This window comes from Cygnus atratus, chromosome 8 (assembly GCF_013377495.2).
Source record: "Cygnus atratus isolate AKBS03 ecotype Queensland, Australia chromosome 8, CAtr_DNAZoo_HiC_assembly, whole genome shotgun sequence".
In the NCBI taxonomy this organism is placed as follows: Eukaryota; Metazoa; Chordata; class Aves; order Anseriformes; family Anatidae; genus Cygnus; species Cygnus atratus.
In genome coordinates this window covers 15,687,559-15,826,005 of record NC_066369.1, presented here as the reverse complement: position 1 = coordinate 15,826,005, position 138,447 = coordinate 15,687,559, and the positions used below count along the sequence as shown (strand labels likewise).

Sequence of the window (138,447 nt, the reverse complement as noted above, 5' to 3'; positions counted from 1 at the left end):
TGTACGGCATTTTACTAACTTGCATACTGAGATTGCTTTTTAAAAACACATTCTAAAATTGATTTATTACAAATAAACATTCTGTTGAGTACAGCTCTAGACACTCTGGTCATGGAGAAGGAAGAGCAGTCTGGACACCGTGTGAACTTAAATAGAAAAATCCTCTGAAACCAGTAACCTCACAAAAACAAGAGACTGCACCGTACCTTAATTTTGAAATAATTTATCCTCCAGCCCTGTGGTGAACAGCTCCCCTGTTCTTCTCTCCTTCTCTCTCTCTTTTTACTGTAGGAGCTGTTGGCCCTTTCTCCTGCTATGTCAAGAACTTAACGAGAGCTCTATTTTAATCTTGTTCTTTTGATACCAGCCTTACAACTCTTTGAAGCTGGAGTCTGCCTTTGGAAGGCTGGAGAGGCAATGCTGTATCTAGAAGAACAGGAAAAGTAAAGAGCTTCAGTAAACCAAATACAAATGGGAATCAGTAAGGAGGAAACTCAGTTTGTTAGGATAATATGACAATGGAGTAAGGGTATCTGGGAAAGGAATGAAGTCTCTGAACAGGGCTGTGAAATTCAGAATTCTTAACATGTGATTCTCGATCTTCTTTCCTATAAATTAAAGAATGCTAGAGCTGAGAATTGCCTCTGGCTGCTGTCTAGAAATGTCTCCATTTGCCTGTCCTAGTGGCCAAGTAATTTATGTTTTTTTTTGTTTGTTTTTTTGTTTTTTTTTTTTTGTATATGCACAAATTAAAATAAATTATATGTTGAAATGTTCTTGTTTACTAAACACACAAATCATATCTGGTAAATTCAAACACCATTTCCTCCTCTTCTTAGTCACTAGGTTATGAAATCTGTTAAATGACAATGCTAGAGGTGATCCTTCCTGCTCAGCTGCCAATAGAGGCTATATTTTAATTTGTTACGACATTCTTGTCAAAACAGCTAACATAGAGTCCTTTGCAAATTCATTGTTGAGGCAAGCTTCCTTGTTGTCAGACAAACTGCATGGATTTGTTCCCTCACCTTGAAACAGGGTTGCCATATAGAAACCAGTAAATAAAACCACAGCTAACTGCACTTTCCACAGCTGTAGAAGGGCAAACTAGAAGGCACAGCTTAATCTGTAGATCTCAGTGGAAAGTTCACAATAAAATCTGTCTGTTGTAGATCCAGTGGATTCTTTACTTCCTCAAAATGGCACCCACATCTGCCTGGGAAGACAAAAAGAAAAACTATGTAAGTGGTGAAAATGCATTTACAGGGTGGTATTTGCAGGAGGCTTTCAGCACAGGCAACGGGAAGGCTCAAGTATGGTGCTGTTTGGTAGATGGAGACAGCCTGAGTCACTTCCACTGCTGCCTGGCTTTGTAAAGAGGAGGAAAACTCATTCTGTTGCTGTTATGTAGGTGGCTCTACCCTGTTCAGGATGTTTGGAAATTAAAAGCCAGTATGAAATCTTATATCTAAGTTACTCCATGTCCTGTCTGGCAGAGAGCATGATCAAACCGTACACCTCAACTGGTCCTACAGGAGTTAAAGAGCAAAACCAAATACTTCTTGTTTGAATAAAAGATGTGCCACTGTATGCATCAGACAAAAGAGGCATTCCACTGTCTTTAAACAGACTTTATTGAGGCAAGACATCAAAAATTACAAATTAGACCTGTCATTTTTCATCTTAATTAGGTAAATCATAGCATGATTCTACTTGGAGCAGAAATTGTTTCCATTTGATTAACAAAGATGTGACCAAAACTTTCTTCCCAAGTGAGCTGATGTTCGCATATTATTAACTATCCTTCAAAAATACAGCAGGTATGTGCTGCAGAAGCTGAATGATCCTGCAGATAGGATTAATGAAGGAGAGGACTAAATCCCCATGACATCTGGGTTTGCTTCTTCTGGGCACAGATGGTTTCGGTTGCCTTTCCTCCTCCCCTTCCCTCCCCCCTCACCAATATATTCATTGAGACTAAGCACGGGGTTTAAATGTACTCTTCCTGTTCCAAGTCTCCATTTTCCATGGAGAAGCTTCTTATTGGGAGCCTATCCAAGACAGCATACATAGTGATTGAAATGGGATTTGCTGAACCATCTTGCACACTGAATGTGTTGCAAGAGTTCAAAAGCATTGCTGATACGCAAAGAAGAGCTGAATAGTTTGGCTTCTTTTTTTTTTTCCCTATCTCTTGGAAGTTATTGTCTTGTCTGTTTAACTTACTCTGTAGATAAGTTATGAAAACCTTAGCACTCCTAGGTTTCTAACTGTAGTAAATGGATTCCAAAATGTTTACAGGTTCTTCTGCTCATGAAGGTTAGATTCTCAGAGCATTTACTTCCTCATAAATCCATCCATACAAGCCTAGCTTCTGACATGGGAAAGCCATGCAGTGATAAGCCTTCACAACAAAGGGCACAATGTACTAATCATGTCAGTGGGTGAGGTGCCTGCTGATCCTTGTAATCCTGTTAGCCTCATGCTCCTCTGCAGCTCATCTGCAGTCATGCAAGAAGTTGCCCAGGCAAGAGAAGCAGGTCCAGAGGGCAGTTCCCTCATTCCACCACTCACTGTGGTGCATTTTCTTGTCAATGTCACAGAATCTGCTACAGTATTGCTAACTGGTATATTAATTGTAACTATCATCTTATGCTGAAGCAGGAACCAAGAATCTTAGCAAATAATTATAACCAAGATTTATTTGGGTAGTAAGATTTGGACACATACTTCTTCATTGCTAGCTAAAAGAGCAAATGTAATTGACCAGCATATTATTTACCTCTGCACTGATTTTCTTACACTTACTGTGTTGCTCTTCCAGTTGTTAATGTGGGTAACAAGTAATCCATTTCTTTATCTTGTTATCTGGCTTGTATTTGCTGTAGCCATCATTACAGCAGTTGCTGTATCTTGCAAAATGCATATGTCTGTCTGTAATACAATGGGTTACATAAACTTTGCTTTGTTTTATCTTCTTCTATGGTAACTAAGTCTAAAAAAAATCAGAAAAGAGAAAGAAAAAGAAGAGTAAACTCCTGTATTACTGCTGTGCAATTTATGCACACATGTAAAGTGCATGGCCAAGCTGGCAATGTTGTTTATGTCTCTTATAATGCTAATTTGTATAGTACCAAACACAATGGTTTGCTGCAGTAGCAGTGAAACATACAGTTTTGATCTGCAGAATTCAGAAAGTATCTAATATTTCCTTTTGGTCTAAATTGTGCATTTCTATATGATAGTGATCTATTTACAATGGATAAGCTCTATCAAATCACTAGTAAGACTTTTTTTTTTTTAATAAGCAGTTTAAATATCTCCATTTATTCTGCTTTTATTGGAAAGAATAATACTTAAAATTTGCTTGTTTTCATACACACACATCCATCATTGCAACTCCAGTATTTTTGTTGTACTGGGTTGAACATACTGGCACATTTACTGCAATAAAGCTGCGCTCTTCAGGAAGAAAAACAAACAAACAAAAACATGACTTTTTTTGATGGTGCTTTGCAGGAACCTCTGTTCTCCTGTTCATCTATGCAGTGTAGCTTTACCAGATTGGTTATGACCACAGTTGTTTGCAATAATGTTTGTAAATGCAATGCAACCATTGCTTTTCCTTCCTTTACCATTTCACAATAAAGTTAGTATTTCTGTAGGCACTGGAATCCTCACTGTCTGACATGAGAGAAAATAAAAACCTTCTTCTGTTATTCCAACTTACTTTGAAACATGATGATTAGGAGTATTATCATAGATCAGAAAAGAATCTAGGTTGGAAGGGACTTCTGGAGACCATCTGGTCCAACCTTCTGTTGGCAACATGGCTGTTGTGTTAGGTTGTCCAGGGCCCTGCTAAGCCAAATCTTGAATATTTCCAGTGAGGGAAATTCTACCACTTCCCTGGGCAACCTATTCCAACCTTTGATTGTTCTCACCATGTAACTTTATTTTACTTATATCCAGACAGAATTTCTCCTAGAAGCAACTTGTTTGTATTAGACTTAATGTGTTTTCTCTTGATGTGGTCAGATAAGCAAATTAGCACTTGCCTGTCTAAATAACCAATAAAAGAAACAGCAGTGGCCTTGTTTTATTTCTGATGATGTCATGCCAAATATATAGTAACTGAACTACCCCAAGGCTAGTTTTTGTCCAAGTCAAAAACAAACAAACAAAAAACCTTAAAATGCTGCCATAAACCCTCTTCTTGCCCCTTTGCACAGCCTCCGTAAGTACCGGGTAGTCTTGAAGTACTCTGTCAAGTACTGGGGAATGAAGGAATAGGCAGGAGGCCACCCCATTTTAAAAGTTTACCTAGGACTTTGCCTACACATTATAATCGCGCTGTAAGGGTCCCAGCTGCTGCCTGAAGGACTCTATTCGACTCTCATTTTGTGCACTGCTGTAGACTCAAAGCAGAATGCAAATCTAATCTTGTAGTTCTGCCAACAATTACCTGATACTTGGTGCACTGCCCAGAATAAAATCTTGCAAAATTTTAGACTCCAGTGACCATTTCTCTGGCATACTACTATAGCTACTTAAACAATTGCCAGAGAGAGAGAGAGGATAAAAATGTTTAGATTATGGACTGAACATGTATAATGGTTTGGCTACAGTTCCCTTCTCTTCCCCCAAATACGTGAAAGAATAACAAGAGGAAACACTAAAAAGGAGCAGCCATCTAAACAAAGCTTGTGAGGTCAAACTCTCACTTGTGCCTCTTTCTTCTTGTTATCACTGCTAGCCACTTTGCTGCTTGCTCCCAGCTGAGGGCATTGGTAGCATTGTTAATCCATGGACAAAAACAAACAGCAAAGAGAGATTTCATGGGTAATATCCTGGTAATATCTTGAGTCATTCATAGTCTTGCATTGTGCAAAACGAAAATCCTCTGAAAATGAGGAAACAGAAACTGAAGTACCTGCTAGGCAGCCTTAACTCTGGTCCCCATCATGGGCAGTTATCACTAGAGTGAGCAGCACAGATGACAACTATGCTGGCTATGTTTAGGTGTAGCTGCAAGGAATGGTGAGGAAAAGTATTGCATTAGCTTGGCAAGACTGTAATTGCAGCTGTGAGGGAGCCAGTGGTGAAAAAGATTCAAAGAAATGAATTCTGAAGATTTTTACTAGTGGTGCACAAAAGTCTTCTTGCCAGTAGGTTTTCATAGCAATGAAATAGGAGAGATGTTTGCGTATATAAACTTAAAGATAGCCCAGTGAAAGCTTTACATGAAATGCAACCTATATAAATACTTGAAGGACTGTGAAAGTCCACCAAGCATGAAGAAGTTTCTAGGAAGCATGCTGTGTTTGAGGACAGGTAGAAGCAATTGTTGTTCAGCCCAGTTCATGCATTCTGGATTTGCCATTGCAAAAGGAGTCGGTAGACCCTGTCTGACAGTGCTCCAGTGTCCTCTTTCCTGAATGGTTCTGCTGTCTGCTGAGTGCAGGCACCTCATGCTGGTTACAGCTCTGAAAATGAACAGAGCCGAAGCTGTAACCTAGCTGCATGCAGCCTAATTCAATATCCTGGGAGCACAGAGAGCCAGCTCTGACTGTGCTGATTTAAGTCTTTGCAAACAGAAGTCTGGGATTTTTCTAGTTTAACAAGGAACCAATTCAGGGTAGAGACTGGTATCACATGGTTGTAATTGAAGTACCAGAGTGACAGTAAAAAATAAAGGAAGCTGTAGAGTTCCTACCGAGTTTGCTCTCACACTTCTATTTAAAGTGGAGTGACAAAGGCCATTCTTCTGATTGAACAAAGGCTGGAGGGGTTGGCATGAATGCAAGAAGTCATACTTTATGGTCAATGCTCATATGTCTTGACTGTTGCAATGAATGTTGCATGCAGTAGCTACCAAGTGTGGATGTTTGGCTGTCCACCCTACCCCATTGAAAACATAACCTATGCCTAGACTTCAAACGAGCTGTTCCCTTCCCCATTTTATTAAGATGTTAGCACGCTAAAAGTACTCCTTGCTATCTGGCGCCCTCTCTCGTTTACTTGTGTAGGCTGTTCTGGTTGGAGAGAGTATCTGCCCACGTCCTCCCACTCCTCTGGTAAGGCCCTTCAGTACAATAGTCACTCTTGACCCAGCAAACCTTACCTTCCTATTTTTCAGATACTTAAGTTGTGCCTTCTCATTACACTCTGAAAGGCTTCCAGGCAACCTTGACTTTGTTAATGAATAGTTATCAGGCAGTTGTCTTTACAAAGCAAAATTATACCTAGCATCATCAACCTACCATGGCCCAGCTCCCTGCTGGTTGTCTTTGGTTTATTGACAATAGTTACCCTTGCCACAAAACGCCATGACTAGTATTAGTGTCTTTACCTCCTCAACGTAATTCTTTTACCTCTTCTACCTTTTCCCTCATAGAGTCAACTTCATCTGAAGTTGAAGCCAATCGATGTGAGTCTCACTGCATCCTCACCACCATTGCACCGCCTTCAGCCTTTTTGCTACTCCATTTCCGTGGCAAGGCAGCAATAGCTAAGCAGCAGTGATTGTCCCGGTGCTCAGCAGAGGCAATGAAGAGACATTTTGTGTCACTGTTCCAAACTGAGAAATTTTGTACAGAGGGACGATTGCATCTTCAGTAGAAGACATTCAGAGATGTGACTTGACTTCTGCCTCCTAATAGCAGATCATCAGGTCATCCAGCTGAGATTATAGCTATCTGAAACAGTAGCTCTGAAATGGAAAATTTGCTCCCTGTATGTGTCCTCTGCCCCTGGTGTAAGTGACACTGAACCCATCTCTTTATCTGGAGATGCAAATGCATGGTCCCAAATCCCACAAAAAGCAAGGTAGGGCACAAACTCTGAGGAGTTTAGGAATTCATATAAAAGGAAACAATATGGGGTAGTACTTAATCACCACATTCTACATCCTCCTCTCATGGGCTGATTGCCAAATCACTTTCTCTTCCACTTCCTTCCTCCTCCTTGCCTTTTGTATACTCTGTCAAGTTGCTTGCACTGCTTCCTCATCCCTGTTCAGTGTTCCAAAATTTCTCTTTAGCATATTTTTCTAGTTTTTCACAAAAAGCTGCAAGAAACTAAAAAAGAGAGAAATTGTGTGTTAGAGAACAACACAGAGAATGCTTTGACTCTTGGTTAATGTTCTGCTATAATTCTTACTGTATTTGATCTTGACATTTTTGAAGGCTTTTTCATTGTAGGTTTTGGATGAGAAGTAGATGCCTGCCTTCAGTAAAAATTCATAGGTACTGGCTGTTCATTCTCTCTAGGCATCTTTGAAAAATATTTCTGCAGGGTGGCCTGTTCGATTATTCTCTGATCAATAGCTACACAATACTACAGTAAATTCTTTCACGAGAAAATACATTAAAAACTTGTTCTCAGCTGCTTTGGGGAAAAATCTGCTCTGCAGTTTCATTGTTCAAGAACTCAGCATCACTGACTTCTTTGGACTCAATTTTTTTTCTGTAGACTTCCCGGGCCAGTGGTGAGTGACAGAATGAAGCCTCCTAAAAAGGCACTTGCAATTTCTGTTTGTCTGACTAACCTATGATGTGATGTTACATTTTATCTCCTAGGGAAAGAGGAGAATGTGGCTCTAAATGTTCCTGCTGGAGTTAAGCATTTAAGGCCAGGATATATGCTGAGCATGGAAATTTGTGAAAGCTATTTCTATAATTGTGTTGTGGATTTAGGTCATCCCTCCCCTCAAGACCTCCTGATGCACAACAACCCACTTGAATTCTGCAAAATAAATTATTGAAAGTAGTGGAAAAGGAAGCCACAAAAATTTTAGAAATTGAAACCACCTACTCTCTGATATACTTCAGTAAATCTGTTCCTGAAACACAGTAGGCAGTTCAGTAAAGAATACAGAAGAACATAACAAAGCTTCCAGTAACGCTTACTTTTTTATGGAAGCAAATATTTTGGTATCTACTGACGGTTTCCTTCCATGACAACTTAGTTTATCACTAGTGATGCCTGGAACTCCTTTCAAACAGCATTCTGTTTGAAGCCAATTCATTAAATCGTTTCCAGGGTTTGAAGGAGGCTTGTTCTAACTTTTCTTCATAAAGTGTTCTCCATTTGCTGCTAAATTATTACAAAAAAAGACTGATTTTTGTGGTTCATGGAAAAAAAAAAGTCAATTTTCTCCCACCTGCTTCCACTAACTTCAAGGTGTTTCAGAATCTCTAACTTTGACCCTTGAGAAAATGTAAAGTTCTCAAATCAACACATGTTCTTTTTAAAAATAGGTATGGCTTATGTACCTTAGTCCTGTAGATGTGTAGGAATCATTACCTAAAGAGAATCGCTACTTCCTTTTTTCCTCCTTCCTTCCTTCCTTCCTTTCTTTCCCTTCAATTATTATATTCCAAAGTTGTGGTGGAAACACACCACAGATTTTTTTTTAAACAAATCAAACAAAAAAAACTAATGAAATCTGCTTTTAAGAACTTACTTGGATTTTTGTTTTCATGATGGAATCTGTCAATCATACCTTCTGCGATTTCTCTTGCTTAACTTTCTAAGCTCAACTTCAAATTGTATTGGAGCTTACTTTTACATGTTTGAACCTGAACAGAAACTTCAGCTTTAGCTTATTCTATACATCTAACTTTGGTATGATTCAGAGGACCAAAGCTATCTTGCTAGTTCAGTCAGTTCAAAGGCATGTAGATAGAGGCCAATTCAGAATACCTTAAATTGGTGCTTAGAGTACACTGTGTGAAAAAAATCCCATCTTTTATGAGTACAAAAAAAAAAAAAGCCTCTCTGATCTATTAGTCATCCTCAAGCATTCTCTTGTTCTGCATTCATCACGTCTCTCTTTTCCAGTCAGACACCGGCTACATAATAGAAGAGTTCTTTAGTCCTTCTAATTTTTATTGTCATTGTGTTGCTGCTGTTATGTTAATTAGATTAAACCAGACTCCCACTGAGACTGTAACAATGATAATCATTGTAGTAATCTGTCAGCTCTCTTTAAAACCACTTTCAATGGCTTTGTAAACTTGCTGCCCCCACAGACCACACCGCTAAATGTTCTGTTCTGACCATCGTTGCTCATGTACATTGCAGTAATCAATATAGAAAAATAGATTCAGAACGACTGGGAGCCTGAGGCATTTCACTGATCTTTCTATTCAACTAATCATGAAGAAGTTATTGGAAACAGAATAAATTTTAACTTACTTAACATGCACTAATATTGACAATTTTAAACTATAAAATGCAAATATTATGGGGAGTTATCTCCTGCCAGAATTTTAAAATGTCTGTACATTAATACTCATCTGTTCCTTTGTCTGAAAAGATTGGCTTATTCTGTTTTTCCCTCCTATTTGGCCTTTAATAGGTTTTAGCCTTTCCACTGCATGTTTTAAAGATACTAATAAATTCTGACAACTTTTAACATGGCACCACAGATCTATGGGATTTCACTTCCACACCACTAATTTCTAAATCCATTTTCTGACAGATTTCATCTGAGGAAAAAAGGACAGTGGAAGAGTAAGTGCTGAGCTGTCTTTCTTGACTTACTGCATGAAGACATTCAGCAACAAGGCACTCCTCATTATCAGACTTCTTACGGTGGACTTCATGAATACAGGTTCTTTACAAGTGACACGGAAACCACTACAACAAATAGTCAGGTACTTCTTGCTAGCCTTATGCCTCATTTAACTGAATCCAAAAGGTTCAGTTCTTCTGTATACAACATACATGTGTGTGTGCAGGTACAAGCACACATCTGCTTCATTCATAAACCTGTATTAGTCATCCCATTTCTCTTCTTACTACAAATCTGAACCAGATGTGCAAGGCTGCAGAGAAGAGGGGTAGGCTATTTTCCTCTAAATTCTGTTCTTGCTGGTCATTTGGAAAGCAAAACTGTTCCAAATAGTGGAGCCAGGTGCATTAAAAACAGCTAACATACAATGAAGATCTCCCTCCCATACCTTAACTTCAAAATAAGGAAAGGACAGTGGAGGCGGAACCTAAAAAGGGAAATGATTTCTTCTTTAGACCTCTACCCTAATGCATGCTCCCAGCACTTACCAAAGGTCACTACAGAAGCCTAATTTATAATGGTGTTTAGAAGATTACCTGACAATTGCTATCTTTGTCATCAGGTGTAGAAGCCTATTCACAGGCCCTAAGTGACTTGACTGGGTTCACATTCACAATTTGTAGTACAAGTGGAAACTGAGCTGGGCCTCCTCCCTGCACAGTAACTCTCTAACTGCAAAATCCTATTTATTATGTTGGACTGAAATGTAAGGGTGTGCAACATGTACTACCACCCCAAAATAAATCAGATCTCAGATCTACGTGCCCCAAACTCAAGGGTTGTCCAGAGTATAGCAGCAGACCTGTCTTTGAGTTAAACAACTCTTGACATTTATGAGGAAAGAGCTGTGTTATGAAGTGGACAGAATTGCTTTGGTAGGCCACATGCTCACAGAAACAACACAACTGGCACACACCTATTTTTCACACTTTCTTGAGGTCACTGCTGAAGATGAAATAATGGAAACAACAGATGAGTTAAAAGAAAAACCCCTTAAACTATATTTGAAACACACAGCTCTAGAGAGATAGTCTTGCAAAATTTACCCAGCCTCTGAAGAGCATGGCACAATAATCTGTTGAGCTTCTCCAGTGGCAAATATTAGCCCGCGCTTGATGCAATCCTGCATAAAGTTAACTTTTTTTTAATTGACCAGCTGCAAAGCAAGGTAAATCTGCGCTATGGCAAATACTTTAAAATAAGGTATAAAGATAGGGAATAAGGAGTCATTTATTTGCTATAACTGATGTGTATGCCAGGTCCGCCTAAAACTGTGCCTGTTTGCACCCCCCTCCCCCTCCCCATCCCCCTGGATTTTTGCCCTCTCCTCTTTTTTACCTACTTCTGTCTTTATCCTGGACTGCCTATTTTAAAATATCCTCTTGTTCACTAGTTTTATAATGGCCTCGTAGAGATAAACACAATAAACCAAGGCATCTTTATATTTATTTACCTCCTGTATACATTTTCAATATAAGCAGAAAACTTCAGCAACTTCACAAAAGATGCTCTTGGTTGGGGTATTCATTGGCAGGATTGTAGTAATAATTACAGAGAAAGCTTTGAGTTTTCTTCATTTGGTTTCGTATTGCTTCACTTACAAATGTGACTAACTAAACTTATTAGTGCCCTACTTTAATGAGATCTCTGCTGACGCTGTAAGGTACTTCAATCCTACTGCTGTGTGATGTGAAAAACTCCACAAGAGGGCACCAGATAGTTACCTAAAATACCATCCAGGAGGCGATTGTGAAAAAGCAACTCCTTGCAACTAGAGATCAGCAGTAGTATTAACCAACTGCAAGTCAGGCCTTCAGTATACAAACGTTCAGAGGCAAGTTCAGTGTTTCTGTTGAAACTTAGTTTGAAGTTTGCTGCTTCTGTTTCAAATCTCGAGGACAGCTTGGAAGCAGGTTTTTCTTCTACAGTTAGATTCTATGATGTTACACAAATGTGGCCCCACTTCAATCTTACTACCATGCAATCTTGTGGCGCCCCTAAACATTGCCTAAAACGCTGCCTAGAGCTCTATGATGAGAGCTATGGTCGTCAAATTTGTTTCCAGGGCACAATGCAATTTTAATTTTATTTATTTATTTTACTGCAAATGAAAAGCTCATCTGTGCAAGAGACGTCTTTATTACGAGGTAGTCTCAGTTTGTAGAGCTTTTCCCCCAAACACTACCACCTTCCAAGCTTCAGAGGACTTTGACCTTGTCTTTGCAAAGTATATATAGTTATTTAAAAAAAAACTATTTCAAAATGTTTGCACAGAACTTCCCCCATGGGAAACCACATATGATAGGTGTTAATGTTTCTTTACTGCAGAGGACATGACATTACAAACATGTTTGCTGAATAACCAATTACAACCAAAGTTGATTTGCACTTCTCTCTGCCCTGAGAATAATTAGATTCTTCTGAAAGTATGTGGAAAATCTCCAGTTATTTTGGGGAAATAAGAAGATAAATATATATAATATATCTTTCCTCTCAATCCACTTGTTATAATGCAAAAGGTAAGTTAAGTAGTAAAAAAGGACTTATAGGAAAACCAAATACCACTTGACACTTAGTGTGGTTTCTGTCCTCTTTACTGCCGTTTTGCAGAGAAAGGTGGCTGACTGCAGGAATACCTACAGCCTCACTAAAGCATTTCAAAAAGTCATCCAAAGCAAATTTACAAGACTCACTTGTAACTATTTTGAAACAATTGCTTAAAAGCAGAAGCCCCTACAAAGAGAATTAGGAAAACAGAAATTGTGTCTGTTGGTTAAACCCAAAAAAAAAAAAAAAAAAGAGTTAATGGCAGCATGAAACACAAACATGGTTGGAGATCCAATTCCCCACTAAGTTCTGGCTCACTCCAGAACTTCCTGGATATATTACTAGTGACTTGCTCTAAATATCTTAGGGGAGCACCTTTGCAAACACCAAACTCTACCTGTGTTTTCTCTTTGCTGCCAACCCACGCTGTGGAGTTCAGACCTCATAATTTGGCACATTGGAAAGTAAGGTGGGCCTGAGTCATTTCATCCAGGAGTGGGAGTAGAGCAATCCCGAGTCCTGTATCCCTACTAAAATTCTCTCTCTTGTGGGGGTGTTTTTCTCCTGTTCTCTCCTGCCCTTACTTAGAAACTGACTCATTGCTGCTGCTTTCTGGCTTCCAGCTTCCTCCTTATCATGGTTCATGTAGCACAAGTACTTTTGGGTGGTAACACACACTTTGCAGCTTTGAAGTTTGTCTTCCAGATTTTGCCTTTCATTCATGCCTTTGCAAGCAAAAACTGTGCTAGCACAAACTAGCCCTGGCCCCTAGCTGTGACACTAGTGGGAAACGTGGTGTGGAATGGCAGGACGTTGTCCCCTAGGAAGAGAAGAAAAGATTACAAATCTTTATTGCATGTGCCTACAGGGGCACAGAAGAAGGTCAGTGGTAGTTTGTCAGCCACATACGTTCTGTAATTTCCTTCTAAAGGGAACAAATGTGCTTGGTGGGAAAGTGAAGAACTCTCCCTGCCTAGAATTAATTCTTAGAATAGTTACAATAGAGTGGGATTCTTCTGTTTTTGTTTCTAGATGCATTCCTAACAGAAGATTTGATTTAGCATTCAAGAGGAGCAGCATCTTTCTCCTAGTTCCTTATAATAATTTATCACTTTTTTGTCCTTATCTCCTGGCCTGGGATTTCTGGGAATGGAAGGTATCTATTAACACTTCATCTTTTAGAGCCTGGATTTTGAATGTCCATTTAGCTACATGGAACAGGGCAGCCTGCACAACATCCCAGAAGTAGAAGAAAACCACGTGTGTTCAGCACATTGCTCTCACCGCTTGAAATAAGCTGAGCAAGGGGAATACTCTGCTATCAGAGTTGATATCACTAGTGAGTCAAAGCCAAAATGTTTACTGTACTCTGAAAATACCAGGCAGCTCCATTCACTTTAGTTAGAGTCTATACCAGAACACAATGTGTTAGCAACAGTAAAGTCACACCTATGTTAGAGCACCTGAATGGCTGCAAGTACTGTCAGAAAGGTACTACTTTGGGCAGCACATTTGATTTTTGTTGGCAGCACATGCCAGAAAAAAGCTTATTGCCTTTGTAGTGGCTAAACAATATGTTTCGGATAAAATCAGTTAATTATCTTCTCTTACCATATTTAAGGGATAAAGGAAATGGCTAGATAGAGTTTCCAGCAAAAGAAAATATCTTTAATAAGCTAATTACATGATTAAATAATTACTTTGTCTCCCTGAATTTCTACACCTGTTAACATACTGTCTTAAATATCAAGTTCAGCATTAATACCTGCCATTAAGCGCATGCTACCCCACCCCAGAAGTCCAGATTAGGCAAGTCTTTACAAAGAATACTTTTCATTATCCAGCTTTGTTATTTCAGACAACCATCTTAATCTGTCTTAAAGACGTTTCACAAACTAAGGAGACATAAAATGTCTACTCAAATTATGAATATTATGAAAGCACTGTATATTTTCAAGCACCAGCCCTAAGACTACAGATTTTATAAATACATCTTTTTCAGTTTAAGCAAGTTTGGGATTTTGCCTTTTGAAATATTTAAGAATCTGAATGTCATGTACTAACTTTCTTGTTATATGCCATTTCTGTAATTTGGAGGTTTGCTATTTTGAACTATTTTTTTTTCATTGACAAAATCCTTTTATCATTGCCTGAAACTTAATTTTATGAAGTAGGAAATATCTTTCCTTTCTGACGCTGCTCCTGAAGTTCTTGGCTAGTTGTCACTTCTGATTTTACTTTGCTGATATGATTGCTTTCAGAAGCACGCAGTTCAATCATGTTATGAAAACAGTGGCTGGAAAATACTAAATATTGCTGAATTACTACCAGTTACCAATACCACTGTACTACTGTTACTCCAGGGTTGCATGATTGTTTGCCTTGTACCTACACTGGAATGGTTCATGCCTGTACCAAAGCTATTAGACTACACTGTCCATTAAGAATTGAGGTAATTTCTTCCTATTAAGAATTGAGATGATTTTTTTTTCCCTACACTCTCATCTTTGCCTTCTTATAAGTAATCTGCATTAGATAGTTTGGCCTGATACTCACCATCAAAGCTGGTGAAACATTTGACGCTCCTGATTGCTCAAAGTCTGTTGCCATTCTGCACACTGCGTAAGAAGTGCATTGCAGTCCTGAGTTGACTGAGGACGTGTTAGGGTCAGATGCCTCAACATATTCAGGAAGCATTGAAGAGGAAGACAAACGGTTCATCCTAAACAAGATCCACTGTATTACTATCTGCTCCCATCTCTGCTACCTCTAGCTTATTCAGGACTTACAAACCACTGTTTTTAGAGATAACTTTCCTTCTGATTGCCACTGAGTCACCACTGATTGCCCAAATGCTGGCTATGTACTGGTCTTGAGTGACCTTTTTTGAAAGCAAGAGCTATATAATAGTGGGGCCTGAATAGTGAAGATCCTGCAGCGCCTCACACAGAACTTCTTTTCCAAATGAATAAAGCAGATAGAATCCATAATTTGTGCAATTTGATCCTTGAGTAATACGGATTCTGCTACAATTCCCATTTATGCACATTACTTCTGTGAGTAGATAATGTGCCATGTTTTTTTCCTTCACACGTATTTTTGTCTACAAGTCTCAAAATAAAGTCACTGTCTTTTCAAAGTTCTGAGAAATACTTTAGTGGGGTATTATGTTTCCTGTGAATCATGGAAATGAATCTAGATTACAGCAGAGCTGACCTTTTCCGTCACACAATGAATTATTTTCGAGGCATACACAAACAATTGTCTAGAACACGTGACCCACTACTGAAACAGATATAAAGTCTATGGCTCTAGATGTTTAGTACTGCTCAGCATAACCTACCACACTGTTAGCAAGTATATCGGAAGTAACTCTTTCCACTTATCTTCAAGATATTCATCCAAATGTTGCATAAAGTGACATAAATTCAGCCTTGCTATGAAAGATACCCCCAATCACTGATTACTCTGGGTCTATTACACCCATATACAGCCAGAGAGCCCTACTTCAGACACAATGTCTGTATGAAAGCAAATTGTTATTTAATGAGAGGGCGTAATTCCTTCCTTTACCATACATTTGTGCTGCTCTTACGTCCAGTGAAGGGTCTTTACTCTGGATTGCTACTGGATGTTTTCACTGAATCGTTACAGCCCTAGCAAGAGGAGAAGCCACACTGCGACAATGTCACATCATTGGCACACATGGATCTAGTTGTGCTTGTCAGTTCAAGATATCATTGTCAAGCAAATGTTTATTCTTTAGGTATCTTAATTTAGCGTTGAAACTGGAACACAGCTTCAGATGCAAGTATACAGGGTTTTCTTGTATCCTGAACTTTCTCTAGAATGTGGTCTGTCACAACACAACCTGTGCTGAGCAATCTTCTTTGATGTCACTCTTTTATCATTAATAGGATCAAGCGTTTTTCATTGTTAACTAAGATCAAACAACTTGTTTGCCTCTGCTTTTATTGCAATGAAACTAAATTTTAAATTGTAGCAAAATGCTGATTCTGTTCCTCTGAACCAACACTGGCTGAACCCGAGCCCTTTCTTCATTCCTCCCTTCTTTCTGATTCGATCCTCTGTATACAATCTGCAATGAGCACAAAGGGTAAATGCGTCGGAAATTTCTCTTGCCCTGTTTAGCAGGGGCAGCCAGCAAGGGAGAAAGGCTGATTTTACCAATGCTAGGGCAGACAAGACTCTCAGCCTACCTGGGGCACCACCAACTACCTTACCTCATTTTACCAATCCACCACCTGTGTATTTTTTCCTCATTGTCATTTAGTTATACACTCATTTTTCCCTAGTGTAATGCATCAGCAAAGTAACACACCAACGTGGACATTTCCTACCTTCTTCCACATTTTATGTGTTACTTACAGTTCTCTGCCTCCAGACTTTGAAAATGGGAGTACTTTATTTTCCATTTTCTTCTCTATTTATACTAGTTTCTAAAAGGTAGTGAATGGGTGACCTTCAATCACTTTAACAGGTAATAAATATTTTACCTGGAAGGAGGACATGGAAACAGCATGTCTCAGTTGACTGGGGTAATTTTCTGTACTATTATTTTGCTGCTACAAGGAGCATGAGAAAAGTTTCCATTACACAAGCAACACTGGAAGTCACAAGCTGATGAAAGCTATCTCAGTTATCATGCAGCATGTTTTTTCTACCTACTACAGAGAAAGCTGCAAAGAACAAAAATGATCACAAAGACAAGGCTTGAAATACAATATTGTTCACATCCTAGGCTTCCTTGTCTGTACTGTGAGAACAGAATGATTGAATGATGGGATAACGTGGGCTGGAGGGGACCTCAGGAAGTCCCTGTCCACCATCCTGCTCAAAGCAGCTCAGCTCTGGGGTCAGGGCTTGAGTCAGTTGGGTCCTGAAAACCCCTACGGTAGGGGATGGTGAAGCCTCTCAGGGCAACCTGTGCACTGCTTTTGTGTCTTTCTCATATTCTGTCCAACCTTTCTTGTTTTAATTTTTTTGCAATGGCACTCCAGTTTAGTCATGCCTTTCTTGTACTGTGGCCCCAAAACTGGACACAGTACCTGGATGCGATCTAATGACTGCTAAACAGAGGGGGAAAATCCCCTCCAAATGTCTTGCTCACACCACCCAGGGTGCTGCTGCCCTCAGTGCTGCCAAGACTCTGCAGGCTCCCCACTCCCACACTAAGCAGGGTATTTGGTATGGAGCAGATCTGTGCATCTGTACCACATATTTCCTCTGAACAGGAAACCTCTTCATGTCAATGTCTTGGCAGACTGACAGCCTGCACTTGAAAAGTATACAGTGGCCTTTTTTCTTTTTTTTTTTTTCTTTTTTCTAATATCCTTAAAAGTACTGACAACACTGTGTCGCAGAGAAGATCCAATGTACTGTTATGAACTGGTAAATATGACAAATATAAACCAAAATCAAATAAATATTCTTATAAATATGGTGACCTGGATACTGCTGACATAACTGATTAACTGTGCTGAATTTCTTTTTGTCTCTCTTTATGCCAATTGCTTTTAAAAATGCTTAGTGGTGGGTTTTTTTTTTGTTGTTGTTGTTTGTTTATTTGTTTGTTTGTTTTAAATTTACGTGCCACTGTATACTCCTGGATTTTACCAGATGCTTCCAACATACCTCACACTCCATCTTCCTTTGGAGATCTGCCTTCCTTGAAACTGTGTGCTTTAATTTTGCCAATCTTATTTTTACGCCGTTCAATTCATTTGGCTTTTTTCATCTCAGAACAGTTTTACTAATGGCTGCACATTAAGATATGAACTATTTCACTCACCCAAGTACTGAAGACCCTAAGCGAGCGAGGCAGTTTCCATGAATGATGCTTTCTGGTGCAGCTTCACTGAAGTCTTCCCTTGTTCACTGCTGAGGAACAGCTGAAACATGAGAAAAAATTCAGTTATTGATTCTGACCAGTTTCATTCTAAATAGAACTGATCAAGATCTCTCTGTCTTTTTTTTTTTTAATCTTTCTATACAGCTTTTGAATTTTAACATTTAAAAAGCCCAACCTAGCTCACTTAATAAGAAAAAAAAATCCGAAAACATGTCAGGAGCAAAGACAACTGTTAAATCCAGTCCTATCTTACTGCCTGTGAGATTTAGTGGAGAGATTTGATCACACTTGGAAAACAGAGAGGTTCTTGCTGGCCACCCTGCCAAGCCCTTGTGAGGCTTTAGTTATAAAGGCTGCTGTGTAGGTCACAAGGAGTGTGGGGGAGCAAGAGCTGCTAGGTAAAAATGTTTGTTTAGAACCACCAGGAGTAACCTGGTTTGTGCCAGAATTTCTTAAAAATAAGAAGTTTTGCAAAGAGAGAAAAAATCCAAACCGGGACTTTACCTGTTCATATGCCAGTTGTGCAACTGCTAACTGTAAAACTCAAGGAAAACTTAAAACGTTTGAAATACTCCATATTGAGCAATTCTACGTTATTTTGTAGCATCATTAAAGACTGAAGTATGAGTTTATGTCTCACGAGACGATCTCTGCTCGCTTTTTGCCTTCACCAGGCTCAGGTACCCTACACGAGGTGCGACCCTTTGCTTTTGCCTTCGAGCAGCTAACGATGAGACCAGTGAAGGCGCGGTGAAAGACCGTGAGCTCATGAGAACCGTCACCTTAATTTACCAGACGCTAAAACGCCGACCCCCGAAGACAAATGCTTGTTCTCGCCTCGCTGCCGCAGAGCGGGTCCGGGCCCCGAGGAGCACTTCGTGCGCGCTTTGAAGCCCACCAGGGAGCAGCGAGAGCTCCCTCGGCGCCCAGCTGCCCCCGTCCCAGGTCCTGAGGGGGCGGCGGCAGCGCCCCACAGGCACCGAGCCGCCGGTAGCCTGGACCCGCTCCCCGTCCGGGGTGGGGGGCTGAGGGCCGCAGCTCGCCCCCAGGGCTTCGCACGGCCGCGGGGCGGGAGAACTACGGGCTGAGGTAAGGGAAGGCGGGGACGGTGGGCGCCCCACCGGGCTCGGCGCCCTCCGGGACCGGCGGTGGCGGGCAGCCGGGGCCGGGCGGCCGCCGCTGAGGCGCGGGGAAGGAACCAGCGGCCCCCGGCCGCTGCGTCTCGGTGGGGGTAGGCGGGCGCTGCGCGGCTCGGTGTCGGCAGCCCCATCCGCGCTACCCCTGCCCAGCCCCAGCCATGAATATGTAACTCCCCTCTCTTTCCCGAGCTCCATTGCGGAGGCTGCTGCTCGCCATATTGTGCTTCTGGGGCTGCGGCTGCTCCGCCGGCGAGAGAGGGCGACGGGAGCGCGGCGGGAGGTGAGCACAGGGTGGGGACCGGGACCGGGGCCGGGGACCAGGGCCGGGGACCGGGGACCGGGGACCGGGGCCGCCACCAGGGCTGCCACCGCCGCCGCCGGGTCCCTCCCCCTAGTGGGGCTGCGGAGGGGCGTCTGGCGCCGGCAGCGGTGCCCGAGCCCCCAGCCGCGGGGCTGGGTCCTCTCTGTGGGGCGACTCGTGCCGGGGGTCCCGCGGCGGGCTCTTGGAGGGGAGCTGAGGGGGGGAATCGGGGGTCGGGCTCTTCCTTCCCCACCGCCCTCTCCTGAGGTAAAATGGGGGCACCAGAGCCGTTCCCGCGGGGGCTGTGGAACGAGCCTGGGGCTGCGGCCCCCCCCCACGGCCGCCCCCAGCCCTCCCAGGGCCGGGGGGTGACTGGGGCCACGGCCGCCCCCCTGACGGGGCTGGGGTGCTGTGACTCCAGCCCTGAGGGGGGCACTGCCCGACGCCTTCTTGAGCGAGAGGGAGCCGATCAGCGGAGTCATGAGCCTTTGCTGTTAGTTTATGAATCGTCGCTGCTCAAAGATGGGGTGCGCTTCGTTGCGCTGCGTGTGTCCTCTCTGCCAGTCTTTTGTCTCCCCCAAAGCCGGAGCGCATCGCCCACCAGGCACGGCCGCTGATGGAGCGGCGTCAGGAGCACCCAGCAGCTCCCCTGGGAATGCCATCGGGTGTCAGTGGGAGGCAGGCGCCGTGGACGCGTCTCCATCCGCTGCTAGCAGAACAAATGTGGCACCTGTTTCTTGCCAACTTCATGCTCTGCATTAGCTGGCCCTTCAGAGTCATTTGCCTCCCTTGGCCCCATCCCGCAGCATACTGCATGCATGAAACAAATGCTCTAAGCAGTATTCTTCTTTGGGGGATTTTGGTTAAGCTGTTCGCTTTTCAGACCCTCTGCTATGGAAAATAACCAGATCAAGTGCCTAACTGCCTAGAAATCTGGACCATAACTAGTGGAGAAAGATGATTTCCAGGCGGATAAACCATAATCCAGTCCTGCTTGGAAGTGGCTATAACTCCGTCTGTGCAATAACTATGCATTGCACGCAGGCTTTTAAGGATTAAAGGAAATCGCTTGCATATGAAAAAAATGTGATTGGTGTGCGAGTGAAATCCTTTTTTACATGGGGAAAATTCTTTAATCAAATATGTCACTCATTCAGTGACAAAGACTTGATTTGTTATAGGAGTTCCCTGAAGAGGTATGCTCATTTGTATTCATCTATGTTTTCATTAGAAACTTTTGTAATGAGATAATTTGACGTTTTCCTACATCGTGTCAAGTTCAGAGCTGGCGCTCAGATTGTCAGCTAAGACAGAGGCACTCACTTTGAGAGTAGCAGATATCGATAAGCGGTACCTTTAACGTTTAAAAATATCATGATTTGAAGGATTAGCAGTGCAAGTTGTTTGGAGATGGGAGGAATTTTCACTGGACAGACGTTAGCATTATCCGTGCTTTCAGGTAGCAAGCTTTGTGGCTCTGTCATGCTTCAGTGATGAGATTTAAATAAACTTAGAACTTCTTTAGAGGTTGTTGGCTCTGTGAGTTATGGTTTATCATGTTTAATAAATGCCTCATTCAGCCTCATAATAACAATGGGACACGGATTTTGACCTGGAGGAGGTTTTTAACTTCTTCGGTGGCTACAGTTTTGACCTTTGGCGTTGCAGCTTTGAAACACCAGCACTGCTGCAGCTGCCAAGAAAAGCACTGCCTGGCATGTCTTACAGTTTGAGCAGCACACAAGCACCAGTGAAATGAATTGCATGGGTCTGCCTTTATCAATGACGCTGTGTGTTTTAGGATTGATGTATGGTAATATGTTGAGTGGAAAGACTCACTTGGGCATCTTGGTTGACAAGAGCAGAATGCTGGCATCGTCAGGGCTGTTTTATCAGGAACTAGGAATACAATTGACATCTGTAGCACAGCTGTCAGTTTAAAATGTGCAATAGATGTCGGGCAATGTGAATTTCTTTTACTTCCTTTAAGTTTTCTCTTTGTCTTGCTGAATAAAAAGAACATGAGGCAAAAAATGTTGTGGGGAAAAGGGAACTTCAAAAATGAGGCATGAGCCTCGGTTCAGTTGTCTTTTTCTTAAAAGCAGTGCTGGCTCTGTTCTTAGTGAAGCACCAATTTAAAGGACGTGCATGAAGAAAATATCAGAGTAATACTTAAATACCCTATAACTATTTTTACTGACTGGAACAGCAGTTTGGTAATGATGCAAACAGAGAGGAAGGAGATTGGAGAAGGGATGTTGCTGAGCCTAAACTGGGTTCTGTTTGTTGGTGAAAATAACTGGCCTCTGAAGCTGACCTTAAATTCTTAATTTTCTGAGGAATGAGCAGAGGTCAGTATTATGGAGCTGTTTGGACTTGTTGCAGTGGAGAAGTATTTTAGGAATTATCCCTGTCTGCCTTCCCCCCCTTCTGGATCATGGAATTGGCTTGCAAACAGCTGGGAGCTAGCAGCAGTGTTCTGCTAACTAATTAAAAACCTAATCCATTCTTTGCTCTTCACCTCTCAGGGATAAAATTAAACTATTTGGGATGATTACTGGCTTTAAACTGTGTAAGTATTGCTCCCGTCATACTATTTGTAAAATACAGTTTTGTTTGAGAGAGATGCAAGTTGTTGTTAGCTGTCACCCAGCTTTAGAGGAAAGCTGCACACTCACCTAACAGCTTTGTTTCTGTATATTTGTTGGAGGTGTTAAGGCAGTCATGTGTACGATTCCTGGAGTCTGTCCTTTTGTCTCTCTAATTTTGTGTTTATTTTCCGTTCATTAATAGCCAGGTAGAGGAAGCCATCTTTTGTTCTTACTAATAAAATGAGATCACTGTTATTTGTGATCTGGTGAGACCACAAGCGGATGAGAACTTTTTGTGGCTAGCTAATATATCCCTGGAAGAATTGGAAAAACAAGCATCTTTCTTGACCTGATATTCTCAAAACTTCTCCCACAATCTATACACATTGGAAAACTGCTACTTGCTGCCCTTGATGTTGATAAATGTGGTGGATAGTAGGTATGGTGCATGCAGAAAAGGAGGATAACAAAGTGGCTGGCTTGGTGTGAGCCCAGTGGCTCAGGGAGAGCAGCACACCTGACTGAGGCGTGCTCACCTGTTGGCTTGAGGCTGCACGATGTTTCTTCAAGAAGCAGCTTGGATACTGTGGCACTGTAACAAAGCAGACTGGTAATCCAAGAAGCGGGTGTGCAGGCTTTTGGGTTTGCTGCTGATGAAGTTTAAAAACCAAACCACAGTGGCTGCCCAGTGGATGCGGGAGCAGATCTGTGCTGGCTTCTAAAGCACCGCAGTTTGGGGTGGTGCAGCAGCTCCCTGCATGAGCCCAGCCTCGACACCCTGCTGGCGACGGAGCTGCTCCCCCTCGACCCCGAGGGGCGTCCGAAGTCTGGGGCAGCTGCAGTGGGGGGGAGCGGGAGGTAGAGCCCCCGGGGTCCTCTAAGAAATGTAGCTTGGAGGTAATAGATAGGCTCTGTACTCCTGGTTATTAACGCCATTTAAAGGTTCCCCTCGTGTCTGCAGGTTTTGATGTTGACAGCGCCTGATGCCACCGCAGCTGTCAGGAAGGAACCTGGAAGCTCTGGCAGGAGTGTTTTCCTCTGGGTGAGCACAGCGCTGCGCTAAATCTGCACAGTCTGGAGGGTGCAGTTCAGTCACTGTCGCCAGCTAAACTGGGATCACCTATTGGGCAGAAAACAGCTGAGTGTGGTTTTTTTTTTTTTTATTTCCTGGTGTGGCTGTAGCTATAGAAGGGTTTTCTTTCAGCATACTCATCAGTCAAGGACTGTGTATCGCTGTGCTTCCAACTGTTAAAAAAAAAATAGTGTTCTAGAGACCTTAGCTTTGCTGCTGAGCTTATGGAGGTGGAAAGCTTTGTTTGAATTGTGGTGTATGTTCATAGGATTTCTTTTAAAATGTACAGCAAGCTAAAGGGCTAATGACAGTGCTATTGAAATCATCAAACTTAATCTTTAGTGAATGGGGTGGTCAATTCTCACCTTCTTCAGCTGTTATTTCGGCGAGTTAGCAAGAAATTGGTTAGCCTCAAAAAACGTGCCAGCAGCGCTGTGTGGCTTAGAAGGCACTGTGAAAAGGAAAGCACTGGTTCTGAAGCATAATTCTGTGGCTAGGGGGTGCGCTCCACGATAGCAGGGTGTGTGGTGTTTTCACACAGTCACATGCATGTAAAGCTTGTCTTTTACTGCAGACTGAGAGTTATACGACACTATAACCATAAATCATAATACACGTTCTTATCACTGCTTTGGTGTGAAAGTAATGGAGTGCTTTTATTGCAGAGATTTACTCTATCCATAGTTCTGCTCGTACATCATGCTTATTTATTTGGTAAAGCTAGGTGATGCACTTAGTCAAGGGGAAGAAAAAAGTCTGATCCTAGGGCAGTGTGCATCATTCCTGTCTGTATGTGTTTAGTTTCTGTGACGGATTCAACTTCTCCAGGGTTTGAAAGTTCACTTTTGTTTTCTTTTAATCCTTTATCCTTCCTGTTCTGATCTTATACAGCACTGGAATTAATTCTAGGCAGGGAAAGATTCGCTTGGCCTTTCTCCTTTACAGCTGGCTGTTAATTTTGAAGGCTCTTAGAGATAAATCAACCCTAGAATAAGAACTTCATTTTTGAAGCTCATGTGGGCAGCCATAGGCACTATGTACAGTAGCATGCTTGATAATGTGAGAAACTGCATAAAAGTTAACAAATAACAGAGAAAGTGGTAACTCTACTCTCCCTCCCAGAGTTCTACTTAGTAGTGTTACTTCACAGGGCTAAATTGGTCGTGGCTATTTTTCTTTTATATCAATTGTTGGCAAAGGTCTTTGGCACATACGATGTTTTTGATGTCGAGTTCTTGTCTGATTTATTGGCCCACATCAGCAGTGAACAGGTACTGTTCCTGTAACAGCTTCGTTTTCACTCCCAGCAGAACTGTAGTACTCACTTTGGACAAGATACAGATGGTCTGTGGAGGGTAAGTACCAGTTTGTTTTAGTTGTAACGATTAAAATAATCGTACTACCTGCTGCATTAGAACAGTGGGCAATGTTGGTTTTGGTGGTTTTTTTCTTTCTCCTGTTTGTATGAAAATTGAAAAGTTTTTTACTTAATCCCTCTAATATTTAAAGCAAAACCAGCAAACAAACAAAAACCCACAGCCTTTTAGTTTAGAATAGCCTGGTTTTGAAATGTGATGTATCTGAGCATTTGTAGGTATGGCAACCAGGGGAAGATGGGTGTCCCTGTGAGTTCTGGACTACCTGGAGGCAACTAATGTGGTGCAGAGAAACTTCTCTGGAAGTGGGGTGGTGATCGTGTGTGCTGCAGTGTTTGTACCTCAGAGAAGTTCAGGAGGGTGTGAAGCAGAACTGAGTAACATTAACAATAAGGATTTCGGCTATGACCAATAATGCAGTGATCTGGGAGGCAGCAGAAATGGCCACTGATGCCCTTGACAGGGAATATGGAAGCCATTAGAATAAATTGGAATTTGAGTGTCGTCTATGGACGTTACTCTCATATAGCTATGCGGTGCCTATACTTTATTTTACTCTACTGCTGGAAACACACGGAAACATCAACTGAAAACCATATACTTCTGTCATGCCCAAAAGTGTGTGGCTGTTCTTAAGACTGTGATAAAGCAGCCTTGAGAATGACCAAAACACTAACTTGTTACTTCTTTTCTTTTTTGATGCTCCTGGCATCTAATGTAGGAGGATTGTCTCTCATTTTTGGTCACTTCTACCAGCGTTAGGTTCACCAGATTATTCCCTAGGTGTAAATGTGTGCAGCAGATGGTTTGTATGAGGTCATAGCACAAATGTTTCCTAAGGCCAGGATGAGCAGCTTGACGGCCAGATTGGAAATGCTGCTAAACTCCGTGGATCAATTCACTTCAGAGCCAGTAAATTGTGAATGGCAATTAACTGGAAGATTCCGTGCCTTAAGGCACCAGGCAAATCACTTCCTTCTGTAGGAGAATAAATACAGTGAAGAAGCAGTGAAAGATCACACGCTAGCAAGCTACTGGATTTCGGAAATTTCCCATCCTCAGGCAGATGTCATCTGACAGGGAGCCTGCTGCAGGTTTCATAGTGACAGTATTGGGTGTTTAGGGATTTTAAGGAGGAATTTTTTTTAATGTTAAAGAGAAATGCTTACTGACTTTATGCGGCAGGTTATGGGAGAACGGAGGCTTGGGACTAGTTATCCAGAAAAGTAAAAAATCAGAGCTAGTGTGGCTGTGGGCAACAGTCATATTGGGAAAACTTCTGTAGTGCTGTTGAGCTGTGCCTGTGCCTCCGGTTTCTTTCTCTGCATTCTTCGGCTTTACCAGCTGCTTTGGTACATTTTTGAGTGTGGGGTCTTGAATGAATTACACAACTGTTTGTTTTATGTTTTTTTTTTTTTTTTTTTTTTCTCCTGGATAGCAGTGCTGTGCAGCAGAAATGAAGTGTCTGCTAGATTCTCCGCACAGACTGACGAACTTTTTTTTTCTTCAGTACAACCATCTAAAAATGTAGAGCTTCATAATGCTTTGGGAATGAACGTAGCTTCCCTAAACATGTTCAGTGCCATAAAACAACTTCTCATGTGGTCCAGTCTCTTCCTAATTAAAACTTTGTTATTGAAAGTAATGGGATAAGAGGAAAAAGTATGAATCTTTCTAGGGTGACCTTTCCAATAAATTCCAATGAACTTTGCATTTTGAGAAATCCAGGTTCAATTTTAAGTGGCAATTGAGAGAGTCTGAGAAAATGTCTTAAAGATCACGTGCTTTCTTTCAAGCAAACTGTAGAAATGTGTACTTCAAACTTCTTAGGAAATGTATTGTGTCCCCACTGTGTTATAAATAAAAGGAGAATATGATATATTTTCCATACAGAACAGGCTGGCTTTGTATTTTGAATGTAGAATTCAGCAAAACCTTGAGTGTGGGGAACATCTGACCCTTGTGTATGTACAATTCATTTTATTATCGTAGTAACTTCTTCGTTGTATCAGCTGATTGCTATCTAACATCAATGGGAGCTGGATGTACCCATCTGAAAGTAAAATTTGGTATTTATTTTATTTATATTGTTTTCTCGGTTATGGTTGGGCATGATTGATGCAATTGATGAAAACACTTGAATGTTAACCTTTTAATTTACTTCTGTAAATAAATTAAGAAAATAGGATGGCAAGGAACCAGATGCAAGCATTGTTAAAATGGGATTGTCAGGATGGTTGTCACATTGTGTGTGTTTATTTCTCAGCGTGTATCACGCTATCCTTCAAGTGTGACTGAAACTGAAATGATTTAAAGTAACGAAAGGGTAGGCCGCCTTCCAGTTGTTTCATCACACCAAACGTTGGCTGGGATGTGTACCGAGTCAGATTGCTTGCATTAATATACATGATTATTGACGGTAATGTGTGGCCTCCGGGTAGTCCCAGCCATTTTTCATTTTAATACATTTCTATTCACATTTAGCTTCTGTTTAGTTTTTGTTTAGCTCAAAAAAAAGGAGTGGGGAGGTTTCCAGATTTGTTCCTGAAGGGTGACTTGCAGAATCCCTTAAAAATGAATTTGGGAAAGAGAGTGATACCAAGGAGAGCATTTAACTATGTGAGTGCCTGGAGGCTGGTAGCTTTCCTAAGGTGCAGGTTTTATCATCTGCCTTTGAGCACTTGTAACTGTGGTCTTCGTGCTGTCATTCAGTTGTCTGGGGTGGGGTGTAGGGGCAGCAGTGGGGTGCGCAGTGGAGGTGGTGAGGTTTTGTTCTGGGCTGACACCATCTTGGCTCCTGCAGTAAGGTTTGAAGGGAGGTGGAAGAGCGGAGGTGCTGGGTAGGGCTGTAATGATGCAGGTGGCTTTAACACAAGTGGCTGAAGTCCAGTTCAGGATCCAAGGATGATGGTCTGACAAAAATCTGATTGCTTTCTTATTTGCCAGCAGTGCTGTTGCCCATTGCATTACTGGTGTGCTGCTTTCACCCCTTTCATGGAGCATATAAAAATGAGTTACAGCTTCTCTTCTCCCTTGCTTTTTTCTAATCCAGCGTTTCTGCCCCCCAAGTAGAGTGCAAAGATGTGCTTGTTTGCAAGCTGGTGCATCTTAAGGGTGGAAAGCATGGTGTTAGTACTTGTTGTTTGTTATCAGATCTGATTTCTGGAGCATGTAATTACTATTTGAAGTTTCAGCTTCATAGTTAGTATTAATTTGGCATCTTTAATAGCAGTTTAATTGGCTCTGTGCTTTGCAGATGATAGAATTCTAGTTAATGTCTACAAAAGTATTTTTTTTTAAACAGTGGCTTTGTGTAAGTGTTGCTAACCACTTGTTTTTAAATGTCTTAGGCATTTTCAAAGGAGCTCACTTACAGTACTGTAGAGTATTAACTGATAAAGGGTCTGGTAATAATTCTGAAATTAGCCTGTGAATAATATTTTTAGGTGTTCTCTGATAGTAGCTGAAACTATTCACTTGATAACATTCATTTTGTAATCTGTATGTGTCGTTTTTAATTTTTTTTTCAAATTCTGATCCTCATGAATTTGCAGATTGACTACTGATCCATCACCATTTACAGCTCTGTTCTAACAGTTACAGATTTAAATTCTGGCAGATACCGTAAGCTCTCAAGGAGAGGGCTGCTTTTGCCAAAAAACAAGGTGTTTTTGCATGCTGTTGTCCAGATTAAATGTATGTACAGGGGAGAGAAACTATTCTTGGAAAACATTTGTATGGTGGTTTAGGGCTTATTCTTTATGTCAGACAAAAATATCTCAGTATAAATTTTACTGCTGATTTATTCTCCAGGGTCTCAGGAAGTATTTAAGGAAAGTGTTCTTTTGCTTAAAATTGCAGTTTTATCATGTTTGCAGAGGAAATGCCAGTGTTTAGAAGACTCGGTGGTTATTTTTTATAACATATCAGCATCTGAAGGCTCAGTGCCCACGTTGCTGTTTTAATAAGAAGTGTAACCCCTCAGTTTGAGCTGTGTGGAGGCAGTGTAGTCCCAGAAAAGCCGCCTAATACTGCTTGGTTTCCTTGTGGAAGGGACATGAGGCAGGATGGGGCAGGAGAGGTCCCTGCTGCGGCTTCCTCTGCTCTCAGAGAGCCATGTGTGACTGGCGGCACCTGCCATCCGCTTCTCCTGGCTGTGGCACTTTCTGTACAAAAAATTACGTGTGAATTTCTCTGGTAGTGAGATATATATATCTCACTGTATAAATGAAAGAATGTGGGTTGGAAGGGACCTCCAGAGGCCATCTAGGACAGCTTCCTGCTGAAAGCAGGGCCAGTTAGGTCAGATCATTCAGAATCACGTCCAGTTGATTGATCCAGGCAACCCCAGCTGTACGTACAGATGGGGGACGAGAGGCAGGAGAGCAGCCCTACAGAAAGGGATCTGGGGGTTCTGGTCGATGTCAAGCTGATCATGAGCCAGCAGCGGGCCCTGGCAGCCAAAGGGCCAACCGTGCCCTGGAGTGCCTCAGGCACGGCCCTGCCATCTGGCCGAGGGAGGGATGCTCTGCTCTGCTCTGCCTGGGGCGGCCTCACCTCGAGCACTGGGTGCAGCTTTGGGCACCACAACATAAAAAGGACATAGAGCTATGAGTGTCCAAAGGAGGGCTATGAACATGGTGAAGGGTCTAGAGGGGAAGACATGTGAGGATCGGCTGAGGTGCTTCGGTTTGTTCAGCCCAGAGCAGAGCAGGCTGAGGGCAGGCCTCATGGCGGCCTGCAGCTCCCTCATGAGGGGAGCGGAGGGGCTGATTGTGTCAAGAGAAGATGACAGTGCGCGTAGCTGCTATAATACTGAATGCAGTTTGCAACTAGAAAGAAGTTGCAGCCTTCCCACTAAGGGAGGTTGTGACACTGAAGCTTGGTGTTGAGAGGACAAGGACTGATAGCTGAATGAACTAAACGTGCTTCAGTAAGACATTCCTCTCTTAAGCTTACCCCCTTTGGCGATCAGCATAGAATTATAGTGAATGCAATATAAACATTAGGAGAGACACTTGCAGGAGTGGTGACAATGTGAATAAACAAGCAGAAGAGGAAGAGGGGGCACAGATGAATGCAGTGACATACTTGTTCAGGATCATCAAGCAGTTAATTTCAGAGCTGGGAACAAAATGACCTCCAGGCCAGAGCCTGATTTGGCTGTCTCCTAGGGATTTTGAGATCGGGGCGGGGGGAGGGAGGGCACTTCAGAAAAGAATGAACTCTTCTATACCTCAAATCTTACTTAAAATCAGATTTTTGTTGTGTGCTTTTTTTTTTTTTTTAAATATATACTGGATTGTACTCAAGGACTAGTTGTAGTTGTCCTAGATTACAGCTGAGTGTGAAGCAACCTGAGCTGACAGTGAACTCTAGAGAAGACTAATTCTGTGAAATAGTGCGTCTTTCCAGAAATATATATATATTTTTTTTCAAATCAAGCTCCTAGCCAGGAAGTAAAAACAAACAAACAAAAAAAAAAAAGAAAGAAAAAGACTGCCTTAATTGATTAAATGAATATAAACAAATGAACTTCTTGCATAGAATACTTTGTCCAAACAGGCAATTTGTCTCTAATACTAGTTACAGTATCAGAAAGAGTAAAAGGAAAATTCTAAATCCATTAAGCTTGTAAAGTAACTGGACTATGATACCTCTTTATTTAAATATGTATATACATAATCCTTGTTTAAAAAAAAATAAAATCTGAAGAGTTGAAAATGCTGTTGAACTTGGCGTGCTGAAAAGTTGTCTGAGTCTCTTACTATTTTAAGTCTAAATATTTAACTTCTGATGTTTGGAACAGAAATTAGTGGATTTTTAAACATGTTTAATACTACTATGTGTATATTTATTTAAAAGAGCCTGGTGTATTTTCTTTTCTTTTTTTTTTCCCCCCCTCAAAAGTGTTTGCTGATGAAAATTTTGTAAATGAATGCGTAGGTTTGTGTAAAGTAGCAGCCGGCACCGCTATGGCCACACCTGAGACGGCTCTGTGGGTTGTGGCTCCAGCTGCTTGGTACTATTCCACCCCTTCTCACACCTCGAGGCGTGCTGGCACGACCACATGCACAGTTGCTTTCCAACCTCTGCCTGGACTAAAATAGGCACTGGTACGTGTTTCAGGGAAGGTTCAGCCTTGGAGGGAATCTCTGAATGTCATCCTGTAGCAAGTGCCTCAGTCCTTGCTTCAAGCAGGACCAGTGCCAAGGTTAGTTCCAAGCTGCAGCCAATGTATTCTTAAATTCTCACAAATGAGAAACGTTGTCAGTTTGAGAAATAAGGGCAAGGACTTGCTGGTGAGCCCTTTGGCTCCCTCGTGGCCAGAACAGCACGTCTGGTGGCAGCTCTGAGATGTCTGAAATGCACGTTTTGCCAGTTGGATTTAGTTGTGCTGGGCAGTTTCAGGAATGGGATACCTGAATGTCTGACCTACTGTGACTCATGCTCATGTTTGAGCAAATAATTAAGTGTATTTCAGCCTAGGAGCTTGTACAGTGTGTGTGGCAAGCAAGGATGTTGCTCTACTGGAGTTATTTCTGAGTGCATTGTAATGACTTTCTGGCACAAATTGTCTGGTCAGTAAGCAGGCAGGAGATGAGTCAGTGGCTTTTCGTATGGGTTTTTCGTGTTGTGGTGGATTTTTTGTTCTTTTTGCTATAACTCTCTGCCTGGTTTTCAACACTGCAGGAACAAGACTTGTGTTTTTAAGCCCCAGCCATTTGTCTTCAAATTAGTTGTGGAAAACAGTCTGCAAATGGATGAGCGCAAAGAGCAAGATTGCATAAGCCCCCTTTCCCAAGGACGTCAGGCTTAAATAGCCAAGTCTTTCAGATGAAATGATGCAGTGCTTTTTGCTGGCACTGGCAGGCTCATCTTCTGGCTCTGGTAAGGGAGCCATTCAACTTGGAGGTTGACCCTGGTTGTAGAAAATCGACAGAAACTTTTTGAAACAGACTAAGAATAGCACAGGTGGGTTTTGTTTTGTTTTTAATGCTATGGCAACGGAGGGAATGGAGAAACCCTTTGGGTACAAATGAATTAAAATGTATATATATTCTGTAATGTTCATCAATCTCCCTGACTTATCTTCCAGTTTTCTTCTGTAAACGACATGAAGCAACTAGGCAAATTTTATGAAGAAATGGAATCATATTTACTAGATCTTAACTTTTCTTTTTTTTTTTTTTCAAATGCTGTTAGGAACAGGAGGGTGACAGGAAATCAAACCCAAGGAGATTCATAGCGTTTGTGGTTCTCATGTTTTTCTCATGTCTTCTGGTTCTTTTGGGTGTCTCCAGCTTTGATAGTGGCAGGTGTGCATGCTCCATAATTGCAAAATTTGTGCCTTGGAGTTTTCTTGTGCCTGTAGAGTGAGTCAGTCTGAAAGATTGCAGGTGTCCTTGTAATCCCGTGTTTTCTTTGAGTGGCTGGCAAGAGCAGCCCTCTGGCTACGGCATAAATCGCACAACTGGCACTCATTAGTGGAAGTGAGAAAGGTGTTTGATCTGCCTGCACGGGCTGGGCTTCTCCGCTTCGTAGCGCCCATTGTCATGTGGCTGGTTGCTTTCCTCTTGTAGCCAGAGGGAGTAGAAAAGTCACCAAGGTAAAAAATGATAAAAAGTATAAAGTCATGGTGTGTTAGAATTTTTTTCAAAAACTAATGATGAAAAAAAGGCTCACAGGGGGTTTCTGTCTACACTTTGTTCCCAGCGCCCAACCTCCAAAGATCCCGTCTTCCTTGCTGATAAAGTGGAAAAGATCTGAAGTACTGAATAGCTGAAAACTGAAGTAGATATTATTATGATGAAATCTGCTTAATATTTTGAGTTGGAAAAATGAGCACAAGAGCATTGTTCTGTAAGACTTAATTTTAAAAAAAATGCTGTGAGGGATGCAGATGGATAGTGAACTTTGTCGGCAAAGATCTGACTGATCTTAACAGGTTGAGATTTCAGTGAAATAAATGTCCAGACTGATGAATAAATATGAGTTTTATATTTATTGTGTATCTTTTCTCCCCTTGCCAGCAGCAGTTAATAGAAAGTCTGTTGTTCCTTCTCCCTAGAAACTTTCCGCTTTGTTTTTCACTCTCTACAAAGTGTCAACACAAAAGCAAACTTTCTTTGGCTCACCAAAGCCTTTTTTCTTGGCTTTGTAGTTTTAGGAAGGATCCTGACTGGTGCAGACCAGACCAGTTGATTTCTTTTAGTTTTGTCGCTGCGTCAAATCCTGATGGAGATGGGCTGCCTTAAAAGAAAGCCAAACTGAGGAGCAATCTCTGCACTGCCGCTGAGGCTGTGAACGTCTTGGTGCTGTCAGAACAGCCAGAAGGAGCCTTTCGGTGGGACTCACCTCCGTGCCAGGCGAGGAGAGCCGGAGATAGTCAGTCTGCAGCCAGCTGCTCAGCTGCACAGCCAGCGCAAGAGCCACAAGAGCAGCGAAGTGCAGGGCAGCCGTGCCTTGTCGTGAGCCTTGTCTGTCAAAATGTGCTGTGTCTGTCAAAAAAAAAAAAGTGCTGTCAAAATGACTACTGGTACAGTGCTCGCTTGGTTAAAGCAGATGTCAGTATAGCTGTCCGACTACTTGCTGCCGATCCCAACGGCAAGGGGCTGGTGCAGGCTCCTCCTGCTTGGTTATAATGCTTGACTTGAGAGTCAGCTAATGGGGAGGTTTTTCCTACCTCCCTCCCCAAAGTGAGGAGAGGAGGTGAGTCAGCAATGAGCATAACCAGGGGGCCATCACTTTAGAGATGATATGGGGGCTGCTACTTAATGGCTATTACATGGTCAGTGCAATTTTAGGTCAGAATGTGGAGTTTGATCCTTGACATTGGTGCCAGCTGTTGATACTGCTGTGTTAGATTTTAGATTGCATCACATTTCTTCTCATAGCTGGTGTCCAACAGTGTTGTCAGGAAAAGAAGTTAAACCTCATTCGCATGCATTTTTCAGGCCCAGTACATATCTGGAAATGGATTATAAAAAGTATGGAAGCAGGAAAAATGCTAAGGAAGCTCCTCTGTTCATTGTCAAACAGGTGAAAAACTCCATATAGTGTGACGTGATTGTTGATTGATTTTGCTTTCCAGCCTGTTTGAATTGACCATGTTTCCACTGTTCCTCTGATTTCGACTTTGTATGTAGCAGTGACAGCGGAGGTGTTTGCTGGTGACCAAGAGGAGTGTGTGGCTCTCTCCCACTTTCAGCTAGCTTTAGGGCCAGTGGTTTTCCTCTTTAAGTCTGAAAGTGCTATCACTGCAGACCTTAGGGTGAGAATTAAGCACTCTCCATCTCAAATTAGAAGCTTTTAAAAGAAAGCTAATCAATTATTTATCGTGACACTTGTACCATGTCTTCTGCAGTGTAGCCTCTGGCATGTTGCAGTGCTGCAATACAAATGATGATGTTAATATACTTGTTCTCCGGGCTGAGGCTTTTGCTGACGGTCTGGCACCAGAACAGCTGCCGTTGTGTTAGCAAGCGTGAGCATGCACATTTAGGCAAGATGGTACCTGCACGTGATGATCTCTGCTGTGGGCCGCTTCAATGAGCTTTTTACGGTGGTGGAGCTGCGTAGCGTTGGAAGCAGGCCTTTCTGCTAAGTCCCAGTAAGTCCAAGATCTCTTACGTGTCTTAATCTGCTGCAGTCTGATCGTGTGCTTGAGCAGATTTTGGGAGGGGTGTGTGCTTAGCAGCTTCATGCATTTCAGTAGTTGAGATGATAGTTAATTAAATATCTCAGCTCCAAAAGCACTCAAGAGTGCTTAATTCAAGGCAAACACAGAATAATAATGTTGGATCTCTGTTAGAACAACTGACTGATAACAGCACACAACAGAAATCCTTGTCTGAAGGACCTGACTTCTTGTATACCTGGAATTATTCTAAATAATAGTGAAAATTAGGTCGCAGAGAAAAATTTCCTTTATTTTCTACTGGCACACTTTTCAACGTTGCTTCTTTGTTGACGTGTGTTACTTAATACCATAATTAAATTCATATCTCAGAGTATTTTAAGTAAAATGCCCAGACGGGATGGTGCAGTGCTTGGCAGACGTGGAGCTGACAGTCTGCGGTGCGGTCATGGTGGCTTCTCCCTGCTAGCGTGGGGGCGAGGTACTTGCTGCTGCTCTCATCCTTCTGATCCATGCGGAGCAACATATCTCCTGTGACAAGTAAACTGGATTTTTAGGGCACAGTATATACGTAGTAAAAACTGGAGTTGGAAGTCTGTCATTTTTTTTTTTTTTTTAACACCTTCAGACCCTTGTTACTTATTAGACATAATGATCATGTCTACTTTTTGTCAGGCTTTTTTTCCCTTTTTTTTTTTTTTTTTAATAAGGCGGGAAATCTAATCTCTGGTCCTGAAGAAGAACAAATGCAATAATCTTCACTGCACTGCTTTTCTTGCTCTCCCCCTAACAATTAATTAAAGCTTATAAAGTAACCTTGTTCTCTTGAGAGGTTGACTCTTTTCATGTAGAACTCGATGAATATGGGAGTAGATATAACATACCTGGTGGATGCAAATAGGATCTGTATTTGGCTGCCAATTTGAAGGGTCTGGAAATACAAACAGATTTAAAATATATATATATATATATATATACATACATGCATACATACATATATATATATAAAGGAAGAAGTCATTTCTGCTTTCTCCACCTAGTAGAAATGTCAGCTACTACAATCTTGCCTCTTCTATGGTTACTTTTTTTTTTTCCAAATGTACAACACAATCTAGGATAAGCTTTCCTGATGTAAGTCAGGCATTTTTAGAGAGACAGGGATGACTGTCCCCTCTCCAACGTGAAAATATTTTCTGTTCGGAAATATCATTTGCTGTTGTTTTAACCCGACTTCCTTTGGCATGAGTGCAATCAACATGTGTATTAGTTTTACTTCATCTCTTAACAGTAATCCCAGAATTTGGGGGGAAGCATTCAGTTTTCTCTGAATTTGATTGGGAAACCTTAGGGATGTGTATCCAGGAAGAAAAAGAGAGGCATTATAGGGTGCTTCCAATGTATGTGTTCAGCTGTTTTTCCTGTGTGGTTGCATGATTTTGACCTTCCACTGGTTAGGAGCTAAACCTGTTTGACCCGTACACACGTGTGAGTGCGGGTCTCCGGAAAGCTGCAAATGCCACCCGCTGTGCAAAACGTTCACACCACGTAGCCCAGACTTCATGGCCTTCAGGTCCGTGTCACTTTTGTTTAACGCCCTTAACTGATATTTGTGAAGTGTTCATGGCTGAGTGACTCCTTCGATTTTTCTGGAGTGGTGCAGTGCATGGGGTTATCTGTGTCCAACACCGAGCAGTCTGCTAGCAGGGTGCATTCCCGCTTGCACTGTATTTCTGCTTTGTTGGCACTTGGGCCGCTGAGTCTGAAGGGACCCTGGAAGAAAGTCTGCTTGGGGGAGGAAGAGCTGCCCTTGGAGTCAGGTGTACCTGACCATGCAATGTGTTCTTTTCTGTTCCCAGCCATGTCTCAAGCTGTGCAGACCAACGGAACGCAGCCTTTAAGCAAAACCTGGGAGCTCAGTTTGTACGAGTTGCAAAGAACGCCTCAGGTAATACATGCTGAAGAGCTGGCCTTCATGGCAGGACTTTTTCTTCATTTTAAACCTGTTACAACTTGATGTTTAAGATTTTCCTTTAAGAGTGCTAACTGCCTGTTTTAATTGACAGCATGTTTTTAAAAACTCCACCCAAAACTCCTCCTCTCTCATAATATTAGAAAACTATACTGATGTTTGATCTGTCTGTCTTTTTCATTCCTTTAGCAATAGGGGTGTGTGTGCTTGATGTGGCTGTGTATGTCTCGTTTCATCTATTTTTTTAATGTAAAAGAATAGTAAAACATGCAATCTCTGTGAGAAAGTCACTAAATTTCATTAAAGAACTTTTACTTTATTTTACACTAGGAAGCAATCACTGATGGCTTGGAGATAGTGGTGTCACCCAGGAGCCTGCACAGTGAACTGATGTGTCCCATTTGTTTGGATATGTTAAAAAACACCATGACGACAAAAGAGTGTTTGCATCGTTTCTGTGCTGACTGTATCATTACAGCCCTCAGGAGCGGGTATGAAAATATCATTACAGGGAAAAGGGATTTCACTTCAGATGAAAATATGATCAAGAAAATCCTGCAAATCTTGGGTGTTGATGAGTAAGAGTTATATGCCTGTGCATTGCACATTTCTGAACGGGTAGCACACCTTTCGTGTTTCATTCCCTTGTGTTCAGCCACCTGTGGCAGACCAGATCAGGCCTTAAAAAACATTCAAGCTTAACTGAAACAACCTATGCTGAAGTACAAATCATTTCTCTTGTATACCTCAATTACAAGTTCATATTTTCTCAAAAAGAGATAGAATTCTGAAGTAATCAACAGCAACTTAGCCAGTGATTTACATATCTATTTCCGTCTTCAGAGGGCACACTTAATTTGCTGTGCCTGTGGAAATTCTGATGAGTGGTTAGGAAAAAGACTCTTTTCATTAGAGAGAAACAAGAAAACTGTCCTCAAGACAGTCCGCATTTCCATTATTGAGGCCTCTTCCTTTTACAGGGGAAAAAAAAAGCCATACAAACCTAACGCATTAGTTAAATGAGACCAAAATGGTAGGAAGGATAAGACTGTGTTTTAGTTTTCCCAGTAATTAGTGCTTGAACTTCAGAATGGGTTCCTCAACCTTTGTTTCATCCTCCTGTTACATCCTTTCAGAGTCCTCTGAAAGACCATGCCTTCGATATAACTTCCATGCAAAATGCATCTTTTCTAGGTGAGAATCCAGGCAGAGGGTTAAGGGAAGAAACAATTTGCAGCATAGAACTTTTGAATTCTTCAGTCTAAATACAGTTTGCTTAAACACACTCTAAGTAAACACACTTTAAAAATTGAAGCAAGGAGATGTGTGGTTTATTTTGTTTAAATATTTTGAATTACTTGATCTGTCAAAGGATAGAAGCCCTCTTCCAGATTTACTGTAAACGTTGAGTCTAAGAAATGCAGCATTGGGGCAGACTTCTGTTATTGCCATAGACTTAGTATTGTTTTCTCTTTTTCCTCGTGTCTAGCAACAAAGAATGTCCCACTTGTCGTAAGAAGCTAGTGTCAAAACGATCACTGCGACCAGATCCCAATTTTGATGCTCTCATCAGTAAAATTTATCCAAGCCGTGATGAATATGAAGCTCATCAGGAGAGAGTCCTAGCAAGAATCAGCAAACACAATAACCAGCAAGCTTTAAGTCACAGCATTGAGGAAGGATTAAAGATTCAGGCTATGAACAGGTACGTGATGCCGTAGTTTGTCCTCAGGTCAAGTCCGTCTGCCTTAATGCTAGAAGTGCACCACCTGTCCTTGCTCCCTGTGTAGCAAGAGATTCCTCTCTTCTGTGAAGGCTGCTAAAATATCTTTTAACAGTTGTCTATGAAGAGAAAACTTTGTATCACTCCCTGTAACATCTGTGGCAGCTAGATGCTGTTTTATGAAATCACATATTGTGTCTTTAATAATAGACTGTAATGCAATAAATCCTGTACCAGTATTGCCATTACGTGTGAACAAATGCATGTAATGCCAGGATGAAAGTATTAGTTGCAGCTTACCTCCCAAGACTGGAATATGTGGTGTTTACACAGTCTTGGAATTGTGTGTGTGCATTTAAACTTGAGAACTAGCTGGGAAGGAGACCCCAGACATTGTTGTAGTGAAGAGTGAAAACTGAGTGACGTTAAAAACAATCTTAAAACATGCCTAAAATAAGTTTGAGGGATAGGGAAAAATCCAAAGTCTTGTATATGGTTATCTTTATATAAGAATGATTTTTTTTAATTTCTTTTTTAAACTCTGTCTCAGAAATGTTTAGTGCTTGCGCATGTATATACTTTGCGGTATGTTAGCCATGTCTAACTTCTGGCATAACTGAGATGGGGAGAGGGAGGAGCTGTATGAGTAGGCTGGGCGTGTATATTGGGTGAGTTCCGAGTGCGGATTAGCTTCATTTCTACATACTTATCATCAGGTTACAGAGGGGCAAGAAACAGCAGATTGAGAATGGCAGTGGAGCAGAAGATAATGGTGACAGTTCACACTGCAGCAATGCCTCAACACACAGCAATCAGGAAGCAGGGCCTAGTAATAAGAGGACCAAAACATCAGATGATTCTGGGCTAGAACTGGACAATAACAACACAACTGTGGCCATAGACCCTGTAATGGATGGTGCTAGTGAGATAGAATTAGTCTTCAGGCCTCATCCTACCCTCATGGAGAACGATGACAGCGCACAGACGAGGTAAATGTCTTCTGTTCCTTCTCGTGTACTCTGCTGTTATCTTCTGTCGCTTTTGTTTTCTTGTCTATCGCTTCTTGGGGCTTTTTAAAATTAATTTGCTGCGGTCGTACCACCTCCTTTTTAACTACGTGCACGTGTGGTTGATGGTACTGCTCAACTACTATCAAAAATAGTGTTACAGTAGCAATCTGTTTTAAGCTTTTGATCAGAGATAAAGGTGGTTTTAAGGGTTTCTAGCAATTCACAGGAGATATTGGGATAATAGTATAATATCACGATGGTATAATATTTACTTCTTATCAGATTATATGGGAATAAACAAACTTTGCATAAGTGTCAGCAGTGTTTGGAGCAGCTTTGTGTCAGCATGATTTGTAGGCTAGAAGCTTTACCTGACATTTTTTTTATAATCCAGTGTGAGCAGAGACTGCAAATTTTGGATCAGAGCAATGAGCAGTCTTGTGGAGTTTCCTCAGATCTCTTCCTGGCTTTTTCTTCTGATGAGACATTTCTCTGTGGTGTCTAAAAATATATTATAAGATTCATGCAGCTTTTCTTTTTGGTTTGGAATTGCAAGGGAGTTTTGGGGGTTGTTCTGAAAGGCAAAGAGAAAGCAAAGCTTTTGGGAGAGGCCTCTGCAGCATTTGTGTCAGACTTTAATTCTTGCATGAAGAATTAAAGAGGAATTGATAACAAGGCAGTAAGGAAGAGTACCTTGTACAAGGAGCACAGGTGCAGAGAGTGGTGTCGCTCTCACACCTTATGGATTCATGTCTGGGCACTTCAGACTGCATCTATGTGCAGATTTCAGCAGTTGTGAGCAGTTCTCAAAAACCCTTAGCAGCCTGCTAGTAGGCTTTTCATTTCAAGCAGATGACAGGACAGCACTGTTTTTGACTTACAAAGAGCTCAAGGCCTGTGGGAGGAGTGTCAAAAAGATATAAGGACTCTTCGGAACAATGTTATTTGGTAAGCTGCATGCATGTCTCAGGTGAAAGCAATTAGTACTCTTATTTGTGAACTGTCTTTAAAGGCCTTTTCACACTCGATGCTTAATGTTTGGGGGTTTTCCAGACGTCTTTTTCCCATACCCATAACACGAGTGTCTGATTAACTTTGTGGTTGTTGGTGCAGATACATCAAGACCTCAGGCAATGCCACCGTTGATCACCTGTCCAAGTACCTAGCTGTGAGATTGGCTCTGGAAGAGCTTCGTAGCAAGGGAGAGTCAAACCAGATGAACCTTGACACGGCCAGTGAGAAGCAGTATACCATTTACATAGCTACTGCCAACGGGCAGTTCACTGTAAGTAGAAGTGATAAGAGTGATACTGAGCATCAGTACGTTTTTGATAAAGATTTGATTAAAATCCACGCAGTTGGACTTTTCCTGAGTTGATGTAGGGATAAAATTCATAGCACCAGGTTGCTTATTCAGAAGCAGATAGTTTGCTTTGTAGGAAAGTGTATATCGCCAAAGCTTGGCTAGTAGAAAAAAAGGCATATACATTATTTGGGAGAAATATGGTGTGGCCAGCAACTACTGACTTCTTCCAGGTGAGGACCTGAACTTTTATTTCACAGTTATAATTGAAGAGGGAAAACATCCTTTCATCTGAGAATCTTCTTTGAAGAGCAGATGGCACTTCCTAGAAGCAGGAAGTGTCTTTTGAAGGGTGGCATTTCTCCGCTTTAGCGTAATCTTATACTCCAGTATGAAAGAGCTGCTCTGAGCACAGTTAGGGAAGAATCCCTCCTCTCAGCTGCTGACTTCAGAGAATACAGATACAACAACAATCCAGTTGCAGTATTGCCCTGAACTCTGAGCCTGGTCTTATACTTAGGCATTTAAATAAAGTAAGTCTTCTGGTTAAGAGATACACAGATGCTTCACAGTAAGAACGTATTTTGAACAGCTTTCAAACGTGACTGCAGAGTGTCCCTTAGAAAAAAGTAGATGTTTCTGGTGTAAATACACACCTATTACTCTCTTTGTCTACAGACACAGGAAACCTGAAATTCACTTCATTTACAATTATATTCATTTGTATATAGTTAGCAAAACAGTTTTCCTGCACTATTTTAGTGAGATAGTCAGGAGTCCAAAATAGCTTGCGTTGCTGCTCTTTGACACTGAGTGTTTAGCCATAACTTGTTCCACCTCACCAGTGGCTTCTTTAAGTCAGTGCGCTGCTCTAATGTAAGCTGTTTTCTAGTGATACTGTACTACGTGTGAAAGCTATCAGGTCTTCTCTTTTCTGTTCTGGTGTTCTCTTCCAGGTTTTAAATGGGTCATTCTCCTTGGAACTGGTCAGTGAGAAGTACTGGAAAGTGAACAAACCCATGGAACTGTACTATGCACCAACAAAGGAACATAAATAAGCTGTGCTGGAAAACTGAGATGGGACTGTTTTTATAGCTGACTTCTTCAATATTAAGAGCAGGCACCACCATCATCTTCATGGACGATACATGCGATGCCTTCAGGCTCTCTCAGTATACTTATTAATATGATTAGACAGTATTCTTGGTTGTATTTAATTTAGACTTTTTTTCTCTAAGAGACTAAATGACCTTCTCCAGTGCATTCCAGTGTTTGACATGCTTTTTTGTTCCCGATGCATGATAACTGAACGAGTGTTCCAGTTTGGAATGTCTTAATTTTGTCCAGGTAAATCTGGATTTCTACTACATTTGACACAGTTATAGTAGCCTCTGTGAAGTATTGAGCATTGGATGGCTAAGTAAGTCTATTCAATAGTAACATATGCCAAGGAATGTGTTAAATGTTGTAATTTGCTAATGGTTATCCATATAAAAGATGGTAGAGAATTGATTTTCTGATGGTCTTGCAGCTAGAGATGATCAGATTCCTGAGGAAAGACTTATTACTCAGACAATTTCTTGTGAGCAAATACAGCTATAGTGAGAAAACTGACACTTTAAAACCTTGCTGTTTACTGGGCTTCAGTGCAAGGTGATTCGTGAGATCGATCTGCTTTCTAACACATAGTTCAAACAAAACCAGAAAAAAGCAAACCCAGAGCCCTTCCCTGTGTAGAACATCCCAGTCTTGATTCACGCTGCAGTTTCCCATCTGGCCCTTGTTGCAGTGATGATCCTGTCCTCACAAGCTTAATTAAATGAAATCTTCTGGAAGTTTTACAGCCCTACTCTGTTCCCTGTTATAACAGATTTTTATTGTGAATGTATCAGTCTTCTGTAAAGAACTGTCTTGAAAACTTCTGTTGAACATAAATCCTCTAAATTCCAGCACACTGACAAAATGCACCATCAAAATACTTTTGCTTTATAGAATTCTTGCCACCCCAGCTGTGAGCTTATCTAGGCTTCAGTTTGAGTAGGGAGGACTTCAACCATAAGCTGCTCTAAGATTACTTTTTTTTTTTTTTTTTTTTGCGCCATAGCTTTAACAAATGTGGCATAGCACTTTGGAAGAAAATTTTAGTACTTGACAAAGTTTACCGTTTAGTGTCTTAAATTTAGGTTCAAGTTTTAAAGCTTGGCAGTAGGCTGTTGTGTGAAGTCCAGTAGCTGCTGTTCATGTGCATGTTAAGCTCCTCTTCCCTGGCACTGGACCTTGCTGTCACTTCATGGGGGCTGCTGTACCTATTAGCATCCCGTCTGAGGGGAATTGTGTTACTGCGAGATTCCCGTTGCTCTAAGACTTGCTGATGAAGCCTTCATGTGCTTGCATCTGAAGCTAGAGGCAAAAGAGTTGCTGTAATAGGTGAGAAGCAATATACCTGAACCCATGTGGTATTGCTCCTTTGTCTTGTGTGTAGTTAGACTGAGCTTTTGGCATGTGGTACGTAAGTATCCAACTGCTCGGGGACTCTCTCAGGAAGGAACTACCCTTCCATTCCTTCTGTCTTTCAAGCTTAGCACTTGTAAATACGTGTCTGTTCTGACTGCTGTCATAGTTCAGCTTTATCCCTATGTGAAAACTACACAGGCTTCTTTGAATAATTATTTTCTCTGACTGGAAACACCTGTTTCTTTGTGACAATGAAACTGAAGTTTTCAGGCCCCAGATCACGGGGGTTAGTTTTTAATTAAATACTTTACTCATTCCTTTCTGGTGAAGTGTTGCATTTTATAGACTATTAGTGCATGTCCACTGAATATAATCCAGGGGGGCTGGGGGTGTTGTGATTATAAATGCTTTAAAATTTATGGGGAAACGTCTAGTTTAGTTGCAGCATACCTGCCCATTGTGATAGCTAAGGTAATGTCCAGTCCCTTAAGCAAGAGAGGTGTTCGTGAAGCTGAGCAGTCTGTTTAGGAACCGTCTGTCACTTTGTCCCCAGTTCTTAAAAAAGTGTGGGGGAATGTGAAGCTTTTATTTTTCATGTTCATGTTGTAGTGAATTTACTGAATATTTATGTTCTTTAAATATTATATATAATGTAGTTGTTTGATTAAACCATTGATTGCACTGTGACTCATTAGTGCTATAAACTATTTTATTTTCAAAATGACTTTACTATTCCATCTTTTTAAGCCATGTTACTTTAAGTACATGATGCGTGTTAGGTACGGGTAAGCTCTAGTATCCAACTACAATCACACTGAAATTCTTCTTATAAATTAACAATAAAAGCAAAAGTTATAAATGAACTAATGGAAATTCCAATGCTGCTGCTTCTTAAAAACAAAAAAAATTTAACTAGTTTTTGGTTGTGTGAGGGTTAGTGCTACCGTATATGGGATTTTCCAGAGGGAAGGTTGAGCAGATGTAGCTGACCTCCACGCATATTGATCCTGGCTAGCAGAATGCGATTCGAGTTTGGCCTTTAGCACTGTTACAGTCCACTGAAACCAGCTGAACTCCCATGCACATCACACACTGTGAATGAGAAAGAGAGGTGATGTGGAGCACGTGTGCATGGCAAGTAAAGGCTAATGGCTCTTCTACCACTTTGCCACAACCTCTCGCAGAGGTCTGCAGCCTGAGAAGCGCAAGGATTTTCACAGCACTTGGGCTAAATGCAACACCTTTGGTTGCATTTAATTGTAGACTGAGTAGGTTCAACAGAAAACAACAAAACAAAAACAGAACCTATAGGATAGCACTAACAAATCACGTAGGTTGAGGTACGTTATCTAAAAAAAAATACACTAAAAAAACTTCCATGTTCTTGTCTTCATATTGATGTTGTCATATATATGTATAATTGTAATAATTGTACTTATTACACAGAACTATAAAACAACTCAGATTGGATTTTTCTGGTGTAAAAAGTTGAAGACAAAATTCTTGCATATGCTAAAGGTGTGGTATACCGAGATGCACTGAGCTTAACTTCTCTCTGGCCGGGGAAGAGGGAGGTCCCATTCAGGCTGTACTCAGGCTGCTTGCTGTGCTGACACCGATTTTCAAAGTTGCCTCTGAAGAGATTTATCTCCATTAAAGTTGCCCTCAATCTCAGCTGAACTGGGAAGACCCAGAGAATGCTACAGAGCTTGCATGCAGCTATTCTGCTGCATTTCAAACATATATTTCTTCATAGTTTGGATGAACATCAAACCAGTTTCTGAAAACATTTTCAGCGAAGCCTATGCTTGAGATAATACAGTAGCAGCCCTGAATGTGTGATGCAACACAAAGGTAACTATTTTAGGAATCACCTTTACTCTTCCAGAATACTGAAGAGCATTAATACAGTATGTTGTGAATGATGGGACTTTAATGATACTGAGCTTTCTAAAGCTCATTACAAACAGCTGAATTTTAGTTCCCTACACATGTATTTATTTTTGCAGACCACTGGTTTCCCTCTAACTTGAAAGGGTAGAGGAATGTTGAAGAATGATCAAATGAGTTGATGTTGAAGACCTCACTTTTTCAGGGGTTAGAAAATGGGGAAAGTAATGCTCTTTTTTTTTTTTTTTTGGTAGAGTCTATTACCAACTTCCTGCTCTGCAAACTGAGAGGCAGAGTATCGGATATAGCTCGTGCTGCAGCCCTGTTGAGCCTCACAGCCAAGTGCAAGGTGTGCCAGCTGCATCTGCCACTGGCTCTTTGTGTCAAACATACTTGAGAGTGGAAGTTTGCTCAGGTTCATACTACCCTGAGGGAGGTTCGTACTAGGGGCCAGTGCCCCACTTCCTCCACAGCTCTCCAACCCGGTCTTGCCTCTGTCCTTCGTACTGTGTGCCAGCACCACCCCCAGCATGCCAGGAAAGGAAGCAGGAGTTGTGCCACACCTGTGTGCAGTAGCCCTCAAGGGGTAGATAGACACATGCCTCAGCTAAAAGGCATGCGAAGTGCCACTATAACTAACCACATCCTATAGGAACTTCATTTTCCATCATCCTTTGGTGTTTGTTTGGTAGGTGAGCTGATGACCTAATACTGATTTCAGTACCTTAAAGGTTTGCAACAGTCAAATCACACCTGAGCTTATCTCAAGCCCCTGACAAGGATTTGTGGTGTGCTGGTGGCACAGGTGTCTGGCAAAGTGCTCCTGACCCAATACGTGGTGGCTATAGGAACGTGAAGGGAAGCAGCAGTGAGCCTGCCAACAGCTCCGCCTCACTTCGGCTCTGCACAGGCAACTGTGGCGCTGTGGATAGCCCAGGCTCACCAGAACAGCTCTGGGTCCTGCTGGTGGTGGTTTCAGGTGCAGCCGAGCAGGCTGGGGAGCTTCCCCAGAGCCAATTCCCTGCAGCAGGAGGACACCATGTTGGCCATGCCTTCTAACAGAGACAAGAAACAACAGGACGCCCCTAGCCAACAATCCTAAATAAACACTAGCGATTAATTATCGCCAGAGCGATCCTAGCTGATCAACAAGCAATGTGGCAGGTCTAGCAACATGAATAAAGACCAGAAAGGGAAGGCCAACAGGCCCGAGTCACAAACTCCTTGCTGCTAGGCTCCTGGAACAGGTGGCAGTCCATGGGCCAGATTACAGATGCTTCTCCCCATTTGACAAGAGGAAAAAGCCTGAATTGCATGGATGAGATGGAAGTTTGCTTTCTCTGTCACTTCTGATGTCCATCTAAGAATATAGGAATAACTGCTTCAAAGAGGACAGATGTGCAATACCTTGTTACTTAGGAGAAGCCAAAAATAATCAAAAACAACTCCCTGCAAAGGCATGAGTTACATTTTCTTGTTAGCCTACTTCATTGTAATTAGAGCACGCTCCTCTACTCCTGTTAACTGATCTTGCGACTGATTACATCTCACGCTAATACTAAAGGGAGCAGTGCATTACCTGCAAGTGAAACCTTTTAACCATCCTCTCCACTTAAAAAATATACTTAGTTCAGAACAATTGGGGAACACTGAAACTATTCTTTTTCTTCAGACTCCTCTTTCCAAGTTGATCTCAAATTATCCTTGGAAAAGCACTACATTTTTGAAGGCAATAAATGAAAATAATAAACTCTTATAGAAGCAGCCATGAATTTAAGATGGTTATAAAAGGCAGTAGCAATTCTGGACTGAGAGGAGCTTATTAAGTTTTGCACTATCAGGATTGTATCTGTCATAATACTCTTATTCAGCACTCAGTTGTCAATGAGTGACAATTAATGCTCTTAATGAAAGCTTCTGAGATGGGAAAATAAGAATAATCCCTCACCACCATCTCTTCAGAGAACCTGGCACTGGGCCAGGCTGCACACCAAGCCTGTGAAAAACTGGAATTACTACTTCAAATGTGATAGTCAAGTGAAACATATGCAGGTATCTGAAAAAAAGGTGGTTTTTTTTGGGGTGAGGGAAAAAAGGACAAAGTCAAGCTTATTTGGCTGGAATGCTGCCATATATTTAAGGAAATCAGAAATGACTACCAACACACTGCGTCTTTGCTCATTCACTGAAGAGATCTTTTAACAGCAAAGATTGTATTATGAACACATTTTTCCAGAACTTCAACTTGTGTCTGGTCACTGTTCCTTCTCGTGGTATACAACCAAATTTAATCTCTGACAATTATCTAGTGACTAAACACAAATCACTGAAGTTTGGTTAAGAACTGAAGTTTATGTAACAGTTTTGTAACCATTCCTTTCCGTTCTCACTTGTGTTAGGATCTTGCCTGTAGGCAGAACTACAAAATTGGAACTGAAGGCCGAATTACACGAGCAATGTGGAGCTAGAAGGGCACTGAGTTAGCAATTTCTTGCTTGCTTCAGTTCACGTCACATTTCATTCTGTACTATTTTACCATCTTAACATGACCTCCCTCTGATTTCTAACAGGTCAGGGTTTAGGAATGGTAGTCCATTTTATACTAAGCTTATGTTCAGAAACACTTAAGACTTTTGGCCCCATCCACTCTTCTGGATTCTGTTCTAGCAGTTTGAATAAGGCTGTACAAAGACCTGGGGGTAACCACAACGCCTTGGTGTAAAAGTGGATGTGAGCGTGAAAGAACTGTCTAGAGACTTTCCCACAGCAAGAGTACCTTGACCACACACGCTGTGTTCAGTGGTAAATTCTGCTACATAATTCTAAACTGTCTTCTCAAATGAAAATAGCAGGTGCTTCAGACTGTCAAAATGCAGTTCTTTCTGTAAGAAGTACGGGTGTACTCAAACAGGGTGTAGTTGCCAAGTCCTGACCAAGACGATTTGCATTAATCAGCTGCACAGTGAGTAGGGCAGTCGTTTGTGAACGTGGTGGCAGTGTCTCCAGATTTAGTATCTTCCAGAAATTCAGCATCTCCTGCTTTGCCATCTGCAGCAGCTGGAACCTGGTCTCCCATGTGGACATCTTCAGTGAGATGGAGAGGGCCTTCTGCCTGCCCCCCGGTGTATGTGGGAGTGCTGTACTTCACAAGGATAGTCTTAAATTGCGCCAAGGGCGCATTCGTGCGAACTCCCATAGGATCAAAGTGGGTCCTACTGACTCTGTATCCAGCTTCAGAAAGATAGCTTAAGAACTTATTTAACCTGAAAAAGCCATTTAAAAAGGAGTTAACACCAGTAAGGCTGATTCAATACAAGCTACATATTAGTTGTCACAGTAATATAAGGGTGGAACTTAAAGCCTTACTTTGGCATGTTCATTCCTTTAATACTGTGTCTGTGGATATTGTAGTAGAATGCAGGGTGCTCAGCACTGTTGTCAGATTTTTGTCGCTTGGCTGCATTTCGCACCACTTCACTATTTTTTCTTTTTCCTGGACCACAAAAAATGCCATTGAAATTGTTGAATATTCAGTAAAGTCCACAAAAAATGCCAGTGAAGCCAAAGACAGGAAGTACAAAAAAGCCACATAGCAACTGCACACCTTTATGTATGTTTATATGAGATAACACTTTGCAGAGTTAAAATCTAGCCAGAATTTAATTACACACCATTTTCAGTAATAACAAGTGAGGCCAGGTATGCGTAATTCAGTATTTAGCATTTTGCTTGTACCAGAAAATATGATTCTGGAAAAAGTAAAATCATTATTCAGTGGGAAAATAACTTTTACTTAAGTATCATTGAATATAGGAAAATTGTATGTGAACACCAGGTTGGTTTAGCCATCACTTAAACTGTACTTTAATTTGAAGCTGCTGGAGTTGCACCAAATGATCTACTTACCATGTAACACGCAGGATTCTGCTGAAGTATCTGGTGTTTTAATATATACGCCACACTCTTCTAGAATACAATTAAAGATCAAAGTTAAGTCTATTGTAAAACAGTAGGATGGCAAAATACCTTAGGTAAACAGAAAGAACGTCCACCATATCGCAGCCTAAAGGAGCACACACACGGGTAACTTACCTACCAGCTCAGTAACTGAATTTAGAGGGGATCAGGGGATCACAGAATCACAGAATGGTTTGGGTTGGAAGGGACCTCAAAGATCATCTAGTTCTAACCCCCCTGCCATAGGCAGGAACACCTCCCACCAGACCAGGTTGCCCAAAGCCCCATCCAGCCTGGCCTTAAGCACTTCCAGGGATGGGGCATCCACAGCTTCTCTGGGCAACTGTACAGGGTCTGGCTGGGATGGAGTTAACTTTCTGTGCAGCAGCCCATACAGTGCTGTGCTCTGCACTTGTAGCTAGAACAGCACTGGTATCACACCAGTGTTGTGTGTACTGCTGAGCAGTGCTGGCACAGCATCAAGACTCTTTCTAACCCCCCCCCCAGAGCCAGCAGGCTGGGGGTGGGCAAGAGGTGAGGAAGGAACATCACCAGGACAGCTGACCTAAACCAACCAAAGGGATATTCCATACCATACGATGTCACACTCAGCAATAAAAGGTGGGAAAAGGAAGAATAGGGGAGAGGTGGGCTCTCGTTGTGAAAACATCTGTCCTCTTGAACAATGGCTACGTGTGTTGAGGCCCTGCTTCAAGGACGTGTTCAAGAATCGCTCGTTGGTGGGAAGTAGAGAGTAATTTCTTTCCTCTGTGCTTCCACACAGCCTTTGCTTGTTTTTGGTTTTTCCCTTTAGGTAAGTTATTTAATTAATAATAATTTTCCCTTAATAATTATTTTTCCTTTACTTAAATTATCCTTATCTCAACCTGTGAGTTGTTTCTTTCCTTTTCTTCTTCCCCTCCTCTTCTGAGGAGGGGGAGTGAGATAGCGGTTGTGGTGGAGTTCAGCAGCCTAGCACGGTAAAACCACCACAGCAACCTGTGCCAGTGCCTCACCACCCTCTGAGAAGAATTTCCTCCTAACCTCTAATCTAAATCTCCCCTCTTTTATTTTAAAACCATTCCCCCTTGTCCTGTCATTATCTGATTGAGCAATCAGCATTGGGATAATCAAAGCAATTTCATTTTATGGTAAAACAGCATTCCCCTATGGAAGACTATTTCTTTTGGTGCTGTGATTTGCAATTCCTGCAGAGAATGCAGAGCAGGACAGCTGAGTTCTCTTCCTAATGGCACGGGCTCCCAAGTCAGCAGCAGAGTACACCAGAGAACGGACAGACACATGCTGTTTCTGGCTCCTGTGGGGAACGTGCTGGATTTCACAGTGGTCAGTCTGCCTGCACGATATTCACTTGTTTCACAATCTGCTGTACTGACTGAAGATGTTAAAATCCAGCGCTCTGGCTCTGACAGACCATGCTCTTTTTACAGCACAGACAAGTCCTGCACTGGATTCAAAGCAACAAATATTTTCTTGACCTAACATGTACCTAACTAATGCTCACACTGCTGTTAGTATTAAGTTATCAGAGAGCATTCTCTCTCTAAAATCACCACCAGGTCAGACTTTTTGCAAAATGACTGCTGGTTTTCTTACCTTGTTTGTTCTCATCGTAAGGACTATGGGTAGAAAAATTCTTTAAAGTTGTACACTCAGCTTCACAAACTAACGTCTTCAAAAGCGGCTGAGTTTCATCTAAGCCATACTGGACCGCCTCAAACAGCATTCTTCTGAGGAATCCAGTATTAAAAAGGGCTCCTGACCTAAGAAACACAAGACAAGTGAGAAGTTTAGACCTATTAATGAAAGCAAAAAAAGTTTCCTTAAAAAAATCTCTCACCCAAATTGTTTAGCAATGACATTACACCAATGTGCTGCACCTGACTGTGTTCTTGCTGCAGCAATACAGCATTGCTTTGTTTCCAAGGACAGTAGCATTGATGTCACATTAAAAACCATCTCAGGAATTTTATTTCTACCACTGACTTGCCCAACTAAGTTGAGAAAGTCATCTAACCCTATTTTTTGTCTGGAAGAAAGGTACTGTCAATTGTCAACTATTTTTAATTTGCTTTGAAACCATTAAAAGACTTAGTGAAGGATTTAAAATTTTCTCTTGTGAGAAATCAAAGTATTAATTATCAAGTAGTGTATTATTTGCTACTGTCAGCACATGTAAGGATTTACTACATACATTTTCTGCAAGTACCAAGTAATAGAGCTGCTTGACATTTGGCAACTAGAAGAACACAGAGCCAGGTTCTCCTGTGCAGGGTGTATTAAAACAGTCACAGTAAATATAAAATTTAGAGTGAATTTGTTATATATTAACCGGTTTGGACTCTATGAACATAACCAAAACCTGAACAACCTGTACTAAATTCATAAACTACCATCCATTAACTCTTTCTTGAATGACTCCTGATTGCTACACTTCCTTTAGTAATGCTAAAATATCCAACAGACTTGCATTTCTATTATGTGACTGAATGTGACCTCCAGATGTCCTCCCAGCCTCAATTATTCCCTGATTCCTCACTGTGTTCTGTACTTACCAGAGGGGACCAAGAACTACTGCTGTCTTCCCAGGCATACTGCCGTGACAATCACAAGGCAGCTGCTGATAAGGGTTTTCTACAACAGAAAAACAGAATTTAAGCTGTTTTGAAATAGCCAGCAATGCTCACTTTGCTGAAGAGAGATGATACAGATATGAAGTACTAGTTTACTTAAGTGGATGTATTTGAAAGGGTAAACAAGAGCAGAAGTGCAACACCACTCTGAATTCTGACAAGCAGTGCTGCAGTACTTGTGAAAATTTAGTGATTGATGGCTTGATCTCTAATCACTGTTGAAATGACACTGAAGGGGAAAAAACACCAAAAAGCCACCTAATGCGCTATATTTTTTGGCAGATTTCAAACAACGTGGAAATTACTAGCTTTCTTTCCCATGATTATATAAGCAGCTGTCAAGGATAGTATCAACAACAACAAAAAAATGCAACCATCTGTCAGTTACATATACAAAATACAGCCGCCTACAGGGTTTCTAAGCCGTAAGTCAGCCTGCTTGCAGGTAAGGCATTAAGTAAACAATTCATTTACTAATTAAGATCTCTACCACAACACTGTTCTTATCAGTTACTCATTTCTGTTCTTAAAACAGGACCAAATCTTTTTAATAAGAAGGTCATTGCACACTGTTGCACCTGACTTTGTTCAAAGACACCATCAGCTGAGTAGTTGGTATCCAAGAACCCGCAACACTAAAGCCGAGGTTTTTCCTTTTGTATTTATTCAAGCTACCATCTGGCTGGGAGATACTCCTTAGCTTAACTTTTGCCTCCCACCTCTAACTTGTGTATAGAGACTGCACACGAACAGCTGGCTTTTAACCTAGAGGCTGCCTTGATTTATCACCAAGCATTAGATAAATCACAGGAATGCTGCATACCTTGCCTACCACACCTACAACAGGGATTATCTCCATCAGGCCTTTACTGATACTGCCCAAGGTCAAGCAGAACAGACCCTAACCTGGGGGGAATGTGATATTGTAGAAAAGCAATCTGACACCTAAATTCATCGAGCTGCCCCTGTATGGAGGAACAACACAGCAGCCACAGGTGTCCCACTCTTCATGCCCTTCACTGAAAGGACAGATCCAAGGGCCTATCGAGCACCCTTCAGCAGCTAAAGCTAGCTGGAGAACACCCCGTCTACAAACAAATCCAGTACATTTATGGCAAAATCCACACACAACGGATCTAACCTGGTACCATAAAACAGGTATTTTGCATTGGAAATACTTTTTCCGCTTCACGCAATACTCTTGTTACATTAAACAGAAATACTACAGAATACTACTTTGCCAAAAGCATGTAAATATAAACAAGGCCTAAACAAGCAAAAAAAAACCCATCCACCCAAACATCCAGGAATCAGACCTTCTAGAATATCATTGGAAGATCTATTTACCTTCTACCATATTACTCTCTTTCTGAAAAATTCTCTCTTCACACCACTGGCAGTGGATGAGGTATCTTACTTTCTTTGCTGAATCATCCGCAGGAGATGGTCCCCTTAAAACTCTGACCACTACTAGAACAAAGTGCTCTAGAGCTACCGCAAGTAACACTTCAATGCCTTTGTTACAGCGAGCTGCAGCTCTGCGAAGGAAGAACAAACACAAACACACATTGTACTGAATTCAGCAGACTAACGTTTCCGCAGACACCTAAACCCGTTCAAAGATTCTTGATCTCATCCACTTTCTAGAAAGTGATACTGAAGATCTCAGAAAGTGATATGGAGAGAGTTGTTTCTTAAATGTGCAGTGTCCTCTACTTCCTGTAAGGCTATGGAAGTCACGTTTAACTTTTTATCACACTTGGAAACAGCAGTCTGTCCTCTGCATCATCTTTCTATACAACTACCTGCTTAATGACAGGGTGTTGTAACAAAAACATTAACAAGCTACATGAAAATCTAAGAAAGTAGAGATTTAGAGGGACACACATGATGTTAAATCATCACGTGTTAATTAAATAAGGGCTGTGGGAAGGTAAGTGAGCAGTTCCTTGGTAGGTAAGCACTGACAAGGAAGAAGAAACCTTTAGGGGAGTTGGAGCATGTAACCCAGAGCACAGTTAAAACTTTGCTTCAACAGCCAAGAAGTTCACCCCCCTTGCCAAAATCTCAGTTCATCACATAGTTTCATAGGAAGGTCACACAGATATTCTGTATCTAAAAACATTCCCCAAGGGACAACCTAACACATGCAGGGATATAAAGAAGAAAAATCTAAAAGAATTTAATAAAAGAATTCAGGTGGGCATTTTAGCTCCAGCATGCTTAAGACCTCTGCACACTTTATTTTCTCCCCATCTTCCCAAGCAGTTGTCCAATCCTCTTGCCTTTATCTTTCTTCCTCAATTAAGAACTAGTTTTACTATCTTCACTTATTTATCAGACTGAAGTTTGTAAGAATGTCTATATGCGAAAGACTTATTTCACAAGTTAATAATTACATGCATCATTTTAACCTCAAGCACGAGGATCTTAAGTGAACACCAGTTTCCGTTAACTTCAGTTTTCATTGAAGCAAGTGTAACTGTAATGCTTAGCTAGAAGCCACTCAAGTAGTTTAATTAACATTTGCAAAGTCCTATGCAGCACTGAAATGACCACAAAGTTGAGAAAAGAACAAAAGAACTTGCAGATATGCAAGTCTGGCTATTACTTTTTAGATTACCACCTTCCCACCCCTCCCCCAAAAAGCCAAAACCAAATCGAACAAACAAAAAACCAGAACAACAACAACAAAAAACCTGCCACCATCCCAACCCCCTACCCCATTTATGCATTTTTACCTTCCCAGGTCTTTTAGTTTAAGATTTACATTGTCCCATAGCAGCACACATAACATATGAAACATAACTTCCGTATCGAGAAGTCTGCTTTTTAGAATTAAAGAATTCTGGAAACTCAACATGCACAACCTACAGCAGCACTCTGAAGTTTTGTATCAAAAACAATTTTCTCCCAGAATTTGAGCCGATTTGTTTTAACAGAACCTTGCCACAGCAGCAATTACTATTCTGGCCGCCAGCTCCTTGTAGTACTCTGTTCGGACAATGTTACATCCGTAATGACGCAGGGCAACGTGCTGAGCCTTTGCATACAGAGAACTGATGTCTGTGGATGTCAGGGACACGATTCCAAGATTTCTCACATTTCTAAAGGCAGAATCCAGGTAATTCACAGAAGTTCCGAATGGGTCCAAATGTCTGAAATGAAAACAAGTCTCGCTCTGCATCTATAGATGCTCAACCGTCTAACCTTTGTTAAAATAATAAAAACTTTAAGAATCTTTACCTATGCTCAGGTTTAAAACAAGATGAGAAAGCAGGATTAAAACTGACAGCACATCTCTCATGAATTAGTCTGGAATACCAGAGGATTAAGTGTCAAATTGCAAGAACCAAGGCAGAACTGTACTGGAAAATACACATCACCACAAAAACTGACAGTTATTTGTTGTTGTTTTTTGGCATCCTGACCCCCTGACTAGTTCATGTTACAAGAACATTGGCCTGATGCTTATCCTTGTCCTTAAAAGGAAAGGAAACTTCTACAAACAAGTTTGCTTTTCAAATGTATGCATTCCAGTTTATGTACTAAATTGCATAATTTTCACTCTGAATACATGCTGCTTAATTAGCTACAAACTGGATGTTAATCAATACCAAAAGAAATCCAATAATTTATTCTGATGTCTGTATGGGTTTTGAATGTATTCGTCTGTAAGTCCAACTTGAAAGAAGTAGACTGCTTCAACTGAAGATGAACATGCTGCAGAACGGATTAAAACAAGCGATGCAACAAACATGCAGTCCTACCTATACAACAGCATGCAAATGAATGAATTTTTAACTAATTAAAAGCCTCAAGGGAAAAAAAGGACAAATTTAACATTTCTCTTTATCAAACAGGCAATGAAGTTATACGAAAAATAGTTTGGCTTAAAATTTTCATGCATATTTATATTCCATTCTGGATGTTGAAGGCTTTGACAATGTTTTCCCAGTAATCTCTAAAACATTTAATGTTCCATTTCCACACCTGTCCTGGGACAATACAATTACTTTTGAATCATCAACTGACTGTTGGTTACTTCTTTCATTCCAACTTCCCTATCATACGGTGGAGGCTTGGGGTGGGATATGGGATGTTATAAGCAAAACAGAAAGCTTATTAAGATAACTTTTATATATATATAAATATATATATATATTTTTATATATAAAGATAACTTTTAACACTTACATAAAATCAAATGATCTCATATGCATTATAACATTGGCATCCATTTTTGTCACCTCAATGGTGTCAGTATTTTGTTCTCCACCTCCCAAAGCTTCGTCATTGTCTTCTTCCTTAGTGTTCAGTTTCACCTTCATTTTGTTTAAATGGCAGTTTTCCTGAATCATTGTCACAGAATTTTCATTACAATCATTAATTGTAACCTTCACGGAACTTCTGAGATGCTTTGCCCACTGTAATCCCATTATACCTAGGGAAAGACAGAATTGTAACTCCGTGACAAAACCACGAGTTGTTTTCTGGTTCACTGAAATCAGTGAGAAAAAAATCCATCCTTTTAAACGCTTGTAATATGGAAGTGTGATGCAAGTTTTGGTGTATTCCATAAAAAACTGTATTGGTGACCTTCTGCATCAGCACATAGTGCTGTAATTGTAACAACAATAAGTTTTAAGTGCAGTAGTCAATTTGTCACCTTCCTGAAGATACTTACGCCATCTCCAAACTTTATTGCTGACTTCCATAGTAAACTCTGTAACAATGAACAAGTGCAGGACAGGCTGCAGTTGTGATATCTGGCCTGGCTCAGAACAGCGATAAATTCATTACCAAGAATTTTTATGAAAAATGCTAAGCAGCTACTGCTGTTCTTAACTATAACCCTGGGTTTACAATAGCAGACTGATAATAAGGCAGCAGAGGTCAGACTTCTTTAGATTTTTGTTCTAGATGGTTAGTGGACACTGACCAAATGACTTTACATTTAGTTCACATTCAGAATTTTTGAAATCAATTACAGATGAATCTGTAGAGAATGCTTGGATTCATTTCAATTTTTTAACCAGAGGTTGATTTTACAAAGTCACAAAAGATTTGGGACCCTGGTCACATGTTAAGTAAGGTGGTATTTCAAGGACATTTTAAGGCAACTAATTTTTAAGCAGATCACTCAACTTTGATTTATTATTTACAATCTTTTTGAAGGACTTCTAGGCTCTTGAAGGCTGTGTTTTTTGTATGGAAGCCAATGATTGCCGGCCTAAGGAGGAAAACTGCATAGTCGAACACAGTCTGAGGAACACAACAGTATCAGTTACTACTGATTTCTGCAGTCTCATAGTATTGGATAATAGCTAAAGATTAAAGAAATTCACTTTACCAGTGGCACCAAATGCATCCAAACATTCTATTGGTTTACGCTCTTCAGCTAAAACAGCTAGTGCACAGAATATCAATTGCCTAGGGGGAAAAAAAAGCCACAGTAAGATGAGAAACATTTTTTTCTTCCTCTTGGTTATTTGTTCCCCTTGAACATACTTCTATAACTTCTAAGCTAGATCATTTTTTAAATACAATAATTGTTTACTTTTAACCTTTTCAATTGATATGACAGTATTTCATACTTAATTTAGTGACTCAACACATCAGAATATTCATAAAGTAGGATCCTGAATCATCTTACAGTTACTCTAGCACTGGAAAAAGTGGTAAGCATTTAGAAGTAAGTAGTGTTTCTCTTCCGTTCCCAGCACAATCAGATGAATAGCCACAAACTTAGTTGCAATGGCATTCTTCAGAGGCAAGTTTTGACAAATGTATCTGAGCTAACTTTAAACCTGGAAGCTGAAATATTTACAGCACTGAACACATGAGGAGTCTGCACAGGCTGAAGCCTAGTGCTATGCTTTGGTGCTAATGCTTGCACATTTTAGTTGTGGTATAGAAATAATTTATGAGTCTCCTTAAAAAACAAAACAAAACAAATAAACAAAAAACCTGCCCTTCCTTCACCTTTTTCAATGCAAATATGAGAAGGAACTTTTGAAAATTTGGCACCCAAGAGAGAAAAGCCTATATAAACAAGGCTTGCAATATGAAAGCTGTAAATTATAGGTATGCTGCTGTTCAGTTAAAGGAGAGAGAGCAGTCACCAACCACTGTATCTTGTGGAGACACACAAAAACATATAAAGTGTGTACAAGGAAATGAGTTTTCAAGTGTGCTCTTCTTTTAAAATCCTGTTCTTTTGCATAAACTAATTATGTAAACATCCTTAATTGCTTCAGAGACAACAGTATTTCCCACACAGTGTTTTTGGTTTCACATGTTATTTGTCAAGAAGAGTTTTTGATGGAGAACTTTCCAAAATTAACAAAAACTATCTTAGCAGACAAATAAAATGGAACACATCTAAATGGAATCTTATCCCAAGAACCATCTTGTTACTGAAAAAGCTATTTCTCCTTCCCTCTGAACAAAGGGTTCACAGGGTTTGTTTTTCAAAATGTATGAATATTCTTCACTACAATGTCACCATCCCTTTTGTGTATCTTCCCACTCCCTGTTCTCTCACCTGTTGAGTTTCATTTTGGGGTTAAAATAGGAATCTGTTTTTTGCGGTGTGGAGTAGTTGGGAAGAACCTGCACATCTGTGTCTGACTCTTTCAGCACTTCATGAGATGACTTGGGAGCAGGAGCTAAAAAGAAAGTAATTGTGTGGGAAGGAGAGTGAGAATTGAAATTAACGTTAGCACATTTGATACATGAAATTGAAAATGTGCTCCCAGGTAGCAAAAGGACTAAACTCTGCAGTAATCCAGCTGGCACACATGGATCAGTTAACTCATACATGGGGGGAAAAAAAGAAGCAACAATTCATCTTCTAGTCTTAAGAGTGGCTGACTAGGCTCGAGCTCTACCACAATTTTCTTCCAATAGAACACCAGATCCATTTCTCAGTTGGGCTCTCACATGTATCCACTCCAGTTTTAGGGAAGCCCCTGAGCCTGAGGCTTACCACATTTGTTCTGCACATTCAAATGTAGTATGTTGCTAAGTAATTAAAACCCTATTAACAAAGTGCTGAATTTATACCATTGAACTCCTTGATTCAATCTCTGTAAGTTACCGAACAGCTTCATGAAATGTGTACAGATAGCACAAGCATAGGGACAATTTCAGCGCTTAGGCTTTGTATAAAATAGTTTGTGGCAAAACAAGCTTTCTTGATTTGACAACTGCAAACGCACATTGTCATTCCCCTGAGAAATTTATCCCCAGTCTAAGAGTAGCAAAATTTACCCAGAAACAACCAGGCAAAACTTGTTAGCTTTCAACCAGATACCTTTCTGTGCACGGCCTCCCTATCCCTCTGTGCTTTCAAGTACATTATCTCAACTGCTCTACCACCTGCTCCACATTTACAGCCTTCAACTTTCGTTCAAGTACCTCCTAAGTATTAAACATGTCATCTGTAGCTTTCACCTCTCTCCATGAGGGAAAATAACCACGGGCATTTCACGTAAAAAAGACAAATCAGCCATTCTGTACTAACTGCTCTGGAGGGAATGATGCACAGATTAATGTATTTCACATCACAAACTCTATTTAAGTTAAAGGCATGGAAATATGTCCTACTATTGCTTCTTAGACATGAAAACCGATCCCCAGACACTGAGCTACTACTCCCTAAACCGCAGACTGATAACAGAACTAAGTATGATCCTCAATAGCTTCCAGTCCCATCTTTACTAGAACTAGGTAAAATCCACACATCTATACAGAGATAGAGAGGGGTAAATAAAAAACCACCACCAACAACAAAAAAAGACCAATTTGCAAAGTAAACAGTCTGGGCCATTACAAAAAAAGCCGTCGAGTTTTTACACACCAGGTAATCAATAATGAAAATTTTAAATTGGTATCTGCAGAGAACAGAAAACTTACAAAAATAAAGGAAATAAAATTAATTTTAAACACTTGATATTCTAGTCATTCAAAATGACATTTCAATCTAGTTTATCCAAGTTTGGAAACAGAATTCTAATTCTTGAGAGAGTCAGACAAGGATTATAATTTACCAAAGAAACACTGACGCCTCTATCATGATTCTCCAGTACTGGAAGAAAGTCATCTTGTTTTGTAAATTCATGTTGATGCAGTTTGGTTAAAAAGAGCAAAGCATTTTCATATTCTAGAGAGATTTACTGAAGACTGATAAAAGAACAAATACAGCCAAAGAAAGGCATGAAATTCTCTGGACAGATTTTGTGTTATGGATACCACGTCCTCCATTATTTTGCAGAAGCCTGCATTTACAACTTTAAACTGCTTTTGAAATGAATATTATTTATCAGTAAGAATAGAGAAACTAGTTAATGCAGAGAAAAAAATCACAACACTCCTACGTCTTTGAGGAAAAAAAACAAGTTCTGAAAGATTAAGGGCAGATTTCTCTTTAGTAAACCTAAATAATTTTCTTCTGGAATTTTTCTTACACTTTTCACTCAGGTATCATAGCTAACCCAAGCACTACATGGTATAAAAGAATTGATCATTTTACAGAAGTGAGAACCTACCTGTAATAAACCTTGATTCAGTTTCTCCTTTATTCACGTGACGATTAATATGCCCTATCATGTCAGTTCTCCGAGCGATAGTTGCTGAACAGATAATGCAATGGTAATGGGCTCCCATCTTTGAAAATGTCTGTGAAATAAAACATACGCAGTTTCAGAATACACAAATACGGTTCAAGTAAAACTATCCCTAAATATCGGGAGATGAAGAAGTCATCTATCTGTAACTCTACAACATACAAAATATCCTGCATCTATAGTTACAGGGACTGAAATAATCATTCCCACAGAGGCAGTACAGCTGTCCTGTCGCAGCACCACGACATTCAGCTGCCTGCCAATACTCTGTCTACTCAGCACACAGGAAAGGGACTGAGATGCACCCATTGCGGGGCACTCTGATCCCTTCACTTCTTCCATACAAAGCTGCTGTCTACATGATAAGGCAGCTACCCACAAAAATAAGAGGGATAGACAACTACATTCAACTACTTGAAGGTTACACGAAAGCTTTATATTCTCAACTGATGCACATTTGCCAGAATGGATAGCGCACCATACTTTGAGACTAACAATGGGTTGCAGAAGTTCCTCCAAATCACCCACTTCACCCATGATGTAGGGCAACAAATATTTCTCTGATTCAGCATTTTACCTGGTCTCCAACGAGGTTTGGCTTTACTAGACGACAAGGTAAGTGGCAGATGCACATTCTGTACCCTGGAGAACAAATGCATGTCACAACACAGTACAGTAAGCAAACAGAATTGCTTATGTCCTATACCAGAAACTCTTTAATTTAGAATGTTTTAGATTTTTTTTTATTGCATGGTTTCAACTAAGATTCCCAAATACTGCCATAAGACAATGGCGAGATACATTCAACCAATGGACAGAGACATTTATCAGCTAAGTATACACTGAATTTTTGAAGTGTTCAAAAATCATACAAAGACAATTCATTTTGATAAGTCTCTTAGCTTCCTACAGAGCTACAGCGAGTATTCAGGCTGTAGAGTACATAACTTTCAAAAATACAATACAAACACTTATAAGTGTTGCTACCTGGCTAACAGACTTGTGTGAAGACTCCTGTAAAAACTTCTCTGGTGGTTTAAAGAAAAACAAAGAGAAGACACATGCTGATGCATGCAAAAACAGAACCTCAGTTGGGTCATTTTTAAATTTAACTTTAATGTTGTCTATATTCTGGTTGGTTACTTTATTTCTTGCAAACCCATACGTCTAGTTCTTTAAAAAAAAAAAACAAACAACAGATGTTGCTCACTCTCTTTTCCTTCTTAAATTTCTAGTAGGGATTTTAATGCATCTTATAAACAGATCAGAGAGTTTGGCTGTATGAGAGAAAAAGCTACTAAATACTGATATTAAATAAATACTTTAAGTAGTTATCTGAAACTATGTAATCTTTATGACAAGCCAAAAATTTTGGCGGAGTGTGGTGGTAGTGATGGTGGAAATCGCTCTGATTATTAATGATATGACAAAAACTTTTATTGAAGTAGTTTTCATGAAATAAATATATATGTTTTATTTCATTATCATGAAACGCCAAGCATTTGCTGTTCTTTTAATGAGAAAATGCACAATTGGGACTATTTTGTCATGTAGAAAATACAGAGCTATTTTACATTTACATCTTATATCCCAGGGCAAAATTCATCTTATCAAAATATGGTTCTAGTTGAGAGCTGACAACAAGATGCATGAAATTCATGCTTAAGTCAACAAGAACTTAACAAGACAAAATGCAGAATAATGTCCCACACGTCCTACACTACTCCGTCTGGTATTTACTGTTGAAATATGACTTCCTTTACCTTCAAATTCAACAGAAATTTTCCAGTGCAAATTCTGGAGGTGACGATGGAGTTTATGACCATAGCAAGCTTTGAATTTCTCCTCAGGACACAATGGACAAGGCTTCTTTTCATCTAAAAACACAAACACAAAGTATGAGAAACATGTAAGATGCAGTTACCATGCATTTCAAAAGAGATGCCTGTTAAAAGAAAAAAGAAGGAAGAGTCGAAGACGAATTTTGCAAGGCATATTCGATTTCAGGTGTACATAACGTTACCACATATGGATTGCCTCTGCTTTCTACTTTATGGAATACGGACCAGAACCACTATTACTTTCAAGATCATCAACTTCTACAACTGTTAGTTTTACTTTTTGGACATTTTATTTTAGACCCATTTGATCCATCTAACTTCTTAAGAGCATTGCAGAATGAAAGAATTTTATAGAACTCTATAGAGACTTTCAAGACATCCCAACTGATGATGTTAAAGAGTAAAAATTTGTCTTTCCTTCCGCCCTGAGCCTCCAAATGTGCTTTTGGGTAAAACAAGTGCTTGGTAACTTTTTAAGCTGCAAAAATACTGTAGTCAGTGTTAAAAATAACCTTTCTTCTTGGAAATCATGCATCAAAAACACAAGAGTGAGAGTGACATTATCTGACAACAAAAGCATTCAAGCATCTGAAGTACTATCCTGAGTAAAAACTAGCTATTGGGAGACATATGCTGCACACTTATACATAAGAATTATGGATCAGAATGTGCATACATCTGCTGATGGGTCTTACAATGCTGAAAATCAAACAACCGCTCATGCAGAATTTAGCAGACAGGCTTGTGTTTGAATAGTACAGGATGAATACTGAAACATGCCACACAATGTGGGCAACATGTAATAATTACTTAGGCTCACACAACAGTAAAATTGCTTTGATATGGCCTTTTTATGAGTGGACTACCTTGTCTGTGAAGAATCTCATGCCACTGAAACCAGCGACAGCGGCCTACAGCTCACATAAATCATCACTGCTCTCTAATGTTGATCAGACTCTGCTACTGTCACACATTACTGAGTCTCAAATACATGAGGTGATGGTAATAAATACAAGTCAGTCCATTAACGCACATAGCAGAAGAATGTCACATTCTCAGCAGAAGAAAGAAATGACTATTGAGAATAGGCAAGGGAATATTTATTTATTTATTTATTTATTAATCGCTACTGTGGATCTACATCTAATTCAATTCAATAATGGCTAAAAAACATAAATATCAGACCTAAGAACTATTTAGGACCCAACTCCTCATTAAATAAGAAACAAGCTAACTTCTGTAGTTTTACTCTTGGCATATTTGTTAGTAAAATTAAACAGCCATGGAAGCAGGCTATTATTTCTGTCAGTGGATATTCTAAAAGATGATTAAGGTGCAAGAGCTCTACGATGCAGTACCTGTGTGCACTCTGATGTTTTTCTTGTTCTGTGAATAAAAACTAGTTTCAGTCGCAAGGGCTGCCACTATTAGCACTAAATACATACCTGCGATCTGAGAAAAACTAAGAGGTGTAATAAAAACACTTAGCACTCTTAAGCAACTCTCCAATATACCACTGAATGCAGAGAAAAAAAGGAAACAACCAAAACAGAAGACATACCTGTTTAAAATGATATTCAAACACCACAAAGACAAAAATTAGCTTCCATATTTGTGTGGCACTTGAAGTAAAATATAAATGAGACTAAACTGATGACGTATAGCTAGAATTAACATTTTGCTATTCCATGCACAATGCCAACATCAGAAGTGCTACAACACAGAGGAAAGTTGATGGAAAGGAATCGTTAAAGCCTTAAATTTACTGAAAGAAATACAACATTTGGTAAACAAGGAGGGGGAAGACGACACTATTTTTTTTTTATGAAACCCTTAATCTTTCAGCACCACAAATGAATCAAGAAATAAAAGTGATGTCATGTTTTAAAAATAAAAACTAAGGAAGAATGTAAATACCTGTAACATGAAGATCTGTGTTCTGGTATACTGCCAAGGTAAACTCACCTTCATTCAGGTCAGCTAGTTTCTCTAGTTCAGCAAGCTGTCTTTGAATGGAAATATGTTTCTCTAAAAATCAAGAGATATTTTGAAGTTAAACATACTTCATTAAAAACTCTTTTTTCTAGCTTACTACTATGTTTCAATCCATCAATTCAAACCTACTACTAGGGAAGGCTTATTGTACCAATTAGAACACTTGTTTTCATCCTTTAGCTTACAAGCAAAACTATAGTAGAAGGTACAACTTCCAAAATTTATCCTCAGAATGGTAATTTAATAAGATACAAATATTTCTACTTGCTTTTTTCATGCTGACACACATCACAATTCTCAAACTGGAATGATCTTCATTTGAAAAAAACAAGCAGAAGTGAGCAAGTCACATACCATTTACTTGTGACTTTACTGCATGGCGTTGTTATAGAATGCGAACCACACACAAAACGGTATAAAATCATAAAATCATCCCGTGAACTACCTGGCAAAACTGTAGTATTGGCCAGAAGCAGACCCGTTGCAATTATTCACTGTGCAGGCAGGATACATTAAATTCTATCACTTTTTTTTTTTTTCCTTAGGGGAGTGTTTGAGAACCTTTAAAACTACCTTCCCATTTTTCAACTTATCTATGCGAATAGCATAGAATATGCTAAAAACACGAAAATTAGTTTACCTGATCAATTTTGTTGGTTATAGCACACAGAACATCTCAGTTTATAGCGATACTGATACTGTAGTGATTTTAAACCTTCACACAATGTTTTTACAAGACTAGTCTTTCAGACTTTCTTACGTAAAACAAATAAAGTAATTGATTGATGTATGAAGATACAGCGGTTGGTTTTAAAGCTAAGGTTAAAATCAATTCCTAATTCCCAGTTTCTGCACTGGGATACAATTTTCACTGCTCTCTGTGATGCTTCTAGCATCAGACCCTGACGCAGATTATACCTCATCCAACATAACGGTTTCTCTTTCGCCACTGTATTATGCACAAATTCTGAAGCGGCATCTACAAATTTTAGTACGCATCTGCACGGGAAAAAGCATCGATACCTATCAGATGTATTAAAAATGAAATTTCACACATTCCCTTTACCTTTCTTTCCCTCTATTTTTACTTTTTTCCTCCTTTGCTCAAGCACACAACACAAATATTCTTATAGTTTGTTAGCAAACCTCTTGGATAATCAGACGAAACATCCAAAATGTTACTTTCAGACTCCCTTGTGGATTCTTCCTCAGTTCCTTTTTCTTTGGTTTCCACTTCTGACTCAGCAACTTTCACACCCAGGTTGTTGCTTTTCACCATTCCAGGGTCGATCACACCATCTTAAGAAAATCAAGCAAATGAAACAAGAAAACACCAGTAAAATTGTCATTGATATGCTTGAATTATACAACTGAGTTCACTTGCTTGCAGTAATTTGGCGCTTCTAACAGCAAATGTGACTAACAACCGTGAGGGAGAAAAATTGTATAATCACTACTGAGAATAACATCCGAATGATTATTGCTTATCCTTGGAATCCACAGAAGAAACCATTCACCCATCTGTATTATCAGATGTTTAAAGATAATAAAATAATATTTGCATGTTATTTTCTGGCAAAATGCAACACAAGACAAGGCAGGCAAGCAGTAAGTCCAAATATGTTTAACCATAGAGTAGTGATAAATAAAGTTTAAAAGCATAAGTTTAGAACTGTTTATGACTAGTTGAACAATCTGGAAAAAGGAGTTTGAGTGGGCGATGAAACAAACAAAGAGAAGTGGTGGACATGGGAGAAAAATAATCTTCATTTCACATATGAATGGAACGAATGGATGGGCTCTGAGCTGAGCATCATCAGGATTACAATCTTAGGGTTTTAAAACAATTTTGATTGAAAGAACAGGTATAAATCCTCTCCAAAACCCAGCATAAGGAAGTTCTAGGAAAAAATGCAGAAAGCCTGCGTATTGAACAGTATTGTTCAATACTGTTCACAGGGTGACAAGAAACAACAGATTTATGGCATAGGTTCTTAGCCATGGAGAAACAATAGAACAGGCTATGACTTTTCAGCCTGTACATAACATCCATAAAGTCATGAGACACAGGGGGAGCACAGACATCAGCAGTGCTCCAGCAGAACCTGGGATGGACCAAATGAAAAGAGCAGATGGAAAATCAGAGCAGAAGTTTTCTGTATAACCTACTGCTATGCTGCAGACCTCCCTGCCACTGGCTGCTGCAAGTCTGTGAGTGCCAGAGAAAGTATTATACTGCAGAGAAATCCACTACAGGCTTTTAAACCCCAAAGCGCTCCCTTTGGCTCAAGAAAATGATGAGCCACAAGGTGTTTTGTGTTTGAAAGTATTTCTGGAGAATGCGTTAATGGTCGGCTGGTTGCTCTGTTCTTCCCCCAGTCATCTACTTCTGGCCACTACTACAGACAGGATAAGGCCTGAATAGATCTTACAGCAGTTCTTAAGGCTCCCTTGTTTTGTCTTGTCTGTTTGCTTTTAAACATCGCAGTTTGACATGCATCTTGCCTATTACAAAGAAATAAAAAGAGGAATGGAATGAACACCTGAAGACAGAGATCAGAGAAAAATAGTTTAGAAAAATGGAGAAAGTGCAGGGCAAAATTCTTCAAGTACCTTGAAATAGATCCAGACCAGCCCTGCAACTCAGAGTATCGCTGTATTTCTCACAGATCTATTTTTAAAGCTGAAAACTCACCTGAGACATACTTCGATGTCCTGCCTACTCATCTATTAAAGAGTTACGTGGTGCCTGGTGACGGTTTCTACGCAGCTTATTAACGGAAGAGATAAAACTAAGATTTTTTTGGTAAGAGAACTGTAAGAAGAAACAGGCCTGCACGCGGCCGCACGTGCTGCGAGGCGGCCGCTAACGTTACTACAAGAAAAGAGCCCGCATCGTCAGTGACCGGGCACCCCGCAGCCCATTTCTCGCACCTTCAGCGGCTGCCCGGGGCGGCGGGCTGGCACGGCCGAGCGCCGCTCTTTGTTACCGGCCCCGGCTCGGCGCTGCGGCCGCGCTCCGCAGCGATCGCCCCTCACGCCGCGGCGCCGCATGGCGGCCGCCCCCTCAGCGCCCGCCGGGAGCCGCTGCCCGCGCCCTCCCCCCGCGCGGCCCTTACTGAGCGCCGCGGCCTCGCCACCGCCCCCGGGGCTCCGCTCCTCGTCCTCCTCCTCTTCCTCCTCGTCTTCCTCCTCCTCGTCCCGCTCCCGCTCGGGGGGCAGCTGAGCCAGCGCGGCCTCCGCGGCCTCCTCCGCTGCCATCTTCTCCGGGGGCGTGCGGCAGGCGAGCAGAGGCCGGACCGAGATCCCCGCGCCTCGCACAGAGGGAGGGAGGGAGGCGGGCGGGGGGCGCGGCGATGGCGGGGCGGGCGGGGAGGCGCCGAGCACCGCCTACACTTCCCAGAGCGCCGCTGGGCCGCGGGCCGGGCCCTGCGCGGCGGGGGAAGGACGGGGGGAGGAGGAGCGAGGAGACAGGGAGCGGTCGCTTTCTGGGACGGAGCGGGGCGAGGGGTTGAGGCGCCCGGCGCCGAGCCGAGCTGAGCCGTTGCGACACCGGCAGGGCGGTGGGTGCGAGCCGGGGCCGGGGCCGGGGCCGGGGCCGGGGCCGGGGCCGGGGCCGGGGCCGGGGCCGGGGCCGGGGCCGGGGCCGGGGCCGGGGCCGGGGCCGGGGCCGGGGCCGGGGCCGGGGGGAGGCCGCCCGGTTCGTGCTCCGAGGGCCGGGGCAGGCGCTGCCGGGACTTGCTGGGCCTCGGCTAAGGGGCGGTTCCGGCCGCGGTTACTTCAACAGTTGCTGCGGCACCGCTCCGCCGGAGGCTGGCCGGTGCTTCGGGAAGCCGGCTGCGGGGTCTGGGAGCGGGCGGTGAAGCTTTCCTGTGGCCCTCTACGCCCGCCGCTGGCCTCGTTGGTGGGGGTAAGCGGCTTGTGCCCCCGCGCCAGGCACGAGGCTCGTCCAGCTCCTCGCTGCGCTGCTCGCATGGGGCGCGTCGGCCTGGGGCGAGGCACGGTCTGAGAGGCAGCACGTCCAGTTTTGGGCCAGAAGTAATGAGGTGACAAGCTCACCAGGGAGCAGGAAGGTCTCCCAGCCTCAGCCTGCGTTAAATACACGGTTTGAGGGAGCACTAATTGTGTTCCTTGGGCGGCTGGACCAGAGGGGCAGCCTGGTGAAGGCATTGTCCTGGTGTGACAGCAGGGTGAGACTTGTTTGTGGAGCAGATTTCCCTGTTAGTCTCTTTGGGGTGAGAGACCTAACTGACTTGAGCTATAGCAACTGCTTACTGTTCCTCTCTGTCATCCAGTTCTGCTCTTTGCTTATCATTGGCAAAAACTAGTATTTCAATTCTGTAGTAAGTCATGGCAAACTTGGTATTGCTTCATGTATAGTTTTGTCGCTCAGCATCCAAAGAGCCCCGTGTCATATGACATCCCCCTCCCTGGGAAGGGGGGAGTCTAAGGCAAGAATTAAAGTTGGAACTGCTTTAAAAGTTCACTGTTATAATAAGGTCTATAAAAGGGTGTTAGGCTTTGCTTGTCTGGTATGTTTACTAGTAGAAAATCTACATCTCGGAAGCAGATAGTAGAGTAAGGATAGTAGAGTAAGGCCAGCCTTTCTTCAGGGTAGTTTTGTCAGTGAGATATGGATTGTCAACACTGTTCAAATTTGCTGTGGCTCATACTTGGAAAAGAAAAAGTATTTTTTTCATAATGAAGTTAAATTATTTTTATACCAGTAAGGGTTAAAAATTTGAAGTAAGTAATAATACTAACACTTATTTTTTTTTCCCTTAGAATTTGAAGATGCCTAAAAAGAAACTGAAGAAATTAACCGGAAAAGAGGACAGTTTGGATGGCCAGGATGACAAAGTAGGAATAGTTGTATTGCTATTTTTTTTAATCATATGCCCACGTTCAAGGGAGGAATATCAATTATTTAGCAGTTTTGTTATGGAAGGATGAATCAAACTTTAAAATGAAAGGTAGGACCACTAAAAACAGCAGGAGAACTGAATTTGTCAGATAATTACTAAGTTCTAGTCAGGTAGCTGGTATATGTTTTTCTCTAGAGCCTGTGGGTGGAATACGTGTCGGAAGTTGTGAGTTGTTTTTTTTAAGTGTAACTTCCTGGTGAGGAATGCAGAGCTGAAATCTGTAACCAAAACTACTACCATTTTCCTGGGTTGTTCATTATCTTGTCTCATATAGATATATATATAACTTATGATTAGTTGCAATATTTTAACAAGTGACTCTCAGGTATTTCCTCTTAACCAATGAGATTCAAAGCAACGACTAAAATTGTATGTAGATTCTTAGTATATTCTAGGGTGTGTTGTGTGTGTATAAAATAATCATTGATAATCGTTTTGGTCATGCTTGTATGTAGCTTCCCATTCATCTTTTGATTGTTCATTTGAACTTCTAGAAAGATTTCCTACTACTAGTGTAATATACAGCCAATAAATCAGTAATTTAATAAATCCATGCTTCAGTTTGCTAGATTTCTTCTCTGGTTTTCGTAAAGCATATATGAAAGGCGAGTGCTTTTGTCTTATATTATCTTATCTTTCAACAAATGTTTACAAGTGTTTGTTGATGAATGTGATATTGTGGCCTTATAAACTGAGTTATACACATTAGAAACCTTTTGCACATGTAGAAATTACAGTTCAAAGCCAAATGTTTGTAACTACTGTTTTTTCTCCCGAATTCCTTATTATTCCATTTGTCTTTTAATATTAGCTTACTCTAAGGCTTTGCTGTTTTTATTTCTTCTTCTATAGTACAAAGGTTAAAGATTTTGCTTGAAATCTCCTATTTGCCTTTACTAATGCCTATACCAATTCAAAGAGTACTGAGTTCACTATTGCGTGTCTTCAGTCTGTTTGGGCCAAAGTTAAATATTGCTACATGCAAGCATTGACCTAGTGCAAAGAACAGTGGGAACCTAATCTATTAATAGCAAAATGATAAGGAAACTTCTGAATAGTAGCAAGTGTATCTTTAGTGTGATCATAGTACGGATAAGAGATCTTTCTTTCATACAGATGAAAGGGTAAGCTATTTCTATGGTGTCATATTTGGGTACAATTGTAGGGTATTTGTGGTTTTTGTTTTTTTTTTTGCTTTTGTGTGGTGTAACTATGACTGTGGATTACAGAAGATTTTATGCCTTTTGGCATTTAATAGTTTGGCGTATAATTCAGGAAGTATGAATGAAAGGACACTTGTTACAGGATAATTTAGAACAGCTTTAAATAGAGCCGTCTGGAAGAGTCAGCACTGCCACCTCTTGGTAATGTGGCCTGCATAACAACAGATGATATGATTGATATGATTGCCATGTGATTGTAAATTGTGTGTAAATACAACACCTAAAACAGTCTGTTCTAAGAGGACATTTACCCAAGACTAGTAATGCTAAGAGGAAAGTCATAGTAGGAAAGTTTGCTTAAGATGACCAAATTAAGTGAAAATCAGGGAACGATCAAGAGACTTCTGAGAAAAGAAGGGTTTAAGTTGAAAGGAAGTATTTAAAAAAAAAAAAAAAATATCTCAAGAACTTGTAGATGAAGGGGAAGAGACCTGAAGTGAGAAAGCAGTAACAGATGAGCTGTCAAACTTACTACTGCATTTTGTGGCCCCACCAGCATCGCAGCCTCCACCTAGCCTTGATGGAGCACCCTCCCGGTCAGATGGCCAGTGACCTTCATTCCAGCCGGTGGGATGATGGTATGGGGTGCAACCCGTAGGGCTGCACACCGTGGGGGTGTGAGCTCACGGGGGCCCTTCTCACCCCTGTGTACGTTAGGGGGTTTTAAGAAGTGGCACGGCTGCGCGCAGGGCTGGAGCTCCTGCATCTCCAGCAGCATGCGTGTGTAAATAACTGTGCCACTGTATGTCATGTAGGTCTGTGAGACTAAAACTTTTTGGTACCAAATCATTTAATCTTGTATCATTTTGTAATTTTATTATGGTTTGACTTTGTTGGTATTGATTCTGAGCATTTAGCTCACTGATTGCCAGTTGATCAAATTGTTAATAAACCAATGAAACACTTTGATTCCTATTTGATTATAATCATGTGAGCTGAGCAGCACTTCCAGCAGCAAGTTACATGACATGATTCTGCATGGCAGCAGCCTGTAACAGCCTTTTAATTCATGATTTCTTTGCTTTTTCTGCTGTTGGAACTCCAGAATCAGCCACAGTCAGAAGTTCTCAAGTTTTCTTTAATTTCTTTAGGGCTCCACTGGTTTCTGTAACCCTTTTATTTTTTTAAGTGCTTTCTAATGTACAAGCAAACTAGCTAATGTCTCCTAGGCCTTTGCAAGCCTCTCTGTTCAGGAAAATGTCTGCAGCAGTGACCTAATGGCCTTGCCAAGTCATCGTGACCCAATAGCTGAAGAATTGAATTATTTGTAAAAGGATGTACCGTCTACAGCTTCCTTATCTGAAGTATTCCGTATGTTACCCTTCCCTGTTGTAACTTACTGCATTCTGCTGTAGTTCTGCAAAAACTGAGTTGTATAACCCAAAGGTATATAAACTAACTGGTCAGAAGTCATATCAGCGGAGGGCAGGGTTTGTATCAGTAGAGTCTGTCATTCGGCTGCTGTGTTCTCTTCTGTAACTGCAGTAGCAAACTGCTTGTGTTCTGACCTGATCAAATTGCATTCCAGTTGATCTCTGACACTAATGTGACACAGCTGACAATATGGATACACCAAGCAGTAGTATAACTGCCTTCTAACCGAGAACTATTCAATTTTTTTGTTTGGGGACTATCCGTACTCCTAACCAAGCCTGTGCAACTGGTTTCAAAATGTTCCCCCTAACTAGTAACTGAACAGTTCTACCTGAGCTCAGTGTTGTGATCTCTGTATACCCGTGGGCTGGGTGGCTCCACACCTTGGACCTTAATTGGTGTCAGCAAGGGGATTTTGTGAAATACACAAGTCATGGATACGTGGGGGGAGGCTGTGGAAAAAGTAGCAAAATGGGATAGAATATAAAGGAAGGAAAATGTCTAGGGGATGGGAGTTCAGTAGGTGAGAATTGTAACTGGGAAATCCTGCAAGAAGAATTTCAGAGGTGTCAAGAAAGTCATAAATGTAAAAGGAGCAGAAGGAAAGGGACCTTTCATTGGGCTCTTTGCAGGCCCAATTGCTACTGTGGGCACTTTTTTTTCTAATAACTAGAAACTAAAGTTTCTAGAAGAAAAGAAACAGACTCGTGGGCTGCTTTACAGTGATCTAAAGATGCCAAAACACGAGCAGCTGCCATTTGAATCCCATAGTCAAATGAAAAACAATTAAGAAACTAATCTCAGACCTCTGGCTCTATGCTGGTTAGAACAAGAGCATACGTGTCCAGTTTCAGAGAGTGAAATCCTTGAAAGAATATGCATGCTGAAATGTGCTGATGAGGAGAATCATGCTGACTCTGAGGCTGAATTTTCTGCCCCTGCATCCTTATTTGAACTAACCAAGATAATATAGTCTCTGATCCCTGTCATTAAAACTTGCATGGTACAACTCCCTCCTGCCAACAGAGGTGCTCCCCCACCACCTCAGGTCACAGTGACTGCTGCCAGTTACACTGCATATCAGCTAAGGCGGATATCCCTACAATATTCCAAATATTCAGTGGAGGACTAGTTAGGATAGGTGTGACAGTGCTGCAAATTGGGAGCAGGGGCTCTCATGCTTCATCAGGATAAGGCTGGACAGAAATTCCTAGGAAACAGAATAGTTCTTTAAAATCCCAGTGCAGGGGTTGGTTGAAATGTGTTCTCTTTATTAAATTCAATATTGCGTGCTCTAAGGCAAATAAATGCATGTTACACAGTGGAGCCCAGACTTGGAGTAATACAACATCTTGAGAGCTGCAAAATGACATCTTTCATCAAAAATAATCCTGACTCAGCTACTTGCCACAGGGAAAAAAAGGTTAGGGCTGCCCAAATGTCAAAAGGAAATCCCCATAAGGGACAAAATGTTCCTAAATTCCGTGTTGAAATTAATTGATGTTACAGTAGACTCTCTGATAGACGGGATGGAGACCTAGACTGAGGTCTTTATGTGGTCTTCTGTGAAGGTAGGTCTTGCATCAGGTCATTTAGATAAAATGCCTACATTTCTCTTTCTGAGATTATGGATAAGCACAGGAGGGGTTGCAGTTGTGCTCAGACCCCTAGTGTGAATGCTGGAAGGGTGCCAGACAGCCTTGTTCCATCTGCTTCCTCTTTTCTGACCCCAGATAATATTCTACCTGATTCCCTGGCCTTTCTGTCTTGAAACTGACAGAAGAACTCCTCAACTCAAGCCCATGGAGTTCCCATGAACTGTCCCAAGTGGCTGAAATTGTTGGAATTAATATTAGCAACAGTCCTTCTATATTGCTAAAGGTAAATGATAATTATATTGTCTTTTTTCTCATGGATATGGGGGCCTCAATACCAATCCAGGGTGGAGGATGCTCTTGGATTAATTATGAAAACTCAAGAATTTCTGTCACAGGAATTGTTGGGAAAAGGCAAGAGCTTCCCGTAGCCAGGATAAAACTGACTCTGCCCAATGGAAGAGCTGTTGTTGCGGTAGGACCTTTAAGCATATTAGGTACAGATACACTAAAATCTCAGAGCATTGAGGCTCCTTTAGGTACTTGGGTGCCAAACCCTCTAACTCAAAACTTAGTAATCTCCATGGGCGAAATATCAGGTGAGGGGTCTACTGCTTTTCTGTTGCAGGCCGCAAGTAAATTGTCGCAAAGTACATGTACTCATGTATAACGATATCATGTTTGGGATTTAGAATGTTGTGGTATTATTCAGAAAACTCATTCCCCATATTATTCCCCTGTCTGGCCTGTTCATAAGCCTAATAGCACCTGGCATTTGACAATAGATTATTATAAATTGAATGAAAATACCAGACCGTTACATGCTGCTGTCACCTCTGTTACTGTCTATAACAAGTGGCTCATCCTTAGATGGTGCCTGTCATGGAATTAGATTTTGCACAACTCTAATGTAGCAGCAATTGAAGATTTATTATATACCATTAAAACAAATAACAAAGTTAGATTTAATCATGGAATGGTTTGGGTTGGAAAGGACCCCATCTAATTCCAACCCACCTGCCATGGGCAGGGATGTGATTTTGACAGCACTTAATCAGTATCTAAGTAGTAGTTAGTTAACACAATGATCTAAAGACATTTGCTACAGTAGAAACACCAACTTAAAGATTTGTGAATGGCAAGGTTCACCTGGGACTTACCACGGGTCGGGGTGGGTGGGGGTGTTAAAAATGCAGTCACATGCTTCCCAAATATCCCCTTGAGTGAATTATTCAGCCTTCCTCTTGGTCTGCGGAGAGCTTGTTCCTCAAGTTCAGCCCTGAGATGTACATCCCCTCAGGGGTATCCCTACTCCCTTGTTGGGAGTGAATTACTCAGCCTCCTCCTTACTTTGTCCCACAGAAGAGCTTGTTCCTCAAAGGGTCCGCCCTGCGATGCGCGTCTCCTCAGGGGTGTCCTGAAGTCCCCACAGCTCAGGGGGAGATGGAGGGTGCAGACCACTGCAGTCCCTGGAGAGTTCCAGGAGTTCTTGTTTGGGATCACTATTTGTAGGATTGCGAGGCCGTTGTCTTTTGGTCAGTAATTTTCCAGGATTTAGTTTTTTTGCCGATTTGTTTAGGAATGAAGTTGTGTAATTCACCACCACCCTTAGTCTTCAACAGTGGAGTGAGACAGTGTCAGAGTTCACCAAATTCTGGAGGTAACAGAGGAATGAGGAATGATGCCATGATGGCTTTTCCTTTCATATTCATTAGATGAAGTGATTGACTCCTAGTCCATCTCAGATTCCTTATCAGGTTGTGCCCTGGCATGAGCTCTGCCTGGGGCTCAATTGTTAACGAGCTATCCCTTCAAGGAGCGATTTCATTGAGGCCTACTGCCGCTCATAAGCCTGAGTAGGACTTATGCCAAGTACAGGAGTGGAGTGTACCCAGCACAGTGCCTCAGGCACCAAGGATATGTTTTCATGGTCCCATTACAACCTGAGGACCAGGAAAGGTTTGCTTTTACCTGGGGTGGAATACAATATACGTTTGTCGTAAGGATTCAAACAGCCCTACATTGTCATGTTATCAGGCTTTAGCTAAAGAAATAGAACAAGTTCCACTCAAACCAAGAGTAATCAGGGATTTTCCTGATAAGGAACAAGTAATGTGAGTGGATATCAGCAGGGGCTGTGGTAACGAGCTCTTGAGAAAAGCCAATTAACTGCTCTACAATTTGGTTCAAAGTGATGGCATGATACCTTGGGAAAAAATTGCTACTAGCCACCTATACAGCCTTTTAAGATACAGAACCTATTATATTAGCTGCACCTTTAGAAATACAAACTCTGGTTCCTGTTCTTAAGGGAATTAGAGAATCTAATCCAACTCCATAGGGAATCACATACTGTAGAACAATTCAAAAGATGATAATGTATATAGCACATCGTGACTAGGTTGAGGGAAAACACCTTCTCTGGATCTTGACAGGTATGGATCTGCCTTTTTCAAGGTTAACTTACTTGAAATCATAGTGAATCTAGCATGAAATAATAGCTTGTTCCATCTTGTGAAGTTTTGTTATGGCCGTTTTCTCTATAAACCCTTGTTTTTTTTCTCCCTTCTTTCAGAACTCTGAAGACACAGGATCTTATAATCGTACTGTGAAAGGAGAGACAGAATTTCACAGGTAAGTTTTTGCTCTGTCATTAAATAGAACTGCTAGAAAAAATCAGATTGTTTTAAATTGAATTTGAATTTAAGATTTGTATTTGACTTGTTCAGGTAAAATCTGGCATTTTAACGGATGAAGTATTGGCATTGCATTTATGAGTGGATTCTGTCTAAGATGGTCATATTGAGATAGTGGAGAAAACAGGGTTCAAACATTTTTTAAACTCTAATAAGATAGGAATAATATCCTTCCAACACTACTGTCATAAAAAATCTTTTTTTTTTCTGTCTTGAGTATTACTTTCTTGATCTGTACTGCATATTACACATGTTCTGTTAGCAAAAAAAAAAAAAAAAGGCTACAGTGAAGTCTGGTGGATAATTCTGCAGTGATATTAGCACTTTTAATAGATCCCCTGTAGTCCTGAAATCATTGATTTCTCTAGATGTGTGAAGTAGCTGATTCCAAGGCAAAGAAAGCAATCTTTCACCTTAAGCATAGCATGTGTAAACAGTGTTCAAAAACTATTTGATACAAGGTAAGAATGATCTCATGAATCCTGAGATGGTAAAGCTTTGGATTGTTTCTTAATTGTGGCAAAATCTTGTTGCATGCTTGTCAGTGCATTTAAGTAACCTGTCCTACACAAGTTGCCTAAACAGCCTTTGCCGCTCCAGTACTTTTGATAACACTGTTATAGAGTAGGGCAGAAACTTTTTGGGTATTTTAAACCTAGTGTATCATAAATTCATTGAGTATTTTCTCTGCTCTTACAGGAAATAGATTCTTATTCAGTCTTCCTGTCATAATTCCTGTAGAATGTTAATGTATTTCCCTCAGTCATTCGTTTTCCAAGTTACTCAGCCTGTTTAACCTGCACTGTTTGAAAGCCATTAAGTGCTTGGCACTGTGTGACCAAGACTGCTGCATACTTGAATTTTAGGGTGACACACCTTACGCATCACTAAAATGCCGTTAAAACTTGCCAGTGTGATAAGACGGAACTAGACTGCATTAGGGCAACTCTCAAACCAAAAGGAAGTAAAATGCAAAAAAATCTTTTCTCAGTTTGGTAAATTGAAACTGCTGTACAGCTGGTAAAGATGTATATACCAGAAGTGCTGTATGAAGTTATTTTAAAGGACAGATGTTGCTCATGGTTAAGGACACGCCAACGTGCTACTCATAAATATGTAGTTGTAACTGCCAAAATCAAGCACAGTTGTGCTTGTTTGTTTCTTTGATTTTTGTTCTATTATATCAACTGAGCTTTTTTTTTTTGGTAACATTTCTGTAGATTCAAAACAGAGGAAGATGGGCAAGGGAAGAAACGATACCAAAGTTCTAAGAGTGGTGCTGATGGAAGATCCCAAGGGAAATCTCCAAACGGAAGCAGAACTACAGACAGTTCTTTAATCCAATCTGAAAAGCGAAAGAGAATAGTTATACAATTTAAATCCAAAGAAATTAAATGTGGAAAAAGTGCAAGCACCGCTGATGTAGTGGCTACTAGCAGGGAAAATCACAACAAAGGTCCTTTTGATGGAACAGAAGGAAAAAGACTCTGGCATAGCTTTGCAGTTCAGAGGGACAAGGTGGTGAAGAAAAGGAAAGAGAAAGTTGAACTCTGCAAACTAAAGGCAAAAGCTGAACAAACTATGTTGGAAAAATTTAAGTCATCTGTGTATGATTTGCATGTTCCCCGTAAAAAGGCAGACAGAGACAAAAAATGGAGTGAAGATGTCAGAATTCCAAAAAAGTCACCTAGCACATCCACAGATGTGCATGATGATAGGCCTTTCACTAAGAAGTCAAATAAATTATCTAGGACTTGTGAAGAAGAGTATGAAGAACGATATGAGGAGTTTTCTAAGAAAAATCTGCAGGCTAATAAATGTACACTATCAACTGAAACACCTCAACGATGGGACTGTTGTAAATGGAAAAAACGGGATGCTGATTCTCATCAAGCTACTGGTAATTCAAGGACTGAGGAATCAGACTTTGAAGCCCCAGCAGTATGTTTTAAGCAGGTAACAAGAACACAGTTATTTCTGTTACTATGCAGATAGTTGTTCCAGGCAGGTTTTCTGAATGGCTGGTGGTTTTTATGTAGGCTGACTGTCCTGCAGAATTCAAACAGGCTTCCATAGCCAACTAGATGGATTCTTCTGATCACACTGTAAACCACATTAAAATGCTTCTCTGCTCTGCTAAATGGTTAGATAAACTGGAAGAATAAATGTCTTGTGTGTTAGGACTGCGTTTGCACATATGCTTCCATAGCTTTACCTTACTACCAGGTGTTTGGGTTACTTCGATTTAGGTGTAAGTCAACGGAATATTTTTCTGAGCTGACAGGGCTGTATGCACAAATTGAGTCAATGAAACTCCCTGCCAAACAGGTGCTTATTGCCAGCAAAGTGATGCCAGGAGAACTTGTTCTTGTGGATCTAGGACTGAATTCATACGTTTCCTGCATAAATTCTTGTTTGGCTGTGATATGGTTTGTTTGTGAGTTCTAGTTGTGTTTGTCTCTGCACCTCTATTTATGTATCTTCTTATCTTGAGCATCCTTACTTTTTGTTGTCATTGTTTAACATGCCTAGCATTAATTTTTAGAAATTTCAGTTCATGTAGTAGTGCAATCATTTTGTGCACATGCGAGGATGATAATCACATACAGAGTCATGGGAATCATTGAGGTTGGAAGGCGCCTTGAGATCGTCTAGTCCAACCTCTCTACTTAAGCAAGGTCAGCTAGAGCAGGTTATCCAGGACTGTGTCCAGTATCTCTGTTTTGGGTATCTCTAAGAATAGCAGCTCCCCAGCCCCTCTGGGCAACCTGTTCAAGCACCTTCACAGTAAAACAAACAGAAAAAACAAACTTTAATGTTCAGATGGAATTTCCTTTGTTTCGATTCATGCCCATTGCCTCTTGGGCTGTGTCCGTAGTCCACTAAGGTCCTGGCCCCATCTTCTTTACACCATCCCATCAGATATTTATATATATTGATGGGCCCCCTCAGCCTTCCCTTTCCAGGCTGAACAGTCTCTGCTCTTTCAGCCTCCCTTACATGACACACTCCAGACCTTTAATTATCTTAATAACCTTTTGTGCAACTCCATTAATAGATCTTTCTTGTACTGTGAAGCCCAGATCAAGAAAAACACCAGTTTACTGGAGTTAATTTAGTTGCTAAAATTTTAATACAAACTCTAAAGGATTTTTTTTTAAAAAAAAAAAAAAAAGCTTTTAAAGCCATTGGATACTTCAATAATAGTTTTAAGTGTTTGTCATAAAAAAAATATTTTAAAGAGTTCATAATCAGAAACCCACAAGAGATTGGAAAAATAAATTTACTGTGTAAACCACTACATTTATTTTAAAGGAAAGCCAACCTTATAAGCCCTTTAAAATGCTGTTGTAGGTGTTTTATCATGGATATCAAAAACACACTTTATGTTACCTGTTAATTTCACTTGGCAATATTCAGTGTTCTCTAAAAATAATTCTTTTTGAAAGACTGTTACATATCCTACTTCTGTTACTATTTGTTTCTAGAATTTTGAGGTCCCATGCACATCTGACTCCTACCAAGTCAGAGAGAATATAAAATCTATCCACAAGGTAAGTGATGTACTTGTTTAATACTAAAGAGCTATATTCCGAAACTCCTGACAAGGGGATCACTTGTTCCTCAGTCTTCCTTGATATTTTGTGGTGTTGGTATGTTTTTGTAATTCTTCCTACAGAGCTTTGAAGCCTTTCCACCCCCTCAAGGCAGTGAGAACCTAGAAGGAGACCAAGAGGTTAGTAATGCTTCATTTAACACTTCCTAGTTATATTAAAAAATGGAGTTTTGTGGCTAGACAACTCCATGGATTTCCCTAGTATTCTTCATTGATGGTTTATGATCTACACTTCTAAATATGTGGAGTATTTTTTTCAATACTAAAGTGAAGTATTGCCGGTCAGGAACTTTCTAAGATAGAAAGGTATATTTCTGAGATAGAAAGGTATAATATTTCTATTATTCTCTGCAGCACTGGGGGCCTTTGTAGTTGCTTGCATACCCTAGCTATCACATTTGCCTACCTGTAACTTTCCAGAAGGAAGAGAGATACTTTTTGAGAAACATCTGATAGGTGAATTGCAGTCTGTGTAGCAAAAAAATGGAAGAAAAATTTTGGGTACTAGGTCACAAACAAAGGTTTCTAGGCCATATTTTGGATGTCTTTTTGTGGACTTACAGTGGAGGATGGGCAGAAGATTCTCACAGCTTTACATTTGCTGTACCAACTTAAAATTTTTTGTTCCAGTTTTAGTCAGTTTCAACATAAAACCATTAATGCAAATATATCTCTTTTGGAAACAATTCAAAAGTGATAACTTATACGTAATTAAGTTCATATGCGTACATATTTTTCATTGTAGATGCAGATAGTTGAAGATTTGCATGTTGCTCGTATTGAAAAGAGGATGTCTCTGTCTGTAGCACAGACCTGTGGAGAACTTACAAGTATGGAAATAGATCTTCCAGAACAGGATTTAAATATTTCCGCTGGTATGTCATGGTCTTACGTTCTTTGGTATCTACTTGAATCTGGTCATTAAAATCAGTGACCTGAATAAAGAGTATACAACTGATTTTCTCATAACTGTTTTTTTTGTTTGTTTGTTTGTTTTCCCCAGGGGCTTCTACTTCTGGTCTGAACATATTAGTGGTGATTGACACAAACATAATGATCAGTCACCTTGAGTTTGTCAAGTCCCTGAAATCTGAGGATATACCAGGTATGTGAATACATGGTGGCCAACAAGAAATTTTAAGAAAAAACAGATGTAAAAATTTCAGACTATATGAAACAAACAAAAACCAAAACAAAAATACAGAAAAAAAAGGGCTCCTTGAAAAGACATCAGGTTTCATGCAGAGACAAGAGGCTCACACTGTTTCCGTGGCTGGTTCTGTGAACCCAAACAGGCTACCTCTTAAGGAAAGTTCAGATATGAAGTAGTACCTACTATGCTTATACTTGTGTACTTACATTCCCAGGAATGTGTATGAATTTTTAGAAGTAAATAAGTCTTACATATTGCAAGAATATACTTTGAAACATTTAATCTGTTACAAGTGGTAGTGATGTTTTAGCGACTTACTGTTAGCAGAATTAGGAAGGTGCGTGTTAGCTGTTGTTAGACGTGTTTTGAATTTATCAGAGTGCTAGTGGTGCTTTAATTCTCTTAGCTAATGAATACACCTATTCCAGCCAAATGGAAAATAACTTTAATAAGGGTCCAAGTAATTTTCAAGAGTGTGTCAGACTGTATTTCTCTTTCCCAAGTTAGGAATGGTGTTGCGTTGTGTAAACTGGGAGCTGCTGGCTCAGATGCATTTTTTTAAGAATATTGCAGCTCCCAGTTTCTGGTCATGCACCAGACCCATTACGCAAAAGGTTCAGAAGGTTGATGATTACTGACCTATTTACTGCAATGCAGATGGATGTTAATGGATATCTTAAATATTGTATTCTTATCACGTGAATGGGAAAGAAAACAGTTGAAGTACTTGTTTTGGGTGGACCAACAAAACAATCATAAAATTTCTGAATTAGTTACAAATAAAACCATGGTCCAATATCCATACTTCCCTTTCCTATCTTAGGATTGCTGGTTGGCAGTTAGTGCAAACCATTACTCTTTTATTTCATGTTTGTGTTTGCATAGTGACTATCATGGTCATTCCAGTACTTTCAGCTACTGTCACCTTGCTTTAACATTTTTACGGTGAGTGTGATGGGGTGTTAATCACTGTAAATATGTTTTACAATATTGCTACACACTGTTTTCAAGGTATTCATTTGATTAAAATTGTTTATTCCTTTTGTTTGCCTGATATTGTTATTTTTACATGTAATCGGTACATTTCCAGTTTGAAGTTAGATTAGAAAGAGGGAACTTCAGCTGTTCATTTTTTAATGCTAGGTGTTCCTGAGCACTGAAAATGAAAACTATTGGAAAAAAAAAAAGGGGGGGGGGTGAGCTTACATAAATATGGTGTTTGGATTCAAATTTAACTGTATTATCAGTTGATCTTTCAAAATGTCTTTGTTTTTTTCCTTGTAGGTGTCGGCAGACTTGCACTGATAATTCCCTGGGTTGTTTTACAAGAGTTGGACAATTTGAAGAAGGGGAAAATGTTGCAGCATGTTCGGGACAAAGCTATCCCTGCAGTCCAGTTTATCTACATGTGTCTCAAAAAACAAGATTCAAAATTGTGGGGGCAATCCATGCAGCTTGCTTCTCAAAAAACATGTAAGATATGCAGTTTATTTGGTTTTGGGTTCTTAAATCCTTGTGGTTTCACCTAGTGTGAACCTCAGCACCAAATTTTGAGTTTAATACAGTCTTCACTCTGACTTTACACTTTGCTAATAAAAATTTACTAATGGCTTACAGCAGCCTTCAGAGCGTATCCAAGGCTATAGTCTGCAAATAACTTATTCGTGTTAGTGCTTTGTGCACTGTTGTTTTATTGGTCGTTTCTCACTTTAAGCTGCACATATTATGTTGCTAAGTGAGGGATTACTTAATGAAAATTCATCTGGTTACTCCTCTTTTTTTATCTACAAGCTAAGGATATGTTTTATGCTTTTGCTTTTGAGGAAGTTGTTGCAAAATCTAACATATTCAGAAACTTATGCATGTTTCACTTTGACGTTTCCTGGCAAAACTGTAGTGTTTTTGAGTGGAGCAGTACCTCAGAATTCAAAACTCATATTTGTGCTTTGATTACTTCTTTGTCCTTGTTTAGGGACTTTTACATTTAAAAACAGTACCAGTACTTCAGACTACACTGAAGTATTTCTTATGTTTAGTTACAAGTCAGCACTGTCTTAACTAAATTTACAGATGGCCTGAGTGACGAGAATAATGATGATCGTGTTTTACAATGTTGTCTGCAGTATCAGAGCCTCTTTCCTCAAGCTGTTGTCATACTGTGCACGTGAGTTCCTGTGTTTCTAGACTTCTTACGAAGTTTAAGGTAGTCTCATGCCAAATACAGCATTTTCAAGTCATACCTTAAAGTGAAGAACTGCTTCAGCAGTAAGGTTTTTGAGGAGCAGTCACCCTCTTAAAAGCTGGAGTAGAAGGGTACAATAAAACACAAACGTTGTAGGCTTAATCACCTTCATGTGCAGGAGGCCTGAAGTAGGACAAAGTTTATTCAATGTTCAATTTTAAAACTTTTGAAAGCGTAGCTTTCTCAGATTTTATTCCGATTTCTCACAAAAGTATTAGTTATGAAATTGAAAAAAAAAATCGTCTTAATGATTGAGATCCAGTTAGGTACTTGCTTCTGCCCACCTGGTTGGACATAATAATAAACATTGACAAGGGCAATCATAGAAAGATGGAAGACAGAGACAGATTTGCCTCCTGTTCTGTGATGGTAACAGCTGAGTTTCGAGTATTGATTCTCGGTTTGATATAAGTCATGTAAAGCTGGTTTTTAAAAGGTTTATATTACTTGACAGGTACTGTATATAGTTTGGTCTTTGCTAAAACTGTTTGCTGTGTAGCTTCAGGAAGTGGGGTTAAGTTCATAGGTTTGTGTAAGTTGATGTGTGAAACTGGGATGTTGCTGGAAATACTATTTCAGTCAGTATCGGTATGATTTTAGATTTATCAGAGTAAAGAACAGGAGATGTTGAAGGTGACTTCAGAAGCGCTTTTCATCTGAAAATGCATTTATCAATAGCAGCAATGGGAATTTGTGGGAAACTATTAGAATCCAAGTCTGTATTGCATGTCTGTAGTAGTTCTGCTGGAGTATGTATGCTTCAAGGTGGCATCTGTGACAATTTGGCCAGCAGAACAGTAGAAATGGGTGTAAAAAAAGAGGATTTGTTATATTAATCTAATTAGATATGTCTTCGAATCATTGCTTTGTTTGCATTCTAAGTTGATAGCAACTGGGTGTCACTACTACAGTATTTATGATTGTTTTCTGTAAAGCAAGCCTGGAGCCTGGAACATATTTTTTCACAATAGCTGCTTTAGGTAATATTCTGGTTTAATTCATTGCACTGGTTCTAATTGCTTGAGATGGAAAACTTTGTATATAATGAAGCTTACAAAATTAACTTACAGAAGATAAATCGTTCAGTGTGTTACTTTTATTACTTAATATATAGTAATGTCGGTTTTATGTCAGAAATTAATTCTCTTCTAGGGATGATAAAAATTTATGCAATAAAGCCATTGTGAGTGAGGTCAAGGCATTTTGCAAAGCAGATTTGGTTACTGCTCTACAGAATCTGAATGTAAACAGGCATCAGAATTGTGTTGAGCTGCAACAGTCAAAATATGGTAAGTTTGTTTAATGTGTACATAAATGTGCTGACTTTTGAGACAGTAATCACTGTAGGAGCAGGAGAAGAGTTTCTACTCTAAGCTCAGTTTTTATGCGCTTTGAATGGATAAAAATACTTCTTGTTTTGGACAGGTTTTCTGTTTTCAAAGGTAAACAGTTCCCTGAAAGTTTGAGACCTTTATTAAAACATCTGTCTCGTAGGGTTTGAGGAAATTCATGAGACATATTTTTATTTGACAGAAAAAAGAAACAAACCCACAGCATGGATTACCTGTGTTTATAGTCATTTAAAAGGTGTTCTGAAATTTTTAGGACTGAAAATAGATTTTTCCAGTTGAACCAGTTTGGGTCCTATTCATATTTAGTTGTAAAATTTTGTACGATTAGATCACTCCTTTACATTTTGTAATAATAGCTTTACCTGCATCCCAACCAGTAAGTCTTGATTCTTGGGTTGCCTGTTCATGTTTCTAAAAATGCAAATACAATAGCTTACACAGCTTACAATAGTAAGTAGTGTTCTGCTCATACTTGCTGATAACCCCACTGGCTGTATATAATCTCAGTTATTTAAGGAAAAAAGTAACGTGGAATGAGATCACAAATTAATAATGCTTTGGAGAAATAAGATTTTCTTGTTTAGTAGCTCATAATTAAAAATACTTGCAATACAAGTAGGTATAAGTAAAAATGTTTGATACTTAATTAGCTCATCTGCTTTGTAACATAAATATGAAATGCAGTCTGACTTTTATTCATGGGAACAAGTGATTTGTGTGCTATCAACCTAAATTAGCTATAGAAGCAGTTGCAATAAGTACCTCTTATTGCCATTGGTTTTACAGATGCGGAATTCCAGAAAACAGAAAGAAGCGAAGCTCATTTTTCTGCTCAATTCCCAAATATACTTCCAGATCTTGAAAAGAACTTAGGAGAAGCTTTATCATGTATTTTGGAGACTGAAATGAAAATTGCATTTGGAAACCTGTGGATGGAGGTAGTTTCATATGACATCTTTCTTAATATTTCAAGTATTAAGAGGTTTAAGCGTCCTTGGTATTTTAATGGTATTAGCACCTATGCTAAACCAAACAGCTAATTCATATAATTCACTAACGTAAGAGTTCACTTAACAAGAGTGTTCCATTTTACAGTTTCACTTTCTAACAAGATTGTTGTATTTAACCAGTAATGACCGTGCAGTGTTTTAGTAATATGGGCAGTCTTTTAATAGTACAGTAATAGAAATGCTGGCTGTGAAGTGTGAGTTTTCAGACCTCTTTGTATTAATTTCATTAGATCTAGATTTCTGCATTTCCAGTGTGGTTAAATCACTGCATTGTAAATATGTACTTCAAGAAATACTTTCATCATGTTTTAAATAATATATTTTATATAATATTGCACTTGTTGCAAACACTTATCTCCCATCAGAGTTGATGCTTTTATATACTACTTGCATAAGGTTATTCACACGTTACACTTCAGATGCAGAATTAAAGGGATGTTAACCAGGATGTCCAAACACTCACTTTTTCAAAAGTACTGTTAGCAAAAAATAAGTACTCAGGTACAACACATTTTCCAATTATCCATGCTTTGGTTCAGGTTCCACTTTATGGCTGGTAGGGGTTAGTCAGAAGTTTAAATTGAAGATATACCTCTGTGGCTTTAAAAAAAATGGTTTGCATAGGATGAATGTTGTTTCACAAGGGAGAGCTTTGATTAGGTGTTAAGTATTTAGGCATTTACAATTAACTTAACTGATACTTGTCAACGTCTTTCCAATTTCTGGTTTTACTTTGTAGTAATAAATTAAAATTTCACTGCAATATGCACATATTCATGTATGTATAGTCACAGGTAGGAAACATGTTTCTTTCTACTTTTTCAATAATTGTAGATAATCAAAGGCATGTTTACTGTTATTCTGGCATTTCTACATAAACAATGCATTAAATCTCTGTAGAGTTTACTTGAGGACGTTTTCAATATTTGAGAAAAGGAGAACAAAGCCTCATGCAAATGTTGAAAGGTTATTATTGTACACTGGACACGTCTACATGAGCATCTCTGCGTAACCCATGATGTTACCGAATCACATTTTTTAGATAGATAAATTTGTTAAATCTGAGTATAACTATTTCTGAGGAATCATTGAAATTATACTTGAGCAAGCACAAATCATAACGTTATTGAGGAACAGAGTTGTTCTGAAATGTATACGACTATGTCTATGGATTTTTAAATGTATTCTCTTTCAGATACTGTACCTGAAGCCACCATGGACATTAGCAAACTTGCTGCAGTGTTTTAAAAAACACTGGGTGGCTGTTTTTGGTTATGTTGTGCCAAGGAGCTTACTTGCAACTGTTGAATGTCTCTATAAACACCTTTGTACAGGTAAGAATCTCAGAGAAAGTTAATTATAAACTTGAAAATAAACTCATTGTTCTGGTTTTAGTAGTTAGACACTTTGAAAAGGCACATAGTCTGTATGATTAAATCGCAGAATCATAGAATCACACAGAATCACAGAATTGTAGGGGTTGGAAGGGGCCTCAAGAGATCATCGGGTCCAACCCCCCTACCAAAGCAGGTTCCCTAGAGTAGGTTGCCCAGGTAGGCATCCAGATGGGCCTTGAATATCTCCAGAGAAGGAGACTCCACAACCTCCCTGGGCAGCCTGTTCCAGTGCTCTGTCACCCTCACCGTGAAGAACTTTTCGCGTGTAGGGGTGCGGAACTTCCTGTGATCCATTTTGTGGCCATTACCCCTTGTCCTGTCCCCACAAACCACTGAAAAGAGGTTGGCCAAATCCCTCTGTCTCCCACACTTAAGATATTTGTAAACATTGATGAGATCCCCTCTCAGTCTTCTCTTCTCCAGGCTGAACAGACCCAGGTCTCTCAGCCTTTCCTCATAGGGAAGATGCTCCAGGCCCCGTATCATCTTTGTTGCCCTCCACTGGCCTCTTTCCAGGAGATCCCTGTCTGTCTTGTACTGGGAAGCCCAGAACTGCACACAGTACTCCAGGTGAGGCCTGACCAGGGCAGAGTAGAGGGGGAGGATCACCTCCCTTGACCTGCTGGCCACACTCCTTTTAATGCACGCCAGGATCCCATTGGTCCTCTTGGCCACCAGGGCACACTGCTGGCTCATGGCCAGGCTGACGTCCGCCAGGACCCCCAGGTCCTTCTCCGCAGAGCTCCTCTCCAGCAGGTCGCCCCCCAGCCTGTACTGATATGTGCGGTTGTTCCTTCCCAGGTGCAGGACTCTACACTTGATCTCGTTAAACCTCATTTGGTTTCTTCCTGCCCAGCTCTCCAGCCTGTCCAGGTCTCGCTGAATGGCAGCACAGCCTTCTGGAGTGTCGGCCACTCCTCCCACATTTGTGTCATCGGCATACTTGCTGAGGGTGGACACTATAAATAGTATAAATATTATATTTATATTATATATAAATAGCATATAATATATAAATACTATAAATTTATAATATATATTATATATAAATAAATTCAATTAAACATATAATATAATTATATATAATTATATTGTTATATATAAATATATTAAAATAAAAAGTAAATAATCATTATTATTTACATTGTATATAATTATATTATTTTATATAGCATGATATTGCATTGTATATATTATATATGTTTATATATTTTTAAAATATCTAAAATATATTAAAAATATATAATGTATATATTGTAATTAAATTAAATTATATGTATATAAATATATATTTATGATATATATTTATAATATATTATAAATATAATATATAAATATAATATATAAATAGTATAAATAGTAATGTAGTCCATCTCCTTCTGCTTTTTTTTTTTTAAATTTAAGGTTATCTATTTCACATATCTCTATGTATCTGCAAAAATCAAGGAAAAAACATTTTAATGGACATATGCAGCAGTGGTCACTGAAGTTTCTGAACTATTTTTAAAAAGCAAATAATCCTTCTCCCTTCATTTGCCACCACATTATGTGTGGCCAAATGATCTACATTTGCTAAATAAATGGGGGAGGGGTAAAGATTACTTTATGTGACAGATGAAGACAGGGAGCTTTGTTTTTTAAAAAGCAAAACCAACCAAACGAAAAACCCCTTTCATTTATTTAATGTCATTTTTACAAATTTGTTTATAACAGATAAAGATCCTCTGGGATATTGCTGTTCTTCAGTTGTGTTAAATATGCCACTTGAGCCTCTTGCCAAACTGGATAAGTTGGGAAGACTTGGTTAACAAGGGAGAAGTCTTAACCCTATACACTGTTGTTAATATTTCTCTTGAGGCTGTTTAATGTTTCTGAACCATTTTCAATGCTTTATATGCGCTTCAGTTAATTCAGATATGAGTAGCAGATTTGCCTCCTAAGAGTAATATCTCCTAACATCTAGTTTATTTCTTTTTAATTTCCCATATTAATGTCTAAATATCAGGTAAAACAGTGAACTCCTCAACAGCTGGTATCTTGCTCCAGGAATCCAAGAAATTATTGCATGCTTTCAGTTCAAGGTCTGACTATAATGGTGTACTTCCCCAGGCTTATGCCGAAGTGAATAAGCTGTACCAAACATTTACAGAGGTAAGAGGAGCTTCAGTGTTCATTCACTTAACAGGTTCTTGGAGATGCTCTATATTTGTATTAAAAACCCATCTTACACTTCTAAATTATTCCCATAAATTCAACAAATTATTGCAGGAAATATTATTGCTAGGTTATTTTTTAAATTAATTTTAATTTTAACATCTATTTTCTTGTAGCAAATATCTGTCTCTATGTTTGTGCTTGGTAGGCCTTTTTTCTAATATAAATGTGCTGGTATCAGAAGGGTGACCGAAAAACATTGCTTAGTTACCTTCAAGAAAAGCATCTTAGTTTTCTATTGCATTTGTAACTGATAAAAAAGGGCCTTAAAGATTAAAAATAAAATTGTAATTTCTACTTTTGACATTATTCCTGGGCGTGTTATTTCAGCTTTCATTGTCTTGGTAGCTCTGTTCCTACACATGCATCAGGGACTTTTTTATACCATGCGCTTTGTGGTAGTTGAGAGTGTCCTGATACATCTTGTGTTCTGAGAAATATGCATTTGCACCCAGCTCATCTCTGATTTGCTGGGGGAGAAATTTTGGTGTCTTGGTTTGTGGTAATTGTTAGTCCCAAATGTAATGGCATAAAAAAGGGAATAGTGAGCATGGATGACTTCAAGTATTTCTACGTGTGGAAAAAAGTACAGGTCAGAACTCTAAAAAGTTCTTTTCACATCTGGAGAAAGCTGAAGGGGAAAGGACAAAGAGGAAGATCAAGGAGAGGACGGATGTTCCAGCAGCTTTTGCTAGGGAGTCTTGATTCTCTGCTCTGCTGTACCTTCTGCATGCACTGCAGTTGGCCACTTATCCTACAGTTCTGTGAACAGTGCTGCCATAAGAAGCAGCCTTTCTGTTGGAAAACTTGTTTCCTCCCATCCTTGTCTGACATTTGACTTTGCAAAGAACTGCCATTACGCGGACTAGATTGTCAGACCAGTTTTACCTGGATAAATTTCCTGAACCAGTTTATCATGAGTATGTGAATACTTTATGCCATTCCAGAGGAGTGTGCCAACGGTCAAGGGACAGGGAGCAATGTTGTCTCTTCATGTGTGCAAGTAAGAGGCAGCTCTGGTTTATACCAGCTTACTGTACGTGTTAAACTTTAGTGTAGGGTTCCCTTTGCTTCAGTTTCCTGATCTATACATGTAGCAGAAAGACTTGGTAAAAGACTGAGAGATGCTTTAGATACAGAGTATAATAAAGATAGGTACAATTAAAACAGATATGCCTTGGTACTTTGAACATTACTTTTAAAACAAAAACAAAAAAAAACACAAAACATTTAGAAGCATTCAAGTTTTCTTAAGTTAGGAATTAAATACATTCATTGTTTGTTTGCTAAACTTTTATAAGGTGAGGTCAGACAGTGAGCAGGATTTATCAGAAGACATCATGGTTCTTTCAGAAAGTGTTCCATGTGAAAGAATGGAAGCAACAACACCAAATCTGCAAAATTGTGAAGAAAAAAAGTTACCTGCAAGCATTCATGTGTCTCAAGAAAACAGGCACCAGGAAATCTGGTCAGTCCTTGAAGGTGTATGGAATACAATGAACTTGTACAGGTACAGTGTGCTAAATAAATTCTGAAGTTCTACATAATCTTCCATAATTTTTAAGCAAACATACCATAGGAACTGCTTGTTACTTCTCATTTTAGAGAAAAACCTGTTAGTAATTAGTTCAGATTGACAAAAATATCACACAGCTTGTCACACAAAGAAGTTAGGAAGATACAACTTACTACATAGATACAACTAGACAGTCTGTGAGCTGTCTGTCTAGCTTGCTGCTCTTTTTCATGACAGTGGCTAGAACAAGTAGTTTCAGAGAATAGCGTTGAAAGCCCTTTAAGAAACACAAATGGGAGACACCCATGAAAATCTCACCTTTGTCCATAAAAAAGAGGTGTCGAAGCTCTAGATTTTCTTGTGGTTATTTTCTTTTCAAGCCCTGTGGATGTGTACTAGTCTAAGCAAAAGCACTTACTTTTTTTAAATTATTATTTCAATTGGTTTACAACATAGACAATTTTCTTGTTAAGCAAAATCCTTCATATTAAAGGTGAAGTATCCAAATGCAGAACCTAGCAATGAATTTCCTTTCTCACATAAAATTGCATGAAATGAAAATCCCCTCCACCTAGATGTGTTACCACTGTTTTTATTTTGGTTGTTTTTAAAAAGTCTGCTTAAAAATCGTTGAAGCACCATGCTTTTGCATGCTGTAAAAATCAGAATAAATACTGTGTTTTCTTTTTGTAGTCTTAATCTAAAGTCTTTTTAAAGGAAGGATTCTGAGCTATGTCAAGCACAAAGGAACGCCATTTTTGGTGGTCTCTAAAGGACTCATACAATATGTAATGATAGTAACCCTACCAATGCCATTTCTACTCTGGCATTTCAATATACTATAGGTTTGCACCAGCGTAACTCCTCTTAACACCAGTGCAAATTAATCTGCATTTAAGCTTGTGAGGAGTTGGCTTGGTGTAGTGTTCAAGTCAAATGAGAATTTGCACCAGAGGACAGTGTCAGCGTGTAACAGTTTAGCCTCCAAAATGGAGATAATTGGTTCTCTTACTGGGATATTTGTGAACTTCAAAATTTCATATAGGCATTGTTTCAAGAGGAAGACCTCTTTCAAATGTATCCCTTAATAATGAAATTGCAACTGAGGTGTTGGTTCTTGCCAGCTGTTAACAACCTTGCGGTGAAAAGAAGATACAATTTTAGAATTATAGTTCATTTCACGCTCATCTTGTCAAGAAAATACTACTTGTCTCCCACCAGTGGAGATTATTCTTCACAAGTGCAATGCAGCTTATCCCAATGCAACTATTGAAGGAAAGGTGTCAATCCTGTTCTAAATCTGGAGAATGAAACTGCTTGGAAAAATGCAAAGAAGGCAGTTTACTTTGCTTCTTCAGCCTAGCAGTTCTTCTCTTCTGAGAGGTTTACTCAGGTTGTGTATGAGGAATTGGTTTCACTGTCAAATGAAGTTTAATGATAAATCTATTTAAGTCAAAGTCAGTGAAATACTGTTATAGAGTACAATTACCAAGGAAAAATTTCAACAGAGAAGTACAGCTTTAGGGCATAGTCTTTCCACTGTTTATTCCAAGACTGCTTTAGATAACATGGTAGTAGTATAGATTTATATTTGACCTTGGCTTTTTAATAGTCAAAATACAATGCATGGAATAGGTACTGAGTTTCTCTTAATTTTGAGGATTTTTATTAACTGTTTTGTCTTTTTTTTTTTTCGGTAATATTAGTCTTGAAATTTTCCAAAAGTTGGACCCCAGCACAGTAACTGCAAAGTCTTCATTTGAAGAAGCTTTTTTAGGTCTGCAGAAACTGTTGGCAGCTGTGAATGACATCCTTGAAGGAATTCGTAGGTAAGCGTTTAAGCTAGTCCTAAAACCTAGTGAGAATAGTATCATAGAATGGCTTGGGTTAGAAGGGACCTCAAAGATTATCTGGTTCCAACCCCCCTGCCATAGGCAGGGACGCCACCCACTAGATCAGTTTGCCCAGGGCCTCATCCAACCTGGTCTTGAACACCTCCAGGGATGGGGCATCCACAGCCTCTCTGGGCAGCCTGTGCCAGTGCCCCACCACCCTCTGAGTGAAGAATTTCCTCCTAACCTCTGATCTAAATCTCCCCTCTTTTATCTTAAAACCATTCCCCCTTGTCCTGTCATTATCCAGTTGAGTAAAGAGTTGCCCCCCATCTTTTTTATGTCTCCTTTAAGTACTGAAAAGAGGCAGTGAGGTCTCCCCAGAGTTTTCTCCAGGCTGAACATCCCCAGCTCTCTCAGCCTTTCTTCCTAAGAGAGGTGCTCCAGCCTCTGAGCCTCCTTTAACAGCCCCACGTCCTTCTTGTGCTGGGGGCCCCAGCTGGTCACACCTCTGTTGGTGCAGCCCAGGATGCAGTTGCCCTTCTGGGCTGCAGGCACGCACTGCTGGCTCATGTCGAGCTTTTCATCCACCAGAATCCCCAAGTCCTTCCCTGCAGGGCTGCTCTCAGTGAGTTCTTCCCACAGCCTGTGCTCATGTCTGGGATTGCCCTGACCCAGGTGCAGCACCTTGCACTTGGACTTGTTGAACTTCATTAGGTTCACATGGGCCCACTTCTCAAGCTTGTCCAGGTTCCTTTAATAGCAGTCAGTTAAAGCTATAAAAATCACTAAGCTGTTGATGCTAAACTACAAGTTAAGTGTGCATGCTTAGTTTTAAAATTTTCAGTAAAATATCAGTACTATGTGTATCTAGAATCATTTCTTTGTAACAAGAGAACAAGAAACTGTTGTGGACATTCAGATCCCTTTTAGTGAATTTTCTCATTTATGACTTGGGATTTGTTTTCCAGTACTTGATGACAAACCACTGACATCTGCTTATAGTGAAACAGCAGCTGTGACATGATTAAATGATACATTAGCTCTGATGGCAAGAGCTGAGGATAATTTAGAACATTTATTTTTCAAATGTGAGGCCCACTGGATTTGGGGCAAAATTCCAATATAGCCATACATTTGGAGGATGTCACTGTTACCAATTCTACAGCATATTTCTTTAGTCAAAACCTCTATCACAGCAGTTGATAATCAGTTGAACTCTCAGATTTGGCAGGATATTCCCTCTCTCTTCCTTCTCCCCCCCCCCCTTGTTTTTTCTAAAGTGTGCAGAGTAATAAAAGTGAAGCTTCAAAAAGATTAAGGTACTTCCTGTGTGGTCTTAGCTTAGTCCTTATTTTATAGCAGTAAAGTTTATTCCCCAGCAGGAACAGCTACAGAAAGTGCTTTAAATTCTTTTGATAGTAGAGTTTCCTCAGTTTCTTACTGCCTTTAAAGGGTGTTTGTAGGAAATGGTTTGTAATGGTGGCTGAAGTTCTAGTAACTGCTGTGAGCATCCTAAATTGTTACAGGCTTTGAATCTAAGAGTCTAGAGGTATGTCAGTTAGGAAAACAATATCACTTTGCACAATTCTTTGCATTGTACTGATGCACATAGGTTAGAAAACTGTCCAAAAAGATGCATCCAAACAATTGGGCTTGCCCTGTACATTAATAGTGCCTCTTAAGTAAGCACTGAGGTATACATTTCTGTCGTAGACAGTTAAAACTTTGTTAGAGATTGTCTAAGAAACATTTAATTTTTTTCAATAAGTATTTTTCCTGTATTCTTAATTTATTTAGTAGTGAACTTTTAAACTTGCATTATCAGTACTTAGTGATGCTCTTTACAATGTTCTCTGAAGGATCACCGTCATCACAGAATCATAGAATGGCTTGGGTTGGAAGGGACCTTAGAGATCACCTAACTCCAACCCCCCTGCCATAAGCAGGGATGCCACCCACCAGATCAGGTTGGCCAAGGCCCCGTCAAGCTTGGCCTTGAACACTTCCAGGGATGGGACATCCACTTCTCTTGCCAACCCATTCCAGTTCTTCACTACCCTTACAGTGAAGAATTTCCTCCTAATGTCTGGTCTAAGTCTATCATCTTTTAATTTAAGACCATTCCCCCTTGTCCTATCATTATCTACCTGAGGAAAGAGTCCTTCTCGGTCTTTTTTGTTAGACCCCTTTAAGTACTGAAAGGCCTCAATGAGGTCACCCCAGAGCCTTCTCTTCTCCAGGCCGAACATCCCCAACTCTCTTAGCGTTTCTTCATAGGAGAGGTGCTCCAGTCTCTGATCATCTTTGTGGCCCTCCTCTGGACCCGCTCTAACTGCCCCACATCCTTCTTGTGCTGGGGGCCCCAGACCTGGATGCAGGACTCCAGGTGGGGCCTCACAAGGGCAGAGCAGAGGGGGACAGTCACCTCCCTCGACCTGCTGGTCACACCTCAGTTGGTGCAGCCCAGGATGCAGTTGCCCTTGCAGGCTCATGTTGAGCTTTTCATCCACCAGAACCCCCAAGTCCTTCCCTGCAGGGCTGCTCTCAGTGAGTTCTTTTCACAGCCTGTGCTCGTGTCTGGGATTGCCCTGACCCAGGTGCAGCACCTTGCACTTGGACTTGTTGAACCTCATTAGGTTCACATAGGCCCACTTCTCAGGCTTGTCCAGGTCCTTTTGAATGGCATCTCTTCTTTCTTTGGTATCAACCGTACCACTCAGCTTGGTGTCATCAGCAAACTTACTGAGGTTGCACTCAATCCCATCATCTATGTCATTGATGAAGATACTGAAAAGCACCAGTCCCAAGACAGACCCCTGAGGGACACTGCTCGTCACCGGCCTCCACCTGTGCATAGAACCATTGACCACCACTCTCTGGGTGCGGACGTTGAGCCCATTCCTTATCCACTGGGTGGTCCACCCTTCATATCTTTCCAATTTAGAGATTAGGTTGTCATGTGGGACCATGTCAAAGGCCTTGCAGAAGTCCAGGTAGATGACATTGGTCGGTCTTCCCTTGTCAACTGATGCAGTCACTCCATCAGAGAAGGCCACCAGATTGGTCAGGCATGATTTGCTCTTGGTGAAGCCATGCTTGCTGTCCCGGATCATCTCCTGGTCCTGCATGTGCCTTAACATTGCCTCCAGGGAGATTCATTCCATGATCTTCCCAGGCACAAAGGTGAGACTCACCAGTCTGTAGTTCCCTGGGTCCTCCTTTTTACCCTTTTTAAAAATGGGAGTGATGTTTCCCTTTTTTCAGTCAACAGGGACTTTGCCTGACTGCCATGCTTTTTCAAATATGATGGAGAGTGGCTAGGTGACCACATCAGCCAATTCCCTCAGGACCCTGAGAAGTATGAGGTCTGACTGGTCAAGGCACTTCCAAAGTCTGTAGCAGGGGTCTGGAGCTCTGTCACTTAGGACTTGAGCTCTTCTTCCTTTGTTAGTGCTAGAGTTTGGGGTTGTTTTTTTCAATAAAAATGATGATGGAATTGTGCAAACGTTTGTTTTACTTTCCACCACTTCCAAATAAGTTTTTTCTTGCCTTTTTGTTTTTTATTATGGCCAGAACAGTATTTCTTTAATGAAAACGTTTCAGGAAAATAAATATTCTGAAGTCCCAAACAAACTTCAAGGTACAAGCATACAAGGTATGAAGTAGTGTGTTCACATGGCCGTAAGAGACCATTCCCACACCATTCACATTACAGCCTAAGTAATAGGTCTGATTTTTTATGTACAGCACACTAATAATGGGGCAAATCTATTCAGAGGAATTGTTGCTTTTCTTGAGAGATAACGGGTCTAAATGTTGTTAAAGTAGGAACAGAAAAACGCAGGTAGACATCAGAGTTAGAGAAGCTTGTCAGTAGTTGATTCATTTTCATTGATGATGACTCCCAGTTGAGATTACATTTTAGTAATGACAATGTCAGTTTTTCTCTGAAGAAATTGTTCTAATAACACATCTTACTCCTAAACTTGGTTCTTTTCAATCCAGTCCTAAAGTTCTTGCAAGAAATCCTTTGATATCAGTTTATATATCTGGTCGATGAGATCTAATGTGAATTTCATGCTTCAAGATCATTATTTCTGTATTACAGATGTGTTTTTAATACTTTTTTTTTCCTTTTAGTGCAAGCAACATATCTAATTTTCCCTTATGGAAGAACTCCTTAAAAATAATAAGGTGTACTATTATATCAGAGAAATCTATTTTTCAAAAGATGTGCTTTTTGATTAGAGGATGATTTGATTGTCTGTAGCAAGATTCAGGATTCAGTCAGGATTCAGTCGTTTGACTTTATTTGAAATGGAGAGGCTATCTTCTGTTCCATGTGATTACACTGACAATCAGTAATGCTTATAAAATAGTTTCAAAAATTAATTTTGTACTCCTTAAAAATTTCTTTTCTACCACTAAACTGGAATACCCTACGATTCTATGAATGAATTTTCTTGGAAAGATTTCATTCTGAAATGCTTACTCTGTGTTTGTTCTTCAGAGTTGCAGTAGGGGGCATCGTGGAGCAAGAAATTCAGAAAGTGTGTCATCTGTTTTAATCTTAGTTTGAGGATTTTGAGTAGGTTTTCCAAAGTCAGAACTCATGTTTATAAATCATCATAGGTTTATATGTATTACAGGGTGCTAAACAAAAAATGAAGTTTGCAAAAGTGAGGATGCTCATTTTACCTGGGTTGCTCAGCCTTTCTAAGACTGTGCTTAGAATATATATATATATATTATTTTTTTTTTGAAAAAAATACCTTCAGAGACTTAAAGTTAACCTAATGGTTTGATTACAGCAAAGGAAGCATCTGGAGAAAACTTAGTGAAAAAAACTTGAATATTTGGAGGCAATACAGCATTTAGTGATAAAATGTAAGCCTTTTCTACGGTATTTTCTATTCCTTGCTTTGTAGAACAAAGAAGAAAGAAACTGTCTTGTGAAAGTTTGGAAGTTCTATAGATTGTACTGAAAGTACAACTGCATTAGAAGTTCAGATTTTCAGATTGTTAAAAACAATTAGAAAAGCACAATCACACTTTTTGAGATAAGTATGTGATGATGTACTTCCTCACAAACAAATATATTCTGTGTCAGTACTATGGCTATTCAGACTGATAACCGGAACATACTTACGACAAATACAGATATTAAAAAAGAAAAAAAAAATCACAGCTGTTTGATAGAAGAGTTCTTACTAATAGGCATTTGCATCATACGCTGTTTTGAAACTTTTGTCATACAGTACAGATGTTTAATTTTATCTTTGCTTCTTCCTATGATGACGTTGATAGCAGAATAGAATGTATGCTGTAAAGTGCTGCATGCCATAAATGTTTTACAATTATTCAGCACTACAATAAAGACAATAGCTAGTATGGCTTAGCAACTGTAGATAACCTACCTGTTTCTTTTGGGAGCAGGATTCTTATTTAAACAAATACGTGTTACTGTATAGTTCTCTCTCAAATATTGTTGATCCTGGCAGCTCTTGTTTTATCACTGTGTTTTTGAGATTTGCTCACTTAAAAAATGGCTCCTTTCCACTTTTGATTGCAGAAGGCATTATATCTGTTCCACGTATATTACATTGACCAAGAATGAACAAACATTCTTAAACCTCTGAAATTTATACTTGAAGTTATGAAGCCATGAAATGTTTCTTAGGTGTACAACAGTGCCAAAAATCAGCACCTCATCTATCACACTCAATATCTTGGAATTTACCTGGGTGTTTCTCTGGCATGTTTAAAGCAATTTTACTAAGTTATTTATAAAATTTCAGACAGGAGAGGAGAAAGAAGGCTTGACTGATTCGGAAAATCTTTTGGCATCCTTCAGTTGTTCCAAAGTGATGATGGTCCATAAGTCATTTTACATAACTAAAATATTTTTTAAAAATAATTTTTGCATGGAACAATATTTATGCATGTTTTCAGTGATCGTTCACGCTTGTATATTTATTGTGGATTATTTATGTTGGATAGTATTTGGAACTAATTTACAAAGGGGCCTAATTCAAGTCCTGATCCATGAAATATTTTCTTGGTTTTCAAGTAGCTCTCTGAGGCAACAGAAGTATTTCTGCAACTAGGGGTTTTCAGGATTGTGCCAAGTCTTTCATCACTTGTAGAAACATTCTTCCACTGATTCTGGTGGAAGACATTTGGACCCTCCCTATTTGGAGAGAAAAAAGGTTTGGAGAAGAAAGAAGGAAAGTATTTATCACAGATAATTAGCTCTTAATAAATTTTGTTCTAAGAAGTGCAGAATGCCTCGCAAGAGACCACTGCTAGCAGGTATATATACTCGAGAGGTATTTGACGCTCTCCTAAAGTTGCATCATAACTTCCCTCCACTTTCTGCATGCAGGATATGTTTCTTCACCTGTTGAAGTTAAGGCGTGTGCCAGTGCTAGCTGAAGATTGGAAGTACTTGGAGCTTTTCATGATCAGTCATCTGAAATATATTTTTATGTCTTGTTGCTTTTAAAACATCCCCTTAACATACTGTTTGGAATGTTAGACAGCTTTCTTACACCTTCAAAGGCTTCAACAGCAGCATTTAAATGTGTCTGTAGGGGTTTATATAAGGCCTCACTTTCCCTCAGCTGAGTATAACTTGTGATTCAAGGGTTTGTATGCAAAATTCCTCTGGGGAATTTTACATGGGAAACTTCTTGTGCCTTCGTGTTTCCTGCCCAAGTTTTAGATAAGAAATTCTTTTTAACAACAACAAAAAAATCCTAGTCTTTTGTGAACTGATTTAGTTATTCGTTTTGTTATTTTTTTCATCTGTATGCTAAGAAAAAATGTTTTGTTTATATGCAAACGTGAAAATTGCTCACAATTCACAGCAAATACTCTTAGATACAATAGTCAGACATTTACGCTAGGATAGTGTCAGGTATAAATATAGTTTTCTGTGACCTGACTTCTCCTTTTTCTGCCTGAATGGAATTTCTGGTCAAATTTCTAATATTTTTGCTTGTTTGGGAAGCACTGATTTAGATAAGGAATCCATAAATATTTGTAATTTTAAAGTATAATTTTTTTAAGATCTCAGTAAAACAGTAGTCTTCTGAAGTAAAACATTACTGTATCAGATCTGGTCACTGAATTGAATGTTTTGGGATTAACTAACTTTAAAGCAGTTCTGCTAATTTAAATACAATTCTGTGGGTTCAGAGAAACTTTCCTCAGCTAGTCAGTGAGGGAATTGAGATTTCTTTTTCTTGATGTCTAGTTAGGAAATTGTCTTTCTTCCCTTAGGCTGCCAAGATATTTAGTCAGTTTTATCATAAAGTCTCTATATTAAGAGCTCTACTTTTAATCTTCCTCTGCGTGCTGTCTCCTTCTGCAGGTAAAACAGAGAGTGGTTCCTAGTTCAAAAATTGTTGGACTTTCCTAGCACTAGCTGTTTGGTTCTTTTATTGTTAATTTAGGTGAAACGTGAAACATTCTTGACCCACTAAAGAAGAGCAGTTAAATTAAATGTAAATTTCAGCCTCAGAGTGCTGGGCTCCGTGCAGTTTTCCAAGGTAAACCGAATTGGGATGGATGAGAAACGGTTGTTTGAAATACAGCACCTAGACATTGCATGGACGTGGGGCACGGGTCCACGTGCAGTTTGTCAGATCTGGCCGACGGCGCTGCCTGAGGCTAACGCTGCTTCAGCGTGTACTACGTGTGATCAGTCTTCTGATCTCTGAACAAGCTGCATTAACGTAATTCGAGTAACCTGCAAACAGTGAGCAGGGAGGGGATTTGTAGCCCCTTCTGTGGGGCGTGTTACACCCGCGCCAGGCTGGGCTGGCAGGGCTGCGGGCAGGGTTGTGGCTGGAGGGAGCTCGCAGTGCGGGGTTGCCTCTAGAAACGGCCCTCCCCTGGGGTCAGCACTAATGTGGAAACAGGCTGTGGTTACTAAGAAAAAAATAACTATATGTCAGTAATAACATTTATGAAGCTCATCTTTCCATAGTATCGTGTCCTTTAATTGTTGTCTGATATTGTTGAAAACAATAATGTTGAAACCAGTATCTGGCAGTTTTCTTCCAGTGGTAACATTTTCTTTCATAAGTGAAGTCTTTGTAATCTTCTGTTCCATTTGAATTTACCTACAGCCTTCTCTGTTGCCAGAGTCCAAATCTGGTCCTTTATCCAGCTGTCTAGTTAGATGGGAGCTGTAAGAAATTAAAGTGTTTCAAGGCCTCTGCCTCTGTCGAGTGAAGCTGAAATGGGTCAGCACTTCACATGATGTGGGGCCAAGGTGATGCTGTGCCTACACCTTACTGCCTTTAACCCAGTCTGAAAAGTTTGGAAGAAATAACTAGAAATAACTGAATTAAAGCTATAAAAGCCATGGTCCTTTCTGGCCTTGTAAAGCTACAGAACAGGCATCATCTAGACAAAGTGGCCCTGAGAGCTAACATCTGAAATACTTCCACTATAGAAGACAGCATGAGCTTAACTTTATTTTGGGAAAAATCCCCATAACTCTTCAAAAGGCAGTTAAACAAAATCCTGAAATGTGTTGACTATTATAACAACATCTGCTTGAGTCCCTTATTGCAGCATAGCGTCATGAGGAATTGTTAAATTACCAAGATTTTAAGCAACATAGTAGTTTGTTTTTCCAGTTGTCATCTCTTCTGCTTTCTTGATCTTCTGTCATTGAGGTTCAATGGGGCTTTTAATGGGTTAAGTTGACTTTATACAGTTAAGTCACATATGCCTTTGTGGTGAAGCCCATGGATTCATCAAATTGGCCAGCGCTGCATGATGGCTCCCTCAGGCTTACACCACAGGCGATTCATGTATCCCTTGAAGAGAGGTATCAGCTTAGGGTAACAAATACAGAGGTATGGACAGATTTGGGAACACTCACCGCGTATTCTCCTGCGGCTTTGTAGCCGTATGCTTTGCTTGTCATTGCCCAGGACTGCAGTGTTTGTGAGTAGGTGGCAGGCTGACCTGCGTTCCCTGCCAAATTATTCTTTATTTGCTAATTTAATTTTCTGACCCTTTCCAGATAGGCTTTGCTCATTTCCCAGGTCTTGTGCATGCACAAGTGAGGAACAACGTTGTGAGCTGTCTCCCACCCATTTCCATTCTTGATTATCATATATTTCACTCTGTGTGCATTTGTCCTATCACTTGTCCGATGCCAGCAGGTAAACAAACATTCAGAGGGGTGGAGAAAGCCCTTGTGCTTATGAGGTAGCAATTGTTAAGTCTGGTTCTCTCCTTTCTCCCCCCAAAACAAGAGTTAACCCCCATTTTTGTGGCTGGTACCCATACTGGCATTGTGTTTTTTTGTAGCATGCCTTCTGTACCTCATGCACTAAATATTCTCATAAAACTGCACAGAACCATACTACAGCTCAATGCCTGAACTAATTTCATTTTAATGACAATCAAACTTTGCCAACACCTGCTTAGAGCAGGGTGTTTGGAATAATTAAAAGTCAAAGTGCATGACATAGGGTAATATAAGTAAAATAAGACTAAAGTGAGTCAGTGGATTTGCCTTTGAAGTACATTTGATGTTGAGAGAGAAGAAAAAGCAGTGGTTAAATACTGCAGCGGTCACTATACTGAAATTGCTCGTTAGGAGAGTTTTTCATAAGAGTCCACTTGCTTCTTGCATTACTGATTTAGAGGTTGGTTTCTAGTTATATTTGTGTAACTGCAGTAGATTTTTTTTTCATTGGGAAACTTTGATCAGTGTGATTTAATGAGGAAGTAGATGCAGAGTAGGTATATGTGCAAACATGTCCAGATTTCCAAATGTACATCTCTTAAAGTTTCTGTTTTCCATAACACAGAATAGTGGCTACAGGAGATGAAAGGAATGTGAAATGATTGAAATCAGTAGACAGCAGCAGCAGTGTAAAATCCCTGCCCATGTATCCCAAGCCTGGAGCTTGTATTCAAGCTCCTATTTAGTTGAAAACAACAATAAGCGTTTTTATGGATGTTGTTGACCTATTAAGAATTTGTGGGGGAAGTTGCTGTGTAGGCTCCTCTCTCGATAAATTCTTTTCAGAACTCCCCGTATAGCGATGTTTCCTCCTTAAAGACAACAAATGCCTTTCATTTGAAGATATCGTAGTGCTTTGAGCCAAATGTTAGTCATGTTAACAAACCCAGAAGTAACAGTTGTGACTCTCCAGTCCGCCTCCATAAAATAAGCTGCAGGACTGAACAGTAAGTTACTTATATACTTATTAACATGTTTCATTTGGATTTTTTCAAAGAACTGGAAACACAGCCGGATTGTACATCCACCTGGGGTCTGGTGAGCTGAACTGATTGTGTTAGCAGTTTGCTAGTACCATTTGGCACCAGTACAGAAATACGTGTGCTTTCCAACTTGATCCCCTCACCAGAAATTAATAGGAGGAGTGGTGAGGGCCATCTTGGTCGGTGCCTGGAGTGCACGGTCTGGGAGGTGTCAGTTTAAGTCCACAGTTAATATTGTGCTCAAAGCTAGAGGTCTAAAAATGAACCTAGAACGAAGGCCTGATACGGCTTGGGGAGTGACTTGCAGACGGGTTCTCTGTAAAGGTAGCCTTGCTGAGAAGGGCTGCGGGACACGCAAGGTCTCAGGCCCTGGGGAGAGGGACGTGGTGAGTCGGGTGGCCAGAAGTCCCCGCGCCAGGTGCAGTACGGTCAGGAGACGGAGCGGGGTTTCACCCTGCGCCTGCTCTGCCCTCGGTCTCTCCCTCTCCCACGTGCTTCTCTTCCGCAGGGCCCAGAAGCCTGTAATTCCTGCAGCTCTTTCTCTCCCCAGCTGCACTTTCCCCCAGGTGAAGAGCTTACTTGGCTGGTTTCCCACCCCAGCACTCTTCCTTCCCTGTGTGTCCTTGCCAGAGCAGGAGGATACATGGATGGGCGAATTTTGCCCTAGCGTGTTGCATGGCAGCATGTGATGGCCTTCGGGGGAAGTTGCTGTAGTGCCTCACCTTCTGGGCACTGCAGCACTCTGCCTTCCGTTTTGTGAAAACAGTTAAATACCCAGGCTCTCCTCTTGGCGCAAAGCAGAAGGCAGAACGGTACAAAAATCAGCAGCAGTAGAAACCACACTTTCCCAGGCTTCGGTAGGCTCGTTTATTTATGCCGTGGCTGAGGGCTGTGATAGCCAAAGCTGATGCATTGTCCCATGCAGACAGGGCTGCTGGCTCTGGCTGCGCGTAGCTCGTCGGTGGGAATCGTAGCGGCGATGCACTTCAAGCTGCCAAGATTCCCAGCACTTACGAGGATGTTTGCCAGGTTGTCTGTGCAGGGGTTTTATGCTGTCAAAGTTGATAGCTTTCTCACTGAGGTAGCTGTTGAAGATTTCGAGGTATTTTTAGGAAGGCTAGCCAGTGGGTTCTCGTGCTGACTTTTATTTGGCAGGTCTAAATATTCCACTTTAAGGAACAAATCCTGGGTGCATCTTCTTATGAAGGGGGTAAGAATGTGTGACTAATTTTTGTGAACAGTGGTAATTCCTGTGTAAAATCATGATGAAAATAAGCAGCAGACTTACAAGTTATGATAAATCCTGGAGTATGTCACTGTCTTCCAGCGTGTTTAAAATACGGTGTCGTTTTTATCTGGGATTTTTAACTGATTCTGTTAGTTTTCTGTTTGTTTTTTCTTTTCAGTTCCTAATTAATTCATTTATAAGGGCTTATGACTTGCAAGGGGAGGGAGGGGGGAAGAGAATTGGGGCACTTTCCCATGGGAAAGTAAATAGAGTTTCCCAAAAGCACAGTTTTTTTCAGATTAAATCATTTTCTTAATCTATTTACATACTTAGAACGTAACATAAAGCAGAGTTTTATCAGGATTTCTTAGTATATGTAAAGTGCTACATGATGTTTAATGTAATACAGGAATGTTCTGGTTTTTTTCCTTGTGAATGCAAATGAAGTTACACTGAGGTATAACTGGATTATATCTGCTTAACTAGATTAGGAGAAGTAATTTTTTTTTGAGCGAATCACTTCCTTGTTGGATCATTTTTGGAGCCTTATGGAAAAGGGCTTACATCCCTCAGCCTCACAGCTCTCTATGGAGACACTGAAGCTACAGGTTTCTTCAGGTGGTATCCCTGAACGTAGTGTGTAGGAAAGGGATGAGACTTGGGGAAGGACAAGAATGTTGCTGGCTGCTCTGCGCCTTCTGGGGCTAAATAAAATAACAGTACTTGTGTTAAAATAACACCTCTCCGGCTGTCAAATCCTAGTTTCAGTTTTCAGTATTGGATGTGAATTGGTTATTCTTAGAAGTAGCAAAAATGGTATGGAAAATGTAAAATTTGGGCTGTATGTTAACGTACTGGAGGGAGTGAGATACAACGTTAGCTAGTGGTGGAAGGTTTTTTTAAGCGTGTTGGTTTTCTGTTGCTCCACATTAATGCAACACGCTTTGCTTATCTGAAACAAAAGGCTTTTAAATATTGCTGGTTTTCAGAGGAATTGCTCATAAAAATATCAGTTGAATTTTTAATTATGAAAAGCCTTCATAGAAGGGCCTTGCAGACATAGTAAGCTCATTTTTAGTTCTTGTAGAGGAGTGGAAAAGGATGGGTAGAAGGGAAAATTTTTCAAAAATAAGATTTTTTCATGAAGCATTTCTGATTGCTATTTTTTAATTGTTCCATAGAATCATTTTACACTTAAAAAAAAAAATAATAAAAATTTCTTTTTCAGAATTTTGACCCCAACCAGTAGTTTCCAAGACATTTGGACACTCTATAACTTCCTCATAAGCAATGAGGTATGAAGTTTTCATTATTGTTTTGTCAGATACACTTCTATTGCAGTTTTCTGATTATTTAAAATAGTCAGGAGGTTAGCTGTCTCATCATTATATTTCCATTAAACTAGAATTTTGAGGATTATATTTTGTTTATTAGACATTAGACATAAAAATATTTTTTTAGTTGATACCTACCAAAAATTATTAGAGTCTGTACCAGTATTTGAGTTGCTTGCCTGACTCTTGGTGCATTCGTTTGTTAAGAAGGACTTGTAGAGAGTAAAAGCATTGAAGCTGAAGTCTCCAAACCATCCCTGACATAGTGATTTTAAGAGGATAGAGAGTTTTGCTAGGTTAAAGGTTGGGTCAGATGATCTTAGAGGTCTTTTCCAACCTAAATGCTGCTATGATTCTGTGATTCATTGAGCTGGGTAATTCTATGGAGTATCCTGTGTGTAGTTCAGAGAAAAGAAGATAGATTGAAATTATCAGTTATTCATGAATTTTAACTCATTTGTGCTGAAGGACTTTAAGAAGAAATAGAAATAAATGTTTGCAGTATAATAGAGGTGTTTTTCCATTTAGTGTACTGCATTTTTCAGATTTGCAGTCCTCTTCTATATAGGAAAATATATCTATTGTTTTTCAGACCTGTACATATGGGGTGACTGTATTTATGGAATTAAAGCAAATCAGAACTTACTTTGGTTGCTATAGATTTAAAGGGTAAATTAAGAGGGGAGGAAGAACAATTGAAGGTCTTCTACATTTTTGCAGAAATGGTTCAAAAATGGAGCTGGGGTGGTATCTGTCCCTCCCATCCTGTACAGTCGTGATTGTTAATTGGTAATATTTAATATTATAGCACATAGCATGATTTTATTCATTTATGTACTGTCTGAACTTGAGAGCCTGTTAGATAATACATTAACAATATCTGTTACACCAGCTGTATAATTTTAATTGATATACGATACTTGGTAATTTACTTTGGTAATTCTTTGCTCTTTGTTCTTTGTTTTAGATATATAACAGTATAAAATTTACTGCTGAGGAGCTTTATGAGTGTGTTTCACAAGAGTTGTATCGGTAAGCCAATTACTGACCACATCAAATAGGTTTTGGGACAGCATTTTACTATATACCAGAGTAATGTAAGAGAAATTGTTCTGTTAAATAAAATAATTGCCATCCTAAGAAGGGGCTAGGGATGAAGAATGGAGATTTTTTTCTTATGATATACTGTTACAACAGAATGCGAGAGGACAGAATATAAATTAGAGATGAGCCAACAGCACCCAGAAGGAAATTTTCAGCTGTTTGACTCCAGGGCAAGGTGCTGGTCCCGCTACCCCGTACCAGTTTTGGATTCATGGTTTAGTGGCAGACAGAGCCATTATAGGTCAGCATCTGTTATAAGGTAGGATAGAATGTGAGACTGCATTTAAATCGATTTGATTATAACTGCAGTTCTGTTTGTAGCAGAACTTGTCATTACTATGAGAACTTAGTCATAAATTAAGCCATTGTGTCTAGTAAAGTACAATTAGAAAAAAAGGAGAACCAAACTTAAGGTTCCGAGTTCTGTTTCCATTTTATTTTATTTCTTACAGTTCAGCCAGAGGGAAATAAACGATCTGTTGTACAGCTGAGTTAAAGACCTTGGAAACATTAGTCTAAAAATAACTGTCATACAAGTCTTAGTTCTTTACTGGAAATTTTCTGGCTCATAAGAAGGTTTTTTTCTGAATTTGTGTAATTGAGGGCTTGTAAAATCAGGTTCAACGGAGTTTTTAAAATGCTGTGAATTTATATAAATAAATTTATTTATTTTTAATAAATCGTGAGTGGATAATAAAAGGTAGGTAAATATTTTCTTTGAAGTTCCTGTTAAAGCATGCATATAATATATATATGAATTAGCTGTAACTTACCAGAATATGAAGTGTGGTTCCATGAGCTGTGTAAATGGCTTGCAGATTATTTTAACCCAAGTAGGAAAATTGTTCTGGAAACCTTCCGCTTGCCTGCCTGGATTGATACTGATTTCCTAATTCTTCTGTGAATTTAAAAGTGCTCATTGCTGGGTGGTGGGAGAAAAGTTTGGCAGGGAAGGGAGAGATTCCATCCATGTGTCAGCAGAGACAAGTGGTCTGCGAGCTTAGCAGGCTTCAGCTGGTGACCACAGCTCCCAAACAGCAGTTTTCAGACATTTGTGGACATCGTTGTCATTGTCTGTGTAAAATCTACAGTGTTACAGCCTTGGGTATTGTGCTACGGGTATCGATGAAACTCCAGTTTCTTGATGTTTGAAAGGTGTCCCCAGGTCCGTACTTTGTCAGAGGGCCCAAAAACGTGGAGTGTGATTCTGTCTGCCACAGGAGGTTTCATGGCCAAAAAGATGTTCTCAGCAGAACTTTGGTTTCTGTGATGAGTGGTGCTACAGGGTGAGGGGGATGTTTTTGTTATCTAGAGGTTACAAGCTTTGAAAACATACAAAGTTAATCCACAGGATTTTAAAATCCCTCTTATGCCTAACTCTTGTTGTCAGTTACTACAGGAATGAAGCTAGGTGCTATTACAGACGGGAAATAAAACATAACTCCACCCAATAAACGTGGGGTGGTAAATGAACTTTTAAAAGGACTCAGTTAAAAGGAGGCGTTCCAAGAGCAAAAACACAGGATGGAGGCTGCTTTAAGTGAGGCTGAATTACCCGGGCTTCAGCAGAAGTTCCTGAACGAAGTGTTTCCCCAGTGTCAATTACCAGTGAGCATTTTTACTTCAGCCTGGCCCCTGGAGGAGGTGGCTTAGTGCAGGATACTTGTACTGTGACTGTTCCTTTCTCGGGATAAACCCAAGATGCTCTCTTCTTGAAATTTTGACCCAAAGTATTCCTTCTTATCTGGAGAAGAAAAGGACTTGTTAAAGTTAGATAGCCACAGCTACATGCACAGTTCTCACTGCTTCCCTATCTCTGTGCGGTGCTACAGGCTTTGGTATCACAGCAGCCTTTAGAAGATGCCAGCCCAGGTCTTTACAATATAAAGATCCGGATCTTAAAGACATAAATGTAACAAAGGTCTGACCCTTCCCCAGACATCTAGTTGTTGCCATTTTTTGCGTTTTCAACAAATTAACAATACAGGTTTTTCCAGTAAGACACCAGGAACTTCTGTGTAACTTTTTTTTTTTTTAACTGAGCCTCCCTACCAGTTGCCTAATAGATTCCGGTCTTCCTCTTACAGATCCGAGCAGTGCTGATGTGAGAGCTCTGCTTTTCTCTTTGTTTGTTTTTCCTGTTGCTGCTTCACTTATAGTGGTAGAGATATGGTGAAAGCGGGGGGGGGGTGGGCAGAGAGAGAAAGCAAAGCTTTTTGTAACATGACAGAAATACCATTGGAGTGAAGCTTTTTCCCTCCGAATAGTGGGAACATACCACAGCCCTGAGCTGCTTCAGCAGAAGAATTGGGTAGATGGAGAGGAGTTTATGCAAAGCCCTTATTCTTCCCCCCTCCCTTCCTGCTCAGCTGTGCTCTGGGGGGAGCAGAGGTGCTGGGTGGCAGGAAGATTTCAGAGGGGACACTCGTTTTTGTGGCAAGCAGCTAATGTGGAGACTTAGAGTCTCCAGGTTGCTCCCTAAGGCTTTGGAGTTTTCCCTGTGGAGGGGCTGGTAGCAGTTCGTGTTGACAGACAATGAATTGATGTGGAGGCGTTCCTTCGCACGATAAAGGCATACCCGGACTCATCAAATGTCCCCAGCTACCGCGGGCTCTGCAAACCACGGCCCCAGCCATCCCCGTGAAACTTCCCCGCCTCCTGTACGTTGGTCCCGGTCCTGCGGGCGCCCTGCCACGTTCGCCACCCTCATGCTGCCATCGCCATGCCGAGCAGGGTCTTACGGCACCTCCAGCAGTTCTGTGCCCTGCTGCGTTCGCCACCCCTTGGGACAGGCCCGGTGGTCTGCTGGAAGGTATTTGCCGTCCGCCATCCACCACTGTGTTTTGGAAGGTGCAGAAACACCCTCTCTCGACCCATTTAAAATTATTTCAGGCGGGAACTGTGGTAATTACATGTGAGCTAAAATGTTGCACTGTTCCGCGTGTAAATCCTGTGCTAGTATCATGCAATTTACCATTTTAGCCATTGCACAGCGGCTGCTAGAATAATGTAGGGGAGATTTTAATTAGATATGGGTGACTTATTACCCATGGCTCAGCTGAGGTATTTCTCTGTGCCAGTTTTTAAGAACTCCTCTCTAAAGACTGCTGAGGCGCTTGCAGCATTGGAGAGGTTGGACCTGGCGATGGAGCTCCTTTGGCTGGAGGATGGGTGGTCGTCAGCGCGGCTCTGCCAGTGCTGGGCGTTATGTCCAGAGAAATGCTGTTTGTTTTAACCCCTCTTCAGTCGTCTGCACTGGCGGGCTGATCCTCCAACCTAAGTGACCTGTGAGAATGAAAAGTGCCGGGGGTATGGTGTGTATCCTTCTAACTGCCTTAGTTTGAATTGTATTATATTCAAATATATATGTATATAGATATACACATGTATGTGTTTTAGAAGTTGATCAAGTGAAAGAAAACCTAACAGATCTAGCTGATGGGAATAAAATCTGCATGGGTACAGCCATGGAGAAAGTAAAGTGCATAAATTTGTGCTTGGCATGGTTTAAAAAGGAAAAAGATTTAAGAGGCTGGTCTGGTAGCCCTCAGGCTGCAGTCATGATTTAACCCTGCTTTTTAAGGAGAGTCTTTTAAATGTTCTTTTCAGCAAGTATCTTGGAAAACCAAAGCTGCAGAATGTTTTTTGTGTAAGCAGGTTTAGGTTTCTCTTTCGAAACAAAGGTCTATTAAATAACCAGTCTCTGTAGTCAAGAGATTTACTGCGTGTGTAAATATGCAAACATAAGAGCGATGGTTTGAATTGTACCTACCATTATAAAATCCCTGTTCTGTCAAGAAAGCTGATGTAAGTGGCCTTTCAACACTGATTATTTTTTTAAACTACCTTTGTGTATTACAATGAAAAGCAAAACATCCAAAGCAGCTCTGCCACTTTGCTGAGTTGCAGTTTGGCTTTTTTAAGGTATTTGTGTAAAACTCTTGTTTTTAGCAGCTTTAAGGCAAAAGTTACTGCTGTTTCTTGCATTTTATGGAAATTGCCTCTACAATTATATAGATCACAACTGTGTAGTTTGTCTTTTGCAATATCCTTTTCTAGTTAAAAATGGTAATAAATTGTATTTTCTTTGAGTCAGGACAGCAGGTTTCAAGCTGTGCAGCCACTGTCTTGGTAGGCAAGCAGCACCTTGTGGTGGCTGCTCTGGCTCAGATGTTACATTTGTCTGCAAATACTGGCAGTTACCCAGCAGATAATGTGGGGGAGTGGCTGCATCAATAACTTGTGTGTAGACGTGTGGATTTTTTTTTTTAACCAACTAATTCCAAGTTTGGAGACAAAAACAAGAACAGGTATTTTGGCAAGTTTACAGCTTAGAGAAAAGGCAAAGTATGCAGGAAAAAACTCTCAAACCACGTGAGGAGGTACAAATGCAGCAGACCTGTGGTGGTTCGGTGTCTGCAGGTTGATTTTTAGGAAGCGAGACATGGGGAAAGAATGTCCTGGCTCCGGTCATTTTGCCAGTGCTTACTTAAGCACTGTGAAGATGGAAGGTTTGTTGTGCTTTCTTTCAGAGGAACCACTGACATTGGAAAGGTTTTCACATGCCGAGCTACTATTTCAAAACCCATCACTGTCTGCCAGCCTGCCCTGTGTTCCAAACCAGACTTTGGGCTTTTCTGACTCCAGAAAATGTTTCTTATATTTAACTTCTACGAGCACAAGCTTATAAAAGTGTCTCTTCTTCTGTGATTGGTGGCGCTCCAGGGATTAGCAGAAAAAATACAGATGTCAGGCAAGTGCAAGAGCCACAGGACCTTCTATACCCACTAGAGACTGAAGTTAAACTTTCCACATGCCTAAAATGCGGATCTCTGTAACATAACTGTGGGTGGAACTTGGTTCTGTCTGTGGGCCAGAGACGTACAGGAACTGCAGAGCTGAACTGCAGCTAAACACCTTCTGTGAAAAGTGGCAAAATTTGGTGTTAGTTGAAGGCTTGGTTTGTGTTGAGATTGAAATAGTGTTTGCTGTGTGCCTTTTAGGCTGTTGCATTTTAAAGGTTTCATTGCAGGATACAGCTGGGAGCATGTAATGGTTAGCTGGCTCTGCAATAAGCTTACTTTATTTTTACAGCAAAAGATTAACATCTGGATTTCCAGAGGTACAGAATGTTCTCTGCTTTTGACAGTGTTAAAGCACAGTATTAGAATCCATTGGAATTCTGTTTTAAAGCAATATGCTGAAATGTTCCTGTCTATAAAATGGGATCCACTGTGTCCTGATAACCTGGGTTTGTATCTTTTCGTCTCTAGAGAAAGACTGGAAGTTGGATGTTGCCAACTGGCCCAGCTGGAGCACACTATTAAGCAGTGCAACGCATCTGCTCACATGGAAGCAAAGAACAGGGGCTGGCTGTGACACTTGACTCAAGGTGTGGAGCTGCGGTGCTCACCTCCCTTTGTTTGCCTTGCCCACATGAAGTCCTGCTCCTCAGAGGCATGGTGGGAGGGAAGGGAATATTCACGGAGCCAAAAAAATCTGCCTTCTTCTTTCTCAATGGTGCCGTTTTATATTTGAGTTGAAGGGAAAACAAAAACAAGTTATACATGTATAACATTAAATGTCAGAATTTCTGCCAGTTGCAAGCTAGTAGAATTTTCTGTCTCAAGTGAGGGTCTCTGGATCGATACAACAAAATTTTGGGACACACCAAGATGTGCTGGACCGGTGTTCTAAATGCTAGAAGTTTGTGTTGGAAGTCAGAGCTGTTACTAATAGTTATATGGTTATATAGAAAAATAAGGGTAAGGTTTTTATTTCTCCTGACACTCTGGAAGTGAACAGTGTGGGGAAAAAAGGGTTTTGTGATATCTAGGCTCTGAAAAGACTGGAAGGAAAGCAGTTGACTGCAAAGCCAGATGCCCATGATGCTTGCACTCCTACAGATATGAAGGACTAAAACACAGATGCAATATGTGTCCTATGTACTGCACTACATAAGGCTGAAGGGAGGATATAGAATGAGGAAAGAAATGGATTAATGCTTGTTTTATTTAAAAACAAACAAACAGACAACACACACACACCCCACAACTCATGTAACTGTTTGTCCTGAACCTCTTTTTAAGTACTTTTGTCAGAATATTCAGTATGACCTTTTCCAGTGAAAACTCTGGGCTGTTACCAGCAGTGAAACCAGGATCATTTGTAATTAAGCATGTGAAATATGCTTTAAAAAAAAAGTATTAAGTTCAGAAGTGGCGTTTTTCCTTTGTTAAAATATCCACTTAAATCTTGATGCAGTGGAAACTTGCTAGAAAAATTCTTTTGGTAAATTCCTCATCCTTCTGTCATCTTTTCTTGTAAAGACACAAGCATTTTTTCCTCTGTGTTACAGTGACTTGCCTCTGCTCTTCAGGTGACATCTCTCGTTGAATGTATTTTATGTTGCTTTCTAAAACTGCTTTAAGTCAACAAAACTTTCTAACAGCCATTTTCAATGCTGCTGTGGCCTTTAAAGCTACCTCTTTTATGTATGTATTTGTATAGAGATGAGATGACCAGTAAAGTTCCAGAAGTGTTTATTTTGATATTAACTTTTGGATGTATTTGTAAAAATCTTTATTGTAAAAAAAAATAAAAATCTAATTTATTGTTATAATAAATGACAGTTAATTCTAGATGATAGTGTTGCTTTGACAAGCTTTATTTTCACTCTATTTGCTTAATTGCTGTGGATGCAAATTTAATGCAGTTCTCTTCCCTGATTTGAAGTGCCTAGTGCTAAGTAGCTTGTAAAAGTAACTATCAGAGCAAAATTCTTATTGGGGATATTCCCATTGATGCTGTTATCCCACAGTTGTGGGTAAGACACTGTGTTCAGATAATCTTATTGGCAGTTTGTACCATATACATAGGAAATTAGACCTACTTAGCGCATTACATTTGTCTGCCTTAGCTCATGGCTACTTTTGATAAACTTTAGGGGGAGAGAGTCGACAGATTAAGACACTACTTCAGCTTTTCTTTTCTTATAAAGACTCTTCCTGTGAGAACACACCCAGTTTTACAGCTTGGCATAATCAGTAACTCCTTGGTCTTGTTTTTCTGCTCTGCTGTCCAGCTGTAGTATGCTGCTGATGCATTACACGGTGTCAAGTAGAAACACGCTGTAGCAGAAGCCTGTTCCTAGTCAGTCAGTCAGCTGTTACCTTGTTGAGAGGTGAATCAAGCAAAGCATCCAGTTCAGAACGGCATGGGGACAGAAACGAGCACCACCATGGGTACAGCTTTATTTCCTATACCTACTTGCTTAATGCTTAGGAACACACCTAAATGAAGTTTCTTGGAATGATTCAGACACAGGACCAATTTCTCATAGCACCTTCAGTACCACCCCACTTCAATTCGCGTGGCCCCTAGGAGCAACACTTTCTCAAACCCAGGGGCAGTAGCTGGATGTGGTGAGCCAGGCCACCCACGAGCTCAGGGATCTCAAACCACAGGCACATGGGGTACACAGCCCTTCACCCCCCTAAGGCTGAGCTGCAGCAGTTCAGTTAAATGTCCTAGGTTGCTTGCCTGAAGCCTATGTGCATCTGAAACTCCCATTTCAGTGTTGTAAGTTGTTTGTAAACTATTTCGTTAAAGAAATGAACATGAAGACACAGCACACAAAGCCTGTGGTGCAAGGATTTCCCAAAAGGTACCTTTAATGTGTTTGCATGAGCAGCAAGCAGTTAAGTGCTAGTCTTGGCACCAGGAGTTTAGATGTGCAGCACTACACCTTCAACACCAAGTCATCCAAACCAACATTTTATCCATATGAATAGAGAAAGTGAACTAAAACACAGCACTATGAGTACATATGAAGTCAAGTTATCGGTGTTCTATCACATTTTCAGTTTGTAATATTAGAAAAATAAACTTAAAACAGTTACTAATCAGATGAATACATTTTCATTGCCAACTTGGAAGAGTTTAAAAAACATGAGAAAAACCCCACACTTAAGTTTGTTTTACAAATGTTAGGTCAACCCTAGTAACAAAACTGCTGTACAGAAAGCACCCTCTACGTTTTTGTCAAAATACTTGGAGCCAGAATCATTTTCCCATGCTAGAAAGTCACAGCTATGTTATGTTCAGAAACTCCATTTGGATCTAATGAAAGTGTTGCATACTAAGTTGCAATATTGTAGCAGAGGCAAAAGCTCAGAAGCTCAACTACAGTGGTAAATCGCAGTCCCACTCAGTATCTGTGAACTCCAAGGTTGTCTTTTTGCTTCAATAACCATTTATCTGCTGTTTTCATTTCAACAGATAAAATACTCCGTTGAGTATATAAAAACTGTTATAAAAAGGCAATCATAAAAGATAAGGTATTGGCAGGCATGTCAGGTTTTTTAATAAAAAAAATAGCCATTATATCTATTTAAATAAGGCTTCTTGTTACAGATTGTTCCAGTTACTGAAGAAAACAAGGCCTGATGAAAAAACGATCCCCCCATAAACTTTACACTTCCTGCCCCAAGAACACATTGTACAGAAAAGAAAACATCATTTAATGTGCAAAGTGACAAAAACAAACACTGGGGGAAGCTCCTGAAATGATATGCTCCATCTAGTTTCTCTTGCAATATCGTCAAAGTCTTAAAAAAAAAAAAAAACCACCCTGAAACAAAGTTCTAAAATACACAAAAAACCCTTCATCTTGATATTCTTTCCAAAACAAATATGTACAGCACATTAATATGCAATATGCAAAAGCTCTGTGTTGCTGTTGGCAACATCTATGCCCTCCCCAACCCTATTCACAAGTGTACCTCTACTGAAACACAATTACATCACTACGCCTGTTAGTTTGAAAAGGGAATTTAATTCACCTAAAACTTGTAAAGTTTTGTGTAGGGGCTCCATTCATTTGATTCTGGATTGTAGACTTCAATTGTGTTCAGGAATTCGTTGCCATCAAATCCCCCAACTGCATAAATAGTGTTTGCCACTGTCGTGATGCCGGCATTGCTTCTCGGAGTAGTCATATTTCCCATCATCTTCCACTCGTTTTTAGCAGGGTCATACATCTCCACACAGCTCACCGCGTGAGAGCCATCAAAGCCTCCACCAACAAAGAGTTTTCCTATGAAAAAGAGACAAAATGGGTGTTTCACTGCTAAGCACCCTCTATACTTCCAAACACAGCCTTCCTTTCCCGGAAGACCAAGCCAGAGCGAAGGAACGTAAGGGTTTCCTGGCAGAAACTTGCTTTTTTTAGGTTCTGGAGTCACAGCACTGACCTGCTGAGCTCTTCTGATCATTAGGGCTGATTGGTCTGAAATAATTTCCAAAGCCCAAATTCAAACAGGTGCAGTTCTGGAAGCTGCAAGGGTGATGTTTGGGGGGGGGGGGGGGGGGGGGGGGGTGGAGAGAAAAGAAAAAAAAGAGAAAAGAAAAAAGAGAGAAAAAGAAAAAAGGGCTGGGCGAGATGCTCCTAAAGTCAGAGCTTTTCGTTTTTCTGGTTACAGTTTTTAAGTAATTGAAGGCATAAACCAAGTTCTTCCAGTATTTTTTACTCCCTTTATTAGAATACAAAGGAATACACCTTTGTGTTCTACTTTCACCGTAGCTCAACATGAAAAATTCATTAAGCATAAGAGGCTGCGTAAGACTGCAGAAGCCTACCATCGTGAACAGCCACTCCAGCTCCCCGTCGAGCCATGTTCATGGGTGCAATCAGAGTCCAGGTATTGTTCTCTGGATTGTAACGCTCCACGCTGCTCAGGCAGTTCCACGATTCTGCTCCCCCAATTATGTACAAATACCCGCCGAGCTCGCACACTGCAGACTGATGTCTCCCTGCAACCGAACACCACGAGTTACAGAGCAGCACAGAAGCAGTGCACTAACAACTTGCCACAGCAGCTGAAACTTAACCAGCTTTTTTGTTTAAAATCCATGGTTTTGCAACTGCCCTTTTTCCCCTCCCTCCCAAATTACACAGCAGACTTACGGACATTAAGTGGAGCACAACTTGTCCACGATTTTGTTAGAGGATCAAACACATCACAGTTCTTAAGTCCCTTTTGGCCATAAGGATCTGAACCACCAACAATGTAAAGTTTTCCATTCAGGGCACATACTCCTATTCATGTAGGAAAGAATAATAAGTAAGCTAATAAATTAATAAAGAAAGTAACAGTTGATCAGCTGCAGAGGCGTTACCTGCATTGCAACGATTGGTTCTCAGTTCCGGAACAGGAGTCCAGTCATCTATTTCTGGCTCATACATTTCTCCACAGCTCAAGTCATCCGAGTGGCCATTTGACCCACCCACGACATATAGCTGCCCCTAAATGGAAAAAATGTGTACCTTTCACATACAAGCAGTCAACTCAAAACATTACCACTTTAGTAACCTTGTAAATTCAATTAAGCAACTTGTAGTACTGTTTTATAAGGTTTCCAATATTTGTCCCACCTATGTTTACATAATCTCAACATATCATCTGATCTCCACACACCATTAAAACTGCCATCTGGAACCGAGCTCTCGGTGTTCTCATAGGTGCAATGAAAGTCCAAGCGTCCTTCTGCGGATCATAGCATTCCACTGTGCGCAAGCATTCCTCTCTGTTATATCCACCTAAAATCAAAAGGTTAAATGGTATCAAACTTCCAAAGACCAATTGCACCCCTTCCAAATTGAGCAAGCTGTTTTAAAGAACTGTTCCTACTTCTCTTACCTGCAGCGATCAGCTTGCCGTTAAGTTCAGCTGTGCCCAATCCAGACCGAGCATACTGCATGGGAGACATGGGCTTCTCTATTACATCGTTTGGCTGAAGCTCAAAGCTCAGACTCTTCAGCAGTCGCGGCGTGCTGGTGGGAGAGCTCTGAGGGCTGTTGCGGCCATGCAGGAATATCACGCACAGCACGCCATCCAGAACAGCGAGACACAGGTAGGTATTACCTGTAAGTCAGGAGAACAGGAGAGAAGACTGATACGAATGACTTAGGACTTTCTGGGTCAAATTATACACACCACAGGATTTCTAATGGCCCTGTGGACACAGGATCAAAGCATCGGTGATCCCAGCTTGGCCCCAGTTATTTTAGAAACATCCCACAAATTAGTGTATCATCAGTAAGAAAAAGTGCTGCTTAGAGATGTTGAAGGGAACCCTTAAGTGTGAGAGGTGGTGGGTACATAACACCAGATGCATCTTTTAGACAACTCCCCTGCCTCCTAAGATACTCACTGGAAGTTTTCTCTGAAGCAATGATTTTCCATTCATGTTTAGGACTCTGAACAGTAGCACTTGGAGAAAGACTTCCAGAGGAGCTGCTACTTATCTGCTTGTGATCATTCTCACGTGGTGGCTTCTTCTGCAAAATCAAAAGGCAGCTACAGAAACCTAGCCAGAGACTGCTCCTCTTTCTACCTTTGCTTCCCTGAGCTAATACATAACTATTCAAGAGAACACTTCAGCTACCACCTCCACAGAGCATCATGTATAGCCCATCTACTGTTGCATACTCAACAACAGCTGCCAACACCACCCTACATCTTAGCTTGGTACTCATTTCATCCTCTGATTGCACCTTTGTACTGCTGGTGTATGACTAGAAATCATTTCAAATTCCTGGATAAGAATACGCATTACTAGCAGGTTTTTCAAGGCTAAGGAAAAACCTCCATCTACTTGGAAAAAAATGATTCACAAAGTAGAAGCCACACTTGAACTCTGCTTCTGGAACTTGAGTTAATTGTATAAAGCTGTTGGAAGTGAATTAACTATTCTCTTCATTCCCTGAAGACAAATTAATTTCGTTTCAGTTCCTCTCTGTGTTCAGATTAGCCATTTCTTGGATTTTACTCCCTTGATACTTCCCACTAACAGGAGATTACTGCTCTCTTTTCTTCTTCGATTAAATTTATACTGTAGTTTACATTATTTTGCTAAACTAAGAAAAGCCAAAATTTCACATTTCAGACACAGCTGGTCGGATTATGCAGGCTTTTTCTGAGTCTGAAGAACCAAAAGGGAGGTTAAAATTCTGTCTATTTTTTTAACAAGAGACATTATAACCACAGGACCAAAATTTACAGTGCCTGCACAGTTCCCTGGAGTCTGATTTCTATGGAAACTGTCATAAGATCTCCAGAACACACCATCTAACTCATAGATAACCTTACACAGAGTTTGACAGCTACACTCAGCTTTGCATGAAAACCAATTTATTTGTGGATAGCATTTTTGTTTCTGAATCTTCATTCAGTTAAGAGCTTATTCTTCTATCCTTAAACTACCTCAACAGTCACTGACATTGCAAACATCTGTAATTCAGAAATTTTAAAATTACTGACCCATTTTCCAGACCCATTGTCTATGGGCTTTTAGTGTTCTCTCGACTGCCTGACTTTTCCAAAGGCTGGATGCAAATTTCTGAAATTGTTAATTCCAGTTATCAAAAAGGATTTAAAAAAGAAAAAGTTGAGGACTCTTTGGCCTCATTTCTGAAGAAGAAATTTTGGAAAGTTCACCTCTTAGCTTTTAACTACTATAAGGAATAGCATCCAAAGGCAGTGAAATCTGTGAAGGTTTACTAAGATGCATTACAACAAGAGGAATATTAGCTGGCTTCATTTTCATCTCTCTTCACTTCTAAAATCCACATTCCAAGATGGAAGTATTTTACATAATCATTTGCTAAAAAATTTCAAGAAATATATACTTGCACACATCACTTATGAATTAAAATACACATACTTTTAGCTCAATGAATTTAAACTATATTTGGATAAAGCAACTGACAATTTACATTTATTAGCTTTTGTTTATTTTTTTTTGTTTGTTTCTTAAATAGTCTCTATTGTCCTAAGCCACATGTTTTTCAGGAGCTGAAATTCAGTACCATATTTGGCTGGCAGTAAAAAAAAAAAAAAAAAATCTCAAAAAACATAAGACAGTCAAAGCATCAGCCCTCTCTGGCTCAGAAATTATGTACTGATGCTTTTTTAAATCTCTCTTGCACATTACCAATACAGCTGAACAAAAGAAATGGATGCTGGCAGCTAAAAGCTTAGAACTTATGTCTGGAATCTTTTTCTGTGCCAAAATCTTAACAGATGCATAAGTCAGTCTCATGAACAGGAAAACTGCAAGCCAAGCAGTCAGTCCACGATTCTTTTCAGTCTCTTGGAGATGATTTCCTGGACATTTCTACTAAGCTACAACTGACCTGCTACAGCTGACTGCTTCTCTACCTTTTCCTCCTTCTAACAGCCCAAGATTTATTTAAAAGTCAAACCTAAAGCACTTAATTTTGCAAAGGCTCACTTTGAGTCAGTCTGCTGATAAACTGACAGAGTCTAAATCATTGCGTCCAGCAGTTTTGAGAAAGATATGCTTTCTTGTCATGTATTTCACCATTAAAGCTACTGCTGCTTCCTCTGCTACAGTATACAAGACTTCAGGTTGCTGTGAACTGCTCCAGTCTATCTGAGGTTACCTCGGACTCTCTGCAAGTTGTACCTGCACAAACTGAATGTGGTCATCATCACTGCCATACACCTCAGCCTGTCCATCTAGCAGATTTCCATCAAGCAGCTTGTGATCAGCTGAGTAGTACAGCGTTTGAACCTGCAAAAACAACAACAGAATACCCATGTGGCTACTGTCTCCATTATTACTTAGCTACAGGCAGATTACAAAAGGCAGTCGCCAGCATACTTCTCGTCATCTCATCTCAATCTAGCGGAATGACAAAACTAAAAGGAAGCAGATGTCATGGTGGCAATCTTCAAACATTGGATGAAGGTTCCTTACTTTCTCAGCTTGAAAGAAATCTTCGGTTTCCAAGGACTTCTACTGTTTTTTCCAGCACAGAAACATTAGACAAGCAAGAGGTACATTAATTTGCAGAATTACACAAATTCACAATCTCATGCAAGCATTTTTGTTATCCCCGCAAACAAGTTTTCTGCTCTGAAAAATACACATATTTATGTTGACCAGAAAGAGTTAAGGGGAGCCAACAGTGGACTCTAAAAGAAAGGTATGGGGATGAGGGAAGACAACACAAATTTAAGCTCTGGAAGAAACTGTTGTCCACGTCTAAACATCAGATGCAACTGTTTCAATGAAATGCATCTGAATTTCAACATGATCAAAATTTAAAATTAGTTATTCCAAGAGGAAATATACACTCAAGAAGGTATGACAGTTATCAACATGTACTTTTGCCTATACAAGTGTTTCTGAAGATCTACCGTGCCTGTAATAACAAACTGGGAAAATTTTGATGTTTGGTGTCTATTTCTAAAGCCCATTTTTTCCAGCCAATTAGAAATTTCAATTCCCCACCAATTTTTCCATTAAAAACTGCCCAGGCTACATCTAGCATTATTATTCATGAGTAAAGCCATTTAATAACACACAACTTTTAAAATAATATATCCTGTAAAGGAGTAAGTAAACACCATTAAATCATCATCATCGTTCTCTGCCCACAGCGGATTTTCTTAGGAGAACTGGGGCAGGACTGCTGCTTCTGTACGTGTCAATACACTTGAGGTTTCTTCTTGGTTCTTCAGCCTTGGTATCCTAGTTTTGTTAATAAACCTATGGGGAGATAAATCAATGGGGAGGAACAACCATTAGAAGCTTTTACCTACTTTGCATTTACAAGTAAAACCTGCAAAGGAAAACATCAAGAATCTACAGCAAGTTTCAGTACCACCTCCCCAGTTCTAAAGCAAGATACATGCCACTTTTGAGATTACTATACAGCACATAGTGAGCAAAAAAGGAAAGCGGAAGACCAGACTGAACAGTTCATTCAGCTCACCTGAACACCCCCCCAGTTTCTCAGCTTAGGGGTACCTACAGTAAAATTTAAATTCTTTAGGGTCATAGTTAAAAAAGTGGAAAAAAAAAAAGAAAAAAGGGATCATCCTTCATATTGATTTTTTCTATATTAAAAAAAAAAAAGAAAAAGATGTTTAATCCCATTTTCTTAAAGACTAACCTCTTCCATTAGATCTTCCAGGCTGTCTCCATTCTCCCAGATGCTGCGCTGTACCCAGTTGATTACCTTTGTGTACAATTTGCCATTGCTAGGTAGGCCAACATTGTCTTCAAGCATTACTTCAAGCTTGAAATAGAAGAGGAAGGGAAGTGAATTACTGGATGATTTACTCCACAGGTTTTACCCTTTTATTTGCAGCATACCACACTTTACAGAGTGAGCATTACTCCTGCTTTTCAGTGGAGCTAGAAGACAGCAGGAGCTTTCAGTTTGTGCACTAGAAACTAGTAAGCACATTGAAGTACAACTGCAGTTACGTTTTATTCTAGACAAGGATGACAGTGCATAGGCTCTACAGTCAAGTTGCACATTAGCATGAATATTATACAGAATGTTCATGTTGTTTTTTAAAACTCAGCATACTATGGCTTCCCTTTTGGGAGCAGGAAAACTTTATGTTTGTTCCTTGGATTACTTTTTGTAAAGGTGATTTGTAACTCCCTTCACATTGCCTGCAGTCCCATACCAAAAGTAAGTCTACAAACTTCAGCTAACCTTTAACCGTGGAAGTTTGAGAAATTCCTCCTGTTCTGAAATCTGCAAAAGATGTTCCTGAATGTAGCCATCAATCTTGTTCAACAAACGTGAGTCTCCCATACAACTTGCAAAATTTCGGTAAGAGATGCAGCTCTGAACATCCATCTTGGAGAGCAAGTAGTCACCACAAACCTTTTAAAAAAGGAAGCTGCATCTTAATTTACACGATTTTTATATGTACAAATTATCCACCCCAACACACAGAAACAAGTTTGTTTAACTGCAGAACAGTGCCTGTTTGTCTGTTGTCATCTCCCCGCACTAGCTGCTGTAAATGAAGTGCCGCCTTCCATAAGAATATGCATACATTAGAAGAACGTCCTACACATAAAAGCTACTTACATATATGCGCTTCTTTGCAAACCTGTTCAAAACTGCCTACCTGCAATTAAGTGAAGACACAAATCCCAATTCCCTTGTCAAAGGTATCCCCATTTTCAGCAAGAGCAAGCATTTTGGAAACCAAGTTCAAAACTTACGTTCCGCAGTGTGTGGGTTATTCCTTTTTCACATACCACTGCCACAGAGTTACAGAGCCAATTATGCCCCCCGCAAAACAACCAAGCACATCAGTGCTCCCATGAACCTTAAGGTAATTAACCAGCTAAGATTCATAAGCCATTTTACTTACACGTGCACAAATAAAAACTTAGCTTCAGAGCGCCCTTCAGCACAAAGATAACACAAACCTAAGCAATACATCCTGATATCACTCAAATTAACACTATGCAAAAGCTTACCCGCTAAGCACTTTTTCCACAGAATCATTTTTTAGTCCCATTACCACCAAAAAGCATAACACTGTCTGACTGAGAAAACAGAACAGACCTCTGGAAGAGCTGAGAACTGTACCTGCTTAACTCTCTCCATCTTCAACTTCTTTGCTGCTGAGTATACATCTTTCACCAGTTCTTTATCAGCTTTTAACCTATTGAAGAAAGAAACGTAACTTCGTTACTTTGATTCTTTATAATTAAAACTTGCCCTCTCTCATTTCTCAGAAAAGTACTTACTGAGCAGTATAGGCATAGTTCAACAGAACTTCAACAGCATCTGGATTGAGATCATCGAATTTGACATGGGAAATTCCATGAGAATCACTATCACTATTGAAGATTTCAAACAGGTAGGGACTGCAGCAAGCCAGCACAGCTCTGTGCGCCAACATCTCATGTCCACACACCTGTATTTAAAAAACAGATAAAAAATCCACAGGGTTGTAAGATATTCTTAAAAAATACATTTATATTGTAACGCAGTATAAAGACCTTCCCAAGTGAATGGCCCCATTCAAATCAATTTATTAATCAATAAATTAATCAATACTGCCTTCAACTTACTTCATCTGAAAAAACTCATTAGTGTTGTATAGTGTTTCTCTCAAAGTAGTATCTTTCTTCTTTTAAATATGGAAAGTATAAAATTCCAGAAAAAAATATATATAGTACTACAAAACAATGAAAAAACACATTCAACCATAATACATGAGAGGAAAAAAGTTACCTGGAGTCGGACATCGCAGAACTGACCACTTTTACGTAAGGCATTTAGTTTGGCAACAGATGACTCGATGAAATTTTCATCTTCAAACATCAAATATCCATTAGGAATCATTTTGGAGTTGGTCTGGCTGAGAACAGAATGCGTATCATTTTCAGATATAACATTTTGCTTCCATATAGAAGTACAATTAACACATCACTTGCAAACATTCGTAAGAACTTTTTCAAAAAAAACATCCACCTCAAAAAAAAAAAAAAAAAAGAAAAACTACAAGAGTACTACTGCTGATGACTATGTGTTAACAACAATACTTCGGATTGACCAGATTAATGATTTTTCAAAGTGAGATGCTCCACAACTTCTTTTTTTTTTCCCTTTCAATTTTTCCACATCACTTCTGCAGGTACCAGCTCCAAAAACAGATGCTGAACCTGTGCTTGCTCTCTGTGAGCAAGTTGGAAACCTCTGGATTAGGCAAGAAGCTTTATTTCCCTCCACGAAGATCAGATCTGGAAGATTCATTGCTATTTTCTGCTCACTGCATAAAATGTCATATTGACCAGATTTATTTCTGCACAGACCTAAAAAGCACCTGCATCAAAAACGAAGAACTGAGAATTTAAAGTAAAAAGGGAAGTCAAATAGCCAGAGAAATTAAAAAAAAAAAAAAAAAGTTGCTTGATTTTATGAGTGTAATGGTTGAAATATTTCAGAGTAGCTGAAAACTATAAAAGAAAACAGACAGATTGAAATATATTCTGTATCACCACCATGTATTTTAAGTCCTCATGAAGCTAAAGCAACTTCCCCTGAACATCTTACCCATATACAAACATGTCACCTCATGCAACTTGGACCAAGACTGGAAAAATAACTTCAGGAAACTATCTATCTTTTGAATTTGAAAACTATTTTGTAAGTCATTTAACTCTCTCTCTCTTTATTTTTATTTTTATTTTTTTTTAAATCTAAGCACTTTAGAAAAAAGTCCTCTTAAGAAATAGGAAGCTAACTAAGAGTACTAAAACATGACCCTGAGATGACATACTGAATTTGTCTCTCTCTCAAATCTTTAAGTTTGAGTTGCCAACATATGCAAAAGTAAAATTTCCTCAACAATTTTAGAGGAAATAATACATGGAATGCTAGTAACATTATCAGCAATAATTTATATTTCCATCTGAAATTAAAAAAAATGCAAAAGATTAAACAACCCCCCCAGTAAAATACAAAAATTGGAAATAAAAAAACGGTACAAAAATAATAGCAAGCTCCACACAAATAACTCTAGCTTTACTCCACTTGTTTTTACCTTCACTTAATACAGACGGTATTTGACTGTAAACTGGCAACAGTCTTACTTCCAGATGTTTCTATTTGCATAGATTTTCAATTGTTACAATTTAAAATTAAAAAAAAAAAGAGGACAGGAAGTTTTTAAAGTCACAGAATGTCAGCAAAACTATTAATTATTGAATACACACCTACCAGTATTAACTTACCTAGCAAATATATTACTGTAAATTTTTAACTGGGAGGTCTTAAATTATTCCAATGGTATCCCTGTGTCAAAACAGAGCACTTCAGTTTCAGTATCCTCTGACAGGGAAGATGTTTGTTGAAATGCAAAAACAGACGTGTCTTTGCAGCTGCAATATGGATTCCAAAACTATCCAGGCTTGAAGATGATGTAATCAAGTCCTTAAGAGCTATAGACATGAATTTCTTCTGTGATAATCGTGCATCATAATCTGCAATAAAGAAATTATCAAGTAAGGCCAATATATAATGCTACCACATATTTCTGGTGAAATTTAGTCTCCTAAAGTAGAAGTTCTTGACCCCTCAAAAACAAGTTTTCTAGACAAAGAGAGAACAACCTGAGAAATTCCATATTGACACCACTACATCCTCATGTCTAACAACAGGTGCACCATACCAATTCCTATCCACACAGAGACAAGATAGTAGCTACAGCAATATTTAGAAAAAAAAAAAACAGCTGAATCCAATTTTCAGACAATTCCTTACCAATCCTGACTTTCAGCACTTCCTATATCTAGATATTACTGCTTGCTTACACAAGAAGACAAACTCTTAAGTAACAAAACAAAAACTACTAAACATATATAAAAAAAGAAGCCACTCCACATGCCTCCTACCTTTTACTTTACATGTACTTGTCTACTTGTATCCTTCTTCTCCTAAATGCCTAAAATGGACCGAAGATGGATTAAGGACACGTCTGAAAGGACTGGGCATGTCTCCAGTCTTAGGTACTTCCAAAAAAAACAACTATAAAGTCAGAAATTGTTGTTTTCTACGACAACCTCTTGGATAACAAGTCTCTTCACTACCCCCGAGCAGAACCCGTCAGCTGCAGCCAAGCCCCACGCTGACACTGCAGCCCGGGGTAGCTTTGGTGGGATCCTTCGTGCGGGGGCTGTTTATGCCGGCCTTTTCGGGGAGGGGAGAAGAGGAGGAGGAGCAGCAGCAGGGAGGGAGCAGGCAACAACCACCCACTCTGGAACTTTCCATGACCCTGCTGCCGCCTCGGGAAAACATTGATCACTTCATCCACTTGAGTTCCCCGCTGCAGTTCCCAAGCGATATTTGTAGCTACAGATTAAATGCCATGCTGGGAATCAGGTTTCCTCAAAATAGGTGCAGCCCATTTCTCCTCGTCAAAACTTAGAAGTCACCTACAGAGCAGGCAGAAGAGCCCCGTGGCTCTCCTGCCTGGCCACTGCCAGGATCATTTTGTCAGGAATTGGCCCTCCTTCGGACTCCAAGCAGATCAGCAGCAGCTCAAGCACGGGACTGATTCTCCCGGGCAGCAGGGGGCATTATCCCACAGCACAGCAGCTCCCCAGGGAAAGAAACCGCTTCCATCCACCCCTATCAGCTTCCCGCAACCCTGAGGAGAGGCCGTGGCAGTCAGCAGACAGCCAGGTAGCCAGAATTAGCGTTGACTACATTTGGCCGCTAGCAAAGGCACGAACACGAAGGGAACACCTGCGCTCAAGCAGCAGCGGTGCCTGTCTGCCAAGCAGGACCCCCAGCCCGGGGGACACCACGGCACCCCAAGGGACTACAGCTTCCCACAGTGCGCTCTCGTCCCAGCACACTTTGCTGGGAAAAGAATCTCTGTACATTAAACGTATGCTTTTTTAAAATGATCCTACAGGCGTGTTACAAAACTGAAACCGAACTCTATTTACCAAATATTATTCAACTGTAAGCATTTGGAAGTCAATGCTTCTTGCCTTATTGGTACAGCAGGGAAAACATCTCCAGTTTCTAAAGCAAACAAGGAGTTTCACTTCTTAAAAACAAAGCAAACAACCTGGTGTCCACACTACCCACGGAGATTCATCTCATTTGAAACATTCTCTTGTTCAAAGATGCAGAGATGCTATTTCAACACAAGCGTGGCAGTGAACTAGTTCAAAAAGAAGTTCTAAGAAAGTAGCAGAAGTTGGGCTTCATCAAGACTATTTTCAAATGTACAGGAGTTACAGCCATGAGACCTCCGCATTTGCAATTTCAGGTTTTAAACCTGCCTTCTCCTTCCCAGGGACCACCATCCAGCCACTGCTCACCTGCTCTGAGGTCCACAATTACCAAAGCAAATTAAATGTACATTGCTGCCATATCCAGACAAACAGGCTTCCAGCCTGCTTGCGCATCGCATTATGTACTCCCCTGTTCAATATTCACTGGAATTGCTGCTAATTACCAGTGTCAAGGCTTTGGGTAGATTTCAAGTTACACGACAACTATTCAAATAATTTCAATTAAACGCCAGAACCATCCCCATTCCGTCTGCATCTCCAGGCATGTTCTGCCATGTTCTGTTCTAACAGAACAACTTAATTTCATGGGCAGCGTTTCAACTTTGTCCTGTGTGCTCGCTTACAACCTTCAAGACCTATAAAGGGCATCCAAAATAACTCTGGACTTAAACAAAAGATCTGTCCTTCAAAGTGTTCCTTTGCACATGAATGAAAACTCTGCATTTATGCACCTAGCAGTATTTTCTAATGTTTTCTAAGAGTTTGAACATCTTAACTACTGCCAGTAAGTTTTAATACTGTTGTATGCAAACCACGGCTAATATTAGTATTCAAAAGTAGCATGAATGAATATGCTTGTGTTATTTGCATTCTGCGTTCTCTCTGTTTTGGTACGCCAATGGTAGAACAATTGTTTTCATCAGTTAAAAATCAACAAAAAGCCAAGAATGACAACATTTGCTACTTCAAAAGCTATAAAAAGGTACTGCAAACAAATTCCTTTCTGTGGTCACTTTGAAATTTAAGTAGCCCTTTAATTACCAATTTTTCTGATTTTTGCTTATATTCCCTTCTAGCTCACCATCAAGAACTGTCACCAGAACTATCAGCATTTTTTTTAATTATTATTTTAATTCTCCAGGATTTTTAGTTTTTTTTTAATCAAGTGTGACAGTCACAGATCACTGTAAGCTAGGTAAAGCATGAGGTCTGATACCTCTGAAATTACTTTTCAAGCTCCATCAAAATGGAATCATTTAAAGAGTTTAAAGCCACAGAACCAGCATTCCTGAGCAGGAACTGGGTGTCTCCATTTGAGAAAATTCTTTCTTGAGAGAAGGCCTATTTCCTGCACACAGTTTTAAACCAAAGCAAGAAGCGAATGATCTGGGTTTGCATTGTAGTTTTTGCCTTAAGGATTTTGACTGGTGCTGAGCCTGGAGGCATCACCCCACAGCCAGGAGCCAGCTCGAGGGCACTAAGCACTCCTGTCATGCTGCTGCAGCCGGGCAGAGAAACGCCACGACTCAGGTGCCTCCTTCTCGCTCGACTGAAACGTCACTGGCTTCCCGTAGCTGCGGTGCCCGAACACTTACCCATATGCACAGGCTGAGATCTCCATTTCCAGTGGTATATCTTCTTATGGAAGATTCACAGCTCAGATAAAATTTTCCACGATAAGTTCACTGCACTTAGCTGACTCCCAGAAGAGAAATTTTCTCCTCTTAAACTCATCTCGTCATTTCACTGCATATACACTTAAAGGTGCATTTTCAAAAAAGACTCATTTAAATAACAATGTCTTCTCATCTTTCACTACACTCTCCTCTTACACCTATCTTGCAATGCAAACACTACTGAAATATGATTAGGTCAGGCAGTTAGAAGAGCAATTAAATGTCATAATTAGTACATTTTACATTGTTGGTTGTGTTTAGTACTTACAATCCCCTAACACAGAAAACGTTCCAACATCAAAAATATTTTTAAAAGCCATTAAAGAAAACCTGCATTAAGATTACTGTTGAATTTCTCTGAGGTCTTAAACCCGTTGCCATGACCTAGGACTGTCCTCTACAGAGCCACTTTTGGGGACAGCACGTGCTGCAGCCTCGGCTGAGGTACCAGGCCGGCAGGTCACAGCGCTGAGGCTGCCCACAGCCAAACGCCACACGTGCTATTTATTTTTCCTCCCAGCTGAGAACTTGGGTCTAGTCCGGTGGTACTTCCACGTGCAGTACTTCAGTAAAAAATTAAAGTCGATGCTTTATGCCAATTTTGCACAAGATTTTTACCATATTAAGGTATTACCTCTTCGACTCAACGCTAAACCATTGATTTTTCAGTTAATGTTTTAGTTTAGGAGATACTTTTAAAACTTTTGATTACAAGTTGATGCCTGTTGATACAATGATTGACACTTGTTGATACAGTGGAACATAAATGGAATTTAACACCACAGTTGGTGTTCTTAAATGTTTTCTGCTCGCTGAGGGCTTTCCTGCTTTTCACAGCCTAGTTTAGAAGAAATGTAGGTCAGACCTATGAGTACTTGCAGTCCCTTACCCATATCATAATATATTTTCATGTCTGGGTTTGAATTTGGGTAAAATACTATGGGCTAAAACATATACCAACATAATTTACACCACTGAACAGACTCAACTTCTTTACACCAGTGATTTAATACAAGTAAAGACTCATAGATTATGTATCAACGTTGGTTTGCGTATTTACTTTTTGGTTATTTTCCACTACACATTTACTCTGGTTGGTAACTAACCTGTAAATGAAATTGTTGTGTTTTGCTGCAAATCAACCCACACCATGCCCCGTGTCCCCACAGTGAGGAGAAAGGGATAGAGCATTTGCTACCACCAGTTAAGGACTGAAGGGAAAGGAGAAAGTACTATGGACGTTTTCCAACACCTTTTACATGTAGTCCAAGAAAATGCAATACTTGGACTGCATTACAGAGAGCAAGGCTACAGAGCTCTGTATACACAAACGTGTGCTTGAAGACCTAGAAAAATTTACAAGAAGCAGGTTTTGTGCTAGAATGTTACTGCTCCTTCCACTACCACTCAGCTGCAACACACCAGCTGCCCAGTTAGGACTCATTTCCAGTGCTTTTCTGCCACGCTTCTGACACACTCTCTTTCACTGTCTCATGTTCCTTTTTCCATACCAGTTCTGCACTTCCTCTTCTCCTTTTTCACCTCGTTAAAACTTTTTTGTTGTTGTTCTCATTGTCTTCGTCTACTTTCTGCCTCATATGTAGTCTCTTAAAACCTGAACATTTCTCTCCCACCCCCCACCCCCACGGATTTCTACTAACACACTTCCTACAGTTCTTCAAATGTTTATCACACAACCAGCAAACTGTTTGGGTTTGTTTGTTGTCTCATCCCCCCCAGCTGCGCAGTTTTTGCCTTTAACACTCCCCACTTCTTAAACACTCAAACTGAGGAAAGAAATTATACCTATTTACAGTAGCTAAAGTACCATTTCCTAACTGGCATGTATTTGCTGACTGCTGCATCCTGTCTGTGCTTCAGGAGCTGGGTTTGCGGTGACAAAATCCACCTTCTAAAATTAAACCGATCTCACCATCGCAGCAGTACATCCTGCTTAGTTCCTTACTTTGTAGATCCCTGACGGAAAAGGATAAATGTGATGTCTACACACCCATCACTGAAAAAAAAAAAAAATTTCCCCTTCACAAACTGTGACGAATAAGGAGAGAGTTATATGATACTGAATTTCCACTAGTCTGTCACCACTCGGCCTTGCTATCCTTCCTTCGTAAGTAACTGGGATGCCTCGCCTCTCACTTTGTCAACATTTTTTCACCCTTCACAGAACTGCAACCAACTCGCTTTTTATGTTTCTGGGAGTCTTGGGAGCAGCAGTGAAACTGCCGAGGCCGGGGTGTTCCCCGTCTTGAAAAGCCTCTGAGGCGTTCCGAGAGGCCGCCGGCCAGGCGGGCTTGCAGGCACACAGCCCTGCCGTGGCTCTCCCCCTCCCCTCGAGCGTTAACGCCCAGAGGGCGTTTGATTTATCGCCCGCCTCCAGCAGCACCGACGGGCCCGCAGCCCGCTCCCAGAAGCGATGCGGGTGTCGGGGGGGCCGTGCCCGTGCCCGCACCCCTCCCTCGGCCCACGGCCGCGACCCGCCGCGCGCCAGGCCCGGCTCCGGGCGCTCGCCTCGGGCGGCCAGGCTGAGGCTGAGGGGCTCGGCCGGCGGCCTGACCTTGGGGCGCCGCCTGAGGGCGGATCACGCCTCTTCTCCTCAGCGCAACTTCGGGATTTGAGAAATGTTTCGAAAAAAGCAGAACGCCCCGGCCCGGCGGGGAGGCGGAGGGCTCCGCTCGCCCTGCCGGTCCCACGGCGCTGCCCGCCCCGCCCGCCGCCATGCCCCGCGCCGGGAACAAAGCGCCGCGGCCCCCCGCCGCCCCCCGGGCCCCGCCGCCACCCCACCTGGTGCCTCTGAGCGCAGACGACGCCGTTCATATTGGGAGGCTCCAGGCTGCGGGGGAAGCCGAGGCGGAGACGCAGCCCCAGCCAGCCGGGAAGAGGGAGCGGAGCGGAGCGGAGCGGGTCGAGGCGGCGGCGGAGAGACGGAGGGAGAAAGCGAGGGAGAAGGAAGGAGGCAGGCGGAGCGGAGCGGGAGCGCGGGCGCAGCGCCGAGGACCCGCTGCCGGAGCAGGAAGAGCCCGCGGCGCCCTCCGCCTCCCGCGGGGCGGGCGGGAGGCGGCGCTGGGGCGGGCGGCATCGCGCCCTCCCGGCCTCCGCCCTCCTTCCTGCCCTCTATCCTTCCGTCCTTCCCTGCCTCCCGAGGGGGTTAGGGCGAGGTGGCCAGCGGGAGGACGGGGGCGCTACCGCCGCCCGAGGGGAGCGGGAGCCGGTGGCGGCCGGCGGGCCGTGAGGAGAGGCGGGAGGCAGGAGGCCTTCCCCCGGCAAAGCACCCGAAGGGGAAGGAGGCGGTGGCGTGAGAGAAGGCAGAGGCTGGCCCTGGGCCGTGTCTGAGCGGATGCCCTCGCGCCCTTACTGGTAGCTCTTAGCTCAAGCACGCCCAGTTCGATGATTTTGTTTCTCACACCTAGTCACGCCTTTCCTCCCCAGCTATGGTGGCCTCCCTTCACCTGGGCCTGTAGCTGAAGACAGCCAGATACGTGGACAGGCATAACCTGAGGGCAGCTGGCGCAGTGCCGGACGCTCCCCGTGGCAGCCTGCCCTGTGTGGCAGCCGGCTCTGGCCTCAGACTCTGTGAGCCGCTCGGATAAAGGCATTTTCCCATCCGAATGTGAAATATGCCCCTGCTTTTCGAGATAAATCATATCTTCCTAGACAAAGGAGTTTTCAAACATCACTGCTGATAAATGAGGGGTGTGTGAAGTCTTGTCTGTTTTTTATGTGTTTGCATGGGAGATAGCGTAATGGGTTTCTGATTCATGGCTGGAGCCCTGAGTGCTACTGCAATATCATAATAAATAAAACATGTAGTTGGATGAAGTCTGAGATTCCTTGCTTATTTCCTAATTTAAAGCATCAAGGTCACCCGGAAGGCAGTGATATGCTTCCCCACACTATTTCCCCCTGTACTTTCTCGTGATTCTGAGGCTACCTTGTTCAGAAACTAGGGAATTTATAGGAGGTTATGTTAGACGCAGCTTCAGAATCTAAGCTGTCAAATATATAAGACATATATGATAATATTTCCCCATTTACCTAATATTCTTCAAGAGTCTCAGTAGTAGCATATTTTGAAACACTGGAGTTGGATGGTTATGAGGTTACAAGAAGAAAGTGCTTCAGTGTGCTGAAAGTAGTTGTCTTGTCTAATGAGAGGTGAACAGAGGCATTAAGCCACAGGTACAGTGCTCAGGTATACATATCTAACCACTCTCTGGAAATGTGTGTGGTAACGCAGCGCCCATGCTGGGCCCTCTTTCCAGATTCTCATGCTGCCTGCAGCAAACAGAACTGTCTTGGCTTCTCACCTCTCTCTGATATATTTCCAGTTCCTGCTCCTTTCAATTTTTAAATTACTAGCCACACCTCAGTGCCTACCTTCCCACTCTTTGCTTTCTTTTTGAATGAAGCTTCTTATTAAGGACATGCTAATCAAAGGCAGTTGTGGTAAAGCCGGGAAGGAGAGGGAGGTGAAGACAAGGCACAAGTACTGTGATCAAATGAAACAGTTCTGGGGATGTTCCTTAATTAAGTAAATCTCGGTATTACTCAAGCTGCTGTTACAGTATTCTTAGGAAAGGATACGTCTTTATGAATCACCATTAATTTTCATTATCAGCTACTCTTAGTGATGTCAAAGAGCAAGCATAGCATCTTCTTTACAGCACAGTTAACAGGTGGGTATTTCCAGTTCTTTTCACATACATCCTTGTGGCAAAGGAACATGTTTGTGCTTTTTGAGACTGGCTAGACTCTGATCTCGGGCATTGTCTTCTTGGGACCAGTTGCATTATGATCACCCAAACTCACAACCCCAGAAAGGTGCTTCTTGCTTTGTGATTCACATGAAATCAGTATACATTATTAAAGCACCGTTGTTACAGCTGATATGTGACTGTTTCCTGTGATGATGGAAAAGCCTTCTGTAACATGCAAATAAGTTTATTTAAATTTGCTGAATACTCTGGTATCTGTCTCTATGAAACTTACGCTAAATGTTAGACACAAGTATCACTCTTCTTATAAGAGAGAGCAGTAAAAGTGAGATACAAGTGTGCTCTCCTCAGCTGTCACTTTTGCTCAAGAAAGCAAGATCTCTCAGAAATACTCAGGTATTACTCTCTTGCTTTGTTTGTTCTTTCATATATAACAATCCAACAGTAGATTTAACATCGCACATATGAGTACATTTTCTGCTTGAGTTTCACGTAGCCTGCCCAATGGCTTAGCCAAAAGTGTATCTTGAGATCTTGAGCAGCTTTACATAAATATCATAATTTAAATGACCAAGCTCAGATAGCAGCTGCACCATTCCCCATGTTACTGAACTGTGGATGATACACGTTAAAAACTGGTAGTCAAAACTTGGCCACTGGCAAGCACTGAACGTCAGGAGATCTCTCTATCTAGATGAGGTCTCTGGATGGGAAAAATCTGTTTGGTGGAACAGAAGAGGCAAGTAGGCAGTATTGCATAGTTCTTGAAGCATGTCAATGAGTAGAATGCAGAAAGCTGTGACTGCAATTTTTTGTTTTCTAAGCGAGGTTGCTTGATTCATAAAGAAGAACACTTTATTGAAAGGGGCTGGTGGGATCAGGTTGATACCAGACAATTAAGTTACTGGGAGCTGAAGCAGAAGAAATAGTTAGCACACGTGCAAACATCAGAGCAGCAGTGATGGTGATGTTCATTAGGGTCCTAGAGCTCCTACTTTGACAGCTGTCCTATGCTGTAACAGTGATATTAAGATGTTGAGAACTCTTCTTTAACAGCACCATGACTTTAATAACACTGTATTTCAAGAAAAAAAAAAAGACTAAAGTTATGCTTGTGGAGGCTGAATTTGTAAATTTGTGGTACCAGGAAGGCTTATTGTCATAACATTAAACTCTATTTCCTCCACAGCTTAGTCACAAAGACCACCTGACATGAAAATATTTCATTTGGTGAGAGCAAAATATGTGGCTTGGATTGCTGCATTAAAATTGGAGAAAATGAAGAAAAAATACTTAAGTCCTAGAAGTAACAACAAATCCTGCTTTCAGGTAAGCAACTCAACGCTATATCTTTAAATCTAGCATCATGGAGCTTTTCTTTTTTGACACATACTAGTATAGCTCAGTGACATACACAGCCTTAGTGAGGCACATTACCAGGGTCAGGTCCATGATATTTAAGTTGTCTTCCTTTAAAAATACAAATAGCTTTTATGAATGAACAGAATGTTTTGTTAAGCTGAATAAAATTTAGTGAAACCTCACTTAATATCTATATATATTTAAAATATATATAGATAGGTATTGCAATTAAAGGTCTTTCATGTTCTCCCACATTATTATGTATACCAATTTACTGTTCCATAAGTTTTCCCTGCTACATTTTGGAAGGATTTTCAGCAATTCATTATGGTTGCAGAAATCCTTGTGTAGAACATGTTTTGTTAGTGTCTTGGCTCTTAGAATCCTTAACAGTGACATCTTTAATGGTGTTTGGGGTGTAGAGGCTGTGTTGGAATTAATGGTCTGTGTTGGACTGTTTCCTGTAAATTCTGGCACGTCGTTTGCCACCTGTCTGTCTGATAACAGCTACTCTGAGAAGTGCAGTTCATCTCCTTTCCTTATTTATTCTTAGGCAAAACATGATAATCTTGGATGAATTCTTTACTTAGGAGCAAAGATTATTAGAAATTTAGACACAGTATGGAAGAATAGTATTAATAACTGTGTCCTTACATTTTAAATGCCAGTTTTCTATCAAGTCTCTGTTCATCTTTCTTAAGGGGTGTAAACAACTTTGTTCCTTAATTTTAGGAGACACCACAATGAACTTCCTTGATTTCAAATAGTTTTGTCTTGGATGGAAAACCAGAGACTCTCTTCAAGAAATGTGTAGATGTAGATCTTAGTAACGTGGTTTAGTGGTGGACTTGCCAGTACTAGGTTAAAGGTTGGACTAGAGGATCTTAGAGGTCTTTTCCAACCTGAATGATTCTATGATTCCTCCACACCAAGATTATAAATTGTGTTTCATCCAATTTACATTAAATAAACTGAATTACTTTTAATTAATTACACTGGGTTAAACCAATAAGAAACATGCACAGGATTCTGACAGAGCCACTAGTTAGTGTCTTAAAAAAAATAGCTTCATCTAGCTACCCGTCCTTGAAGGATCATTCCTGCAGTCTCAGAAACACAGCTTTTATCATGAAGCATCATGGGAGCTCCAATCTGCAGATGTATCTTGCATAGAGAAAATAGCTACAATTTTTGAAAAAGTATAGCTCTTATAGCTCTTTCAAGACAATTCTTACCTGGTGACTGTCAGTGTATCCATTCAGTGCATGGAGATACCACCTTTATTTATGTTACAAGTCATCTTTATTTGGCCTGCAACATTTTTAACGGTGTTTAACCAAGGTGTAGTGCCAACCTGAAAGACTGGATTTGCATATGTAAACTGCGTAATAGTGTTCACGAAGCAGTATCTGCCATGCCATTGCTGTCTGGGGAAACAAATCAAAATTTGATACTGAAATCTGATTCCCCAGTAAAATGTGGTGGGACACCTACGAGAGACTTGCTTTAAGTTCAGTCCTTTGGACTATGCATGTTCAAGAGCTTCTCAAGAGCTGGATCAGGAATCCTCCTTTAAAGAAAAAATCTCCAGTTTATGGCTTTCCTGTAGAACATGGAATTTTGTTATTGGTTAAAATGAACCAATAACATTTCCTGAACTCTTTCCTGATTTCAAGCTATATTAATTTATGGTTGCTGGGCAATGATATTTGCAAATATATTGTACTTGATCATTATAAAAATGATGACTTGTTCCATATACCTGTACGTCTTTCTTGGTTCCATAAGGACAATAGTTTCTTTGGCAGAAACGTCCTGTTCAGAGTGTTACAATAAAAGGCTGTAAAACTGTTTGCTCTTAAATTGTTTGCCTTCATGACCCTTAAACTTTCTGCCAGCTTCTGACAGTGCATGCAAGTAAGAGCTTTGTACCATTTGTTCTTAGTGTTGCTTTCACAAAATATGTTTGTTGGCTGTACTGCAGCATGGTAGCTCCCAATTAGCTTTTTCCTTCTCTCTCTCTCTCTCTCTCTTTTTTTTCTTCCACCACATAAACTACATCATTACTTTCACTCAGGGATCTAATGAAAAATATCTAAAAAAGAAATCAGAAATCTTCAACTATGCGAATTTCTTCAAGCATTAGGATAGTAGCATTTGGAAATCTCTGGAAAACAAACAAACAAAAAAACACCTAATTGCCTCTAACCAGAAGAAAAGTTACATTATTGTGAGATCACACAGGCAAAAGAAAGCGAGACGTGCAAATCCAGCAGCTGCCTCTTGTGCCAAGAACCGGTGAATCCCATTATGGCACGGCAGCTAGAAAAGGCTGCTTCTTGCCAGTGGTGTCACTTGCACTTCTGCAGAATTTTACATCCCTAATCTGGTCTGTAACTGATGACTGTAATTAGAAGCACTAGCATACAACTTTGGTAGCAGGCATAGCACCCTCTTAACAGATTAGGAGATCATTCCTGCGCTGAGGACTGAGCTTCCAGACAGATTGCAGAATCACAGAATCATCTAGGTTGGAAGAGACCTCCAAGATCACCTAGTCCAACCTCTGACCTAACACTAACAAGTCCTCCACTAAACCATATCACTAAGCTCTACATCTAAACGTCTTTTAAAGACCTTCAGGGATGGTGACTCAACCACTTCCCTGGGCAGCCCATTCCAATGCCTAACAACCCTTTCAGTAAAGAAGTTCTTCCTAATATCCAACCTAAACCTCCCCTGGCGCAACTTTAGCCCATTCCCCCTCGTCCTGTCACCAGGCACGTGGGAGAATAGACCAACCCCCACCTTGCTACAGCCTCCTTTAAGGTATCTAGATTATTTTCATTCCAATGGTTGTGAGGAATACACTGTCCATCATCGCCATCTCGGGCTGGCTTTTAAAATAACACAAAGGCTGTAAGTTCACAAACAATCAGGTCATTTTATCTGCTTTTCTCATACGATAAAAGAGAATTAAGCATCCTCCTCCATTAAGGAACTGTTAATTAAGCTCAGCAACTGTTCCAGGCAGCAGTGAGCAAAGATTTGTACTAGTAGGTCTAAAGCTCCCATTTTGGTGCTTTTTTTCAAGCAAAGCTCCTTTTTCAGTGTTTCTACAATCTTGAAGAAGAACCTATTGCCTTTATTTATTTATTTTTTTAACATAGTGCTAACTTCTAAAGCCAATGTGAATAGAATTGATTTAAAACCCAGACTATGCATATATAATCTCTGCACAAGTAGAAGAGTAGCATTATTTCTAAAGTTTAACTCGGCTTATATGCATTAGCCACAGTAATGCTCTAAGAGATTTCATTTCAAAAAAGAAGAAAAATATAAATATCATTTTAGACCTGCAAAAGGAAAGCTATTCTCATTGTAGATCATCCTGAGAGGAAAGCAAAAGGTTAATGAGAGAGCCTCCTTTCAGGCTGTTTTTCAGATGTGCACAGGAACAAGCCAAAGATGAGCTATACTGTTTCTTGATCAATAGCAATGAATTAAACCTAAAAACTCATAATTTATTCCCTCTGTGGAATACAAAGAATACAGTTATTAGAACTGTGTCTTCATGCTGTATTATGCTGCAGCTTGGTAGTATCTGAAAAAATAACTCTCTTATACATGGACTTAGATCCTCTTTGACTTCATCCATGTCAGGAGTTCATAAAACGTGGTTTTTGTTTGTTTGTTTGTTTGTTCATTTAACATTTGTGAAATGTCTCTTTTACTGGTATGATTTTCCAAAAACATTGATGACTGCTACAACTGCACTATATTGTGGATTTCAATATGCCTGAGCAATGCTTTCACAGAAATGAGCTGTCTTTGAACCAAAGGTAGAGTTTAGCCAGCAGAGTATCTGTTGGAATGATTTCTTTCATGAGTCATGATACTTTGCAATTCTGGAATGCTTTCTGTTTGAAGACCTCAGAACGGTATGTAAATTAATTCAGCAGCATAGAAATGCATTGGAGAAGATAATTATTTTATATTTATTCTCTGCTTATTTTTTTTTTCTTCACAGATGAGTGGACTCCTTGAAGAGAACTGTCTGATTTGTGTGAGATCACAAAAGGAGTCTGTGTAACTGGCAACACTGAAAAGAAGTAGGTTGCCCAACTCCTGAATCTAGAGAGAATGCAAGAAAATGAAAATTGGGGCAATCTCCACTAATCAGGAGTTCTGTGGGACTTCTGCAAGCACGGGGTGTGGCATTTGTCACATGCATAGTGCTTCATGCTAGGGATGACCTAAAATTCCTGGGAGGGAGCAATGAGAGGGAGATGCAGCAGAAAGCAAATGGTGGAAATGATTTTTAAGAGGAGGTTGGAGAACTGCCTGTGATTTTCACAGGTGTTTGTACTGAGCTGTACCGAACCACTTCCAGCACAGCCTTGATTATAGCATTGTTAATTCCAGCCTATCAGCTGAAGGGTTCCCTCCTGAGATCTGTGTGGGGGCTGGATCTTTGCTGCCTGGATCTCCTCTGCTCTGCAGAGGTGGTAACTCCCTGTTTCTTTAGCAGCTCTGTTCTTTCTCAGGAGCTTGGAAGAGGCCAGGGCTCATCTTGAAGGATATGGCAGACAGGGGACATGTAAGGAAAGCTACAAAAACTTGGTGCTATAAGGATGTCACTGTATTTACTGCAGTAGGAATGTCTTCAGTGGTTGGGC

The 138,447-nt window shown here is 40.5% G+C and overlaps 4 protein-coding genes across 14 annotated transcripts; 2 read left to right on the top strand and 2 right to left on the bottom strand.

Annotated features, from left to right (window-relative positions):
* Positions 1-19,130: 19,130 nt before the first annotated feature.
* On the top strand, positions 19,131-44,723 carry RNF2 (ring finger protein 2). The gene is made up of 7 exons (XM_035538243.1): positions 19,131-19,418; positions 35,975-36,063; positions 36,418-36,578; positions 37,577-37,792; positions 38,527-38,799; positions 39,934-40,105; positions 41,080-44,723. Exons 2-7 carry the CDS (start codon positions 35,977-35,979, stop codon positions 41,179-41,181), a joined length of 1,011 nt encoding a protein of 336 aa, XP_035394136.1. The 5' UTR covers positions 19,131-19,418; positions 35,975-35,976; the 3' UTR covers positions 41,182-44,723.
* Positions 44,724-46,575: 1,852 nt separating this feature from the next.
* Positions 46,576-66,896, bottom strand: TRMT1L (tRNA methyltransferase 1 like). Of its 3 annotated transcripts, none has more exons than XM_035538238.1 (16): positions 66,664-66,896; positions 64,691-64,843; positions 63,515-63,577; positions 61,472-61,585; positions 60,286-60,350; positions 59,631-59,760; positions 57,626-57,749; positions 56,432-56,511; positions 55,276-55,522; positions 54,024-54,236; positions 52,426-52,616; positions 51,001-51,079; positions 50,042-50,208; positions 48,374-48,433; positions 47,834-47,960; positions 46,576-47,730 (listed from the first exon to the last, which is right to left on the bottom strand). In XM_035538238.1, exons 1-16 carry the CDS (start codon positions 66,803-66,805, stop codon positions 47,415-47,417), a joined length of 2,271 nt encoding a protein of 756 aa, XP_035394131.1. In that variant the 5' UTR covers positions 66,806-66,896; the 3' UTR covers positions 46,576-47,414. The 3 variants fall into 3 exon arrangements, with proteins under 3 accessions (XP_035394131.1, XP_035394130.1, XP_035394132.1); XM_035538237.2 differs by having other exon boundaries at positions 63,467-63,577; positions 66,664-66,877; XM_035538239.2 differs by lacking the exon at positions 66,664-66,896 and adding an exon at positions 66,240-66,551 and having other exon boundaries at positions 63,467-63,577.
* Positions 66,897-66,947: 51 nt separating this feature from the next.
* On the top strand, positions 66,948-111,212 carry SWT1 (SWT1 RNA endoribonuclease homolog). Of its 8 annotated transcripts, none has more exons than XM_050712107.1 (19): positions 66,948-67,111; positions 68,330-68,404; positions 75,237-75,295; positions 76,578-77,313; positions 78,846-78,911; positions 79,037-79,093; positions 79,719-79,848; positions 79,977-80,078; positions 81,411-81,599; positions 82,197-82,290; positions 83,521-83,657; positions 84,507-84,658; positions 85,926-86,064; positions 88,133-88,278; positions 89,643-89,851; positions 91,564-91,686; positions 104,406-104,472; positions 105,479-105,543; positions 110,889-111,212. In XM_050712107.1, the coding sequence occupies exons 2-19, from the start codon at positions 68,339-68,341 to the stop codon at positions 110,992-110,994; spliced, it is 2,643 nt and encodes an 880-aa protein (XP_050568064.1). In that variant the 5' UTR covers positions 66,948-67,111; positions 68,330-68,338; the 3' UTR covers positions 110,995-111,212. The 8 variants fall into 8 exon arrangements, 6 of the variants coding, with proteins under 6 accessions (XP_050568064.1, XP_035394122.1, XP_035394125.1 ...); XM_035538229.2 differs by having other exon boundaries at positions 66,949-67,107; XM_050712108.1 differs by lacking the exon at positions 66,948-67,111 and adding an exon at positions 67,627-67,734.
* A 2,045-nt stretch (positions 111,213-113,257) lies between these two features.
* Positions 113,258-130,719, bottom strand: IVNS1ABP (influenza virus NS1A binding protein). Of its 2 annotated transcripts, none has more exons than XM_035538241.2 (15): positions 130,476-130,719; positions 124,204-124,452; positions 122,702-122,828; positions 122,212-122,381; positions 122,051-122,126; positions 121,157-121,330; positions 120,602-120,727; positions 119,107-119,214; positions 116,830-116,956; positions 116,316-116,540; positions 116,094-116,215; positions 115,795-115,921; positions 115,583-115,714; positions 115,255-115,428; positions 113,258-114,712 (listed from the first exon to the last, which is right to left on the bottom strand). In XM_035538241.2, exons 3-15 carry the CDS (start codon positions 122,810-122,812, stop codon positions 114,459-114,461), a joined length of 1,926 nt encoding a protein of 641 aa, XP_035394134.1. In that variant the 5' UTR covers positions 122,813-122,828; positions 124,204-124,452; positions 130,476-130,719; the 3' UTR covers positions 113,258-114,458. The 2 variants fall into 2 exon arrangements, with proteins under 2 accessions (XP_035394134.1, XP_035394135.1); XM_035538242.2 differs by having other exon boundaries at positions 122,702-122,824.
* Positions 130,720-138,447: the final 7,728 nt, after the last annotated feature.

Bases quoted from the DNA above. Each gene is read 5' to 3' on its own strand.
- TRMT1L (XM_035538237.2), bottom strand. From the start codon at position 66,805: ATGGCAGCGGAGGAGGCCGCGGAGGCCGCGCTGGCTCAGCTGCCCCCC. The intron at 52,617-54,023 runs GTTCTGTTAAAA...CTTCCTTCGCAG, and splicing joins GTAATTGCTGCTGTGGCAAG to AGCTGCAGCTCGCTGTAACA. The intron at 47,961-48,373 runs GTAAGTAGATCA...TTTGTGGTCCAG, and splicing joins AGAATCCTGCGTGTTACATG to GAAAAAGAAAAAATAGTGAA.
- IVNS1ABP (XM_035538241.2), bottom strand. From the start codon at position 122,812: ATGATTCCTAATGGATATTTGATGTTTGAAGATGAAAATTTCATCGAG. The intron at 122,382-122,701 runs GTAACTTTTTTC...TTTTAAATACAG, and splicing joins TCTGCGATGTCCGACTCCAG to GTGTGTGGACATGAGATGTT. The intron at 116,216-116,315 runs GTAAGAGAAGTA...TTTTGATTTTAG, and splicing joins CGGCAAGCTGATCGCTGCAG to GTGGATATAACAGAGAGGAA.
- RNF2 (XM_035538243.1), top strand. From the start codon at position 35,977: ATGTCTCAAGCTGTGCAGACCAACGGAACGCAGCCTTTAAGCAAAACC. The intron at 36,064-36,417 runs GTAATACATGCT...ATTTTACACTAG, and splicing joins AGTTGCAAAGAACGCCTCAG to GAAGCAATCACTGATGGCTT. The intron at 36,579-37,576 runs GTATGAAAATAT...CCTCGTGTCTAG, and splicing joins ATTACAGCCCTCAGGAGCGG to CAACAAAGAATGTCCCACTT.
- SWT1 (XM_050712107.1), top strand. From the start codon at position 68,339: ATGCCTAAAAAGAAACTGAAGAAATTAACCGGAAAAGAGGACAGTTTG. The intron at 86,065-88,132 runs GTAAGAATCTCA...TCTAAATATCAG, and splicing joins CTATAAACACCTTTGTACAG to GTAAAACAGTGAACTCCTCA. The intron at 104,473-105,478 runs GTATGAAGTTTT...TCTTTGTTTTAG, and splicing joins ACTTCCTCATAAGCAATGAG to ATATATAACAGTATAAAATT.